The following is a 121,808-nucleotide window of genomic DNA, read 5'->3' as shown; positions in this document are numbered from 1 at the left end:
TATATGTAAGAGCCTGTTTTGCTTAAATATGTATTTATATGCAGAAACCACTAAAGCCAAGGCTGAATGACCTAGCATTTGTCCTTCTTCTATATAATAGAAAGGATATAATTAAGGCCCATACATGTCAAATGTAATTTATTTATCTGAGAGAAGTTACACATTTATTTTAGGATTTTGTGGGAATGGATCTTAGAACATCTCTTTTTTCTGAAGTACAGACACAAAGTGGTAGCTAAATCAGTCCTGTGAAAATAACATGAGATTTTGTTAAACCCAGGCACTATTACGGTCGTGAAGGGAAACTCCCCATATATATTTCCTTCATCCATTATGACATTATTAATCCAAATCTACAGTATAAAACCTTGATCATTCAAGATGATTTCAGCAGTTGGATAAATATGCCTATGCAATGCCCAGTGAAATGAATGGGACAGTTAATTTTTTCCAGGGATAATCAGAACCCTGATAATATACCTTGATTACCAGTTTTTTTCAGAAAAATTATTAAAATCCTGAAGCTAAACATATTCCCATCACAATTGCATTGAAGATTTTGTGGGCAGTCACCTTACTATTTTTGGCTGTAGAGCTGCTGAAAAAGGAGCATAGAGAAGTAAGAAAGAGAACTATCTTAATGAATTTAGAGAAAATATGTAGGTGATACTCTTCCTCTTTTTCTTTTTTTGCAGTATTAGAACCACTGACAGCAAAGAACTTTTTCGTGGGATCAAAATGAGTAAGTTCTGAAAGTGTAGTTGTTGTAGAAATTCAATTCTTTCGGTCATGATTCTTTTAGAGGATTGCCATTGTATTTTTTCTTGTTTTAATGGTCAAATTTGTAGCAACGTCTATCTCTTTAGAGCATATGTTGCCATGATGTACTTATACCAACACACAAATACATACGCTTATGCACACTTACATATGTGTTATACACGTATAAAATACACATGTATACACACTCATTCTAAATGTACAGATTGCCTCAGCTGTTTTTTGCTATTTTTACAGATGTATACTGAAGACATAGAAGACTGTTCTTTTTCTCTAGTCAATTAGAGGACAGCTCTCTGGCCAGAGAATAACAATACCAAGGAATTCTCAGAGTAGGTACATAGCTTATTGGAACACCATCCTTAAGAGTAGGAAAAATATGAAAAAAATGTCGACTGAAAATATCCTGAAAGGTGTAAATCTGTTCTGTTATCCAGAGAGACAAAATCATTCAGTTCTCTGTGTCATCCTATAAATTCCATTACAAATCGTCCAGTTTCCCTTCTCCAAAAAACCACTTTTCATGCAACAATCCAACTACTTGAGCTTAAATGTAGGTCTTTTCCTCCTTAGTGTGCATTAGCTGCAGGCATGACCATTGCAATGTGCAGAGGAAGGAAAAGATCAGAAAGAAAGTACCCCCCCATCATCCTGACACGTTTATGACATATGATCTTATATGTGTGCGTCTGTACGTTTGTGTATGTATTGTGTACGTGTGTACATCTCTTCTCCTCCTGGATCCCACGGGGCTGTTAGTCCCCCTCACCCACCACCCCTTAGTTGCCATTTTAAATATTGGTATTAGATAGTAATACAAAATTAAGCATACGAAAAGATAAATCGAACACTTTACCCCAGGTGCATCCTTTCATTTGATTAAGGTGTCTGCACATTCAGTTTTGCTTTACGATATAATTTCTTTAAAACGTCTCCTTCAGAGTGTTTCCTTTGTGGGTTGGTTTTAAAATTGTCATTCTAGATTGAACAGCACCAAAAAGCAGAGGAGGCGGAGGAGGAGAGAAGAAAAGAGCGAATATGGAGGAGAAAATCGAGTTTGACCTGCAAGTCAAGATGAAACCAAACTCCCGAAAAGCCTTCTGGCCGGGTTCCCCTACTGACCCTCCTGCGGTGAGTCCCGTTCCTTTAGAGCGAGCAGAGGTCCCCAAGAGTTTGCAAGGCACAAAAGGTGGAAACGTGCACGGCGTTATTGAGCGCTAACGATGTCAGCCCCCGAGCAACCCTGGGATGGAGGATTGCAAACGCAGTTTCACAGCTCCCGGGCTCGCCGAAGTAACCTGAAGCGTTTCACTTTAGAGAAGCCCTTTAGGAAGCTGAGAGCGACGAGGCAGAAGTTTGTAAAACCTTGGCTCTGCCTCTTTCGGGTTCGTACCGCCAGCCTGGGACAGCTTTTACACAGCGAGGAGGTGGCAATTCCCCCCCATTCCTATTCCCTCTTCCCTTGGAAAGCTGCTGGAAGCCGGGCTGCAGCTGCGCTCGCCCCGGACTTGTGCAGCCGGGATTTAGGCGGGGAGGAACGGAGCGGAGCGGAGCGGGGGGGCGGTGGGGGGGTGGCAGCGTGTTCCCAGCACCCAGCCGCACTCCGGCCCTGCCGTTCGCATCCCCTTTGCCGTGCCGAGCAAACCTCCTCTACGGCTGGATCGCCTCTGCCCTTATAGCTCGGGTTGCAGCTCCCTCCTCCTCCTCCTCTTCCTCCTCCTCCTCCTCCTCCTCCTCCTCCCTGGGATGATTTGCACAGGACGGGTCTAGTATCTCCGGAGCGCTTCTACTTTGCTCCCACCCGCGCTCGGTGGGACTAAGCTATCGTTTAATGGGAGGTTATTTTCGACAACCAGCCTTGCACCCGGGCGGACCGGCCGGAGGAAGAGCCGGGCGCTTCTGAAAGCGGCAGAGGAGGTTTGCCAAACAGGGCAGCGGAGCCGGGGGGGGGGGGGGGCTCGAACCGGCGGAGCCCAGCCGAGGTGCCACCCCGCCGAGGAGGAGAGCGAGCTGCCCGGCTACCTGCTCCGTATTTCTGGCTGCCTGCATGGCTCCCGGGCACTGTAGAGATTGTGGGGGCTGTTGCTGCTGCTGAGCAACAATACATTGCTTTAAACTCAGCCTCAACTTAGCCCGGCGAGCAAGGATGGCAACGCTACTGGAGCTCTGGAGCTGCCAAGAGAGCCAGGGAACCTGGGTTTTGTGCGCCACTGTCTAATGTATGGGAGTAAAATGGAATTTCTTACCTGGGTTTTTCCTGCCTTGGTTCTACTGTGCACCCAACAGCACAGGTGTATCAGGTAAGAAGACGCCTTATCGTTCTTTCTTAGGCTGGCCTTAGACAGCCGTTCTTTCGGTGTGGCTGGGGTGAAAAACGCCAGATCTGCCGGTAGCTCCCACTCCCACTTTTGCCCAGGGATGCTCTCCATTTATGGGCTACCACTGCTTTGAGTGAGTGTTCAGTAGAAAAAGGGGTCCCGACTGAAGAGTTTCCTCAATGTGCCCCATCCTTTTTTTAATTCTTTTTCTAGCAGAGGATGCACTTCAGCCAGTTGGGCAGCAGTTTCTTGGGTTAATCAAGGGGTGTGTCTTTAACAGGATGCCTGTGGAAGCCTTTTCCCAAGGGCACCTACTCTAAACTGGGGGCAAACACTTTGTAATGGCACTGCACATCCCAGCGCAGCCGCATCCCCTTAAACAGCTCTGTAGGGGGCCTGCTTGAACATGAAACTCTTCCATAAAACCCAGCACAACCAGTGGGGTACTAACTGAACATTTTTGCTTAGGGCCTCCATAGGTGCAATTAAAAATCCCAAAATACAGGCAGTCCTTTCTAATGGGTTCATTAGGTGTTCTGAACTTGAGATAAGAGGAAGAGACTGGCAGAGATCTTACAAAAACGTTTGAAGAACGCCAACCATTTCTTAAAATAAGAAATTGTAAAGATATATGTTTGCAATTCTCAGTCACATTTATTCTGAAGGTGTTAGCTAGGCAACCAGCTATGTTCTCTATATATTCTCTACAGATCTGGAGGCTGCATGTGGAGAAAGCTTGCCATGATTATGCAATGAAAATAGAAGGGGGAGTAAAAAAGAACTTGCCGCATGTAAAAACATGCCTACATCATCCACAGCAGAGATGGCTGTGGTATTAAAGGGGTCTTCCTGCTTCTACTTATTAATAGCTTCAGAGGAGTATAAGAAGCAAAGTGGTAATTGTAGTAAGACATAACATTGCCGTTACAGTTTTTTGAATTAATTAGTGCAATCTGATTTTTTCACTGGGAAGGAAAAGGATCTTGCATTACAGGAAGGGTTAAGTCAACTGCTCTTATTCAGGACTGACATAATGATTTACCTTATGACCTTGAATCTGTTATCCAGGGTCAGATCCTGACACCCTCATGCTCTGAAGCAATCCAGTATTACAGTGAAGGCAGAGAAAATACTGCTTATGACCTAAGGGCATCAAGATCTTGCCCATAATTTCAGTGATCCTGTTTCTCTATCTGCTCTTGGGCTAGCATTAAGCATTTTAGTTGAAAAGTAGTGTTTGAGTATAAAAGAAAAAAAAGAATTATAAGGAAGAGTCAGCCTTAGCCTCTGTCTTCAAGGTCTGTTTCTAGGCACAGCAACTGCCAAGATATGTGCAACCTATAATTTGTTGGATAAATTATTTTATATTTGGATTAATTACCTAGTTACTTGACTTTCTTCCTCCAGTTACACAATAGTGATGAGCTGTTTGTTAGAAATATATATATATACGCATGGCAGGGAGTAAGGCAAGGCAAATTCTGGCTTGTAAAATTCCAAGTGTTCAGTCTGTAGTAGTTTTCCAAATATGCCAAAGTGTAAGACATTTAATGGTCAAAGAAAGCTGCTCTGTTTAGTACAACAGTTTTCTGAAGATGCAGGATTTAGCATGGCTATGGCAGAACATGGTTTAATCTTATAAAAAGTGAGTAACCTTGCTTACATGTGTACTTTCGATGAGTTAAAGAGAACAAAACCAGAATTTTGTCCTTGCATCAGTAAACTTACTCACACATAGATGACCTATGAAATAATTCCCCTTATAAGGGCCCAAGAAGCACATTAACTTCCTTATTCTTCTTCCTTGGAGTTCTGTAATATGATATTACATATAATTATTTTTGGTAAGAGATGCTTCTATGAAGAGCAATATTTTATTAATACTGGGGTTTTATAACAATGGGCAAAACTGCCAATAGCTTCATTTTATTGCTCTGATTTTGTTTTCTGAATGTAACGTGATGCATGGTTACAATGACAGAGGCCACCCAACACCACTAAGTTCTCTGCTTGGGAGTTCTATGGACTGTATATTGACAGGTGTAAGCAAAAACATATTCAAAAAAGGAAGAACATTTCAGCGAGTTGTGAACTCAGTCGTATGACATAAGACTTCCCAAAGGCAAAACTACCTATTAAAATAATGTTAAGGTTTGGCAGAGGAGGGAAGTGGGGAATACATGCAGCCTGCTTCCTCACAGCATTTTTGAATATCCTTTCAGGGTGCTTTAGAGGGCTGTATTTGAAGCAATTTCTCTGTCATGTGTGCTATTTGACTGAAGTGAATGAGCCAAATTCAACCTAAGTCAGCACATCCTACTTATACCAGTGGTGTTTTCAGGTAAACACTTTTAAAAAGTAGTATTTTGTGGTCTGCTTGAGGCAGTGATTAGTGGCAAGAAATTTGGCATTCATACGATTGACAGCTCTTTGGGGCAAAGACGGTAACTTCCATTATTTTATCAGGTTGATATGCTGTGGATGCTGCAATAATAAATGTGTCATAGCGAACAAGATCATCTGCTGAAAGACACTTAGTGCAATATTTCTTCATTTGCGCAGGAAAAAGTATATTGACAGGAGTTTTGGGGTGTATGTCTGTACTTCTAATTCTTTACTGGAAGAGATTTTAATTCTCTAATTAAAAATAGGTGTATCTTTTATATTTAGTATTCTACTATGTTAAATGACTTTTATACATTTGCATAGAGTTGTCCTTCTGTTGTGTGTCTCCCCCAGCTTTTTACTGCTATTCATAGAAACAGAGCAGCTTTAACACGTGAATATAAGCAAAGAATGGTCCATTTTCTCCAGCTTAAAACTCACAGAGAGGAAATAAGGGCTTTTATGTTCAAAAGGTTGCCATGAATTAAGCCTAATGCTTTTTCAATTACATTTCAAAATACGAAACATATTTACAGTGAGCTTCACTTAGAGTCAGGAATGGCAGATGGGAAGGATACACATACTGCTCTGGATAATCCTGGACTTTGACAGAGGCCAGATTGTTCACTGACCTTGCAGGATATTCCTTGTCTTTTTCCAAAGGAAAAGTTTTCTTGAGTGGCAGTGACATCTGGGACATTTGCCCCCAAAAGATTATCTCAAAGAAAATGAAATGTACTCCATCCCAGTCCTCAGTATCAGTCAAACCAGTATTTCCATCTACCAGCTTAAAAGATTGATATAACAACTATGTCACAGTCCTAAAAAGAATCAGGTTAGCAGATTTAAAGAAGAAACAGGAGAGGCAAAAGGTGATTTTCCACGTTACTGCTATACATGTTTGTCAAAAGGTTCGTGCACTCTCCCTCCAAGTGTGACTTAAAATCAGTATCTCATTGGCCACCGACTTAAAGATGCTGCTGAGCTTTTTGCACTGCTGCTAGAGCTTTTGGCACTGCTGTGCCAAAATAGTATTGCTAATGTTACCTCTTGTTCAGCTGCTGTAGTGCACTCATTCACACAGAACATATAGATTGCCTCTTTCCTTGGTGTAATTTAAATACTTGCCAGATTTTTTCTAGTAATACTGATAAATTTCTAGCAACCGTTTTCAAGCAGTGTTCTGGAAGAGTGAAGACAGGCTAATACCTCACTTGCCTGACAAGACGTGCTGTCCAAGTTGATTGATGCTTCTCCTCAAGATCACTCCACATTAGTAGAATGCAATGGTCCTGCAGCAGCTCAGAGAAAGATGTCAGCTTAGATAGAAAGGATTTGGGGATATATGTACTTTTTATTCTAGAACTTATAGTACTTAGCTCTGAAAGACATGTATTTCTTTGTCATTTGAGATTAATTGCTTGTAGTTGCTTTCCCTAACCTGTGTCAGGGACAGTTTTGTTAGGCAAAGAAGAACTCATATAGTTTTGCCAGGTTTATCAATGGTGATTTCCTCTCCCCTTTGTCTAGTGTGCAAGACAACTAACTGTTCTTTTCATATTTTAAACAGCAGCAATTTGTTTTCTACTGCTAACGGGTTCTGTTGAAGTTCTCACAATGCTTGAACTCCAGATATGGACAGATGCAAATATATTTTCCAGAATATCTGCTTGAAATGAGATGTGTACAGAGTCAGAGTGTGGATGGAAAACTATCTTCTTCAGCTTTAGATTTGTGAACGACTTCCAGAGTGATATTAGTACACATGATTATTTTGCTATTCAGTCAGCTAGGCACCCCACTCTGGCCTGGTGCAAAGTAAAGATAAGCTTTTTGATGAGCTGTTATGCCCTGTGTATTTTACAAATCAATAGCTTAATTTTACCAAGTCCTTTTCTTACTAAAACAAGCTTTACAGCAGCTTACGTCAAGAAGTGAACTTGCTGAATCAACTAATAGTAGTTTCCTTTCTTTTCATCTTTACTGCTTACACTATGAAAAGTTAATCCTTTCCAATGTGTCTTTTCTATGCTGGTCTTCCTTTTTCAGGTACAATAAATGAATAATATTTTAGGCCATATATAATCCCAACTACTTATCAAGGATGAATGAGATTCTCCAACTGTCCTTCATGTTAACTTAAGCACTGGATCTCATGTGCAGAAATCTAGAGGAATGGCTCAAAGGAGTTATCACAAACTGGCCTGTATATTTCCATGAAAATAAAGGTCTGCTTTCCAAAGTCATCATATTTGACTGACGACTGCTATACTATCTGTTACTATTCACACTTTCGTCTTCATCAGATAAAAAAGAAATGAAAGTATTACAGGTAGAATAATGTTCTTGAGTTCGTTATTTCACCTCTCCCTTAATATTCTTGAGGGATAAAAAAAGAGTGGAACAGGAGATTTCTACTGTGCTGGAGTACCTGGATGACTTTAGACCTAAAGAGCACAGATCAGACTGATACAAGCAGAGCTTGAACTCGTTTACACCATGCTGAATCATACACCCAAGCGTACAGCCCCTGCTACATTAGTTCTTATGTCTGTATTATCTCCCTTGCTCCATCAGCCTCCATGTCAGTCTAACAAAATGTAATTTGAAGAACATGGCTGTTTTAAGTTATCAGGGGGTAGTTTAAAGGTACAATATAGGTTCACAGAATGGCTGAGGTTGGAAAGGACCTCTGGAGGTCATCTGGTCCAACCCCCTGCTCAAGCAGGGCTACCCAGAGCCGGTTGCTCAAGACCACGTTCAGATGGCATTTAAATATCGCCAAGGAGGGAGACCACAACCTCTCTCAGCAATCTGTCCCAGAGCTCGGTCACCCTCCAGTAAACAAGTGTTTGCTGATGTTCAAGCAGAACCTCCTGTGCTTCAGTTTGTGCCCATTGCCTCCGGTCCTGTCGCTGGCCACCACTGCAAAGAGCCCGGCTCTGCCTTCTTTACACCCTCCCTTCCTGTGTTGATATACGTTGATAAGATCCTCCCTGAACCTTCTCTTCTCCAGGCTAAACAGCCCCAGCTCTCTCAGCTTTTCCTCATATGAGAGATGCTCTAGTCCCTTAATCATCAGCATGAAAACAGCCTAATATTAGCAAAAGCTTTTGGTAACTCAGTGATAACTGCTTGTAAATGAAACTGTAGGTTATTCTGATTCACATATTCTCTTTGAGTATCTAGGAGCCATTCTGTGAGCAGCATGCTTGTGTGTGAGAATGGCAGTAACTGAGTAAGAGTAATTTTGTTGCCTATTTCAAAGAAATTTAAAAATGAACCAGTAGGATAAACATCAACAAAGTAAATCTAGCCATAAAATTATTTCAACAGTAATATTTTAATAACCCCCAGTGGTATTAAGTGCATATAGCTCCACTAACTTCAACACATTTGTTACACTGATGATCTGACCCTAAGGCTTTATTAATAATAGAAACAAGATTCTTTTTAATTGTGTCATGGATATTTAAGTAAAACTCCCTCTAGATTGTAATCTGCTTAAAACACATGGCAAGCTACAGCCCACAGTTTTTAACCCAACTTGCGTCATTTTAACTTCCTTTTAGCTCTATGGCTCTCCTTAATTCCATTAAAATACAATATTGACACAGGATAATGCTGTGTACAGTATGCTGCTGCATACTGTAAATGCTTTTTCAAAAAAGATGAGGCTCCTAGCAGTTCTTATAGTGACATTACTTCTTTTATAGCAAGTGACTGATTATGTTAGTTATCTGGGGATGAGTTCTTGATGCACGCAAGTAGTAATACCTATTGTGAAAGGGGAGCAGCAGAATTCAGTTTTATTATTTTTCTCAGGTTTAGTTCTCATAAATATACGTGGTATTCTAATTTTACAATGACTTGTACCTAGCACTTTCATACTATTGTATATGTAGGAAGCATAAGCTAGATTCTCCCATCCTCACAGATCAGGCACTCAAGATGGGTGACTACTGTGTAGTCACCTTTTGACTTGAGTATTGTTTTCAAAACACTTTACAGAACTTGGCTGCAGTTTTAGCAAAAGGAGTGGAAAAGCACTACCTTCTACTGAAAAGGCAAAGAGGTTTTAGGCACGTATATTAATTCAGGTGTATTCTAGTTATTTACTCTAATTACGTAAAGTCTTAAAGTACGGTTCTTTACCTATAAAAGGAGCTCAGATATTTTACTGATTAGGAATACCATTACTTATCTATGGCTGAGCCGCAGAAGTTACAAATAAGTATATTTTTAAACATAGTCTCACATTTAAACATTTCAATACGGTCTCACGTTCTCTAATCTGCCAAGGCCTGAACTTAAAAAATTACCTGTTTTCTGTATTAACTGATAGCCTTAGCATCTCCAGAAATAGGGTAGTGAATGTAAAAGAAAATAGATGAAAGAATTTCTGAACTTCAGTGTTTGATGGTATTGCAGAAAAAAGCCTGACCTTAGCATCTGGATCTTGCCAAGTATTATGAAACTGTAATTTCACTGAAGTAAATACCGACAGTTAGATGACTGAAAGAGCAGCACATAGGAAACAGCAGTCTGATAGAAAGAAGTGTTTATATAGTTGATGAGACCCAATAAAGAAGGAAAAAACTCTGTCAACATCTGTTATAAATCTTCAAAGCCCTTGTCTAAATCAATTATGTTAAGATCCTTACTTAGAAGAAATACAGGAACCTGAGAAATACCTGAGACAGTAATTTGAGACTAACATACAGCAGTGTGCTCATGGCAAGGAAACATTATAAATGCAATTTAATATATATACCCAATTTTAAGATTTTGCCATGAACTAATGCAGTTTCAATTTGGAGCAGCGTACTTATGCTTTAAGGTCACTTAAGCTTTGGCAACTCTGTCAATGCAAGTTTTCAGTGTCTTTGCTGCTCAGAACTTACATTTATACATTGTAATCCCACAACTCCTTCTTTATATAATTGACTCCACACATGTGGGGCAAGAATTTCATGATCAGGGCAATCAAAGATTTTTCTTTCAGTCCCCTGTGAGAAGAAGAGTTGGTTATTGTAGGATACTCTGCTACTGTGCTAGCAGTAACTGGATGTGCTGAGCTGAATGCCCAGATGGGCATATTTTGGAGAGAAAAAATGTGCTTTATGTGGGTCAATGTCTCATGGACACTGTAGGAAAGTTATGTAAGTACCAAGGTAGAATATGTTTATGGTATATTATTTTGCAGCCTTTCATCGCTGTTTAATGAGTTTCTTTTCCGTTCCTCGTGATATGTATCTCTCAAATGCCATATTTATTGCTGGGCTTAGTGGAAGATGCTGAAACAGTGCTCAGACTGTTTTTATATAGTACTTGAATTCAGATACAGGCCCTGTCGAACCACTGGCAATTTTTCTCTTTGCAAATAGTTGTGGCAGACGTTGTCAGTCTTTCATTTATCTATTCCTGTCATGTCAATCATAGTGCTGGCAAGAGGAATTATATGAGCAGGCACAGATCTTCAGATGAAGTCTGCCAGCTCAGTTTAAACAGTTAATGAAGACAATACCATCTTGTCTTTGTTTAGAAGAGATTACGGAATATCCACATGACTGCTTGTACTAGGAGGGTTGAGGGGCTGGCATCTGCCAGGTGGTGGAAAATGGCAACAAGAAACTGTGCTAATGTCTTCAAGGAGCATCACTGGATCAGAAAGAAGCATATGCCTAGCACCTTAGAGATGGAGCTTTATTTCTGGGAGGGGGACTGTGGCATGCTGCACAAATCTGACAGCAACACATTACCTCCCAAACAAAACCTACTGCCTGTTTGGTGGCTCACTCAGGTCCCAAGAGTGACTACAAAAGGATGCCTGCATTATGGCATCCCACACTCCTGACAGTGTCCTGAGGACAGATGGCCAAACACCCACACTGCCTGATGCTGGCAAGTGCAAAACAGCACAAACAGGTGAGCTGGGGCCCTCCCAGCATGATGGAACCATCCCTATACGCCCAAAACTCTGGGGAACCTGTGGGAAGGTGGAGTGTGACAGAGACGTTTCAGTGCTATGGATACCTACCTGTCCCAAAAAGGAGTGGTTTGGACCGCTTAAAGGGTATTAGCAAAACTGATCCAATAGGAATTTATAAAAGTGCGACTTCACAGAATTCGATGGCAAGGTTCATTATATTGCTTAATACATGGATGAAAGGTACAAAGGAGAATGAAGTTAGAGTCAAAGTCAAATTATGTATACAGAGACCGAAGACGCAATAGGGTAAAAGAGAAACAAAGAAATACAAAGAAAAATCAAGTTACAATTGATTTCTCGTGATTTGTACAGAGATCGGGAATGTAGAAAGGTAGGGGAGACCCTCCCATTGAGTCACGAGGTTCAGAGGAGACCCCCTTGCTTTCTAAACTCCTGTCGGAGTCTAGGTGCTGCTGAATCAACTCCTAGTCTCAGACTCGGTCAACAGTTTATATCTAAAGAGATTATAATAGCATCCCGAGATTCATTCACAGTTGAATAAAGTTCACAACAGTAATTTAAGTATAGATTTTGACAAGCAATATTTGTAATCAGGTTTTATCTAAGAGCTGATTCACCCTTTCCAATAGTTGTTTAAGATGATTATTCTCACTCACAAGTTTATCAACTCAGATTCCTAGTGATGCCTGGACTGTAGGCAACCACCTCTTTGGCTCAGAATGAGGGAGAACCACCAGGGAACCACAGACAGCCCCTCCTGAGATCCAGCACCATAGCCTGCTCCTGCCGAGGTTCGGGTGCAGCCCATGGGGAGTTCTGTGCCAGGCTGGGGTTGTGGGGATGCTCCCTTTAGCGCTTCCGTGCTTTCAGCTGTTCACTTAAAGCGAGATCTCCTTTTTGACCATATCTTTGCAGTTTTCAGGTGTTTGTACACCTTGTATTAGCATTGCTTTTCATATTTCTGAGGCTCAAGGGTACTTCTCACAGTATCGAAGATGTTAAATCCAAATTCCAGCTGTGTAATTGTTACTGTTTTCCCATCCCATTTGACAACATAGCAGCCTCCTTGATCTCAGCTGTTCCATTGTGGTAGTAGGAGCTGTCACAGCTGCTGTGCCCTGCTACCCAGATAGCTGCATTTCAGCATCCACAGATGCATTTTACGCAGTATACAAAGTATCTTGTTTTCCCTGGTGCCTTCTTTATATTTCTAAATCTTTTTTTTCCCCCTACTTTTTTTTTTTTTTTTTAAGAAAAAACTTTAAAAGGGTATGTGCTTGTATTTCAGAAAGAGGCCATAGTCTTGCCTGAAATATGTTGTGATTGAAACTGAAATATCTGAAATGGTTTTCCTATCTATATACAGTATTTTTCCACTAAATTACCAATATAGCTGATTATACCGTAGGTGGTCTCTGGTGTAAAAGAAGTCAATGTCTTCCATTTGCTGTTATTTTTCTGTTTCTATACATGGCCAAGTTTTAAAAGATACTTATTCTCTTTACCTAGAGCTATGAATGACATCGGAGATTACATAGGTTCCAACATCGAAATATCCTGGTTACCCAACCTGGATGATTTAATGAAAGGGTATGCACGTAATTTCAGGCCTGGGATTGGAGGTGAGACTTTGAGAATAATGTCTCTTTTGTTTCTTACAATCCTTCTACCCTCTGATGTTTATGTAAACTTCATTCTCTACATGACTAAAAGGTTGTGATTATCTGTTAGTTGTATACTGGAAATAATAACAATCAACAATTGCTTGATTTTGAAAAAAGAGACTGTACAACCGAATTAGCAATGCAGTCTTCTTGCTGATAAAATTCTTACATCACTGATATCCAAGTAGAAGGAATCTTGGATTACATTAAATGGCAGTAATTTCTGCATTTGCTTCAAGTCATGCTGTCTTAAACCTGATAAGGTGGTTTCCAGAAAGGATTCCATAATTTTCAGTAGTTGTGATTATATCTCATATCTTTTATCACTGAAGCAATGTGTTCTGTTGGAAATTGAGGATGCAATCTGTACAAGATTTAAACCTCTTGCTTTACGGTAGATTTTACTTGGAAAATGTACTTTATCATGGGAAAACACTTTTATGAACTCACCCAGGTAAAAGAATTAACAGTCTTGGGTCATCGATATTTTTATAGGTACTATGATGATGTAAATTACCCCATTCAAACATTTTTTCTCAGGTCCTCCCGTTAATGTTGCTCTTGCAATTGAAGTAGCCAGCATTGACCACATCTCAGAAGTGAACATGGTACGTTATCAGTTAAACCTACCAATTTATGAATGTATGTTGCAAGGACAGGAAGTGTAGAAAACTAACTAACAAGAGAGACAGTTGATCCCCAACATGTTTGGAGTGGAGAAATTACCACAAGAAGATATTGCAAAGAACAAACATTGTATTTTAAGACACAGGCAGAGTCTCTTTCTGCAGACACTGGCAATTACAAGAATCTAGCCGTGTATAAGTCACTGAGATTTCTTACTAGAGTTAGCAAGGTTGTAGTAAGGCTCACTACTTGTGCAGCACTCACTAACAGAAAGCCTAACTTTAACACCAACTTCTGCTCAAATTCCTTTTCCCCACAGATACTTCTAAAAAGAAGCTAAGGGAATGATTGGTTGTGAGATGCTCCTCTTTTTTGTGTAAAGACCTTCTAATAAAGCAGTGGAGTATAACAACTTACAAGTCACATAAACAGGCATAGGCATGGATTAACTGCATTTCTGAACACAATAGATTTAAATTTAAAACCAAAAGTTTGACTTTCCCTCCATCCTTTCCCTTCATTACAGATGCATAACTTTACCCGATTTTTTAGTTTTGCTTTAAAAAGCCTTCAAAAGCAAAAGTTGTACTTTTAGAGATACATAAACTGATTTCTTCATTAAGACATGCAGATCTTGCAACATGTTATATATAACACTGACATTGATCACTTTTTGATATCTTGGGTTTATCCATGGTAGGAGCATATGACAGAAATTAAAAATCTCGGGCAGCTCTTTGGTTCACTGAGTATAAAAATACTTATTTGCACTGGAAGCAGTTAATACATTTCTAGGCTAATACAATGATTTTTGACCAAGTCCCAAGACGTTATCATTGTGTTTGTTTAGCATCACTTTTTAATTGGGATTTCTCTTGTCATAGGAATATACCATGACGGTATTTTTGCACCAGAGCTGGCGAGATGACCGTCTGTCTTACAACCACACCAATGAAACTTTGGGCTTAGACAGCCGGTTTGTGGACAAGCTCTGGCTGCCAGATACTTTCATAGTAAATGCCAAGTCTGCCTGGTTCCATGATGTGACTGTGGAAAACAAACTTATCAGGCTCCAGCCAGATGGAGTCATTTTATACAGCATCAGGTGAGTGAGAAAGAGTGCACGTGTACTCCATCATGTATTAACTTTTTGAACAGACTATAAACTAATCACTCAGTTTTCCTAGGATGACTTCCTAAAATCATTATTAATTTAAAACGGAAGAAAGTTCTGGTGACTCCTATCAGAGATTCCTTTGCTTTACAATGATTACACTGCCAGGAAGGTATCTTTGGCAACACTAACACATTTTCCACTGCAGAATCACTGATTGCTTTTAATTCAGTGAAGGTGAACAACCTACAGTTCTGCTGACAAATGTCTGGAACTTTATGCTTGATGTAAAACCTAGTGGAATTGTGACAGTCCTTAATGGGAGATAAGCACCTCATAACTATTTGGTCACCAGGCAAGGAGATGCTGAATACAGAGCAAAGATTCCATTCTCCACTCTCTCACTATTTTCCAAGGGAACTATGAGCCTGATTTAGGCTCAACTTCCCCATCTTTCAAACAGAGAAAGTAGTATTTTGTCACTTTGGAAGAGCGTTCTTGCTAGAACTCGGCAACTATAAAGTTAATTGTGTAATGTTCTAAAAAATGATGAGTGTGCACCTTTGAAACTGTAAGTCCAGTCACCCTTAAGGTATTAGTAGTGATCTTGGGGACAGCGGAAGGGAGTAGATTTGACTCAGAGAAGTCCTTTTTTATCATCAGAAGTAGCTAAAGTGTCCTCTGACATTAGGCAAGTCATTTGACCTTTCAATTTCCCCCCACCTTTGGATTTACCACAGACTTAGTACTAAGGCAATAGCCATAAGGATTTTGAAAATAGTTTCCTGTATTAGTATTAAGGTTTCAAAGTTTTCCACTTAGTCTTTCGCGTTCTGAGGAAAAGGCTCTATCTGAATGCAACTAACTGGTGTTCACATTGCTTGGAACAGGATTACCTCAACTGTGGCATGTGACATGGACCTTTCCAAGTATCCAATGGATGAGCAAGAATGCATGTTGGATTTGGAGAGCTGTAAGGGCTGAGTACAGCATTTCATGTAATCTGTATTTTGTTTAAAGTCTGCATATGGGTACTTAACTTGCTGGAGTTTGCTGAAATGATTCTGCTTTAGTCAATGAAATATAAGGATTTAGAAATTAAGGGCACAAACCTGAATCTGTTCATTCTCTGTGTTGGGCATTAAACTATGGACTTTTCAATACCAGTTCAGCTCTGATCCAATTCAAAACTATAGGATTTAATTCAGTGAAGGTGAACAACCTACAGTCCTGCTGACAAATGTCTGGAACTTCATGCTTGATGTAAAACCTAGTGGAATTGTGACAGTCACTAGCATTACTGAGGTTTGCATCAAATCCAGTGAGAATAAGTAGAGAAGCCCACAGGCAAAATTTGATGTGCTATTTTTTTCTTTACGAGAAAACAGGAAAAAGAAAGAATTCCCTGCTTTTAAAGAGTGGCATTGTGACTAACCCTTACATAGCTGTTTATCTTGCCTAGGCATTCCTGTATCTGTACACAGAAATCCATCAGAATAATGGATGGATTGGCTTAAATTCATTTGTACTCACAAAGGAGGGTGAAGAATGAATTTATATTATGTCCAACCTGTATTTTATCTATGATCAGCATGTAATTCCCATGAGCATTAATACTTTTGAATGAAATTCACCACTGACACAAGCAGGGGCCACCCAATCAATGGTAATGAATCTGGCCTTTTGTGGTTTTTATATCAAGGAGTCTACAGGTCCTGAGGGTTCCAGAGATTTGTGAATAGCAATTTCTGAGCAGATCCACTGGCCTATTGATGCAAGTTTCTCTTTTTCTTTTATAGCACTGACTTTGTTTTCTAGGCAATTAACCACAATACCATTTTATTCCATCAAAAATAGCAATCTACAGTTTTACTTATGTAATCACCAAATGCAGAGGCAGCAGACAGTGAACCAGCAATCAATTCTCTCTCCCAGCAAGTTCTGCAGGGAGTTTTGGTGGTGGTTGAATTTTTTAATTTAATTTGAGGGTTTTGATTTCAGTGAAACAAACACGTAGAAATAAAGCCTCTTTAAACAAATGGTTTAGTAGCAAGTTGTCCATTAACAGCAAAACTAGCAAAGATCAATTTCCTATGGACCTGCATATTACATAAATCCCCTCATACATATCCCCCACCTTCTCTCATGTCCCTGGTGCCTTGCACCTCTCCCTAGCAGTTACCTTCCAGCTGCCACCCATGCCAAACTGCAGTCACTAATAGCCTGTTACACGTGGTGATTGTCAAGCTAGCTGGTGCATCTCACAATGGGCATAGGTCTCAATTATACTGCTGTTCTCTGACTGGATGCACAAATTTGATTTTCTGTTCTCTACACACCTCTTCTTACAAAACCTTCAAGAATCTTGCATCTTTGAAACCTTTACCTTTTTGTCATTTTGGTTTGAAAATATTGAGGAAGTTCAAAAGCCGTTAGGAGGAGAACTGACAGAAAAACACTGCATAGGCAGTTTGCATAGGCTTCGTTTTCTTATTAAACCACTTTAAGCCTGGGGGAGGCCCTAACAGTTGTTTCCACGAGTGGAGATTCATATGAAGAAATCATCTGTATATTTTACCTTCATGCAGTGCCCATTTGTAAAAGCACTGTAGGGCTTGCAAGGGGAGATACAGAGCTGACCGGACGCATGCCTTTTGAGGTCACTGGGGGAATCCCTGACAAAGGAAAGTTACTTCAACACTGCCTGACTGGTACAGAGTACCTGTCTCATAAAATCAATGTATGAACTTAGAAATAGACTTGCAGCACAGAATTACACTCTGATCTGTCTTCAGTAGGATAGCTATAGATAGATTAGATTTGGTAGACATTTGTTTTTACAATCAGAAATTTCTGTGACTCTGAAATCCAAGCACAGTGCAGGGGTAAGGTGGCTAGTTTGAGTGCTACAGTAACAGTTACTCTACTTTAAGTGAGTATGCAAATGAACTTTTTGAGAGATAATTTGGATATTTCTCACGACACTGAAGTGCATTGTGCCATACCACATATTGCTAGTCAGTGTGAATCAGCTTGGGTTATTCTCCCTGTAGGAAAGCTACCCCACCGTGACACTGGCAACACTGATGTTGCCAGGACAGTGAATTATCCAGACGGAATCACAGCATGTTTGCGATGGGACCGATGAAAATCAGCGCAGCAGAGGAATTAGAGGACTTGCACTATGAGTCCTCTAAAGTTCTTAATTTCTCCCTCAAACATTGTGTTTATTCAGCTTTCTTTTGGCAGATGGCTACTCTTCAGAAGACATTGTCTACCACTGGTCAGAAAACCAGGAGGAAATCCATGGGCTGGATAAGCTGCAGCTTGCTCAATTCACAATTACCAATTACCAGTTCACAACAGAAATGATGAACTTCAAATCTGGTAACAGGATCTGTCTTCAGTTCAGGGACAGTATCAGACTTCTTCCTGCCTAGGGAAACCTCTTATATCTATAATAGAAAATCCCTCTTCTTAAGTAACTGATTTAAGAACACGTCAGGTTTCTGATAAGAGTTTTCCTTGGGTTACACTTGCAAAAAATGCCAACCTTTGCTGAGCCTTCAGGCAGCCTCTGTAGCATATTTTGTCCTTTAGCTCTGTATGTTTGACAAAATACTCCATGGAGCAGCCAGTCAGCACTCGATAAAAAACACTTGAGGTATAGCTCACATTTTCTTGACCTAATTTACAATTTTGGATGAAGAAAAATTTCCATTAGCCCTGATGTTATGAGGCTTATGACATACAGTCAGATCATGCTAATTCTATCCAGTAGAAGTGGTGTGTATGCGTATCACTGGGTTTATTGCAATGTTTGTAAAAGATTGGAGTCATTTCTTTCGTGCTGATTTTTCATCCTCTTTCATGTATTCAGATTCTCATTTATGCTGCACATCTCCTCTAAGCTCTTTTTTGAGTTTGAAATTAACTTGGCCTTTTAAAAAATCTAAATTTAGTATCTGGAGGACTTTCTACAGCAGATGATAAGACAGTACACATTTTGAAGCAATACTGTTATTTGAGAAGACTCATGATTTTATTTTCAGATCTGGCATTGATATGACCTGAGACAAATCATTTGACCTATTCTTAGCTGATGAGAACTGCAGTACCTCGTGCAGGGTTTATGAAGACTAACTGAACAACATTCAAAAAAGCTTTTTGTGATCCTTGTCCAAAAGATGTTTAAGAATGTAGATCTCTCTCATTGTAGGAAATGTTAATTTGAATATCAGTTTAACTGGAATTCACACACTCAGAGTCTTTCTTTGTCTGCTCTTTTTTCCAGCAGGTCAGTTTCCCAGGCTCAGTCTCCACTTCCATCTTCGGCGAAATCGAGGAGTTTACATCATTCAGTCTTATGTTCCTTCTATCTTACTAGTGGCCATGTCATGGGTATCCTTCTGGATCAGTCAGTCAGCTGTGCCTGCCAGGGTGTCATTAGGTAAAACAGATAGTTTGGGGAACTAACAGGGAAGGGCATGCTGAAGTTGTAGTTATGCTCTCTAATGATGCTCATTTTCCATGAAGGTGCATTTGTGAATACTATGTTTACATTTGCAGAAGAGATGGTCCTTGAAAAGATTTCCCTCATGTTTTAATTTCTGTTATGCTATCAGAGCAGCTGCCTCAGTAAAGAGCAGAAAAAAACCACCTAAAGAGGGTTAAAAGCAATAGTGAACGAGGCAGATGTATGAAAGAATTGATTTGAAGGAACCGGGACAGTGACAAAAAAATGTTCTTAGAGCTTGTGGATCCGTTTGCCTAAGTGAGGGTTGCAAGGCCAGATGCAAAAGTTTTTGAGGATTAAGTTGTCTGGTTTTGTTTGTCCTGATCTAGAACAAAACCAAGGATAACATGTTCAAAGCTGCCTTAGTCATACAAATGCACAGTTTTTTACAAGCTCCCCTGTTTTGAAAATCAGAAGCCACGATATGAAGGGGCTTCTACTGTGAAAATATTCCTCAGCTTCAGATTAGTAAATACACTTATTATAGTGTATACTGTGAAACCTAAAGTAAAATTTCTCACACTACGCTGCAGGTATAACTACTGTTCTTACTATGACTACACTGATGGTCAGTGCCCGATCTTCGCTTCCACGAGCATCTGCCATCAAGGCGCTTGATGTTTACTTCTGGATTTGCTATGTGTTTGTCTTCGCTGCACTGGTAGAATATGCATTTGCACATTTCAATGCTGACTACATGAAAAAGCAAAAGAACAAGATAAAGGCAAGAAGGCAGAGTGGAGAGGTCAGTAAGCATAATACTGTGAGTAACTTTGCAAAATCAATCACCCTGCATCATGACCTTTTTCTACTATGGAAGCAAATTCTTCTACCCCTTTTGAAAAAAAAATAAAATAAAATTCCTGGTTAATTCTTTTGTCACCTTAATATGACAAGCAACCAAACACAATTGTTAATTTCCCCTTGAATATGGTTAGCACTAAAGACAACATATTCTTACATGGTTTGTTGCTGTATTTAAGATAGGAAATGGAGGATAAGAGAGAACGAGTAAGAAGAGAGGGAAAGCATGTCTTGAAGCATGTCTTGAGCCAGATTTGTACATCTTGCACTTTGAGAATATCTTTGATATTTGTCCAGTCCTCAATGTAAGGTACAGTAACCTTGAGTTGCTCCTGTAGGGTCAGGGCAAATTTATTATGTCGGTATTACATAAGATGGGGAAGAAAGGCCTTTTCTCAGAAGGTATTCTTTAGTAGCTGCTTCTGCTAAGACTCTTTTAGCTCTGCTACAGCATAATAAAATGCTGTTAGCAAAAAAAAAAACTAGGCCTGTAGTCTTCAATGTTGTCCCCTGGAGATTACATTTTTTTTTACACCCAAGCTGCATAATGTAAATACAGATATAATTAGCATGGATATAAGTTATGTAGCAATGAAGCCCAGTGAAACTGAACAAAGGAGTCCATAAATGGAATTTCTTCCAGGAACTCCAGATGCACTTTGCTGCTTTCGTCATGTCCATGCATGCATGTCAGTGGTGAAGCAGAGTGAATTAAGAAACTTTTTTCTTTTTTTTAGAATTCACAATTTGTAGTCCAGGCCTACATATTTTTGAACCCTCTGGCACCTTGGGTATTATTTATGACTATTATTCCTTCATTTTATTAAGGTGTAGCGGATATGACTGATTCATATTCATTTTCTGTCCCACCTCCACATTCTCTCAGCTTTGACAAGAGCCTGAGAACTGCCTATTGGCTTTGGCCACACAATGGGATCACTGTCTCCTTGAAGTCAGTCAATTATTTCCAGGCAGGAGGGTCTAAACCTGCTCTCTCAGTGGTGCCTCAGTCATTCAGAGCATGTAGAATTTAGACATGGTAGCACAGGGTCTTTCAGCGGTCCTTCTGCCAAAGCAAGTGATAAATACCATTCAGCACTTATGGATCTCTTAAGTATTTCACCATGTCAGTATCATGGCTAGCTTGGATGAAGTACACTACCTTTGCCCTATAAATTGCTATTATAGGTTCTCCTCTTTCCTTTGCAGATAAACGTGAAGAATGCCATTGTTCTGTTTTCCCTTTCCATAGCTGGTGTGAACCAGGAACTGGCCATTTCCCATAGGCAGCACCGAATTCCCAGAAGCCTGCCTGGATCATATGGCACAATAGAAATAGAAACTGGAGAGACAAAACTGCAGCAAGTAATGAAACTGGATAAAAAGAGTGGTCTGAAGTCCCTCTTTAAGCCCATTGATGCTGATACCATTGATATATATGCCAGAGCCGTGTTCCCAGCAGCCTTTGCAGCAGTCAATGTTATATACTGGGTTGCATACACAATGTAAAAAAAAAAGAAAAAAAAAAAATCATGTGAAGAGCTACAAATTGAACAATACCTACGGACTAAAAGGCCCTTGGTGAAACTGTATTGATCCATCTCTTCTCAAAATATTTCCCAATGAGCTCGAGACATTTCTAAAGTCAAGAAAGTCCTGCTATCCATTCCTACTAAAAGCAGCAATTTATTACTGATTTGACACAGTAGTAACTGTACTCTGCCAAACAATCCCAGCTCCTTATTTCCTGTATTACCATGAGATAATTTTTCATATGTACATATTTGCAGCAAAAGGTTAAGTCTTAAATTACCGTGTTTTTCCTCCACTTTAAGGGTTGATCAGTAATGAAGATTTGGCTTTTCACACTCAGATAATTTCCTTTTTTGTAATGGAAGAGCTAATTCCTCACTTCCACATGAGTGATTTTCTGCATCTGGCCTTCTGTGGGATGGTCTAGGTTTAATAGTAGTGGTAAAGTTGGAGTTTTTAATAAAAAACTCATGGACAAAGTAAAAGGGAATAGAGGGGAGTGGAGGCTTTTTCTTATATTATTATTTGTCTTGGATAAAATATTGAAAACATTTCAATGCTCTTAGTCATAGCATGAAATAAAATATACTACATAAAATTCTACCGAATTGTTAATAATGACGTATTACATTTACGATCTAAGCTAATGAAAGTTTAAACACAGTAATGTTTATTAGTTTAACAGGCCCAAAAATAGATAAAAGTTATTTAGAAACACAGGGAAAGCTCAGGCTTCCTATGTTGGATTGGGAAAAATTTTAAAGGTGCTTGATAATGAAGGAACTCAGACTTCATTTTCAGGAAGGACTTTAGAATTTGTTCTTTTAATTTTCAGTGACAGTCTACCATGTGTGCCTCTGAAAATATCCTTTTTGCATCTGTCCCTAAATAGCTGAGTAAAGTTAAAAAAATGTGATAACTGGCTTTAAGTTACTCAGTTGCTTTGGATATTTTTGCTGTTTTTATTCAGAGGCTGACCTAATATGTTAGGCCTCTTCACTTCCATTATTTGACAATGAAATCTGTGGGTACTCATACACACTCCTTAATTCAGGACTAGATCCTCTCACCCAAATAATGCAAAATAACACTTTGTTTTGTAAATAATTCCAGTGAACTCAGGAAACAAATGCAGTATTCACAACAAACACAAGTTTCACAATTAATCTCTAAAAACCTCTACAGTAAATATATTGGGATATGGATTAGGATAACCGAAATATTGTTAGTGTAGGAAACCAATGTAAGACACTTCAAAAGGGAATTTTTTTCTTGGAGCATTTTGTTGCCTTGAAAGTGAGAGATTGTTTTAAATATAGAGACCGACACAAAAGAAAATATGAAATGAGAGAGGGAGGGAAAGAAGGATGCAAAGCAAGTGGCTGAAAGCTATGATGGAAGGGAACATGCGGAGGTGCGAGATTAAACAAGCCAAAATATGTAGATAAGAGAAGAGCTGCACTGGGCTTTGAAGATGGGGATCTTGAACATAGTGGCTCATGATTAATAGTCGCAGTTGCCATAAGGATGAAACAAGCATTTGATCACAGTGGAGTATGCGCACATTCTTCCTGCATTACTTATCTGTGACATATGGTTTGATTTCATATGACCAGCACTGAAAGATAGAGTATTTTAACACACGTTTATAACTTAAAATAAGATTTGTTGATTATCACTGAAGTAAGAAAATGCCTTGAAGAAAAAATAATGATCCTGAATTGAGCTATAATAGAAAATACACTCCCATCGTAAGTCAGGCTTAGGTTCACCTCAATCTTTAGTTTCTGTTATAATGGAAGAACTGTCTGCCAACAGTGTGCTGGAAAGCACAAACTGACTTCAAGCTATAATTGTTCCACAAAGTTATCACCAGTCTAGCCCTGGACTGAGACACCAGGATTCTGCTCCAAGATCTTGCCACTGACTTGTTGGGGAATCTTAGTTAAATCATTTCACTGCATCATCTGCAAAACTGATATAATGATACTGATTTCTTTCCTGTATCTTTGAGGTTTACAGAAGAAAAACCCTTCAGGAGAGACAGAAACTTAAGCTCCAACTAGGTAAGTACATCCAACTAGTACTTATGTGGTGCTATTTACCATAGTTTCTGAGACTCCCACATACTGAGTTAAAGCAAAGTATCACTCAACTTTCACCTTATCCAGAAAGCTAATGAAATTCTGCATCTCCTTCAATATATGCAGGTAATCAGGCTTCTCTTCCTCCTCCTGCTTTTCCTCTTCCCATTTTATTTTTCTTGGTGTTTGTTCCTGATGTTGATGAAATGCTACAATACAGAAATACACTATTTTTTTTGAAGTGCATTTTTGGTCATAATCACTTTCTCCCCAAGGAGGTTCAACCCCTCCCGCCCTCTTCTGAATCATTCTTACTGTTTTATATAATGATTAAGTGCAGAGTGGAATAAAAACAGTAGAAGCATGACTTTACAATGCCTTTTCCTTACTAAGTTGTTTTTCCACAATCATGGGTCAGGGCCTTGACATATCTTAAGTCCCCTTTCTACCTCTCCTTTCAGCTTAAAACTGAGCCTTTTCAATTTACACCTGACCTAATGCTTGTCTGGCCTCAGAAGTTTAAATGTAACTCTTGGATGATGTACTTTCATAGGCAAGGCAAGATGGTAGGCAAGTCTGAAATTTTCTGCTCAGCACTTCGAACAGTATCACCACAACAGTACTACACCCTTTAGAAAGGCCATGGTGCCTTATTCTTCTCTGTTACACTTGTATAAATCGGAAATAATCTTTAAAATCGGTAGATTAACTACTGCTGTGAAAGCAGAGTCTAACCTTTTGGTATCCTGCTGGTTTCTCTAGCTATTGGTTTATTACACTGCCTGTCAGGGTCAGCTGCTAAGAGTGAAATTATTGACTAAATCCAGTTGAAGAAATACTTGCAGAAAGTTCCTGTGGAGTGTAAATCATAAGAAAATAATCCATGATTTTGGAATTAAAGTTATTAAAGAGCAGAGAACAAAGCATTGACCTAGTCCCTGTAGTGTGCAGTGGCTGATTATTTAGAGTAATTAGCAAGAAGGCGGCTGCATATATTACAAAGGCAATGTCTAATCTAATTACTTCAGCAGTAATAGTTTGTAATTGTGCACCTGACATAACTCCTTACACTGAAGCCAACTGAGTAATCACATGGGGTTATTGGACAAAATTAGTTGCTTCTCCATCTGGGAGACAGTCATAGGCTGCATGCCCTGCTGATTTCTTCAAAAGATATATTCAATCAATTTTTTCTGTAGTTTGACTGCAGATCTTCAAGGTGCACAGCGCGGTTGTGACTGATCAAAGTAAAAGGTGGCAGTGTGATCTTTTCCTCAAAAAAACCCCCAAAGCCAGGATGCTAGACTATCACAATGTTGTAGACAGAAGCATAAATAAAGGGGGGGGGGGGGGGGGGGGGAGGAATCTCAAAACATTGCAGGCAGTCAGAAGTGTGCACTGTGAGCATACATATGGCAATTGTGTCCATTCCAGGAACAAGGTGACTCAGAGGGGAGAACAGGTGTTTCAGCTACTGTTACTGCACTTGCATGAGTAGCACAAGACAAAACACCTCCATCATGAAGAGTGGGATTTTCTTAAATCTGTTTCCAGAGCCAGAAATAGAAAAGTCAGATGCCATTCAAACTCTTTTAAGGAGAAACTTCAGTACAGGAGTATGGTGTAATGACTGGAATTTTGCATAAATTTGAATCTTCTGTACTTGTGCGTGTGCTATACTTTTTTTTTCCATTTAAAATCATTATACTTAAAAATCATCAGACATTAATGCTTTAGATGTATTAACATCTAAAGACAATGCCCTGCTCAACATTTCATGATGGCCTTAATAAACAGAAATAAACTAAATTCGATGTCAATTGAATGCCAACTTTGGATGGGTTGTACTAGTGTCTAGGGGGCGGGGGGGTGGCACAGGGAAAGAAAGTATGTGACAGATCAGAAGGCACTTTTTCTGTGCTGTACCTGAAAGCATTTGTATTCCTTTCAGCAATTTGGATTACTGTTCTATGGACTGGTATGTCTGTGAGAAAAAGAGTGGGATATGTGTTAATGTAATCATTCTAAATGTGAAGTGTTAATAAATTGTAGATATACAGAAATTGGAGCTTCTATAAATGGACAAAATAGACATTCCAACTATTGAACTGGAAGATAAAATGCATTAGAAGGAAACTCAAAATAACCTCAGAGATTTCATCCCATAATGAAATCCTGGCTATTCGGTGCCCAAGGGCTTGTAAAACTCTACTTCGGTCTTGACAACAGAAGAGAAAGTACCATTCTGTATTCATGAGTGCTTTCTGTGGGGCACTTATGCAGACTACTGTATTTATGTTAAAAAATAGCTGTTGCTGCCTCAAGAGGCTGAAAGGAATCAGAAAGCACAAGATGAAGAGGAGCAAGACACTGCGTGATTTGTTTGAAAGTAATGCTGGCAGTGACAGCACTATTAAGAGGTTAATATATAGAAATGTCTGTCCTGTTTCTGGGTAAAAATGAAAGCATTTATCCAAGTTAAAGTAAAAGCTCTCAACATCAGTTCTTAACCAGTTTGCTAATCCAATAGATAATGTAGCGAAACCAATTTAACTCAATGAGGCTTCTACTGTTGGTACAACAAAACCCTTAAAATGATTGCTCTGATTATAACTACTCAGAGTCATTAACCTAAGAAAGCACTTCACATTAGGAGGAAAACAGCACCCCGGCATATTTGTCCATGAAGCAGAATAGATAACAAAAAGCTTATTGAAAGTTTCTGAGAATATTTTCATTTAAAAAAAAAATCTGAAGCAACTCCCTCATGCCCTCTTTATTATAGCAGCTTAAAACACTTTCAGTGGTTGAAAGCTTGTTTGATATAATAATACTGCGTGCAATATATATTACAAACATATATAGCTAATTCTTTTTATCGAAAACTGAATAAAAATTTGGCAATGACCATGTCTATTTGGATGGATTTGGTAGCTGAAATGAGACAGGCACTGCCTATTTCTGCCTTTATAGCTTGCGTGTTAAATGGAATGAATTTGAGGATCTAAGCCCATCGTTACATAATGCATTAGGGATCTGTTCTCTCCTTATACCAGCTTTATGTCATGGCTATTCCTTTTACTAAGTCCTGCACAGTAAAAACAAATCTGAGAAGACAGTCAAGCCCAGGCTGTCAGAAAATATAGTACCAACAGAACTAATCAGATGTTATTGGGAGTTCACTGTTCCGCAAGAAGATTGGTCCAAAAAAAGAAATCTAAATATCCCTCATTTCTGAGATATCTGAAACCTCTTTAGCTCATTCTAGATTTAGGACCAACCAACACATACGACTAATTCCAACATAGGACTAATTCCACTGAACGGAAGATCCCTCTGGCCCACCGTCCAAGCTCCACATTTTGGTATAAAATCTGGCGAGGAGTTTCTGAGTATGTGCATCTTTTACTGAGATCAGTAATGGTCACCACTCAGAAGCGTTGCTCTTTCTGTTCTCAACTGGGGCAAAGACAGACAATATTATAAACCAAAGAAAAGTGCTTTTATACTTGTACATCTCATCTACACAAAAGAAGTTGTACTGATTTAACCAAATTAGTTTCACAAGCTCCTTTTGCCATTTCACCTCGCACAAAAAAAGAGCACCCAAGCTAATGGTAGAACTTCCTTGTGTAGACAATGCCTATTAAATTTCCATGAGGGGATTTACCAAAAATACTTATCTTTTCAAAACTCTTTAAATGCTTAATTGGAATACTTTAAGATAGTAAGGAGACAGGTGCTCAAAAAGGTAAAGAATATTTGAAATAGGTAACAAATATTTTTCAGGCCTTGAAACTAAGCTGTTCAACAGTAATTAGCCCTGCAGGTAGTCCAGATTTCACCTGACAAGAAGAGGATTTCTGATAGTATCCTACAGATGCATTAAGGGACAGGGGATGTAAACAAATATTTTTATTATGCAACTGGCTGAGCATTCTTTATTTCCTGATTGCTTTTAAATAGTTTTAAATTCCTATAGTAGCCATAAAATATTAACCAATAGAGACCAATTATCTTCTGTTTAAGGTAAGATGATCCTTGGGAGCTTTCAGAAACAAAATATTGCTTTCTATGCATCCTTTGCATCAGGATGCAGTATTTTATTGAATAGAAGTTTAATTCTACAGTTACATTCCTTAATTTGTTGGCTCAGCTTACTTTATTGCAAATAGATAGAGGCTTTGAGGGTTTGTTGTTGCTGGTTTTTTCTTTTCTTTTTCTTTTAACTACTTGATGTAAGAAGAAATAAAGATAAGGAAAACCAGTCTCTTAAGACCTGAGAGTCACAAGCTCAAATGTTCATGTTCACAGGATCCATAACAACTTCAGCAGAAAGCCTGGCACTTAAAGAGCCAGTGGGATCTGGCTCCTACCATGTAACTAGTAATACATAATAAAATTATTTATTACAGAAGGTCCCAACTAATATTACAGTTCCTAGCTTACTGGGATTTTAAAGATATGTTTGAGAGATAATACTTATCCCAACAACTTTAAAAACTCAACTAGCAAAGGAGTAGCAAAAATAAATTGTATATACCTCCTGTGTAGGTAAGGAGGAGACACTTTATTAAGTTGGTCAGATGGAGTTGAATCCAAAGTAGCTTTGGAAATTTAACAGTTGTGAAAGGAATTCAACCTCTGAAAACTTATCCCTTTCTTTAACTCTTGCATTACTTCTATTTCACTTGACACTCAGTTATCTTTCCCTTCTTTTTTTTTTACTTGAAAAGTATTTCACACTTTGGAAAAAAGAGGAAATTTTCTTTCTCTTTGGTTTGAGAACATACTAGGCAAAACTAATATAATCTAGTCACACAGGTATGAAAAACAGTGAGACTAAAAGTCTCAGTTTACAAACCTTTGTACCTTCCAATGAGTATTACATAAAAGGCAAGAAACTCAACCCTGTGATAATTTTGTAAGTTAACCAGGACACTCCTCCACAAACGTGGTCTTTCTTCCCCTTGCTTCATTCTCTTGCACCACACACTGGTAGCCCCATGTATGCAATAGAGAAAAAAAATACTTCAAGGCATCCCTCAAATTCTCCACACTCTTAAACAAGCTCTTCTGAAGATCCTAATTATGGCCCAAACATCTTTAACATAGTCACTGGGTAACATAAGTTACTAACAAGTGCAGGTTTACTTACCCAATAAGCAACTGATGCAATCTGAACAAGAGCAGCGATGGAAATTACCTTTGCTAGCACAAATATCACAAACCTCTCAATTTTCATGCATTGGGTTACCAGAGGGTGTAGGGAGGACATTTTTCTTTACATAGTAATAAATAATTGGCCAGCTTTAAGGGGTAGGTATGTGGAACAGGCATAGCTGGAAGTAGCAAAACAATATATAGGCCATTGAGCTATTCTAGTATTACAATTACTACGGTTTTAAGATTAAATAAAGATTGAGTGAGGAAATACAAAGTAATCTGTAAAACATCTGGTATAATACTCCATCCAGACTGTTCTTCCTTTATTGCTACATTTCTTTCAGATTTAGACAAACAAAAGATCTATTTCTGTATATCTTAAACTTACTTTTTATAGCTATATTTAAGATTATCCCACCCTCATCTGTTCCAGGTTGTGTGTGCAACTTCTACATATACATGCTCATATGTGCATATATATAAAGGACAGGAGGATGCTATATATTGTTTATAAAGTATTTTAAAATTGAACCTGTACTTTATAAAGAAGAAACATTTAATGTGTCAGCTATGATTACTTTCAGATTGCCTGCGATGATGGTTCTGTGCATGCTTATTAAAGGGTCCATCAGGCACTTCTTGGATTTGGAATATTTTGAACTAAGAATGCCTGTCTCAAACTGAATGCTGGCTGGACCAATAATGAGAACTTAGGACAGCACAGTTAAGTCTGGTCTGGGGGAAGCAATAAGAAGAGGATTCTTGAGGAACCAAGGTGAAAACTTGATCCTCAGGGTTAAGCCTTTTTTGTTAACATTTTCACCATTTTCTTCCATCCTCTGAAATGACAATTACTTGTCTTCAACGGTAGAAGCATCCATTTCCTTTCTTCCATAGTTTCTTTCACTGTTATCTTTCAGAATAGGGATCATTGCTTTCTAAAGGATTAGGACCAGCTTATGCAGAAGAAGAAAGGAGCCCCTATGATTTACAGTGTATTGTGTGCTGGTGAATGCATACAAAAGGAAGGTGGGCCAAAATCATGTTTCTACACAGGCAGGTTATTTAAGTAGCCTGAAAAAATAAATACAGAAGCATAGAGGTTTGGTTTTATTTGCTTTTAAACTTATGTAGCCTGGGCTACCCATTGAATTCTTTATCTTCCTGGCTAATGTGGTGTCAGCAAAAGTGAGCTAGCTTCTGGGTACTTCTGTCTTATATAAGACAGACAAGTAAGGGAGGTGTTGACTTAAAATAGTCTTGAAACATTATTCATTTTGTCTATTTTAACATGGGCTAGAAAAACACTAATATTCAATCCAGCAAGAAAATCTGCAAAGAATTTCCATGGTGATTTCTGATGTTATATAGGATATATGCTTTACTCCACTTTATGTTAAAATATATGAATGCTTTCCCTTATAATTTTTATCCAAACTTAGTGGCATTTTGCCCAAATCTGTTCCCACTGGACTCAATGATTTCGCTGCCATTGATTTCGATAGAAACAATAGCTTATCTCTTGCCTAGCAAAAAATGGGTAAGTAGGCTGAAGAGCACATGTTGCTGGTTTGATCTGCTAAAGACAACTTTCTATGGGGATGCATTTTCATTCTAGAGCGACACAGAACTGGTTACTCAGGTTTCACATATATTTGAAGATAGTAGCCGTCTCTCCCAATTTATCTGTTGTTTAGTTCATAGTCTGCAATCATCATTCTAATCCCTACTAAATCTTTAAAGCCTTGGAAAGTTGACAGGTCCTAATATATAGCTGAAGATCTGAAGTCACTAATACAAGTAATAACAGGACACCTGTCTTCTACTGAGGTAAAACTAGTACCAACTGCCCCCTTTTTTCAACAATTGTCTTTAAGAACTAGTTGTCATAATGATGTCTTAATTGAAGCATTTAGGAGGGAGAAAAGGAGAAGGATTTTTTTGGTCAACCTTGTCAGAAACATACAAGTACTTTGTGTATAGAGCAGTTAAAAAGTAATTGCAGCAAAGAAAAGCTAGAAAAATCTGCAAGTCCTGCCACCCAGTCATCAGGCTTTAAAACTTACAGCTATATATCTTTCTGTCTAATTTGTAAGAGTAACTTTGTACATAATCTATTCTGTGAGAAGTCCATATAGAGCAATGGTTCTTCAACAACCTGCTGTAGTAGGAATATTTCCAATAGTTTTAGTCATTTAAGTAATAAAGGTCCTAGCTGAGCCACTTGCTAATTAATTACAGAAACTCATGTGTTCACTGAACTACAAAGTTAAAACAGAGAGCTTTTCCTCCCTGTTTCTCACACCCAGGAAAAGGGATATGTAAACATCAATGGAGCAACAACAGCTCCCAAACTGCAAGTACAGAGTCTTGATCCCTACTGAATCCCTCACCTGTGAAACAAAATGAACCATAACAAATACGTATTCTTTGATCTTTGTTTCTAAAGACATATATTTCTTTCAAAGCAAAGCCTTTTGTAAACCAGAGATAGTGCTCTGGAGATGAGATGGGTCAACTGGCAGTGATAGTGAGCTAAGAGCCTCTTAGATACGATTGATAATTCATGTTATGCTTTCAGTCCAATAGCGCCTTTGCCTCCCACTCACATCTTAACCAGCAGACCTGGAGTGCTTCTCTCAGTAATCTGCAATTCTCCTACTCCTGGAATGAGCACCAAGCAGTAGCACCTTAAACATTAAGCTCAGTAGTCCTCGCTGGGTTAAACAGCAGAGCTTTTTCCCTTTAGGATCTAGAATACATGATGATAACGGTTATCGGACAGACTTTCTAAACTAATGTATAGTCAAGTCTTAAAGATGAAGACAAAGCACTTCAACATGAAAATCTCAAAACAATGAGCAATCTACGAGCATGCCTGTTTTAGTAAAACACTGATCATCTGATGGTACATTGGCGAAACTAACTTTGAACTGACTTGAGACATTCTAGCAGATTTTTATGTGTATCATTAAGTTGCCTTGAAAAATTCTCTTTTATTGTCGTAACAGTTCCTTAGTGAGTGTGAGTATCCCTTTCAGTCAAGATCCTTTGGTTCCTCAAAACCTGGGATTCAAGAGTATCAGTCAAAAACAATTTTGTGATCTGAGCTACAGAAAAAATAAACCTTGCTAGTCAATAAATCTTCTCTTCTGTGATAATTCTCAATTATTTTTTTATGTGATCTCTTGTTTCAGACCATTCTTCATCTGATTCTATAACCCTTTCTCCACTAAATGAACATTTTAATATGGTAAATATGCCAATGCCCATGTTGCGCAAGTGCTTCATAAATATTTAGAGTTGCCCCACTTGTGATTTAACTTGTTTTAACCAAAAGTACCATTCACAAGAATAAGCCACCGTATTTGTTTACTAACCAAACTGCATGAACTTCATATGCTGAAACACGAAACACGGCTTACTGCACTCTACGAAGCAAAACCATTCATTTTAATGGCTATAAATTGGCTAAGCTTTCTTTTATGCAAGCAAAACACCCAGCACCATCTTTAAATCGCTCTCCCATTTTTTGTAGCCTGGATTCACAGACTCACATTTTTTTGGATCTGTACTTATCTTTACAATACCAACTTGTACAAGTGGAAGCACATAGTATGAATGGGTAAGCATTAGGATACTCCTTTTTCTCTTTCTTTCCGCAGCAGCTGTTGCTGGCAGAATAACAATAGGTTAATATAAAGCACAAGCACTCAAACAGATCTGTACATCAAAAAGTGAAAGAAGAACTGCTGAGATTATTTGCAAAGAGAGGTTGCAGCTATTTGAAAAAGCTAAAATGCTTTTCCATTAGACAAACGCATCTATCAGTAGATCAGAAAGAGGCAAATGCACAGTAGAAACAATAGGCACGAGAGTTAAAATACAATACAATTCAGTACACAAAAGCATGCCTTACAGATTCTAAGCAGGATGAGCAAAGACAAGATAAAATTTGTTTCTGTCTCTTGGTTATGCTGAAGTCCAGCTGAAGAGAATATGGTTTGCTCTGACGTAAAAACAAACAGAAAAAAGTTGTACATTGTTAGTTTTTTCTGCTGGTTTTGTAGATATTTGTGCCAAAATACTAGTTACAAGTACTACACCTGCGATATCAAATTATTTCACAGTATTCACCAAGCCAGATAACTCTTCAATCCAGAAATGTTTTTATTTCCTCCTGGCTGTATTGTATAAAATTATATTTGACAATTAGTTGTTTCTTTTCAGTGGTGCACGTAAAGAAAATGCTCCGAGAGATTTTGGAATATTATTCCTCTCACTGAAAAGGCTTAAAGACACTACTTTCTCCATATGAAGCCTGGAATAAATTATTTTGGTTTTGTTCTGTGGATTCAGTGAGGTATTTCGGTTCTTCATTTTTTTTAAGCATGCAGGACAAATTATTCTCTGAATAATGGGCCAGCCAAGACAGCAAGGAACGTGTATCACTACAACACAGTTTTCCTATGCAACCACAGCCTCTTTCTTTCAAGACACCAACTAAAAAAGGAGATAAGGAAGCTTACTACATTCTTGTTAGAGGCACTAAAACAGCTGTACAGTGTAGTCTAAGAGTTTCCAAACCCATTAAGTAGCACATGTTTTTTAGAATTTTAAAAAGGAAAATACAGCTAGAAAAACCTTGCACTGGAGTGAGATTAACAGACATTAGTACAAATATCTGACCCCCGAAGCAGTACTATTTATTAATTATTTATTAATACTATCATTAACACCAAATAATTTTTTCCCCTTTAAACTAGCTTTTAAAGAACAGTTCTCAACAGCCTGTAGCATTAAAATAAAGAACTGGCACTTATAAGCATTGTACATACAACTGTGTTTCCGAGACAGTTGCCTAGGGATATCTTGCCATCTGCTGGAAATGCGCAGATATACATGCTTAAATAAATACAGGCTTCAAAGTTACTGTCGGAGACAATAGTACAATGAAATAATAAAGGAGACATTAAGTTCGGAAACCAACGCTCTGCATGTTCCTAACTTTTAGTCAAAAAGACAAGTCAATAATGATGGAACATCAGACTACTAGGTAGATTCCTTAGCAAACCAGTGTTCTTCACTGCCGCTATAAATCTGTTGCGTAATTGGACGCTGAGGTTGAATGTGGTATTATTACATGTGTGAAGCCAGATGATCACCATGGGCATATCTGTATAAAACAGGAGTAGCTCCACTGTAGATGAGGTGAGGGCATAATAACACAGGCTAACACAACACCTGAGATCCTGACACATTTCACTATCAACTCTTCAAATTATGTCCTCCTTAAGATAACTTATGTTAGACTTCAGCAGCTCCTGGTTAGTACTGGCTGCTATTGAACCTGGTTGCGAATAAGCCACACTGACTTAAAAAAAACAAAGAAGAAAGGCAAATCCACATGGCTATTTCCAGCAGGAGGGGGGAACTCGTCTTTCTTTCTTACAGAACTTAATTGCCGATACCGGTAAGGAAATCACTATTATCCCACCTCTTCAAAAAATTGTTTTAGGCCACATGACAGAGAATTGTGATTTGCCAAAGCTCATCATATAAGGAAAGGAATCCAAGAACTGGAAACTTTGTGCTGGATATAACAGAACTGAATAATAGAACTAAAATACTTGAAAAAAACCCCACTTTTTTAAGCCTTCTCTTTCTCAAACAGATCAGTTCACTTCATAGTCTGCTCTTCAGAGTAAAAGATGTGATATCAAAAGATAATAATAATAATAATTTTGAAAAGAAGTAAAATTTTAGATGCAATAAATACCTCATTTATACCTGGAATAAAATAAAATTAAATTACCTGTAGAAGCCTGTCAGCTCTTCAAATCTAGGTGTAGTGGGCAGCAATATTACAACTTTTTATTAAGCTGAGGATGGTTTAGTAGAAGATAAAAGTGTAGTGTCCTGCCATCTGGGGGAAAGGAAAAAAAAAAGCTCAGGAATACACTCAGGATTTACAGCTCTAGGACAACAGAAGTTGATTATGTTTCAAAAACAATACGACAGAAACAAGGATCATACAACATGTTGTATTTTCAAACCAGTTACAACCTTGTAAGCTAATGCACAGAGCAAAGCTGACATCCTCTCCAAAAAATGCCATCTGCCCAGAAGTGGGAAGCATCTATTAAGAAATCCAAGTTTTTAAACAGTCTCGTAGTATAAGGAAATACGAACCAACTCAAAATAAGACTTCTAAAATAACAGCATTAGTACTAAGTGATCAACCAAAAAATATCTTTGCAAGATATAAAAATATTATTGCTGAGATTTTCTTCAAGCACTGAAAATGTACCTAATCTTTTGTGCTCAGTAAGTTGTGCTAGGAAAAAATAACAACAATAAACCACACAAAACCTCAAATCAGAGTTCTGAAGAACTGCACTACCTTTTATCTGCCAATCCAACAACTCAAGGAGCTGAACTCAACTAACTGACATGCCAGGAAGATCAAAGTCCAGTTTGCCCTGAAAGAATTATGTTTGTAGACATATCTTACATAATGTTCTCCATTTTAAGCAAAGGAAATTTGGAACACGTGAAGATTTAAGGGCCCATTTTGAAACCATATTGACAGTTCCCACTAAGATAAAATTAACAGTGGATACATGAATAATTCAGATTAAAGACTGATAAATGAAACCATTCGGTGCATTTCCTTGGTGTCAGGGAAAACATCTAGACTGATGGGAATAAGTTTTGCCACTTTACTACTACTTAAACTAGTGTTAACTATTATTTATTTGTATTTTGGAAGATTGTAGAAACACCAATGGTAGCTTGGGGCTACACTGATGCAAACTCATCAACGCATACACACCCACAAACCCCCCTAAAGATACTGTGAAAGTGCTAAATGGTGTCTAAGAAGAACTTGATGTAGGTGTACACAAGGTAATAGCAAAAGACTAAAGATCGATTCTGCCCCCCCCTGCCATTTTCAAAATACAGATTATGACTGCTCAGCTCCAGGTAGTCAAAAAAGTCTAACAGCTGTGACACCTTGGTTTGGTTTGCTTTTCAAATTTGGTGGCTTACTGTTGCCCAATAGTGGATACAAATAGATCACCAAAAGCCCCAAATCAAACCTTTTGCTTGGACAATGGTCTTAAGATATACAAGGAAAATAGCTGTTTGGCCAGTATAAGCTGCATTTCCACTAGGGGACTCTGAGAGTTAACTATTCCATGCCTTCATCTGAAGAAAAGGCAAAGCCCCGGTTTCCTTTACACGGGAGATGGCTTTGCTTCAATTACAGCTGATTCACAGTTTGAAATCAAAAGTTCAAAGTATCATCAGGAAAAAAAAGAAGAAACAAACAAACAAAAAACCAACTTTATAAAGCCAAGGGCATTAACCATTTCACAGGCTTGCTCTCGTGAGATTGCGGTTAATTCAACAACACTGCTCCAACGCATTCCGTTGTTCTCCTCTACCCTCTGGTCTGGCCACTCAGAAGTCTAATATTGTTCATATGTTTTATTTTATTTCCTCTTTATTGTCTCGGCCGCGGTTTCCCTGCCTTAACAGTTTTGAATGAAACCTCTTAAGGTTGGACGCTATATTTGCACTGATGGGAGATTACGCTTCGGTGGAAGCGAGTTTTCCCAGGAAGCAATTCCGACAGCTTCGGGTGCGGCAGCCAGGCCGGGACATCGGGTCGGGGGTATTTGTTTTGGGGGAAGACCTTTCTTTTTGTGTTGAGAGAGAAAGCGAGCGCTGTGCCTGCAGACGACCACAGCAAAGACACACACACCCCCCTCCCTCCTGCTCCTCCTCCCGCAGGCCACCCCTGGGGACTCCCCGGCCTCCGCTCCGCCCCGAGCTCCAGCACCGCCCCGGCCCAACCCTGAGGCGGCCCCGCGCCCCCTGCCGCCCGCCCGGCTCGGGACACCGCCGGTAGAGGAGCCCCAGGGGGAGACCGCCGCTGCCACCCAAACTAACCCCGGCGGGGCCGCATCGGGAAACCACAGGCCTACGGGCAGCCAGGACGGAGTCACTCAGTACCTCTCCAGAGGGCTCCGAGGCGGGTGGAGGCTCGCTGCCTTCCCCCACCCCCCCCTCTCCACACACACACAGCGCGGGAACGCCGGCAGCCGCTTCTCCTCACAAGGCCTGGGGCCTTCTTCCCTCACGGCGCTAGAGCGTCTCGGAGAGAGCGGAGGCGCTACACGGGTACGACAAGGCACCGAAACGCTCCGGCAGGGACAAGGCGAACGGCGGCAGGGGGAGAACGAGGAGGAGGAGGAGGAGGAGGAGGAGGAGGAAGAAGGGCGGCCCGCCTGTCCCTGCCCTCCGCACCTGCCACCACAGCCGCCGCCCTGACAGGAGCGGCGCGCTTGGCGCTCCTCCCTCCGATTGGCTGCAGGTGTTCTCCTACCGCTTCCCTCGCTCGCTTTATGATTGGTTGAGACGCTCCTACTCCCCAGGTAACGGTTCCCGGCCTATGATTGGTCGTGGGTGGGCGGGATCCTTTTGGGGATTGGTTCCAGGTGAGTCGGAGCTTGCTATTGGCTGGCAGGTAGTGTAGGAGGTGTCCTTATTGGCTGCCGGCGCTAACCTTCTTAGTCCGCCATGTTCGGCGCGGTGGCGCCGTTGCCGGTAGAGCCGGCAGCAGCGGGGTGCTGAGGCGGGGCGGCGGGTCGGTGGCTGAGGGGGGGAGTCGACGGCTTCTCCCGCCGCGCCCCGCCGCCGTTCTTCTCCGGGAACCCGGCGGCAGGGCGGGCGGTGGGAGTCCAAGTCCGATCCTAAACTTCCTCGCGGGACTTTGAGCAACTTCAGGCCGTGGAGGTGTAGCCGAGCACCGCCGGGGCGCGGGCGCCGGGCGGAGAGAATCGCCCGTTCTGGGCGGGTTCGAGGAGCGGGAGGGAAGCGGGAGCCGTGGGGTTCCGGCTTTCTGGGACGGGACCTCCCTCGGTGGGAGAAGGTAGGAGGAAGGGGCAGTCCCGAAGGCGTTGGGGGGGGGAGGCCGGGGAAAGCCCGCTCCCCCCCCCCAGCCCCACGCCGTCCCGGCGCGGAGCGCGACCCGGTCCCGAGTGACAATGTCACCTCACGATCGCTCCTCACCCGCGTTGGGCGCAGCCCGTGTCTCCGGTGGGCGCTGGGGGGGGGGGGGGGGTGGTGTGTGTGTGTGTGTGTGTCCCCTGGGGTCGGTCAGGAAGGGTCTGTGTGTTCCTGCTGACCCCACGGGAGAAGAGAGGTCGGGAGGCCGAATTTTGGGGTCTGTCCCTGGTACCTGTGGCCCTGCTTCCCCAGACAGCGGGGTTAGCGAGCTGTCTGGATGTATGTATAAAGAGAAGATGGTGGTGACTTTGAATAAACGGGATGTTTGTCTGTCTCCAATCGTAAAGATAACTTCAATTGCCCCTCGGGGTTCCTCTTCTGCTTTTCTTGGGTAAATTTGCGATGAACAGTAATTGATAGCAGTCTTCCATGTATAAAAAAACTATTTTGAATTAAAATACTCCTTGGAAGAAAAGAGCCAGAAGCTGTTTTGATGAATAAGTAAAGACTACTTTGGTGTGTTATTGCCCAAGAGGGAACTATTGGATGTTTTATTAAAAAAAAAAAAAAAAAAAAATCCTTAAAAGCTTGGGATACTTCTGTAAAACTAAGTTGTACAGGGTGTTTTTAAATGATCTCATTTAATTTCTGTGCAGGTCAATGATCGTGTATATTTTCCTTTTGATTTCTTGCTCTTCTATGTAAAGCTATTTCTATTTATAAAGTTTGACACAACTCATTTGTCTAGTAGAGCGTGTGTATATTCATCTGTATTCTGGTTTTCCTTCTATGCAGCTGTATTGAAAATCATCTGGAGGAGAAATACATATTTCACATGTGAAGCTGTTCACTTCAGAATTAAACAAGCTATCTGTCTTGAGTGAATTTATTTCTGTATATTTCGAACTTCATTTAGACTGCTAAATACAGACCATGCCTAGCAGAATGGGCACAAAAATTGATTTGAACAAAGATTTCATCAGAGTAAAAACACACTATAGTGGGTAAGTCAGCATGTTTTCTTCTCTACGTTGTGTCCTGTCTAATTTTGAAGCGTATTGAGCAGGAGTTCATAGTCTGACCTAGTGATAGAGTAACCAGGGCGTTGGTGGATTTGTAATTAGTGTCAGATCAGGTAGGTAAACTTCTGGGCTATTAAAATACCATCCAGGCTCCTGCAGCATGCTGATTGTGGAAGAGAGCGGATAGTTTATTCTTCTCTCAAAAGGGGGGGAAATGTGCAAAACTGGCATAGAGTTATTCTGGGTTGATGGGTTATTGATTTCTGTTTTGTTACAAGTGTTCATGGTCACAGATGGGTATGGATCCATCTCTTGCATACAGATGCAGTTATTACATTTTATCATATCTACCTTAGAATAAAGATACGAGAAATCCTACAAAGGAACTCTACAAGTTACTGCTGAAATTAGCATGAGATTATGAAATGCAGGTTTCCACTTACAGATGTCAATTTGTGACTGTGCTCCTTGGGACAAAACATGTAATGCTGAGTCTTTTTTTCTAGTGTGGCTTTTTAGATACTATTTTAACTTACAGCACTTTGTCCTGGAAAATTAGAGGAGCTGTTTATGTGGATAGATATGTAAGTCTTGAAATAAGTGGGTGCCATTGGTTTTGTCCTTTTTTGTTTGTCTTATAGAAATTTTAGAAGGAATTGTTGTTGGAATTATTTAGGTAAGCATGAGAAATGAGGGCATTTTGCTTAGATCGCAAGCTGTCAGTAAATTTAGATGAACCTATGCAAGGTGTTTGAAGACTTGGTTTTAAGTAATTAAAATAAATAAATCAAACCCACAGTCTTTGTTTTCCTGTTGTGAATAAATATTAAAAGTCTTGTATAGTTTGCCCTTTAATTTTTGATAGCCGATTCCACCGGTCCCCTCCCAGTAATTTGACTAATGCAGCTTGAAGGACAATGAGATGTTAACGCAGCTGCTGTAGTTATCTTCACAATGCTTATTTTTGCAGCTCTGATTTACAACTAATAAAAAGAAAGTCATGGTCCTTAATAACTTCAGTCAGTTGTCAGAGTCAGGAAAACTTTATTACTTCAGCATGAAATCTGTTTTTTCAGACATGTTTAATCTGATTGGTTTGCTGCCACTGTGAGGACCTTGTAAATTAATGTTGCTTTGGTCCCTGCTCTTTTCCTCCAAGGCGTAAGTTTAAGTCATTTGAGGACTTAAATATTTTGCCTAAGTAATCCTTAGACTTGATTTGTAGTATTTAGACTGAATTTACCGGTATTTGATAAGTGACCCAAGTCATGTCTTCTGATGTTTTACTGCTAAATAAGTAAATGTTGCTACTACTGTGGTGGTTCTTATATTGTGGTGTAGAAAAATGCTTTTTTGAATTAAATGTAATGTAATTATGAAAGTCACTCCACCAAATTTCATTGAAAGCAAAATGCTTTCTTGTTAAACTTGTCTACCAGGTCAATGCCAAGTACTTTGAGGTCCTGAGTTTAGAATCCTAGAGCAGTGGTATTAATTTAGTAAGTGCCAGTTTTCTCATAAATTAGTATGAAAATGTATCTGTCTTTATCTGGCTTCAATTTCTAGCTGTGCTACTGCCTTTTAATTCTTTCCTTAGGCCTAGTAATTTGATCTTTATATCTTCATTTTGCCACCTGTAAATTGAAAGGCTAGTAGAATCTGTTAATTTACAGTTCATTTATCTCCAGGTTAAATTTTCATATGAAAACTTGCTTAGTAAAAACATAGATGAGCTTTTAGTGGTGAGAATTTATGTCAAAACTTATGTCTTAACAAAATACAGAAATTTGCTACTTTGCTTGAAGTAAAATTTACTTTTCAAGGAATTCATGCATGAAAGTAAATGGGACTGCATGCTGTGGTTCATTGTTACTGCTGCTCAGTAATTTCTACACCATGGTTTTGTTTTGGTTATTTAATAGATGCGTGTAAACTGCTTTATGAACTCGGGGTGAAAGATCTATACCATATATTTGCCATTACTAATAATTATTTTCTGCTCCACAATTTTATCATACACTGCTGAATCATGTCATATATAAGCTTAAGTTGAAAATAACACCTGAACTTCAAATACTTGTGTATTGCACTTGTCTCAGATGCATGGATATGCATGCTTCTCTGAAACAGCAATAGGAGAGCTGCCTTTGCTCTCTTAGGGGAAGGCACTATAAACACAAATAGAACTTAGCATAAACAATTTGGGATAGTTTGCTGGCAGATAGTGCTGATATAAAGTGGAAGGAGTATGTCTGTAGAACTTGTCTGTGCAGAAGTGGAGGAGTCGATAATACTTGTCTCACTATTAGAATTCACGTGTAATTATGATGTTTGACAATAAACTACTACTGTAGTTTCTCCTGCAACACTATATTCAGTAATTTCCATTAGCTATGAAGTTTTTAATATCTCAATTCACAAAACAAGAGTTCCAAACTCAATGAATTTTGTTTTTGTTCTGCTGATCAAATTCTCTTAAGAGCTGGGCATTATATTGTATTATATTATATTTTGTATTAATTAATAAATATGTATTTTGGGCATTATAGACTATATAACTGATTATTTCAGTATCTCCAGTAAAGTTGAACAAATTTGACAAACTGCAAGAAATCTTTGATGCTGGACAACTTCAGATTTAAGGACAGGCTCATTCAGGTAGCTGCTGAAGAGCTAAAATAGTAGTACAATATATCATTTTGAGATCCCAGTTAAAAATCTAAGCAGGAGGAAGTTTTAAAACACGTGAATGTTGAGTCTATTGCTGTGGAGTCCTAGTATCTCAGGTATTCGTGTTTCTGGGTGTGACAGAGTTCCTAACATAGCACAGTATAAATGACTGCATAAGTAGATTGCAAAAGAAAGTAAACTTGTGTAATTTTCATTTCATTATTTCAGTTACTTAGTTTATCTGGTTTATACGTGGTTACTTGAAATCACTTCATTTAAATGGAGCAGTTATGCAGTATTGTTTGCTGTATGTTACCTTGGTTGTAAATGGTGACACATTTAATCTATCAATATGAATGATTCTCTTGCTGTAGCTGCTCATACATCACTTACTGGTCATTAGTTCTTCATGTTACTTTGTAGTGTCCCATTTCAGATACCTGACAAAAGAGTCCTGTGGGATTCTTTAGTGTTAAACAGTGAATGATTTTCACTTATCTGTGTGCTGATTGCCTAATGTGGCTATACAGACATTAAAATTAAACACAGTAAATCTCAAAGGAACATGGACTTCACTGAGATAATAATAATTTTATAATAATTATGTCATTAATGTTTGTATCTGCAGTAGGTGCTGTTTGGCATACTTCAGCAGTATTTTGTCCAATATGAAGTTTATTAATTTACCTGTAGAACGGAAGTGCCATCTCTTAGAATTTTAACAGTTTAAGGCTGATTAGTATTTGTCAGCTTTAGTTGGAGTTTGCAGTGTGCATAGTAGAGTATCGTCTTCCTGCGTAGTTTCAGTTTTTGAATATTATTTAGATACTTATAAAAGCATAATTGACCAGTGTTACCACAGATCTATAGCTACCTGATTTCATGAACAACTTGCAGTGGCAGTGCATTAAGTAATAAGCTGCATTTTTTAGTGACTTTGTCTTGGTGCAAGGCATTGCACCAGACCTCAAACACTACATTGAGAACTGGTTTGGTCACTTATTTTCAGAAGTGCATAAAATATGACTTTTTTGACAGGGAGATGTTCTTAAAGTCAACCTCACCTGACAGCTCTCAGTATTGTACAATAATATGGTTTTACAAGTTGTCAGTTAACGTACGTATTTCTTTTTCCATTGTTGTTATGAAGAATTACTAAGCTGCTCTTCTTTGAGAACTTTACAAATTGTAGATTAAAGGTACACTTGAAAAGGTAGCAGTGCTTTTAATCTGAATTTGAAACTCGGTACACATCTTTAAAATTATTGTTTTAGAGCTTTGCTTACTGTAATTTTTGTCAGCAAAGGCAAAATGCAGAGTTATTAGTGCATATCATTTAAAATGTAAGTTGTAGAATTTAAGGTTCTTAGTTCAGTGTAGTTAGTACCTTTTGGCTTCTGGCTGAAAGGCATAAGCAAGCAAAATATGTAATATAACAGGTTTTCTAAAATGACTTGCCACACAGTATGAAAATAGGAAAACTATCTCAGTCATGTTGGGAAACTTCTGATATATTTACTTTATTAATCTAAGAGGGGAAAGAATTACATATGCCAGTGGCCATTAACTACAAGACTGTTTCCTAATTATCTCGTAGATGGTTTTGAAAGCACTGAGATGACTTGACTACATCTCCTATTTCTTCCTGCACTTGTTTAATCAGTTGGTTTCCTTGAGGCTGTCATTTGAAAAATATTTAGAAAACAGGAGAAAATCTAGTTTGTATCCTCTGATTTTTGTTTTGCATAATTATTATTTTTTTTTTAATCTTTGTCCTGCTTTGGCAGTACTGTGTGGGCTTTCATTATATCAAGAGTTATTCTCACAAATGCCTGAACATACTGTATGGTCTGCATTAGTGGAGTTCAGTATTGGGTTCATGTTCTGAAGACACTATCAAGCTAGAGCACAAGATGCAGAATTTGAGTAAGATTTTATCTGAGTTTTCTTGTAATGATATCTTTTGAGAATTCACCTATTCAAAGCTTTCTCTCTAACAATATAGTGGATGTGATGAAAGACCTGCATTTTAAAAGGATTTTACAATAACTGAGAATTTACTTATCTCCTGATGGAAGAAGTACCTGGATAAAATTTAATTCTTAAAATCATATGTTTTTTACAACACTTGAAATGCTGATAGTTAAAGTAAGTGAACACTTGTTAAAGATAGATCATTAACACAGTTAATTCCTCCATACTAAAAGTATTTTACAAAAGTTAAACCCTGTGGGATGTAATCCTGTGGACTTCTGGCAACTAATTTACATTAGTGGGAGCATTTTATATCAGGAATGCTGATTCTCTGAGTATGAATTTGGAGCTTAGAGTCCATAGATGGAATTGTTGGAATATGCAGGCTAATGCAGATATTCTGATAAAAGCTTATGTTTTCATCTCATGCAGGGACATCCTGATAACAAACTTGGTTGCGTCAATGAGCTATGATGAACTTTGCGATGAAGTGCATGAGATGTGTAATTTACAACAGGAACAGCCAATTACCCTCAAGTGGATTGATGATGAAGGTATTTGTACTGAAATACTACTTAGGCTTTCTTGGGTTTATTGTCCATTGTGGTACAAAGAAGGGGCATTGAGGAAACTTGTTTATATAGGTTTCATGTTGTGGAGTTACTTTTTGTTTCTAAATACCAGGGTACATAACACTGTCTTGTGTTAAGCAGGGAGCTTGGAGAAGTGAGCCTTAAAACATGAGAGTTGATTGCAGTAACACTTGCATTCACTTCTGTAGAAGTGAGAGCTTTGTAGAACTTTAATGTTTTACTATTCCATATTTCTATGCTGAATGCAAAGTTTGTTTTAATTTCAGACTTTCATAGGCCTAATGCTGTACGCCTCAAAATTCTCCCATTTCAAATTCTTGGCAAGATCATTTTTTTGATGTTTTTAAGACTGTCAGCTTCCAGAATGACATAGGCATTTGTATCTTTTGAATTGTGATTTATCTCTTGAATGAGTGTATTTCTGAGAAGCAATGTAATTGTAATACCAGAAGACTGTTTTTAACTCTTTTAGGATTTTTGTACTTTATGCAAGGTAGGTGCTAAGAGTTCCAGTAATGATAATGGATTTTAACTTTATGGTGGTTCTCCCTGGCAACTGTATGATAGTCATTGCAGTATTGATTATATTAATGGTCTAACATACCCTATTTGAGAATTAGAGGGTAGATGTTGTCTGTATTTAAAGGAGCATTATACTAAATTGGTTGTTAATATCCTGTTGATGTAAAATAGAATGACCAAACGTGAAACAAAGGTGACTTGAATTTGCTTTTATGTTTCTTCCAGTTGACCGATACTTCAGAGCACCATTTTTCAAAGAGAATAGGCATTAAATAAAAACTTAGCAGAAATACATCATTTCCCTGTTGTGGTGGGGAAAATGCCCAGAAAAAGAAAATGGGAGAGGGGTTCATGTCTGGGAAAAAGAGTGTAAACTTTTGGTTTTGTGGAATGTGGAGTTGGTAAAATCATGTAAAAACAATTTATTGTGAAAGTCTCTTTCTTATGCTGTTCCTGCAGGAAAGGTGGACGTTGCCAGATCTTTCTGTTCTAAGTTATCTTCAGATGTAAAGCAGTTTATCATTATTCCTCCACAAACAGTTGTGTGTGAGAGAAACTTACCTTTTCTTTGCCCTTCCCTACAGGGTCTCAAATATTGGCACGATGCAAGATGGGTTTGCATATTTCTTTCTGCCGTAAAATGTGGCAGTTCTCTGCAGCCTTAAGTTAGAGCCTTCTGGTTGTTGTGAGTAGTAGTGAAATGGTGATACGTGACACTGAGTGCCTTTGCTACTTTTTTTTGCTTCCTTTTGGAATGTATGTGTCTGTTTATGATTTAACAGGCGTGTGGTGTATCTGTAACTCATGGTGGGCCCAGCTGTTGACCTAGTAGGTTGAGAACAACTACTATACAATTATACAACTGCACAGGTGCTCGGTTATTTTCCTGTTGCACCTTGCCAAAGCCATGGTCTGCAGCAGAACTCCCTAGAACTGAATGCAGAAAAATGAAAAAATACTAAATTGGTTTGGCTAAGATTTGTAATTATGTGGTTTTGTCGTGGTTTAAGCCCAGCTAGCAACTAAGCACCACGCAGCCGCTCACGCACTCCCCTCCATCCCACTGGATGGGGGAGAAAATCGGGGAAAAAAAGTAAAACTCCTGGGTTGAGATAAGAATGGTTTAATAGAACAGAAAAGAAGAAACTAATAATGATAATGATAACACTAATAAAATGACAACAGTAGTAATAAAAGGATTGGAATGTACAAATGATGCGCAGGGCAATTGCTCACCACCCGCTGACTGACACTCAGCTAGTCCCTGAGCAGCAATTCCCTGTCCCGCACTTCCCAGTTCCTAAACTAGATGGGATGTCACATGGTATGGAATACACTGTTAGCCAGTTTGGGTCAGGTGCCCTTGTTGTGTCCTGTGCCAACTTCTTGTGCCCTGGCTGGGCATGAGAAGCTGAAAAATCCTTGACTTTAGTCTAAACACTACTGAGCAACAACTGAAAACATCAGTGTTATCAACATTCTTCACATGCTGAACTCAAAACATAGCACTGTACCAGCTACTAGGAAGACAGTTAACTCTATCCCAGCTGAAACCAGGACAGTTTTGTTTTCTTAATGGTAGCCTATACCACTCTCTTAGCCGAGTAGCATTGTTTGGTGGGTGAATGGAATCTCAGAATAATCATTGAGGAAGGAGGTAACCTCTAGTGAAAGAAGACTCAGTCCTTTTTAAGATACCAAGGAGTAGTATCAATTATTTTTAAATTTTCCTCTTCTGATAACCAGGACAGAGGCAGCTGTACTAACTTCAGTTTCCTAACCCTCAGCTTCATGGCAGTCTAATAAAAAGTAACCTGATCAGAAGTGCGTGGACAATAATTACGTTGCATGTGCTTAGCTATTTGAACTGCATGACTGCTAATAAAAGGAAGATTATTGCAGGAAAGAAGAAAACCTCAGGAGTTTTGAGTTGGAGTATTTTAAGACATGATTCCTGTTAACTGTTTCTTGGCTTGGATATCTGTTGCATTGGCTTTTTGCAATTTACTTAAAACCATTATTTTCTTCTTTTTAGTTGCAGTTCTAACAAGTGCTTTCTTCTAGTCTCGGTTAAATACATACCTGTACAACCCTTTTTCTAATTCCTGATTCTGAGTTGTTAAGTTTCAACCAATCTGCTGTTTTGGCTGCCCTCAATCCTCACAGGTTTTATGAGTTATCCTATTTGTGCATATGAGTGAATGTTTCCACTTATTGCCACAGGTAATTTAAGTTCATTTGACTGATTGCACAAACAGATGTTCTCTTTGAACTAACTTAAAGCAAACAATTGCTGATGGCTTAATGAATAAAGAGAACCTACCAAAGAGCTGAAGAAAATGAATTTTCTGGTGGGCTTTTTTAGTGTTTCTCTGTTTTTTGACAAGATCCAAAATGTTTGAGCTATAACTTGCGCGTGATAAAATTCCATGAACATATAAGGAAAATGGATGGCTGATTTGCAGTACAAATACTTTTGTCTTTCATATTGCATTGTTGCAATATTTATAGATCATCAAAAGCAGTGGCCTTCAAAGAGGGCTAGATGTACCCTGGTGTGCATCTTTTTTCAAAAAATAAGATTTTTAAAATAAGAAATTAGGCTTGTCTTGATTTAGTATGTGGCTCGATGCTGGTGTCATCACTTAGCCCGTATATCATATGGTCATGTGTCGCATGGTGGACAAGGTGTGCTGTGGGAAGAGTGGATGTTCCACAAAGTTGCAGGGGTTGAGAGTGACACCCTTGCTCTTTGGTCGCTTTCAGTGTATTGTGATATACTGCCGTTTACGTGTGTCTGGTTAAGTGGATTTATGGATTAATTATCTAGTTTTAACTAAAATGACTCTCACAAGGTAATGCTAATAATGTGAGCACAAGTAGACAACAAGGAAATGGTGGAGCTGACATTTCTCCTACTCTTAAGTATGAACTGTCAGCCACACTACAGGGTAAACATAATGACTATCTAATCAGATCTGACAAGAAGTCAGTCAAAAAGATTCAAAATTACCAAGACTGGTATTTGAAATATGTATTTACATCCACTATTTTTAATGATGAACCTCACCCTAAGTGTATGTTGTGTTTTGATGTAATAGATAATGATAGTATGAAGCCATCATGATTAGAAAAACGTTTAAAAACAAAGTATCCAGAAAAGGCAAATCTCTACCCCTTTTCACTGATGTTTTAGATCTTGTGATACTCAGTTTGGTACTCCACAAAACTTCACTAAACTTTGTTAAATTTTTAGAAGCCAGTTTTGAGGCTTCTTACTTAATAGCAGAAGGCAAAAAGCTGCATACCATTGGGGAAACATTGGTTCTTCTTGTCATGGTAAAAATGGCTGGAATAATATACAGAAAACAAAATGGTGACAAACTGAAACGCATTCCTTTGTCAGAAAATACTGTTGGAAGATGCATAGAAGATATTGCTGAAGGTTTGAAGAAACAAGTATTAAAACAGACTGTGCAGTGTGGGAAATTTGCTGTATGGTTGAATAAAAGTACAGATGTTTCTAACAGGTCTCAGCTTATGGTATTTGCTAGATTCTGTTTCAATAGTGAGATGTGAAGGTGTAGGGTTTTGTGCATCACTGAAGGAAAGAAAGATGCACTAGAAAAGATACAATCTCAACAACTGTAATAAAAACAATGTGTTATGAAAAAAAACTGTGGAAGTCTTCACTGACAGGGAAGCTGATTTGACTGGAATAAATAAAAAAAAAGGATTCTGGGGGAAGGTTGCAGGGAGCACCGCACAGGAGACTCATCCACTGCATAATTCATAGGCAAGCTATTGGAGCAAAGGAGTTGGAGCCAGAAGTGCGTGGAGTGCTACAGGATGTCATCAATGTAATTAATTTTATAAACCCAAGAACTTTAGGTAGCACAGTGTTTACAATACTTAGTAATAAGTTGGGGAGTGACCATGAAACTTCTGTACCTCACAGAGGTTAGCTAGTTATCTTGCAGCAAAGTGCTTAAAGGAGTTGTTAAACTTAAAGACGAGTTGTGCATTTTTCTTTTACAAAAAGATAAATGTTCCAAATATGTGGACGTTATCTGTGATGACAACCTTTGTAACTTAAGTTATCTTGTCATGGTTCTGCAGTAAATGAAGTTAAGGTAGTAAGAGAATGGGCCTTTTAACAAAGCGTAAATTAATTTTGAATTAAACTTAAATTTTCAGGTTACTAGGAAGTGATCTTGCCTTTTTTTTTTTTTTCTGAGCGTTAAAGATCTTTAAGCTTATGTATTCACTTTTATTGTCTCCTTGCAAACCAATGTGGTATATTTCTATCTACTCAGTTTTGCTAAAATCGGAAGGAAAAAAAAAATTAAGTTCATGCATTTTGATCAAAGCCAAAATATCAGCTTAGTATCAAATGGTTGAAAGAAAAGTAATCCTGGAAGCTGGTACATTTCTTACTGACTAATTTAAATTCTCCACTTGATTCTTCACTTGTAAATTTGCCTATGTGTTGCTTTTTCATTAGGTGACCCATGTACCATCTCATCTCAGATGGAACTGGAAGAAGCCTTCCGTTTGTATTGTCAAAACAGAGATGAAGGGCTGATTATTCATGGCAAGTATTACATAGTTCAAGAACCTGTGTGCATTTATTGATAATCCTAATAGCTGCTTAAATGTGAGAATGGAACAATTCCTTTGCCTGTAAGATAACGTTCTTCTTTATGTAGCTGATGCCCTATAGTTTGATGTTTTAAGAAGGAAATGTTCTTTTGGGTGTGGAGCGCAAAGCTGAAACTATATAGTAGGCTTTGAGAGAACCTCAAGGTCTATAACTGCACAGATTTGTTAATGCTGTAGTGAAGTATTAAGATCTTGCCAGTATGGAACCAAATTTTGATTTTGTCATTTCTCACGCAGAATTATTTAAAGGCTTTCAGAAACTGTCTTTGTGTAAATGTACCCAAGAATCAAGGAAAAAGTACTACTGAGAATCTTTTAACGTAAAAAATCTAATGTTTTTGTTTTAGTTTTCCCAAGTATTCCAGAGAAACCTGGCATGCCTTGTCCAGGAGAAGACAGTGAGTACTAAAATGTTATCATTTTTTAACTTAATTTTTTCAGTCACATGGAAAAGAAATGTATTGAAAGATTTTCATAGTCTAGTGTTAAGTACATGTATATCTGTTCTGTTGTTTCTTGGTAGAATGTAAAATACTCAATATTTTATCAACAGAGAAATTATGTAGATCAACATTGTAGTAATGTAATGTTCTAATGTTTCTGAGGATTAATACTGATATATCGGGAGAAAAAGAGATCAGGATTTTAGATGCATATTTGAATGTGGTCCTTTGCTTTTGTAGTTCTTTTGGTTTCTTAACTTGCAGGGAAAAGAAGTGATGTACTGAAGAAGGGGGAGATACAGCCTTTTTCATAAAAAGGCTATTAATCTCTAAAAAACATCTGTGAAAGGTAGATAAACCTCCAGAGGAAGGATACGTGATTGATATGGTTTATCTGTATTTCAGAAACTGCACAGGCATAGAATGATTAAATAGGTATAGAGTCACTTTTCATCATGGAGGGATGTCATCAGTACATTAGTTCATATCTTTGTAAATGTTAAGGAAAGGAATGTGAATATTTGGGTGACAGAGTTACCAGATGATGCTTGGCTAGTCACAGTAGTATGAGTAAAAGCTAACTGAAGGACGCTTGCGTTTCTCTTTGGAAGATACAAGAGCAGATAAAATTAATTGCTGATAAAAGCAAGTAATGCATACTAGGAGAAGACTACTTAGTTGATTGGGATCTACACTGAAAGACTGCCTAAAAAATGTGTAATGCAGTGGTCAATAGTTGTGAATGGTATTTTTAATTAGAGAAATAACACTAATACACTAATAATTGCTCTATTGAGAACTTTTACTGAAATTTAGAAGATGGAGTGGGGTGGAATAAATAGCAAAATATTACAGTTTAAGTATGATTTTTTTTACATTTAAACTACAGTAGGTGAAAGGTTAAACGTAAAAAGCAGAAAAGTTTTTACATTGTGACTAGGTTATTAAAGTTGTCTTATGGAAAGAAAGGAGAGTAAATGTGCAATGCTATCTGCTGTCCTTGTTCAGCCAATTAGAGGAAATAAAGACTGTTTTCTACACTGAGTAGAACTGTTAAAGAAATTATTTTCCTTGAGACACGTCATTTTTTTTCCAGAAGGAAGATGATGATATCTATGTGGTCTTCCCAGTTTATTTTTAGGGTGAGCCAAGCAAGAATTTGTGTAGCTGATTGCAATATATTCTTTTCCATATATCTTGATTTCTTTCATGCCTTGTTTAATGCTCTTGTTTGTGTACTTCCCTGTATCTCTCAGAGTAGTAGCTCAGTGGGTTTCTTATGAATTTTGCTCAAGTTTCAACACGGAAATGGGCAACCAGTCCATCTTGCTGTATCATGTAATGTACTTCTACTGCATGTGCAAGCAAATAAGACTTCTTTGTCCATGAGTTAAAATTAAAGTGAGGACTGTGTAGTTATATTTTACTGTATGTTGAAAATACATAGGTTTTGCTATGCTGTCGCTTCCCAGTTTAGCTTAACAGATTGAAAATATCTATGGGAAAATTTTTTCAGGCTCAAGTTTCATGATCACTTTGGAAAGAGAGGTCTTAGTTCTGTAGATTTAAATGTGTTCTTGATGTGAATTGTATACAAGGAACGCTGCTTTTTTCTGGGACCCGAGTTACAGAAGGTGTTATGTCCTAAGCTGAATCTCTTCCCTGGAACAGTGTCAGGTTTGCATCAGCAGGCAAAAATTGAACTTCTGTATCTACAGAAAATGATCTTAGCAACAGTAGAAGTTTTGTATTTTCACTGTATCTTGTTACTTTTCCCAACTCTTACTTTGGTAATGATGTTTTAGGATGTTTGGGTAGTTCTGTGTCTTGTGTGCCTTTGTCTTTTGTGAGAATTACAGTAAAAGGGGAGTGATGAAATTTAGGGATTAGCTAGCCTTAGAATGCTTGTAGTGTTCTACCAAGGCAGATTTTGATGCCAAAGATAAAGAAGTGTTAATACTTGATCATAGGTCTTCAGACAGTGTTCTGTGAAACAGCTGTCTTTCAGTCAAGACAGAACAGTTTACTTCATTTAAATTTCTAACTTTGGGGTAGCTCCCCCCTTAATTCTGCAACTAACAATGGAACAACCAAGTCTGGCATCACTACAGTATTTGAGAGTATTTCACAACATGCTGAAACCTATTTGTTTTCTTTTTCTAAGTTGCTTTTAACTTGTTGGATGGAAATTGTGTGGAGTGAGCTCATATGGGCATCCGTGCTGCTCTGCTTTCCCAATACAAGAACCGAAAGAACCAGCTGACTCTAGCTCTGCTTCCATTCTCATAGCTCTTTAAAGAGTGGAGGAGGAAATACTCATGTTGTACCAACCTAGACTGGTGATAGTCCCAAATAGAATTATTTGCCCTTGTTTGTGAAAATACAAAGCAAATTTATGTGAAATACTGTCAAGAAGAGTAAGCTAACTGGAGGAGAGAAAAGGCTGTTGCTTAAAGGAGCATATGCGCAAATAATGTGGCATGATAAAGTTCACTGCAGTTTAATGATCTCATTAAAAGCATAGATATTTTAGTATAAAAGCTTTTTGTGTTAATTTGTTAGATGCTGTAGTTATCTCAAGCCATGAGATGAACTACAGAAGCCCATAGATTAATGTGACTCAGTTGACCTGGTTATTCCGTCTGTAGGCTATTTCTCCCTACGTGGTTTTACAGGTCATGTTGAATCATACTTTGATTGTTTAAAAAGTCTTGTTTAGTAGGATGTGCTTGGTAAGTGATTTGTGGTCAGGTTTCTCATAATTTAATTAATTAATTCAGTGCATATTGCCTCTTTGCATCCATGGGGCCTGCATGGAAATCTGGTATTGTGGCCTAGTTGTAATTATTTTAAAATTGTTTTACAACAGACGTATTAAATTGTATCGGTGCTAATTTAGCATAAACTAATGCATTCAGTGTTATTGCTTGTTGGCTGAAGGTATACAATAAATATCTGCATTGCACTTAGACTGTATGGAAATGTTATTGATATTGGTGATAAACAGTTTATTGAGAGGACTCTTTATTTTGACAGGACTAAAATATTGTCCTTTGTTCAGCAAATATTTGCTATGTTTCAAATTCTTTTTTTACTTGGCTTTATCACCATAGTTATGTTCATAAGAAATCCTTTTAGAAAATGAGGATATCACATATGCAGTTTTCTAGAGCATCATGTTTACACTATAAAGGAGCTTATGGAACTTGTGAGTTTGCCTCAAGTTATTTCCAGAGACAAACAGTTAACTAATTGCTCTGTCCAAAATGGGCTTCTACTTAAATTAGCAGTCTCGAAGTGTGGACTTCTAGTTTGTTACAGAACTGTGGACAGTTTGAAATGAAATTTTTAAACAAAACTATTCAATTGCAAAATAATTTCATTTGCAATGTATTGCTCAGACTTGTTCGTTTTAGGTCATAGAGTGACTATTTCTAATAGTATGTGATCTGAACTGCAAGTATTTTGTGGTGAATTTCTGTAGAATTATAGGTTTTTCTTTCCAGTTCCTTGAAAACAATAATGCTTTGGAAGAAGAGTGCAGAAATACATCCTGAATGTTTTGCATTTATGTTGACATCTAGTAATACGGTTGCAGGCTGTCCCGGACATTTATGAAATTGATAGGGTTTTGAGATTGTACCAGCCAGCAAAGCTTGAAATAAATGCATGTAATCCATTACTGGAATAAACCATCTGACTAATATTTCAGTTCTATTTGCATGCCTTAAGAAAAGTTCTTTTTGTGCTTGAAGAACCTACCTTATATTGATGCGATGCTGTCTGTGAGATAGAATTTGCACAGTTCCCAGCATCTGAACTTGCATTGTCTCTGTACTCCTTTTGCTCCTGAATTTTTGCACTTTCTTTTCTCCCTGCCTGACCCAGCTCCCATTATAAGTGTACCACTCCTGTTGTAGAAACAGAACCTTTTACCTTCAGCAAGACAGTTAACCCATCCCCACAGACGGGAATGGCAGTGCTGCTATGTGGGTGAGGTGGCAGGATTTCTAAAACATCTTGCATCTCTTCCCAGATATTGAATGTGACCCCTCGTAGGCGTTTCTAGCATCTGCTGGACTGGAGCCTTGGATACTTTACCACAATGTTTCCTGATAAAGATGGCAGACTTTTAGGCCAGTCTCTTGTCTTTAAAAATACTTTTACTTTTTTAGCAGATGAGCTATTCTTTTGGAATTGATATTAAAGAAGGTTGTTTCTGAAATGTTGAGGTGTGTATTTCTCCTCTGTGCTCATAAGTGATGGCCTTCCTGATACCCTGATACAAAGCACGGTATCTGATTGGCAGTTTTATAACTTAGTTATTGTAGTCTCAGCTTATTTACACTGGCAGATCTTGATCTGATTTATCGCTCTTGGTGCTGCAGTGCATTGTATAACAAAGCATGTTCAGCTGAACAATTTCTATCGATTTGTAGGACTTCCCTAATGGAATTGCTGGTTTTATCAGAGAAATACTTGTTTTTGTGACATCAGCTCCTTGACATCCATGCCATGTTTTAGTTTGTGCCTCAGCTGCTAGCTACAGCCTCTCAAGGGAGCCAGTACCACCCGTGCCTGGATACATGAGGCAGAGATGTGAAAGGGAGAGACGGGGGTAACCAGTCTTCCATTAAATATTTGCTCTTAATGTTCGAGCTGATCCTGCCTATTGTCCTTGGTATCTAATGGTATTCAAACAGCGGCATCAGTGGAATAAAGGGAAAATGTTTCATTTCATACCTACTACATTGTAAAGCGTAAAGAATTACATGCTGAAGAAGCTAAAGAATAAAACCCAGTGAGTAATGCATGCTTTTTCTGTAGATTTTATGTATCATCATTGTGATTGCTGTTATGAATTGAGGCCATTGATGCAGTATGTGTGTACGTGTGGTGCAGTAGATAATAGAACTCAGCATTTTGGTTATGATACAGTTGCTTTGCCTACCACCCTCCTTTGCAGCCATAGATTGTTACAAATGCAGAGATTCCTGCTGCCTCTTGTGCGTAGGGATGTGGCTGAGAGACCTCTCAGAAATGCTGATAAAATTGCATTGAAAGGACTCTTGGGGAATGTATTTTAGGAGGAAAAGAACAGAAGAGTGAGTGATGCTGCTGCTGCTAATATTGGAGATTAATGAAAGAAATGTATCCAAAAAACCCTGACGGTATGTGTTCAGGGCCTGTTTATTGTAAGATTGCTGATGTAAAGATTAACGATTTAGAAGCATCGTTTTCTGAGGCCTTTTTGTTGAATTGTGTTAAGTGAATTGTCTTAGATGGATGTTTTTTAATTGTGAAATACTTGTTTTGATTTAAGGCTTACTTAGTTTCTAATATTGTCAGAATAACCTGTGCTAGTACACTTCTGCATTTTTATATCTGAACAAATAGCTGTGTGTATTTAATGTTAAAATTAATCTTGGATTTGGGTAGCTAGTGCTAAAACAAATTTTTGGTTTTGTTAAACAGAAGAATGCAGACTAGGAAACCTTTAAATAATTTCACAGAAGAGAATTAATACGTTTTTAATGTATAAGTACCTATGGCATTAGTATGACAGTAGGCTAATGTTTTTATTATCTAATATTTCGGGCTGATTTTGCTGTTTTTTGTTTTTTTTTTTTTGGTAATGATTACACTGTGTTGTGGATGTCTCTTATGCTCTTTGTTTATCTGCTCAGTATATTAGCATTAGGTGTTTGGACTTCATTTTTCCCCAAGCCGTCTTTCTTGAAAATTTCGTCATAGGGTTGAGTAAAGGTATCTTACTAACCTAATTATTGTTGAGAGCTATTTTATTTTAGGTATAGATATTTGGTTTTGCTTTATGTTCTGCGTGGTACTACAAAATAGCTCTAAAAGGCTTCTTGCTATAGTAGTGTGGCCTGTAAATATTTTTCTAGCTCATAAGGCAGGTTTTTCCCCTTCATTTGTTACTGTATTGGCAGTAGTGATTAGGTTATTCAGAGCACGTGAACCAATTTCATCCCCCAATGAAGAAAGGAACTATTGCGACTATAGAGACTATTCTGAAGACATAGATTGGATTGCACTGGATAATTAGGCAATTTTGAAACTGCTAGTAACCCTCTCCTGGTTTTTAGTAATTGAACTGACAGAGGGGAAAATTGTACTATTTTTGATGTAAGATGTATTGTTGCTTAGGAATTGAAAATAGCTGTGTCATAGTTTCTCAAGAATACCTGAAATCTATTCCTCTGTCTTAACTGTGTACCATGTTTGGTTTTTTTTCCTATGTGGCATATTTGAAAAAATACACATACAGATTATGAGACAGGGTAAGTTACTGAAAACAGAATTGTAGTTAAAGGTCTGTTTTGCTTATAATCATTTAATGTTTTTAATTCTAAAATAATTTCAACATTTTTCTTAGCTATGAAACATCCAGTGAAGAATAAAGAGCTAGGCCTCCCTTTGATATCTTACCTTACTTTAAGATACTGGATGTCTTAGCAGGTGTTTGTATACCAATTTGTAAACTATAAACTAAAAATACAATGGAATAAGGAATGCTTGGGTTAGTTTTTTGAGCGTCATAACAAATAGTGTGTCTGGCTTTTTTGTCTTGTGGTTGTTTTTGTTTGTTTGTTTTATTCCATACACACCCCTCTTAGCTATTGCTCAGAATATAGTATAATCATGCAGGAAAGATGTCATCTGGTTTTAGAAAACTTCTCTTGAATGTAATGTCTAGCTCCATTCCCCTGTGTAATGTCTCATACTTCCAATCTATATAGTTCTCATAAGTTGGTAGATCCACTTTTGATACACAGGCATTTGGGGTAACTAAATTGGCAAGAAGGTGATGAAGCCTTTTGTGTTATTTGTTGGAATTAGTGGACGTCTGTGAGCCTCTTAAACCTTTGTTAGGCCTGTCTGTTTCAGTGGCTTGAAAGAGCTATTTAATGTGTAACCTTTTAAATGATATGATCAAGGTTAATTATATATTATACATGGGATTCTGTGTAATACTTTTTAAAATTAGTTGCTTTATGCGGGTTATGGTTTTTAATATTTAACTGAGCCACAGAAATAGCAGTAGAGGCCTGCAGGGCAGATAAATGGACTCTTCAGCATTTATCTCTTGGATTTTTGAGTTGCTGTGTAGGAAACCAGATTTTGTGAGAGATTTTGGGTGCTGCTAATTTGAAATGGAGAGCACTTCAGAAGTGAAGCCTTGTAAGACTAAGTAGTGACAGCAGTTGGCTAGCCTCTGAAGACTTGCTGTCAGTACAAATCTGGATGGTAAATAAATCTCCTGAAGTAAAAAAGCAAAAAGCGGCTAAATTCAGGCGTGCCGAAAGGGTTGTTTTCAGAACAGGCATGTGAGTCCTAATCATCACTGTCAGTGCAAGAGTTAAGTATGGAACAGACTATGCAGTTCTGTCCTTAAACCACAGGGGGAAGGTAGTGACTTGGGTAGTGGGAAAAATGAAAAACTGAGATCCTCAATACTGTCTGGAAGGTGCCTCATTTGTAGTTTTGAAGTTCCATTACTGATTCTTCTGCATCCGTATGTGCTTGTCCTTTAATTATTAGCTGGGGAAATATTGAAAAGGGAACAAACTATTTGAAGGCAAAACTCCAAGATTTTAGTACAGTCCTCTTTACTTTTACAATAACATGCTCTTTCTAATAATAATGATATTATTATATGCTGCTTTCTATAATTTAGGTTATCTACTACATTCTTCAGTAAAGCAGGTACAGATGCCCTGTGATTGTCAACTCTGATAAAAACTGTTCTTACCCATAGGGATTGCAAAGGAAGGAAAACCTCAGGCAGGCAGTGAGTAAAATTGATATTGTAGAGCCTGAAAAAATAGGTCTGGGATTGGAACTGATCCATTAATGTCAAGGTGCAATCATTGTTTTTAACAATAGCACTACAAGCTATCTCAATGTTACTTGAAACTTGTTAGAAGGAATAGCTGTCATAAAATTATTTTACACAGCATATCTCGTATTATACACCGATAATGGAGAGCACAGTAGAAGTCAAAAGGGGTTTAGGTGGGAAGCAGTTTGTAAACTTTGCAGATCTGGTACAATTATCTTCCTTTCCTCTGTGGGGCGAGTTGAAAGCCCCCTTCCAAAAGCTGAAAGACAAATACCATCACTAATTTGAAAGATTTAAAGGTGCTTTCTTTAACATGTTAAACACTATAGCTTTGCATTGACAGACCAGATGAAAGGGCAGGTACCTAAGACTGTTTCGTACGCAAATTTTTTTCCCCCTAAGGATGAGAAGCTCTAGGATGGAAGGTTGCTTTCTTGGGAGACAGTAATTCTCTGCATCATAAAAGAATTAACGAAGCTGGAAGACTTACTCAGTTTGCTGTTAGAATTATTTTATAATCATTTAATCCAGAATATTAATGGCTATGATGAGTAACTCCTGAAGCTATTCAGATGTTTTTATCTAGCTACTGTCACTAAATAATGATAAGTTTAGTGATACTTTACATTGCTGCAAACTCTACTTCTTAGGTTATACTTGTGAAATGTACAAATGCTATATCCACATAGTATGAGGAAAATTAGGAGTAAAAGTACCAATGGGAGAATCTCTGAGATTAGTTTTATTTATTGAATGATAAAAACTGAGCATAATTCATAGAACTCAAATTGTGATATAAGAATGGACACTATGTGCACTTAATTTCAACTTGTTTTCCTTCTGATAAGAAGCAGAATAAGGTACTGTGAGGTACAGATGTGTCAAAACTGTCAGACTGAAAAGCAATAGATCTGGAGAGTGAGTCCTGCTGCAAGGTAATAGTGTCCTCTGTCATACTGAGGTATTGCGTACTTTTCTGGGTATAATATTAGCAGACAACCGATTAAATTGGAAAGAATTCAGAGAAATATGCTCAGGAGTCTGGTTTCTTGGGAAAGATAAAGTACACCTTTATGAAGTAATAGCTAAACTGAGTTTCTGTCATTCTACTAATACTGGAGTAATGTAAACATTGGGAAGGGAAATGGAACTGTTTTAGAGTGGATCATAAGCCGAAGCAATGGAACCATGCTGTGAAGGAAAATAGCTTGACTCAGAAAATGTGTCCTAACACTGAGACTGTAGGAACCAAATAATGGTTTCAAGGGCACTGTGAAGGCCACTGTATAAAAGCTTTATGAATTTGAAATAAATGTTAAATCCATTTTGAATAGCTGGTGGGGGTTTTTGAACAGTTTTGCGTTTTTAGTGATGATCTAATCAAATAGGTGTTGATGCCTATCACTTGAGGGCAAATCAAGTAATTCGATGTGCACTGGAAAAAAAACTTAAGACATAACATTAATTTAATACAAATGGTAACAATCTAAAAAATAGGAACTCCACGCTTTTCGTGAGAAGTAGTTATGAACACCGCATGGTAAATGCATTACTTAAGTGGGGGGGAGGTAGTAGCTAATTTTAATTTCCGTTTCATTCTGAGCACAGGTTTTGGAAACGTGGTAGTTCTGTGATCAGCTTGATTTTCAATAGCGGTTCAAAATACAAAGAGTTGTACAGGTAACTGAAATAAGGGGAAAATCAGGTGTACAAGTTGGGCCACAGCCAAATCTATGGAAAGGTTTCAATGCAAGGAGAGCAAGACTAGGACTTCAATGTAGAAAAAGACAGCTGATGAAATACGATACAATTAATTTAAAAATCATGTATGGCACAAATTAAGCAAAATCAGTTTCCTACAGGACAAGAAGTGGGGCTTTTAAAATGAAGTCTTCGAAAATGTTTTCTAGAGGATTTGTCAGTAGTTAGCTTTTTTTTTTTCCCCTCCAACCTTTTCAATAGACATGTTACAACTTGCCATTTAGGATAAAAAATGAGACTAGGTGAAAATTTGTACAGACCAAGTTTTAACTGATCACACTTCAACAAACTGGATTCCGTTTCTTCTCGTTGTTGAACTTAGTCACAAAAAGAACTGGAATTCTCATCCCTTTTAGCTACCAATAGATATGAATCATGTACTCAAAGGATTAACTTGTTCTAGAAAATGTGTAGTGTCAAGTCTAGATTAAGATTCCCTAGCAAGTCTTAAATCATGCAGGCTACTGATAACATAAAGTAGAACCAAATTCCTGCAGGAAACTTCCTTGGGTGGCTCCTTGCTTCTGTTTGCAGCCTTTGGTAATTTCAGATTGTATAGAAGACAGGCTTTCTGTTACCAGGCTTTTTTTGTAATAGAAAGTAGTACTTCATGTATGTACTAAGACTTAGAAGTTTGTTATTTTTTTTAAAAAAAAAAAAAAGTGGCCTGCAAAGTGGTTGCAGATGTAGACTGGAAAAGACGAATGTGTTCTGCTTCAGTAATCTGGGCTTTGTTGCATTAAGTGCTTGCTGAATACAAATTATAGAGGTTTAGTTGAAGATGTAAAATTAGCAAATGTGAAAAATGAGCAATGCGTGGATAAAAATGTACCTACATAAAGGTGCCAGTTTATTAGTTTGGGTAAGTAGAATACTGCTCGGGGGTCTCTGTTGCATAAATGGAGTTTAATACTAAAGAAGTGTTTCATCTCCTGCTGAAGTTATTTTGCTACAGATCGCTTAAATATTCAGAACTTCATTTTGATCTACTTGAGTCCTAAGTTATTTGAATTTAATTATTTAATTTACCTAAGTACTGGTTCAGTACTCTTTCAGCTTGATTAAAAAACATTTTAATGCAGATCTTAATTCATGTTAATAGAACATTAAATGCAGTTTTCATTGTAGTAAATCTTTTAATGGAAGTGATTTTTATTTTGGGACACTATAAGATGCAGTCATCAAAAGAAGCCTTTTGGACTTTTATTACAATGCAGTGCAAGCTTAGTTTTGTGGTGCAGGTAACCACTGTGGTTTTGTAGACAGGAGACACATCATGAAAGGGTGTAAGGTTTAAAATTGCATAGAAGGCCGTGTTAGAGAAGGGGAAATTTGAACTTTTTCTTTCCTAAACAAAAATACTAATCACCTTCAGAAGTATGGATCCACCAGCAATTGTCTTCTGTCCCTTTTCATAATATATTCTTTCAAATTAGAGCAACAAATACAGCATCATTTTATCCTGTGTTAGGGACAGCCTTGCAAAATCCATACATGTCAGCAAGAGACGCTGAGCAGGACGTACAACAGATTGCGATCACTGACGTGCGCAGAGATCCTCATAATAGGGACATCTTCACTCCTGGAGTAGCACACCATAACTGAATTTGTGAGGATTTCTTGAATGACACTTTGTGTACTTTGCTATGTTATTTTCAAGTATGTCTGATAAATTCCACAAAACCATAAAATTCTGATCGTGGATTGCAAAGTTAGGATCTTTATAGAAAAGACGTGACCCTCGCGTAGAAAAATGTGTTTGAGTTCCGAGTTATTTCTTCAAGAAGCAGTAAGAAAAAGCCTTGTGAAGTATTGAAGTGTCTTTTGGATACTGAAAGCGTAAATACCTTCAGCCACTTTAAAATGTTTTTAGTGATACCATTTTTCCTGTACATCAGCCATCTTAAATTCTTGGGGGTTTTAGTTAAGAAGGATTTTAAAATAATGCTCTCCTCTATTATTTTGTCCTGTAATGCTATTCTATTTTGGCATTTGGTTCCAAAATAATTACCCTCCTTCCAAAGAAAATGAAAATTTAAGTTCATTAGTGTATGCTGGAAAGAGTACAAAAACTTCTATAGACCCTGTATAGAGAGGTCAATGTATCATTGTATACTTAAATCAACACTTTTCAGCAAACAACTGTCTTGGTGCATGAATACCAAATTTGTTTTCACTTAATTGACAAACACTTTTGCTTTGGCTAGGTAATAAGGTATGAGTAAACTCTGGGCTGTTAGTCGCCAAGTTGTATGCTTAAAAGTTAGTGATGAGTGAATAATGGTTAGTCTCACAAGTAAAAAGGGAATTCAAATTCTGTGGTTGACTTCACAGTTGGCATTCTAGAATTCAATACAGAAGTAAGTGGATCACCCAAAGTTGCTGCAATTTCTCCACCAAGTGACCTGGAGAATCCTACTCTTATCCTAGTTTAATACCAGATTTATCCATCTTGGTAACGTTGCAAGCATATTCAACTGTTCAACTCTTATATGCATAGCAGTTTTTAATGAAGGGAAACATTGTTGAATGTGATGTAGACATGTTAAATTGTGCAATGTTTCTGTGTCGATGTTCAGTTTTGCGTGAGGCTCCAGTTATAACTGTCTGTCCTGTGCATCGCCTAACTTGTATCCAAGCCAGACAGATGGCCACTTTAGCGGTGGGACTTACTGCACTCAACGGCATAACCAAAACAATTACAGTTCTTAGCCTCGATGTTAAAGCAATCTGGATCAATTAAAAATGTGGGGGTTTGCTCTATCTTATTATGAGATTTTTTTAAAAGTCTGTCTTTTTTTTTTGTTTGTTTGTTTGGCAGAAACATGCCAAGTTATCTCGTGCATTTGTTTGCTGTGATTGTTGGAGGGTTACATTTCCATTACAATTTTCAAGAAATAATTCTGTAAACTGTATTTGCTACTAAATTTTTAGATATATCTTTTAAAGTATCAGTTGATTATTTGCTTTTGCTCAAGAGATATTAGGTCAAATCCGTGGATGTCTCCTGTTTGAGAGCTGAAGTAACTATCTTGCTTGTTATTCTGGTAGGATACATTGTCAGCTTCCACACTGGGTGTCTCTGTGAGGTGCATCTCTTGAGGCCTCATGCACAATATTTTTTCCAATTGATCAGTCCCTCTGTTGATCACAACTAAAGGGAACTTTTAAGGACAACTTATGTATTGCCTAAATGTGTTGGGGTTTTTATTTTTTATTTTTTTTATTTCTGTGAATATAAAGGGGTATTTTTTGTTTGAAGGTGAAAGACTGTGTTTTTAAAAATAGTTTTTAGATCCCTTTGTTTCTTAATTTTCTCATGTATTTTGAATGCAATTGGTGTTTTTAATAACAAGGCAATCCAGGTTTTCTAATTGTCATTCATAATGAGCTTTTTAACTTGGAGACCAAGAAAGAGCATAAGGGCCTTAACAGGTGTGATTGATCTAAAGGGGAATACAGCACCAGTGCAGCAGAGGCTTCTTCAAAATGAGATGTTAGCTCTGTTTTTATTGGCATTGTCTTCATAAATGTGACTTATCACCTTGCAATGGCGTGGAGCCATTTTAACAGAAGGATATGAATACAAGCAGCCAAGAGATCAGGCATGAGATACCAGTGTGTATGGAGGACAGGTTTTCCACCTAGCAGTCCTCAAGTGGGAGTCAGTTGACCCCCTTCTAAGTCAGTGGGGAATAGGATATTCAAACAGTATTCTAGCTGTGTTGCAGTAAATGCTGGGTAGATATTACTGTTCTATAATAACTGTACTGACTTTTATTTCCTTACTGGTTCTCTGCTGATGCTGTATGTAGTACACTTCCTTTGTCATTATTGCTATCTTAATTGTGCTTGATTTTTTTATTTTTTTAATTTTTTAAAATAGAGGTTGAACTGACTTTGTAGCTAATTTTAGTGTCTGTTGAAAAAGAAAAGAAGGACGGGGATACGGTTCCCCAGCTGCTAGTCAGTTTTAAATTAAACAAAATGCTGTCTTCTGACCATTTTAATAACTTCAAGAGGTGTAAGCACTTAATACCTATATATTGTTAAGGATACTCTTTTACTTTTCTAACTTCTGAAAAGGAATGGCAGTTGTACAGAGCAGCTTATTCATAATAAAAAGAGGAGCCAGTTCACATCCCATACAATGTATGTCTGTTATGTGCTTCAGAAAGCAGTTTTATTGTTTCGATTTAAATCTTTGGGACATATTAAGTAACAGATATGTGAACCAATGTACTATCAAAGTTCTTTAGAATTTACTTTCCCAAAGTTTATTCTATCTTTATGTGTAATTATTTTTATATGTAATCTTTTTATCTAATTCAGAGTCTATCTGAAATACAAATTTCAATTTCCTACTTGTAATTCATGAGTTGGTTTTGAAAGAATGCTCACTTGTCTGCTCAGCAAAACATTAAAAGAACAAAACAAAAACTGGGCATTCTCATACTGTCCAGCTGGCTGCAATGTAATTGGCCTGTAAACAAGTTGCATTAATCTCTGAGAAGTGATTTGCAGCAATAGCAAATTATCTCTGTGCTTAGTATAGTAAAAGATTTCATTATAGTTTGATCACATAAAAGCAGACTCTGGAATTGCATTTGTAAATCCAAATGCAGAGGAAATAATTTTTTGTGGCCATCTTGCTGCCATTCATTGGTGCAAACCACACTTTTCAGACAACTGATGAAGTTTCTTACATATTCTGGAAAATATAAGCATTTCTAAACTTTCAGATGGAAAAATAATATTTTGGGCTTGGGGGCAGGTTGTGCCTGTCTTTTAAATTCTTTCTTTCTTTTCCAGTGCTGGGAAGGTTGTCACTTGAGAAGTAATTGTGCCTTCTATTTCTCCTTACTTTACCAAGTTACGTTTCCAAAGGCAAGGTTCACGTCCTTTCTGCTAGGTTCCGAGTAGGTCATTATTGAATTGGGGGGGTATCTTCTGCAGATGAGTGAATTTGTGATGAACACTGAACAATAGACAAATTGCTTGTCCATTTATATCCACAATTAATTTTTTTGAGTATTTTTCTTAAAAGCTTTTTCTACAATATTTTTTAGAAGATGAAAAAACCCAACCCTAGGGAATGTCTTTGAAAAAAACAATATTAAATATGTTTACAAGGTTCATTGTGCATTACCGTTAGCGATGTAGTTGCACAGCTTGACAACAGAGGGAAGAATTGCACAACAGCAACAGTCGTTTCACATTGCTTTTTATGTAGAGACAGCTGGTTAATTTTGTTTCAGGCATTCAGTTTGAGTATTTTTATTTCCCTTGTAATCTTAACATGAAAAACAATCTCTTTTTGTTGTCCTCCAATTTTCCGATCCTGGAAGCAGATAAAGTTTGGTACCTTCGTTGTAATTAGAATATATATTTGTGTTCCCTAATAAAAATTTGTTATCCCTCTTAGCAGCTTGAATTATATTTTGAGTTTTCCTCTAAACTTGTTCACATACAAAATTAATATTTAAAAAAATTTTTTTTGTTAGGCAAAGGCCTGTCTTTAATATCAATCAGAGAGGAAAGATTACTTTGTTTAAATAGGGATATGATTTCTCCTTCAGCCTCCAAGCAGCTAACTCCAAGTCCTTAATGAGTTAACTGATGTGTACTGTAAAATAAATTAAAAAGTAGCCCTTCTCATTAAACACGGTAATTAAATACTCATGCTTTTGTGATTGCATTCCTTTTTCTCGGTGTCTGGAATCAATCATGGCTGTAAAAACTTGTTTTACTTCTTGGTTATCAAGAATCATGGAATCCCTTACTTGTTTTGTCCTAAAGTGTTCTGGAAACATGTACCAAAACATTTTGTTTCGGGTTCAAAAGTATCCTTTTCCCATATGAAGTGTAGGGGTGAAAAGCCTACTAAGATGAGAGCTTTGTTCACACAGAACACTGACGATAAATTGTTTCTTTTTTCAAGATGCATACCTACTGCCATTTTAAGAATCTGTGTATTGTTCAGGATGGTTTCTTTGATCTAGTATAGCTCTAGTTAGGATTTTTGAAGCTGATAATGTTTCAAAATAACAATGATATTAAAAACCCAAACTCCTTTTTATAATCTGCCATTTTATCCCTAAGTGAATTTTTAGGGAGGCTGTCCTCTTTACTAGATACTTAGAATACACATTTTAGTCCAGTTCCCTAGGTTATTCCAAGCAGGTTGCCCAGGATCATGTCAGACGGCTTCTGAATATCTCTACAACCTCTGTGGGCAACCTGTTGAGTGCTCGGTCACCCTCACTCCAATGTTCAGATGGAATCTCCTGTGTTTCAGGTCCTTTTCTTCAAAGCCACTTTCTGTATTTCTACCAGTATACTGGTGCAGGGGGTTATTCCTCCCTGGGTGCAGGACTTTGCACTTACCTCTGAACTTCACGAGGTTCCTGCCTGCTCAATTCTTCAGGGGTCAAGGTCTCGCTGGCAGCACAACCCTGTGGCGTATCAGCCACTCCTCCTGGTTTTGCATCATCAGCAAACTCGCTGAGGGTATGCTCTGCGCTGTCCGGAGCACTAATGAGGATGTTTAACAGGATTGGAGCCGGTTTTGTCCCCTGGAGTACACTGCTAGTCACTGGATTCCAACTAGTCTTTGTGCCGCTGACTGAATATAGATTACAAAAATGAATACTCGTATTGATAATACTAAGAACATACTATTCTGTCATGTAAATCTAATCTTATTGTGTAATAATCATAATAATAGAACTTGTGATATAAAGGTGTGTCTTATAATGGTTGCTGTTTTGTCATTTTTTTACCTTGGCCCCTTTTAGAGGCGGGGAATAGGAATTGATTTGCCTTAGACCCTACACAGAATCAGTGGTAGTCGTCGCAGTAAATTGTAGGTGTTCCTACTTTTTATAGCTGTGCTATATTAAGTTTGGTTTTTGTTAGACTGTTGCCTCACAAGTATATGATATAAAACACTGACTTTGATTTAATATTTATTGTTAATTAGGGAAGTGACTTGCTCCTTTATTTACAGACTTCTTCAGCACAAGCTGCTTGTTAACTTATCATTCACTTAATATTCCTCATGTCAGTGATAAGCTAATGTTCGGAACACAGATGTATTGGGTTGTCTCCATATGGTGCTTTGTCTAATGAATCAATTAGCTATTTTGGAAAAAATCCTTGTGAAGTTTTTTCTCTTGGTGAAAAGTCATCCTACAAATGGTGGAACAGTTTTTCACTGATATTTGTGTTTAAGCATATTTATAGGCAAAAACTTCGCAATAGTTTTGCTAGGATCTCATTTAAATTTTCTTTGCACTTAGGAAGAGCAGGGTTTTTTTTTTAATTTGCTTTAAAGTTTGTATTTGGCAGATTTTGAAGAGTTATGAGTCAAACATTATCAAGTGATATACCTCTATTCTGGTAACCGTATCTTTGCCACTACTATGGCATGTAGTCTTTCAGCTTCTTCAAGAAGTTGGTTTTTTTCCAAATTGTTAACAGTTCATTTAATAGCATAATGTCAATTTCAGATGCTTGCAAAGCAAACATTTGCACATGCAAATAGAATAACATATAAAATTTTACGGATTTGGCACTTTAGATTTCTGGAGTCACAAACTTCAATACTTTTATTTGTCTTGCTTTTGAAGGACAAAAATCTAAAATCAGACCTGGTATTACAATCAGTGTTCACACATTGTATGTCAGTAGCCTATGGTTTTGGCTTGCTCAATAGTAATGTAAAATAATTTTTCAACAAAGAAACTCTTTACTACTTGTAGTATCTTTTGACAGTGCAAATGTTTGGGGGTTTTAATAAAAAGACAAAAAAGACTTCGTCTTTAAGGTGTGGGTATTTAAAACTTAACTTTAAAAATTGAAAGACAGAAACACTGAAGATGAAACTTTAAGATGGTTTTGAATTAACTTCTGAGGATTATAAATTTACAGTTTAATTATCTATCAGAATGTAGTGATGTTTGTCAATGAAGTCTATTAAAGTTTTTATTTCACGTGTTTTTTGCTGTGTTGTATGGGCTGCTTTAGTTAACATTACCTATTTTTCTACATACTGTATTGGTTATTATAGATTGTTTCACTTGTATCAGACTGATTAAAGAATAGTGTTAACAGCTAACGTAATACTGAACTCTCAGCTTAAAAACAAACAAAAAAAAACCCAGCACAACTCCCCCCACCCCATTCAACTTCCTGACTGAGATTCTTAGGGAGAAGCTGCACCTCTTCTAGACGAGAAAAATAAAGCGCTATGATAGCCGCTGTTAAGGTGACAGGGAAGAAGTGAGGATCATTTCATATTGACCAAATACAATCTCTTATTATGAAACCGAGCTGGTTGTCAGAACCAGTGTATCTAGGCACCAAATATAGCATATACGTAGCCATCCACAAGGTATCATAAAAGTGTGTATTTTACTGCTGTCTTCTCAGATGGGAGTTATACTTCCTATGCTGTTCAGTTCTCCATTCCCTATGAAACTGCCATACTTACTAATTTCTTCTGTTTGAAGTAGATGAAATATATTTTGTACAAGCTGCCAACTGGGTTAAGTTGTGTTATAACTAGTATAAATTTTTTTTTTTTTTAAAAAGGCATACATAAAACTTTTTATTGGAAAATCTTAACTCGTGTTACTGGAGATAACTCTTATTTCGATATCGTTATTTTAAAGCTATTCTAGTCTTTCACGTTTCTTTTTCAAGTAAGAGGATATTATAACACCCATAAAAACAGTGTAAAATACTTTTTCTGGAAATGTTTAAGGGGATGTGTCAGACTTATCTCACTGTCTAAAATATGCCTGTTAACTTTAAATATTACAGTAAACTTTGAGAACTCCTAAGTTTGAATCTCTTAATAGATGTAATTGGAACTGATTATTCAGCAATCAAAATCTTGCCACATCTGACCCTTTTTTAAATTATTATTTTTTAGCCTCTTGATAGCAGGAATATGTTGTCGGTTTTAACATCACTGCTGAATTCTTTGCTTAAGTGACCCCCTTCTTTTTCCCCTTGTATTCCCTGCTCCACCTGGTACCCACTTGTATTGCCTGCTATGGAAAGCTCCTGATCCTGGTTATGTGGCAGGGGTTGTCTGTGTCACCGTTACAGCTGTGTGTAGCTCTAAATAGGCCTGGTGTTGCACAATTCATTTTTAACACTTAATATTAAATATCAAATTCTCTAATTAGCTAGTCACGCAAAAATTGCACGTACGTGAAAAGTGGCAACCAAAGTAATTTGAAGTAGATGCTAGGTACTGTTACATATGGCCCCTTGGAAAGTCTGGCTTAAATAGCTTCAATGATTTCTTATTGTTATGTTTAGAATATCTTAGAAATAATCGCAGACCTGCACTTGAAGTGTTTCTCTTAACAGAAGAAATATTTTGATAATGTTTAATGGCAAGATAAAAATGAGGTCAAATAATGTAACTCTCAAGACTTGTAACATCTTTAATATTGCATATTGAAAGCATTATTAGCACCAAACACCCTTTACGTGTTTACACATGAAGGTGACATGGTGAGATCAGCACTGTAATTTTACCGGAGGAAGCTGTTTCTTTTAACAGTTATCTGTCCCTCTCACCTGAGCTTGAACAGCAAGCAGCCAAGAAACTGTAACAAGATTATGATCATGTGAGGAAAAAGAGACAGGGATAGAGAAAAGGGAGAGGCAGTGGTGAAAGCACATCCTGCAGAAGCTGTCATTTACGTCTGCCTTTAAAAAAAAATTTAAAAAAAATCAGCAGGGATTTTAGCTGTGCGTTTATATTTAGAAAAGCAAGATTGTTTTAAGTCACAACTTGCTTAACATAGTGTTTCTAGTATTGCTGTGCTACCATGCTGCTGCCTTACACCTTTTTAATTTCTTTCTTAGAATCAATCTACCGACGTGGAGCCAGAAGATGGAGGAAGCTGTACCGAGTGAATGGGCATTTGTTTCAAGCCAAACGTTTTAACAGAGTGAGTACTATTGCATAAAATGTTGGATTTTGGTAACGTTCTGTGGTAATTGTTTTCTCAGTCTGTGCTTTTTCTGTATTTGAGTGTTGAAAAGAAAGGAAAAGCAAGATGCTTATTCATGTGACTTCTCGGTCTATGCAGTGTTATTCAGGTCAGAAAAACTTGAAAGTCTTTGAATCTGGGATGGAGTTAATAATATATGATTGGTGGAAATTGTTTTTAAAGCCTCTAAAAAACTGGTTTTGTGACTATTTAAACTGATGCAGCTTTTCTCCTCTCCATTCTATGTGATTTTGATTGCATGTTAGCATAATCTTTTACCTTCAGTACTTTTTGTTGTTCTGAAAGATTAGAGCTCTTGATGTTAGCTTTAACTGTTTTGAATCTGAGGTATTACATAATCTAATTAAGAAAAAAAATATCTGGTTTATTGAGCTAAAATACAACTGCGTTAAGAATCTGACTTAATCCACATGAGCAAGTGAATGTAGCTTTAAGGCTAAGACACCTCCTTCACTTATCTCATTATGCCTAAGTATTGCAGCATATATACAAATGTAGTATACACTTTTGGGAATTCCGTACAAAACAATGAGGTGAGTTAACATTTTGATTCAGCAGTAACTTTTTTTTTTTAAATGAAATGAGTGTATTTTTTTTTCTTAATGCTTCCCACCCCAAAAACTGCATTGAGAGAAGGAAAAGCCTCTTAAAACTCAGTATCTTATCAGTAGACATGTGAAAAATGTCATATATCTGAATTACAATATGCATTTGTATAATGTGGTATAGCAACTCAAGTTTTTAAATTTATAGTATGAAATGTATACTTTCTGTGCGTCTTTGCTACATAGTTAAAACATATTTCTTTGAAACATTGTGAATGCATACCTGCCACATTAATAATCCATAATGTTGTAGATAATGATGTTTTAATTGAAATTAGGCAAATAGTGAATATATACATAAAGACTTTGAAACCTTATTAGCATGCCCATTTGTCAACAGTCTTAAAGGAGACTACTTTGTTATAACTGTATGAAATCATATGAAGGCAGAACACAATCCGTATCCAATTGAAGTCAGTAATAAAATTGACATAAACTGTAAAATGTGACATTAAAATGTATAAATTAATAATAAGTTATGGCCATATATGTAGTACTGAATTTGATACCAAATATTAATGTTGACTGAATTTTTACGACTGGAGTATTACTTTATGAATTCATTCCTTTCTCAAAATAACCTTTAAAATTTTTTTGAGATAATTCAGGTAAACGAACACATGCAAGAATATCTAAACTTTAATCTTATTTAGCATAATATAAAGGTTAACTCCTTGTATGGATGTATTTTTATGTGTTTTGGAGAGGTATGAGAGGGATACCTGTACTACTGAAGGAATTTGGGATCTGCCCCTACATCCGCCCCCCCTTGTTGCCCTGCATCTGACTGAAATAAATGAGGTTATTTTCTTCTATGTCATTTCCAGGGCCTAAGACGTTTTATTTAGTCTTAATATTACTGCTGCCAAACATCTACAAGAATACTGAAGGAAGTCTTATGGACCAGGAATTTTGAAAAAAGTGTCTATAGATGTCCAAGGCTTCCTCTTGTATTAGGCAGTACATTGTTTGGTGGTTTTTTTTTTTCCTGGGCAATGCAGTTTGGGTTTCTCCTGATCAAGGAGGACTGGCTGTACAGATGAATGGGATGTAGTTAAATTCTGTTTTCTACAACTATCAACATATGAAAAGGGCAATACAGAAAATGTTTTTTAAAAATGATCCATTCCTTGATTTTGTTTTTAATTTTTTAATTTTTTTTTTTATTCTTTCTAATACTACTAGTAAGGATTTATAGTAGCTTAATGCTTTTGGCCAGGACACCCTGTGTGATTCATTAGTCTGAGGATCTGAGTAACTGCACTCTAACTTGCAGTTTGCTGGGAGGAACAGACTTTCACTGTTTTGTGGCTTTGGGACAGTTGCAGAGTTCTGTCTAGGCCTGAAATGGGGGATGAGCGCAGGACTTCATGTGCAGATTGCAGAATGATAGGCAATGTCTTAGCTTGTTACAGTAATTACTGGAGAAAATTTGCAGATAGGAAATAATGAGTAATTTTTCTGTTAGTAACCTGTGTACTGTGTAGAGGGAATAACTAAGACTAGGTGACTTCCTGGTATGAAAGAAACTCAGATTGCTGTTTGGCACTTTGGGTAAAGTGGATAAAATGACTACAGCGCACACGCACTGGAAAAATTTAAAGACCTGCCCTGTTAAAGTCAGCAGTAGAATGTCTGGCTTCTTAATTTGTCCTCATTTTTATTTGATTTAATTTATTCAAATGTCATTTTGTTACATGTATAAAAAAGGCTGTGTATTTTTTCTATTAAACAGTGCAACATACAGAGGTTTTACATTAGACTTGATAGATTAATTTTAATTATGCGAAGTTTCTACTGATGTTCTACCACTGTTAAAGTATATAGGTGCAGATATAGAACTTTCTTCATACTTTAACTTGTCTTTTGTAACATTTTGTGCCAATCTTCTCCAGAGCAGTCCGTTTGGGTGCTTTTTATGCATGTTTGTGTAGTACAAATTCCTGTCAGTTTTGTTTGGGTAACCTCTGTCAGAACCTGAAATTCAAAATATACTTTCTCTCTAAGAATGATTTGCTAGTGTTAGGCTGTGATGTGTTCCATAAGCTTGAGAGACTTGTTTTCTTAACTTTCATTGAAAAAGGATTGCATTTATCTGAATTCTAAGTATGAAGTATGACCTTCAGTTATTAGGGAAACGCTGGATATTCTAAAAGAATTATTATTGAACATCTGTTAGGGGGGTGACTAGGATGGGTTCTTGTAGGGTGGATTCTTGCTGCTAGATAACTACTCACCTGCAGAAAGGAATTGATAATTGAATTGATAATATGCATTCTGGCTTCTAGAGAGCGTATTGTGGCCAGTGCAGTGAAAGGATATGGGGTCTCGGAAGGCAAGGCTACAAGTGTATCAACTGCAAACTGTTGGTCCATAAACGTTGTCATATACTTGTTCCACTGACCTGCAAAAGGCATATGGTAAGTTTGTGTTCTGTACAATGCTAAGGTGTTTCACTGTGTCCTGTGTTGCTGTTTGTAGATGGGCAACCTAAGTAATTAAATGCTGTGTATGGTTGTGGATTTATAACACTTGGTGGTATTTGGTTTTCGGTTTCTGAAATGTCTGTGGAGGACAAGCCTCTGGGTTGTAAGCAGTAGAGACAAAGTGAGAAAAGAAAACTTGTGATGTGATTTAAGTGTGAACAAGCTTGAGTTTGACTTCTCCAGTAGACGTACTGTATTTTACAGACAGATAAAGAGTTGGCATTGACAACGGTAGCATTTGTTTCTTTTAGCCTGTGGGAATGCCTTAAGAACTAAGGCACTTTATGTGGTTTTTGCACTACTGCTTGCAAAAAGGTTTGTTGCTTTCGTGTTCTTGCCATCTCAGTTTCTCCAGTACTGTTCTCATTCTCTCCATTTCCCTCCTATATTCCAGTGGCAATGCAAGTGTCTTTCCTAGGCTTTTAACATTAATCTGTATCCCTGAATTTTAGCCCTTCCCCATACTCATCACAGACTGTAACCAGTATCTCGCTGGTTGTTGCATCGTGTTTTTTCTAACTCTAAACTTAAACCAATGGTTTTCTTTATTGGTACTGCATGTGATTTGTTTTGACGCTACTAGATTCTTTACCAATTTATTTATGCATGTTGCTATACCTACTGGAGTAGTCCTACATGTCTCAAATTGTGAATGAGACCAGTGTCCAAATGTACTATAAAACTATTTGGTATTGTGAACTTTACTCTTAGATAATGAGTAACTATTCCTGCTTTTTAAATAGGAAAGGAAGGCGCTCTAAATCCAGAGTGTAGCTTCATGCTGAAGTGTTTACTTTGTTGCAGTTCCATGTGAAACAGACTCAGAAGTCTTAAATAGAATTAAAGTTTGAACTTGCAACAAAATACAGTAGTTTTACCTTTTAGAAGGCAGCTAAACAGCTGTTGTGGTTGCAGTGAATGGTTGACATAGCATTTAGGCTTTTGGTAGGCTGGTTTTATGATGCATTACAAAACGTTAATATTCGGAAATACTTTCTACAAAATCCAGTTTCATTCTGGAAGATACAAATGTAAGATTCTCACTGTATTGTAGTTATGTGGTAAGACATAGTCACTTAAGGGACTGCGTAAACCAGTGTTTTTTTCCTATATAACTTATGTGTTTTGCAAGGATTCGGTCATGCCTTCCCAGGAACCTCAGTTAGATGATAAAAATGATGAAGTTGACCTCCCTTCAGAAGAAACTGATGGAAGTGAGTACTTTCTTGTTAAGTTGGAATTCATGCGTTTCCCCATTTGGAGGCCCAGTTTCCACTCTACCTGCCTGGGCTTTTTAAAGTTTACTTAAGATTAGCTCTAGTTTAGTCCCATGAACTAAATGCTTGTTAGGGACTCAATTACAGTAAATATACTTCTGGAGCATATTATCTGGTTTGGTTTCATCCTAAATTCATATGCTCTGAAACAATTCCGGAATGTGAAGTTAAGCATGGAGCAACTGGCAACAATAGATTTGCTTTTTAAGACAAACAAAAGACCTGCACTTCAGATCCAAACCATGACGCTAATATAACGGCACCCTCAGACTTTAAGTATTTCTTAATTTTGTGCAATTTGGAGTACTCTTTCTAGGTTAATATTTTTGATGGTTTAACCTGTCTTGTTTTAAGGGCCCATTTATCATACCCATTCTCCAAAATGACTCTGGCCTTTGTCAGATACTATTCTGAGCCCAAAGGTTCCTTGATGAATTTCTTACTGTCTCAGAGCTGGTTGTTACTGTAGTGCCCTTAGGATCTGCTGTCAGGATTAGAAGAGTAAGGTGGAAAAATTTGATCAACTGTTCCATAGTATTTAAAGCAAACTGCTGACCCTAAGCTACTAAATCATCTTTCCGTTTATCAATTTTTTAAATTATTTCTAATGAAGGCCTGAATAACCACACTACTTGTTTGATTTCTTTTCCAGTTCCCTACATTCCTTCAAGCCGGAAACATGACAACATTAAAGATGACTCTGAGGTAACGTTTTAAAAATGTTTTCGTAATCCACATTTACAGACTCTTAATCGTAGAACTTTTTGTAAAATAGCTAATTACTTGTCCTATTTTTTTCTGCTACATTTTAAAAACAAAAAGTCTGGGTTTTCTTTCTGAAAACTGGTTGGTTTGGGTTTTTTTGTGGGGTTTTTTTAAGCATTTTTATTGGATTTTTCAGATTTCCTCTGTATACAGCTCTTGTTATCCCAATCATGATGTGAGAAAGATATTCCCCCCCCCCCCTTTTTTTTTTTTTTCCTCCCCTCCATTTGTGTTGGAACAGTGATTTAGCAGAGGGTTTGACTTTATTGGTACTTGCAATAAATGGTGGCTTTGACATTGTCTTGTTTGCTCTCTCTAATGGATGTACACCCTTTATCACCCTCAGGCTACCTCTACAGGCTATCACTATGAAAGTTGGTTCAGTCTGATACATTAACTGTCCAGCTCTCTGAGATGTTTCATATAAATAATACCTAATAATTTATAGACAGCTCCTGTGGAAATGCAAGTAGAATAACATAGACTTAAACTCTGTTTTTCAGCTCTTTTGTAGACAGTCTGACACAATCTCTGCATACCAAGAATGTTATTCCCTTAAAGCAGTTTGAAAAAAACCTGATACGCTTTAATTCTAAAGGGCTTCAAGACATTTCTTTTAAAAATGCTTCTGGCATATTTAAAATAAATAGGATGCACTCTGCAGAACACTAGCAGTTTGTTTGATATCCCACTTTTAACAAGCCTGCACGTTTTTTTTCCTCTACCTCCACTACAATACTTGTCACTACCATTATTTCACACTTGAGTAGTTCCTGCTCTTGGGTAAGTGACTGCCTTATTTTCAGTCACATGTCTTTAGATTTTATCTCAAATTCAGAGGTGGAAGGGTATAAATTTAAAACATGTCGGAGAATTTTAATTGCTATCTACTATTGCTGACTTCTGCTATGGTTAGTGCTCAGGTAGATACTGTTTGTGTTTAAAGTTTGATAGGTGCTGTTTGCTCAAGTGTCCTGAATTATCCTGCTCTGATTTTCCCACCTCACTGTTGAGCTTTACTAAAATATTTTAAGGTATCCTACAGAGAGGAAGTGGCATTCTGGGAGCTTTGTTGACTACAGTCTTTAAGCTCAGAGCAATCTCTTCTAATAGCAGTCAATCCTAGATCAAGATTCTTTATATAAATACTTTCCGTAGTTCAGCAGAATGCTGATCTGTCTACAAGTACAGTAGTATGAGGTCAGATAAAAATAGGCCACAGAAGTATGTCAAAGCATTGTATATATTGGTAAAACATGAAATGGTGGAGTACATGCAGCATTTGTCTAGTTCAACTGCTTGATCTTCAGTCTTATGTGTTCACATCTCATTTCAGCAAACAGCCAAGTAAAATGTATCTTTTGAAGTAATGAATTTTAAAATAACATTCTTCATAGTGGAGTATTTCCTGCAAATTCTCACTTCTGAGAAATTGGCATCTGCTTCTGTATGTTCCCAGGCACCTATTAGAAATCTTCAATTTCATTAAAACTGTAGTGAACTTCATACAGACAGCTGTTGCCCAAACTGAAACCAAGACAGGTATATTCATTAGCAAACTAATGTTTCCTTATCCGTCGTCTTTTACATAGCCTTCGTTAATTTGTACTACAATATCTGTCAGAATATGAAAGATGCTCTTCACTTAGTGCAAAGTATAATTCTACGTGGCTTGCGGTTCAAGAATTTGAATAGAACTTCATTTCTCAAGGCATTGCTTTCCATTTTCCAGTAGGAAATATTTAAATGATTCATTGAATGAACTACTGCCTTGAAAAACACAGTAACTTTTAGTAAGAACAAAACCAATACCAACCAAACATTTCTAAACAAATGTGTTATAATCAGCCATTCAGATCTGTGTGCCAGTGGCAATGGCAAGGAAACTCGGCAAGTTCTGTCTAGTGGTTAAAGACCTCATTGCTTTAATAGTTACTTGTTATGAAAATGTCTTCTGTTTCTAGCATCTGTTTCTTTTTATACAGGATATCAAACCAGTCATTGATGGAATGGATGGAATTAAGATTTCTCAGGGGCTTGGACTACAGGACTTTGATTTAATCAGAGTTATCGGACGTGGAAGTTATGCCAAAGTTCTTTTAGTTCGGTTAAAAAAGAATGATCAAATTTATGCTATGAAAGTAGTGAAAAAAGAATTGGTCCATGACGATGAGGTAAAAGACTGTGTTAATTGCATTCTGTTACATATTGTAAAAACATAATATGCTTTAACAAAAAAGATTCAAGTAAGAAAGCAGCTAAGGTTTTAGACAACATTTCTGTAATAGAAGTTTTTATTGACTTTTGAACTCATTTGTTATCAACTGTCTGCATGAAGCACCAAGATTAAATCTGAGAGAAATGTCCCTTATTTTAATAACAATTGACAATTTTTGTGTTAGTATGCATGTGAAAAATATTCCAACCTCCATGTGCTAATCCAAGTGATGAGGTAAATAGGGTGGAATTTGGGCACTTAATTTTGAAAGAAAACAAAGATGTTTTCCAAGACAAATGAATGTAGCTGTAAAGTATTGTCTGTATTTCAGCATAGGACCTGAAACTGTGTTCTTATGATTATAGAGCTTATGTGCAAGTGACACAGTACTCGGATATTTTTTTTCCATGGGTTTAAAAAAAATTCTGTTAACTACTATTTGAGGTCACTATGGTTTAACTGGCTTGTAAAAAAAAAAAAAAAAAATCTGTCTGTCACAGAAATCAGTGCTGCATTTCTCAATTATTTTCAAAATCCTGTTGAATTTTTTTTTAATATAGGATCTCAAATGCACAAGTCGGGGTGGGGAGGGAGAGAAAAGGGAGAAAAAAGCCTTCATCTTTTTCCTATAATACTCATACTTTTTGAAAGGTATAGAGTTTATATCTATTCTGTTTTTTTATAAATGTGATGAACCAGTCACAGCACGCAAGGAAGGCAGATTTGAACTACCTACAGTGCCATTAGACTGGAACCTGCTGTGTTAAGTAACGGAACAGGGGATGGGGCAACTGGAATGCATGTGGTCAGACCACAGCCCTGGTAAAATGGCTGAGGCCTGACAGAATGATAATAAATGTTGTCAGGCGACCAGCTTTATTGGAATGCTGCAGTGTGACAGGCTCATGCAGGAGTGGCAGTGTCTCTGATGGGGTACATAAAGCATGACACTATTAAATATTTGAAGAGTACAGTAGTACTGTGTCATCCTTTTGGGTGGAATCCCAAACTCTAATTAAAGTAAGAGATGGACCATCAGGCTTGCCTCATAAAGAATATCTTATATAGCTGTTCTTGCACTATAAAGTGAACTTTTCAAATAGAATGCAATTTTTAAGCTGATGATGTTATATTAATTTTATGCTGTTAGGAAGACTAGATTTCTTGAAAGAAGGATGTTGGGGGAAAAAAACCCACCAAAATACATTGTTTTAAGTACTATTTGTGTTGGTAGTTTCAGTTGGTTTCTCTGGTTGCCATTTTTGTCATTATTCCAGAGGCTAGGGTTAGGAAAGTAAAGTTGTAAAGTTCTTCTAAAATACTTTGACCTGCTCCATTTATTTGATGTTTCTTTTCGTGACCGATGATTAGACTGTTGTGTGGTTTGTTTAGTGTTTCCTTTTTAAAATATGTTTTTCTAAGAAGGTAGAAGCTAAAGAAGAATATTATTTAATGAGTTATGCAGTTGTTCCTGAGAATCAGAGGTAGATGAGAAAAGTCCTTCTTGAATAGTGGCTCTCATAGATAATTGCATAGAAGGCTGAGCTAATTGGTTTTTCTTTTTATAAGATAGGCTGTATAATGAAGTTCTGGGAATTGGTAGGAAATTAACTGAACTCTGTGAATGCATGAGATACTGCAAGTAATGGAAACTTCACCTATTAAGTGTTTCATGGAGAAAGAAAATTAATTATATAGCAAGTATCAGTGTGTTTAAATCACCTAGTGCTTTCCAGGTAGTGGTTGATATTGGAGAGAAGTAAAGATTATTTTCTAAATGAGATTGAAGCAAATCAAATACCTGGGCTTCTGCTATTAAATTTTTCTGAGCTTAGTCTTGTTAACAGTAGTGCACTAGTACAATAAGTACACAAGTGCAATAATGAAGGGGTTAGATTAAAGACTCTTAAAGAGAAGCTCATTCAGCAAAACCCAAAAAGAAGTGAGTATGTTCATTGTTTTATTAAAAATGGGATTTGGGGCTTGTGTTTGGACCCAGGTTTAACCTTCCAAGGTGTTGTATCTTCAGGAGTGTCCAAACGTAAACCCTAACAGATTTAATTTGATGGTGACATTTCCTGATTTCCTTTGAGACTTCAGTTTCGCTAACTATCCTTGACAAGAAGGTCTGGTCTCTCAGTATCTGTCTTTGTTGTCTCTAGACCGGTTGGGAAGCTGGAAGTATGTGTTGGAAATAGAGAATTTTTAGAACAATTACATTTCTAGTTTATTGGCAGGATGCTGAGTGTTTGCGGGGTGGAACATGATCGGTGTATTGCATGAAGCGTGAATATCTACTGCTAAACACAGTTGTCTGTAAGGTTTGAATTTTGCAGTACTGTGTCAGTATCATTCAAATTTTGATAGGTTTTTATTACATGGTATTGCACTGGCTATTCGGGACTTCTCCCTGTTGAAGTATTAAAGGTAGTCTGTGATACTTTTAAGAATGATTTTGGTTGGACAAACTAATCATAATCGGGTTTTGGTAGTTTCATTGAATTCATTTTCTCATCTGAAGCTCAAAATGAAGTTCAGTTTACTTGAACCTTTTAAAAATTGGATATTCAAATTGCTTATGTTACTGGCATGAGTTGCTTCAGCAGCCCTAGGATCATTTATCTAAGATAATTGAATTTATTTCTATGAAGCAGTATGAGCTGTGTATCCAATATTGCAGATGTATGATGTTTTTAAATGGCTTAAAATTTGTGCAGACCTTACTAAATGGTTAAGAAACTTCTGAATATGTAATTGAATGGTTTTATAACTTCAGATTTTAGGGGGTTTTGTCTTTCTGAAGAACATATGTAACAATGACGGTATTATGTAAGGGAGCATAGATGTTCACAGTTTCTTTTCTGGGAATACCCACAGTGGTTATCCAGCAGGAGTTCTGATTGTTCAATTACTCTATTTCAGGATATTGATTGGGTACAGACAGAGAAACATGTGTTTGAACAGGCATCCAGTAACCCATTCCTAGTTGGTTTACATTCATGCTTTCAAACAACAAGTCGGTAAGAAAGATCTGAAATTATTTTGTTTTGAAAATCTTGATCATTGTACTAACTGCTTCTCATAAAGCAAACATAACCACTGCCATCACATAGTCAGTAATTTTTGGAAGGAAGCATTAGTATCGTCAGGGATTCACTACTACAACAAAGCGAGTTCTAGCGGGGTAGCTTAGCCAATATGGCTTGGAGAAAAAGGGCAGGGTTTTCCAGGTCCAGGTCCGAAGGGATAAGATGCATGAGAAAGAGGAGGAACTGCGCGCTGTCTTCCTGAGCACCGGCTGAGTGGCTTCAGTAGGAGGAGGACGGTGGTGGGGTAAAACAGAGATAGTTTGTAAGAGATAGTTTACAATACCTGATTCTACTGGGGAGGGCCAAACTCGTTCTCGGAGGGCCAAACTGTAGTTCTCTGTTCTTCAAAATAGCGTAAGAGTTGGCCTGCTCAGTAATAACAGCTTTTAATAATAACTTAAAAACCTACATGTGTATGAAGTATTTTTTACCTAGGAGGCTAATGAGCCCTTAGCACATATTGATGAAGTATGTGATTTGATTTGAAAAAGTGCTTAATAAACTCTTAGCTCCTTTGAAATACTAATTTTTTTGTCCTTGTGTGCACAATCCGCTTCTTAGTTTGCAATTGGAATATGAAGAAAATCAGGAACTGTCATGCCCATGCTTTTGTATGTCACTGGGGAGTTTGGATGTGTGGGGTTTTGTGGTTTGGGGTCTTTTGTTTTCTCAGGCACCTGTTTACTGTTACACTTTTATGTCTGGTGCCATATGTATCACAATCAGGAGATAAAAGTCATTCTATCTGACTTAATTGAATGGCGTGCAGTGTAGAGGGCAAACGGTTTTAAGAGGTTTTCATGGATTATCTAGTCACTTATCCTGAAGAACAATCACCTGTTCATTACAGTGTGTAGTATCAATTTATAAAATATGACACTATGCACTGTACCATTTCTTCAGTCCCCAAACTTTCAACCCCTTAATGGTTATAGTCATAGGAAATAGCATTTTCCTAGCAGGGAAAACATAAGATAAAGGAAGTAAAGAAGCTGCATGAAGAGCATTCTGAAGGTACATGTACTAGGGAGTATTTTGGAGCAGGGAGAAAGGATGATCTCCAAAGGTGACTAAGGATTTGACCAAAAGAACTTTGTCTTCCAGACAGGAAAAAAAAGTCTTCAGACAACTAACAAACTTGTGAAAGGCCCTTTAAGTTAAAACAGCATTCACAAACATCTCCTCACCAAACACTAAGTAGTAGTGAACATCTAATGTAGAAATTCAAGTGGTCAGGCAGGGTGAAGTATTGAGAATGAGGTTTCATATAAATACTGGAAACAAGAAAAAGGCTGAAGTCAGCAACAGAAGGATCTTTTGCATGCCGCTTTGGTAGTTATGCTGACATAGTTGAGGAGCAGAAATAGAAAAAAAAAAAAAAAAAAAAAAAGCTGAATGTAGTCAAAGCTTTGACTGTATTCCTGTTGTATCTTTAGGAGTCCTGTTTTTGCAGCCTGGCTTCTCCTTGCAGTGAAACTGTAATTGTTTGTTTATAACTTCAGCCATTTGCCATGGATATAGCCATAATGTCATGAATTCAAAATTTGGTTATAGCTGTAATGTTATAAAATCACAATTACGACCTCATTATACAAGAGAAGCACGAAACTGATTTCAAGTGAATAAATTCATCAACATTGGATTGTGTTAACTGGCCCAAAGAAAACAAGTTGTAACATGACAACAGTTTGTGTATAAGTGTACTAAGGGGGGATGGGGAAGTTGCAAAAGAACATGTCCTTTCTTTTAAATAGAATTTTAAATAAATTTTTGAAGATAAAAGAAATGTGTACTTAAAGATGCTACTTGATACTAAATGTAGCTGTTTACATTTTCAGGTATTAGTGATGCTTGTTTTATTATTGTTATAAAATACGTGTCTTGGGCTTGCCCAGAATTGCCAGATAAGTGTCTTCCAAGATGGTAACAGTCTGAAATCTCCATCCTGCAAAACCATTGGTGTTTGAGTAAATCCTTCTAAAACCAGCAAGGACTACCAGTATCGACTTACTTAAGTGCTTGAACATGACTTGACACAAGGAACTTTAGATTGCAGGCTTCGAATGGTGATATAACATTGGAAGCTCCTAGATAGGATAGGAAAGTTGGAAGCAAAAAATATCAGGAATGCTGTAATAAAATACTAATGGCATTGTTATCTATTTTATTTATTGTTTAATTAATTTTAGTTTAGTTTTTATATTCTTGTGGGAAGGCCACTGAAAGAGTTGCAAGTTCTTGGGTTGTGTCCAAGAATTTTTTCCTGGTTTACCTTTTAAGTTTCTAATACTTTGTTTCAAATGAAGAATCCCTTTTCAAAGGAAGGGTGGGGGGTTAGAATTCTTCTTTAATTGTTACTAATTAGAATGGTCTGAGAGACTGGAGCATGTGTTTACCAAATGGAATGTTTTCCAGTGTGTGGATATATGGAAAGGAGTTTTCAACTCGTGGAATATTAGGACAGCCGCAACCTTCATAAGAAACTCTCAGCATGTTTCTATCCTGTAGGTCTCCCTGACCTTGGCATCATACTTTCCCAAGGATGAAATCTTTCCTGCAAACTGTAATAGAAGGGTTTTCTTATATGGCTGATTCCACCTATATTTCTTTCCCCTACTGACTTTTCTCCTGTTTGTTTTGAGAAGACTGTTTCAAAAACTTGTTTTACAGAGGAACTAATAAGCCTTGACACTGCAGCCTTTCTGTGCCCAGGTCTTCCATTTAGTGAATATGCTGTATAGAGAATAACAGAAGTGGCTCGGTTAAACTTTCTTTTAATTCATGTTTTTCTGCAGATAAAGGTGTTGGCAAAGTCAAGGGAGGGTGGGATTTCATTATCTGTCCTGCTAGCTCACCAAATTTAGTTTTCATTTCTGATAAATAATGGACATAGGAGAATGGAGTTTCAGTCCTCAAATTCTTTAGTCTCAGTCTGTCTATATAAATAAAACAGAACTTTTTTTTTTCTCTTCTAGGAGTGACAGTATGTTTCTTAACAGTGTATCAGGAGGAGTTCAGGGATGGTCATGGGGTTTAATAGAAATACATTTGTACATGTATGTTAATATGCTAGGTCATGTAACTTTAATTGGAAAAAAGATTATTGTGTCATGCTATTCAGATTAAACTTGTATTTTATTTTTTTTGAAAGTAAATTTGGGTTACATAAGTGACTCATGTCATCCTGCTTTCAATAGTCTGAGCTTTTCAGGAGCTGAAACAGCACAAACAGCAAGCTTCATAGTTACATATTTAACTAATAGCACAAATCCTACAAAACTTACTGATCTCTGTAATATTGCCAGATACTCATTAATTAGTGTTAACAACGAAGTAATTTTTTTACTGTGGTGACCTTTTATTGGCAAAACTATATAAAAAATACAAATGAGAATTTTCAGATTTTGCCCATGCAGAAACCTTGTTGACTTAGGTATATATAAACTACACTTCAACTACAAAGCTCTTCGGATTTAATGCTGCAACTTGGCTATTAAAGAACAATATTTAGTTAAGCATAAGTTAAATTAACAATTTAATTATTACATCAGGGTAAATGTCAGATTTAATAAGAAAGGTCTGAATTTAAACTGATGCATCTTTTGAAGTATTTTTTAATCTTAAAACCTTTATTTTAACAGCATTGTTTCAGGCAGTCTTACTTCTTTTCAGTCAATCAGATGTTCTTATTCAAAGCAGTGAACTCACTGAGCAAATTTTATGCCGTGGAGTTTTGTTCCATAAAAGTCAAAAGAATTAACATCTTTGAGTAAGAGATAGTCATGTAACTTTGTTGTTGTTGTTGTTATGACTTTTTCAAATGAATGACAATTTTACCTTTTCTGGGTAAACTTTCATTTTTGCCATGTGTCATCTTCTAGCACATCTCCATGATTTTGCCATCTTCTCAGTAATTTTTAAGGAAGTCTATAGCATTATATGCTTAGTGTTGTGGGTTTGGGTTTGGTTTTGGTTTGGTTTTTTGTTTGGTTGGTTTTTTTTTTTTACATCTATTGCTGAGCAAGTACCTCATTATGTTAGGCAAATGCTGTTGTCTTCTGTACTATTTAAATAGTTCTGCAGGTTTCACACCAAATAGTAGCCTGTTGTATGCAGCTGACTCTCCTTATCATTTAGTCTGGCATTTAAATAAAGGATGTGATCCTACATAATACGGATCAAATAAGTACTCCGTTTTTTCTCTTGGTTTCTGTAACTATAAGAAATTTTAGAAGTCAAGTTCAAGAGTGGAAGTGAAAATGGCTCAAATTGGAAAGATAAGAATAGTTTTTCTGGAGAGTTTCCTTGGAATCCATTAATTGTGTTATATACTTTCAGATTGTTTCTTGTCATAGAGTATGTAAACGGGGGAGATCTTATGTTTCATATGCAACGGCAAAGGAAACTTCCTGAAGAACATGCAAGGTATTTTACTAACACAGTTATAGTGGTTTTCTTCTGTTGTAGTTGTTTAATGTTGTATGAAATGCTTCCCAAACGTTATTCCATAGAAGAATATGAATAGCAAAGAAAGAACGAAAAGTTGATTCTTAAGTTTAGAATTTACTGCTCTGGGAGGAAATGTTAATTATTTATTTTTTTTAATGATATATTGGGGGGGGGGTGTTTTGGTTGGGTTTTTCTGGTTTGTTTGGGTTTTTTTGGTTTTTTTTTTTGGTTTTTTTTTTTTTTTTTAAAGAAAGCAAGCCTTTGATAAGTAGTAACAGTTATTCCTACCTACTTTTGTTTATTGCTTCATATTTAGGTAATGCTTCTTTGATCTGTTGATAGAAGATGTAACTATTCTACTTATTTTAGTCTTACAGTGAATTAATATAGTGTTGGTAGGAGAAGATGAAAAAATATATTTTGCGTGGCTTTGCGCTACGCAAAGTCTCATTGTAACTCTTAAGCTGAAAATACAGAACTTCTATGTCATACTTGGAATTTTCAGGAAAGATTCTGTAGGATAAAGAATAAATGTTTTCTTAATTAGTAGAATGAAAAAAAAATTTCCTGTATTTAATTTAAGGAATGGTTTTACAATAGAAAAGATCAGTGTCCTTATGAATAAACATAGCTTGGTTTTGGTGTACTGTTGATAGATAAAAGCTGACTGTAAAGTGATGTTTTAAGAACAGATTTTTTTTAATTGCACCAGCTTTTGTACAATCTTAATGCTAATATGAATTTTCTCCTTTTTAATTTCAGGTTTTATGCTGCTGAAATTTGTATTGCTCTAAACTTCCTACATGAAAGAGGCATAATCTACAGAGATTTAAAACTAGACAATGTTCTTTTAGATGCAGAGGGTCATATCAAATTAACAGACTATGGCATGTGCAAGGTAGGCTTTTTCTCACCTTTCTTTTGTCACTTTGTCGTTCAGTAGTATATTTTTCTGATTATGCTTTTAAGTCAAATACTGCATCCAGTGATACTAAGAGAAAATTGAGAAAATTTATTCTTCCCTTAATGCTAGCGTTACTGAGCCAAGAATTTGGTTGTGGAATAGGAACTTTATTTTGAAAAATGACTGTTGAAGAATAGAGCCACATCTGTAACTTTTTGCTTTGTGTATTTCAAGTTACGTTGGTCATTTTGGGGGACAAAAGAAGTTGGGTCTGTTGGTCAAGTTCATTTCTTTCATCTGTTTTCAATGTGACCAAAGTTAGAAAACTTATCTTTAAGACAAGTACATTTTTAAAAGGGTCTTTTCCATTTCTTAGTACCTGAGGTTCAGTGAACATGAATTGGGTTTATCATTCTCTGTGGCTGGACTGTACAGGTAGTTAACCAACACGGGCTCTCTAGTATCTCAGTTCTTAGGCTGCGGTCTCTGGCACTGAGAGGCAATTTAGAGAGCGTTGCTTTCAAAGCACATGGTAACGTGTAGCATGTCCTTAACGTGATGCAGAGGAAAGCATGAAAATGTCAATAGAAAATGAGTATAGAAAATACTAAATTTAAAATTTACGTGTGTAAAGTTGGAATGCCAGACATGAGTGAAGTGGTTGTAATCTGACAAGAATTCTGCTATCCCCTTAGAGCTGTTGATTTGACCTCAAGTCGTCTTGTTATCGCCACACTGTTTCTGGCTAGTATGTGAAATGGGACTAGAGTCCAGTCTATTTCTTGGTGAGAATAAGTTTCTGAAGCCAGAATTGCAACTGGCATTGTGTTGATTCTTAAAAGTCCAAGTATAATACTAATTTTTATTTGGCTTATTTCAGAACATGGTTAAAGCATGTTATGATGATGTAATGAGGAAAGCTTGTCTCATTCCCTCCATAGAATAGACATTGCACCAATTTCTGAGAATGCTGGACTAGGATGTTTCTCCACTATCAAAATGCCCAGGTTGTGGGGCTTCACTTGGAATGTAGCAGTTATGTAAAAGTTTGATTCCTTCATTCCTAAAAATAGAAGGTTTTTTCCCAACATCTATTTGAAAAGGGCTTCCAAATCGGTTGTAATATGATTTTTTTTTTTAAATGTATCTGTAAATACTAAACACGATGTTGTTAAAAATGTGTTGTGGCTGAGTATTAATCAGTTAGTTTGCTGAAGATAAGCTGTAAGGTCATAAGCCAGCTTTGACCACTGTGAGTATTTATTTTTCTCTAGCATTACCTTTTTTGAAAGGAAGGTCTTCAGACTCCCTAAGTAACTTGCCTTTATAAGTCTAATTAAGCGAAGTTCCTGGAAAAGGAGGTCAGCTTTTAATTTATGAAATGATTTATGCATGTAGGAAGGTTTGGGCCCTGGTGACACTACAAGCACTTTCTGTGGGACACCAAATTATATTGCACCAGAGATCCTCAGAGGAGAAGAATATGGTAAGCTGTGACTATACAATTTGTAGTTATAGTAAATCACAAAGCAAAGGTCTAGTTGTAGGTTGGTTCAAATACAATTGTCTTTAGATTTCCACGTTTTTTTGCCGTGAGAAAATTGCATATTGTACAGTTTAATTTTTTCTGAAATAAGGTTATTTTTGTTTTTCTTTTGCAATCACTCGTTTCAACTTCTTTTAAATCATACTTTGCCTGAAAAATAACTATTAAATGATACTGTGGCAAAACCAAGTCCACTCCTTGAAGAGCTTGACATCCCAGCTACTGATGTCTTCCAGACAAGGTTATAGAATGCTATAACAAAGTTATTGCTCATGCAGAAGTCAAAAGTATAATAGTCTTTTTAATCAGTGTTGTTGTTTGAACTGATCTGATCAATAGGTTGAATCTGTCACTTAGTTACAAGATACTAAAATGTTCAACTTTTAAAACAAACAACAACAACAAAAGAGAACCACACTGGAAATTTTCAGCTTAAATACACTGAATTTTCATTGAAGCATTGCTGTCTGGCAGACACCTGCAAACCCCTGTACAGATTACATTTGTAATCCCAGTTCAGAAAACTCTCAAGTCTCATCCAGTGATAGTGTAAGTCATGATGTCTGTGGCTTCAGTGGAGGTAGAGAATTTCAGTACTTAGTAGAACCAGGCCTTTAATCTTCATTTATGAGAAATAAGACCTAAATTCAAGGATTCCTGGCTGAAAATCTGCTCTGCACATATTTACAGGGTTCAGTGTGGACTGGTGGGCTCTCGGTGTGTTGATGTTTGAAATGATGGCAGGAAGGTCTCCATTTGACATTATTACTGACAATCCAGACATGAACACTGAAGATTACCTCTTCCAAGGTATTAGTCATTTTTATTTATTTTTTTTTTAATTATTCTTGGGGGAGAAATAATGAAAATTAGCAGTTCCAGTAGTACAGTTAGGCTTTCCTTTTCCATTGTTATCCCATAGCTGCCTGTATATCTACTGTAGGTAAAGGACCTAAATATTTCCAGTTCTTTATTCCAGGAATTTGTTTTGTTGAACTCAGATAAAATGGTCTGGAATTAGGAAGCCTTCTAGAGACAATAAAATATTTTGTAAAAATGTCCACAGTTCAGAAATAACAGACAGAAATTGTATGGAATGGTATCTTTGTTAGAAGGAAGTCCACAGACCAAGTATGAATTTTAAAATTCAGTGTTACATGAGATGATAGGAGGATCTTTCTTGACAGAAATGTATCAACCTGTAGTTTTGCTCCAGACAACTCTTAATATGATTTTTTAAATTTTTTATTATTTTTTTTTTACTGCTGATGAAAGTCATATAACTTTTTGTAACAGTTTTACCCTTCAGGAGTTGTAATGTATGAAATTGTCTAAACAAAAGTAATAATACTGGCTGTATTTATTACAACGGAAACTCTGTAACAGTTTGCGGAATTGCAAAGTTGTCTACTCCCCAATATGCAGAACCATTTTTTAAACTAGTTACTGCAATTATGTAACAGAATCTGCCATGGTCTTCTTGAAGAGCCCACTTTTCCATGTACTGAAGACACTGGAAAGTTTTATTCCCTGTTTGTACTACGAACAATAGAAAAAAGATAATGAAGCTAACATTTCTTTTAGGAAATCTTGAAATGTTGGTATAACAGTGCCTTGAATTACCGTAGCTCCTTCTGTTTGCATTATTTTAAATAATTACCGTATCTTCCCATTTTCCAGATGGTAGCCTATTTAAATAATACAGTGTTTGTATTGAAATCATGGTCAATGTCATAAAACAAAAAACAATATTGCTGTTTTTAAACCTGTAACAGTTATTCTTGAGAAGCCAATCCGGATTCCAAGGTTTCTTTCTGTCAAGGCTTCCCATGTGTTAAAAGGATTTTTAAACAAGGTAAATAACATTCTCTTATTTTTAGCATCTAAGTTCTGGAAGTCAGAGCTTCCTGTTGAAAGCAATACAGTTAAGAAGTTAATCTGCTTACGATTGAGAAAAATCTATAAAACCTTGGTATCCTATATGTTAAAAAACCCCCATTTCTTAGTTGCTAATTTACTGAGGGAATTCCACAGCACATACTTGATTTAAAAGCCTGCACCTAGTTAAAAAAACCAAACTATTGGTTTGTTTATAAACTTTTCTGTAATAATTATTACTCATTTAATTAAGCTGCTTGAAATCTGTAGAACCATTATGATTTCTAATAGAAAAAAGAAGGGTATGAATTATACATTACTAAATAAATCTTTTATTATTTTAGGAAGTTGTAAAATATAATTTAAAAATGAAATTTCAAACAAACTTAATTAAAAAAAAAAATATCCCTTGATAGCCATAATATGTTTATCTTAGCAGCAGTTTGCATAATCATAGGGAATGGTGGAGTCATGTATGTGGGCTTTTGACAAACATGGACTGTAACTGGCTTAAAGTATGTAATAGGAGTTTCTGTGTTTTCTGCAGGATCCCAAAGAAAGGCTTGGTTGTCAGCCGCAGACAGGATTTTCTGATATCAAGTCTCATACATTTTTCCGCAGCATAGACTGGGATCTGGTAAAAATAATTACTTCTGTCTTTACGTGTTCAAAAGGAATAGATTCTTTCAGTTTATTAATTGTGCGCCTATGTAACAACTCCATTAAAACCAGTGACATTCAACTCCATAAATGTAAAAGCTATTTTGCTTTTTCCAGGTGATGGAGGAACAAGCTTTCTTTCATGACCATAATGGAAACAAGCTTTATTTCATGACCAAAAATCTGGCTTACTTCCTAACTCTAAGAATGGTTACAACTTGCGGGTATAATTTTTAAAATATATGATGAATTTTAAAAAACTTATTAAAGTGTTGGTGGAACCATTTATTTCTTGGTTTCTATTTATAGATTCTGCAAACTCATGCAGTGGGTTCTGCTGCTATAAAATTTATCCAGCATGCACGCAAGGTACCTGCAATTGTAGTGTGAAGGACTGCATTGACTTCCAGTATCAGAATTCGATGCCTTGCTATTCTGGGTGGTCATTTCATATAGTCCTATTAGTAAACATTTCAAGCTCCACTGAACAAGGTAGTGTGGATGAGCAGAGACAGCCTATTGGAATGCTGTTCTAGTACTTCATTTCTTTTGCTTATTAGAAACCTTTCTGCCTTGACAGGAAGGTTAGTAGTTGATTAACACAGCCAACAGACTGGGTAAAGTGTTATGAAACCAGTTTAGATACAAACATGGAAGATGAGGTACTTCAGATACATGAAGCATTTGTAATCTATTTGTAGTACATTAGGAAAAAAAACCAACACACACACACCTTCCCTCCCCCCCCCCCCCCCCCCCAAAAAAAAACCCCAACAAAACCAAACCAAAACACAAGACTGAATCTACAAACAATATAATACTTAAGATCAGTAGGATTATTCAGGTAATAAGTAGGTAACGGGGTTTAGTAACATGAGTGAGAAGGATCAGGTCTTTTTTTTTTTTTTTTTTTCTTTTCTTAAGGGTGTGGATTGAAAGCAGTGTGGTTACCTGAAATTATTCTCTGATTATTGCTTTCAGGTTTTCTTTATTACAGCTGGTGTGAGGGAATTTTTTTAGTTCATGGTGGAGTAGATGACTTGCATTTCAGTGGTTTTGCAAGCATAAAATATTATTGAAATTGTAGGTTTTTTAAAAGCTTCTGTTACTTGATAGTTGTGCCTACTTCTGTCTTCATTGTGGAAAACTCACAGAAATGGCATTGTTACATTTATTGACACTTGAGCAATAAAACAATTAAGTTGGGAACACTGCCTTATCAGCATTACTCTTTTTAATATCTAGTTGAACAGTGACAAAATACGCACATAATATTTTCATAGTCCTGGGAAGTCTACAGGAAGTGTAGAAATAGGCAGGCAGCAGTGCCTGTAATAACATGAAGGAGGTTCAGAGGAGGACAGAAAACTGCATGATCACATTTTTACTTTGAAGCCTGCTGTTCAGACCTTCATTGTTAACATTCTTCAGAGAAGACATTTGCTACATAAGGAGCCAGTGTTTTAAAATACCTGGTGTTTAGAAAATTATTCATGTAATGAAGGCTGTCTTTAATTTTGTCAGACATCCCTTGTTTTCTGTTCTCCCTTAAGCCAAAGCATTACTTTTTTTTTAATGTTGGCTACTTAGTGGTGCTATATTGCAACTTGCTTGAGTTTGTGGTAGAGCATAAGCATCGTGTACCGCAGGGTTTCTGTTCTGTTTTGCAGTTTTTTGGGAGAGAGGGAAAGAGGGAAGACGGTTGGATTTGTATTTTGTTTATTTGTATAAGAAACTCCTAATTGCAATTGGTGGTACTTGGTCAATGTTTATGCTGATTTGAATTTTGATCTTTTTCTTTTTTAACCTTTTTTTTTTTTTCTGAAAGCTTTGGTATTAAATATCTGTTAAAAAAAACTAATGGAAAGATTTAGGTGGTTGTGCTGTTTTGTGATATAAGGACTGCTGCTCAGGAGGATCTAAAATATCATGTAAATATTAAGCTAAATTTCTACTACAGTGTTGGGAAATACATTCAGGAGAAAATAAAATATTTGGAAAGCTTTTTTGCTTATTGGAAATTTCTTTGAAACGCAGGTGATGAGTAAAAAAATCTGATTTAAAATTTTTTCCAAATCTTTTCATGTTGAAACACAAGGAAACAAGAGTCTCAGGCTGACTAAAATTTTTTTCTGTGTGAAGCTTGAGTTAAATGGAAAAATAAATAATGGTAAAGTGAACACATGTACCATAAACTTTTTTGTTCCCTAGTGTTAGTCGTCTGAGTTGTGTGTGGCACAGCTAAGAACATTTTAGATTACTCACTCTGCGTATAGGATGGCTTAACAGCATTCAGGGAAGTACCAACACAACCTTTATATGATTATTTCAGTACCTGAAGTCTGTTCTTATCCTAGTGCCTGGTTTTATGGTATTTATCCATTATATTCTGCAAAAAGAACTACGAAGCCATGGCTACTGTTAGCTGTGTACAGAAGCAGTAAGGTTTTTTTCTAGAGCTGTACCAATGTATTTTTTTTTTTACTCATTTTCTCAAGTTAAAGGCTGCAAGTTCACTATGTAGTTTTTTTAACAGTGCTTTCATGCTTTACTGAGTGCAACATAAAAGAGGCAGTCAGATGTTTAACATCTACTTGAATGCCGTGCTGTTGAAATGTTAATGCATAGCTACGACTGACTCATAATGACAATCTTACCACCCTACTTCAATTTTTAAATATTCATTTTGCTGTTTCTTTCATGTTGCCATTCTTGTTTGGGAGGAGCTAATTTTATCTTCTTTACAACTGTTCATTTCATGATGCTTTCTAAGACCTGATAACTGATGGGATGTTGATGTATTGAGATTCCCTACCCAGTTATAGTTTTGTGATTTCCTCATATCTCTATCTGTACTTATCACTCTTTTGTCTTAATCCCGGAATGCAAGATTTTTCTGTGATTGATCACCTTTTTGTTGTTTACTCTGTGCCAAGGATAATGACATGTCCTGGCCCTACAACCAGGTTTCCTACCCATGTTGGTAATATAAGAAATCATTTTGGTCAGTGGTGGCTACTTTTCACTTACGTTATGCTTACCTGTTTTCTTAAGTTAGGTTGTGGAGATTGTAGCTTTGGCTTTTTTTGTTTTTTTAACTGAATATGAATTTTAGAATTAGAATGTTGCTGTCTGTGCTACTACAAAGTTGACTAAGTGACAGATTTTTTTTTTTTTTTTTCTTCAGTGCTGTGGTGGTAAGCTTAACCCTAAGCTTTAGGGTTAAGGGCTGGTTGAAGTTATTTTCTCTGTATAGAAGTGTTGTAGTTAATATGGCAGAAGTTTCCCTTCCTGCTAAATATGATCAGTAGCTTTCCCATACTTCTATACTTATATTCCTAAATTGCAAGTGTTACTTGTTACAGTGTTATGTCCTCTGCAACTCTGTAGAACATTAAACGAGAAATCTGAGTCTTAAAATCTGAATTACAGTTGCAATTTTTATTTATGACCTATGATATATCAGAAATAAGTCTCCTCTGATTGCACGCAAATGCTATTACTCAGGAAGAGAAGTAAATCTATTGTGTTAACTTTTGTATTGCAGCAGTAAGCATCTGTGTGGGAATTTTTCAATCCTGTGTGTAATCTTCCAAGTTAGAGAAAACTTAAATGGCTGAATTATTTATGGACTTCTATTTTTAAATGCAGAGCAGTAATTACATTGGTGTCTGTTGCCTGGCTTGTAATGTGTATTACTTAGGTATTTTGATATTTCTCTCCAATAGCATTTAATGTAGTTGAATTTGTAGAGTTCTTTGGTGAATTATTACAGAAAATGTTACTATAATAACTCATTTCTGTTTCGAGTGCAAGATTTTGGTATTTGTGTAAATTTGGATGTTGTTGCTAGCGTTGTTTTGAAACACACAGAAGCCTTCCCTTTTTTCCTATGAAACTGACCTATAAAATGTATCAAATTAAGAGTTTGGGAACCGATACAGCTTGTATAAACTTCTGTTTTAAAAGGGCGAAAGCTACTGTTTGCGTTTTGAATAATTTTATCTCAAAAGTGACAATTTACATAAGAACGACCAGGACAATTAAGAAAAATCTTACATTGAATGGTGGTGAAAGGATTTTTCTGGGAGACGTATCATTTGCCCATTTTACTTGGCATGTTCTGGGTAGAACACGTGAACAACATATGGACTTGATAGCTCAAGTGTGTTACTGGTATGCAGCAACACAGAGGCCTCTGCAAAATGCAGTTGAACTTCATAGGCATGATAGGCGTAGTGCATTCCTCATTGTAGCTGGAGAACCTTCTTCAGAAAAAGTCTTCAAAATTATATTAATGAAATTGAATACTATTCAGCGTTAGCCAGATACAACTAAAGGAGTGTGAAGAATCTGCAAGATCTTTAAGAGAATTTGCAGATCTTGGTGTAGAAGATCCCTCTTTTTGGCGTGTTCCATCCAGACCTGTGAAGAAGCCGGAGCCGGAGAGAAAGTTGAGTACACCATGAGAATTCACAGGAAGAACAGCCTCTGGTCAAGAGCAAATCGAGAAAAGGGAGCAAGGCTTTTTGCATCAGAGCTGCTCTTGGATAATAATTGACCATCATCTATTACCTTAAGACTGCTACTTCTAGATTCAGAAGGCTGGACCAAAAAAATCTGTACTTGTACTTCTGAGGGAGGGAGGGCAGGTTTTGGATCAGTTCATCAAATTCAAAGATCATGGAGGTCTTTCCAGACAAATCTTAAAAATTAATTCCAATTATGCTAAAAAGAGTTTTTTCTTATTTTCTAATTATTTTCAGCCTTTTTTACTCTTAATACTATAAGCCTTTGAAAACATACCTCCACCATACTAACTAGGGAACCAGAGAAATCAGAGTTGACTCTTTAATCTTGGGCAGTGATCCGTGATGGACTCTGCAGTAAGGGATCAGAAAGAAAAATGGTCATTCATTTCTTTCTACAGGAATTCTGACAAAACATACATGACTTTTTTATTACAACAGAATTGTTTAAATTCACTCATCATAAACATTACATTTTCTTACAGCTTTGAGGGCTTTTGAAATGTAATTACTATCGCCCTATATTACTATATTTGGAAATCTAGTTGTCATACTAACTTTGGCTTTTTAGTGAAGTTAAACAACATCATTTTAATCTCATATCTTTTGGTTTAATGGACAATAAAACACTGAACTGCAGTTAAGCAGATGGTTTAAGTTTTAAGTGCCATCAGTCACTGTAAAAATGTATTTTACTGAATTTGTTGTAATTGCGAATAGGATATGATGAATGTGATCCACATGTGAATATCATAAGGATGGAATTCAAGTCAGGAATGAAGTGAGATAGTGAACTAAAAAGATCCCTAATTGAGGTGGCTTGTCAGAAGGTTTTGGAGCTATTTTAAATTTAATCATGGTTAAAACCTATGCAAGCTGTATATCTTGTATACATTTTACGGAATGTCTTTTCACAACTGTAAAAATCATGCAAATGGGGTGATTCTGCTTGTGATATTTTCCCATCATTACTTAAGAGTAGTGAGTTAGGTTTTTTTATCCTCTGCAGAAAAGTATGGAATTGCTCCATTTTCTTGTCACAAGCTCTCTTACGTCTGCAGTGAAAAAACACTGTTTGCCGCTTCATTCTATTCTGGAAGTGCTTTCACACAAGTTTCAAATTTGTTTGGCCGTGCTGAAGCAGATACCGTTTCTTGAAAGGAAGCAGGACTATGATTTGGATCTATAGGAAAAAAATAGCCTAGATAAGGGAGTACAGGAGTTCAGCCTTTTCTGAAATTTATCCAGGAAATTCCCTGTTACTTCCCTACAGATTGAAGGGCTAGATTCTCCCAAAAGTCTTCTTTCTTCCTAGGCACCCTGAATAATAAAGCACATATCCTACGTAGAAGCATGCTGGCACAGATTAATCACTCTAGTTTTGTAGCAACGTAGATACATACTTTAAAAGGAGAAAGCATAATGGAAGTTTTATTGAAACAGTGTGGAGGTCTGAATTGCAAATAGTATGTACATTTCCTTTCTCAAATCAGAAGAGAGATTATCAAATGATTTAGCTACATAACTTGTTAATTCTCAGTGACACCAGATGACCCTCCTGATCTCTGAATTTGTTACTGAGTTTCCTGTAGTCTGAACAGACTATTCCATGTCATTTGTGGAATTCTGTTACTGTCTTACTGGGACCAAAGAAGGCTAAGTATGTCACCAGGAAAATGTTAAATTTCTCACTGCAGAAAAGTTAGTACTTTCCATAAGCCAAAGTAAATTTTGTAACTTGGTGAGACAGATGTCCAAGTGGGAAGTTTTTAACCTGAGTCTGTGTTAGAAATTCACTAATGTATTAAAAGGGGGGCGGGGGGCGGGGGGCAGAGAGGATGTGTATCCATAGGATTTTTCTATTGTTATTTTTTTTTGTTGTTGTTGGGGCTCTTTAGCTTGCCATGTATGGCTCAAAAGTAAAAAAAAGTGTGGAAATTGCTGGTAGATTGCTAGAAATAGTAGTGTAGAAAGTGAATTGGAAACCTAAACAGTATGGTGTGAATTGTTTAAATCTCAGAAGAAGAACGTACGTACAGCGTGGCTGATGAGACTTTAATCAGTAGAAGAGAATGCAAACAAACAATGCAAAAAAAAAAGTGCAAACTGCAGAGCTACCATTTCTTTAAAATGGATCTCACCTTACTGGCAACTTCACAGTAATTGACATTAACAGAAAGCTGGGCTTTGCTTTTGCATGAGCAGATACCAAATGATGTTTTAAAAAATAAATTACAACTGGTACTAAATACTATCTAGCATTTAGTATTTCAAAAGATGGTGAAACAGAGAGAGAAGACTATCTGCTTCTTTCCCAGCAAAAGTCATGTAGTGGTTGGCTAACAGCCTGATTAATGTACTTCTAATTTTTAAATGAAATCTGTGAAAACAAAACTTCGGAAGGAATTTCAGTCTCCATACAAAACCACATACTAAAACAGGCTTGTCGCTTTGTCATTTATTACTGCTGTCGCTGAGGATGCATTGCATGAAAACAAATTGTGATTTTCAATTTTCCATTAGTGTCCTTAGGTCTCTTCCAAAGGGAGTTTTGAATGTTGATTTTGTATCTGATGTTTCTCTAGAGGAACGGTGACCTCCAGTGGCCAGCAAGGCTAACCCAAACTGTATATACCACGTAGGCCATAACAGATCAGAATAATGATCAAGTCTGATAGCCTGTCTCTATCAAAGCCAATACCAGAAGCTTCAGAGGAAGGTAAAAATGGTTCCAAATGCTCCTAGCCTACAATGTTTCTCGTACAGATAACTAACTTCCTTCTGATTTATGTAGTGGTCAGTTTTATGGCCTGTAGCATGAGTGTTGATATAGATTATATGGATGTATAGATCAAAAATAATGGTCAGAAAATTCTGTAACATCCTTTATTTTAACCACAGCTTTTAAGTATAAACTCCTGTGGTGATAAATTCCTTAATATAACAGGGGGAATGTAAGTGGATTATATTTCTTATTAAAAAAAAAACAAAAACAAAAACAAAAACAAAAACACAAAAAAAACCCTCCACAATTCAGAGAAGGCAGGAAGAATTCATTTAACCAGAATTTCATTCTGAAATAGCTAGCAATTTATTCTTTATCAATTGCATGCCTGTTGGTATCATTACCAAAAGGAAAATTATTAGCAGTGAATGAGTTCCGTAACATAATTTGAAATCTTAGCCTCGCTCTCCCTGAGAACATCTTTTCTGCCCATACATATTAAAACAATTTTGCAATAGGTTGAATTTTAGTTTTATACAGAATTTTCAAGGAATTTAATAAGGGTCTTCAAGATAAAGTTATTAAGCGTAGTAATTAGTCTGACTTGCTGTTATCAGTGAAGGCTAAACTCTTGGTTTTGGAGAGGCAGTATTATTTGTGAAATGGTCTACAGCCTATCTGGATGTTTTGAGTATCATTAATAATACAGTGTAAACTCTGTTACACAAGTATTCTGGCTGAGATTTGTGTTTGTATTTTTAACCACGCTGCTTTGTTTTTTGTTGGTTGGTGGTGGGGGTTTTTTTTGAGGGCGGGGAGAAAAATAAATTGGCTATGGCATCTTTGTCCCTTTAGGATCTGACCAAAGGATTCTTTCCAGCAGGAGTAGGAACGTCACCTGTCATAACTTACATAATGCATTCACAGTTGCCTCTGAGTGATTCTGTTACGTAGAATTTACAGCTATCCTTCCGTTTGCTGAGTTACCTTCAGTTCTGCCCCAGCATACACCCTCGCTATTGCAAGGGGATCCATGTGAGAAGTTTTGTACCTCTGTTCTGATGTAGCCCTGAGATTCTTCTTCACAAAGCCTGTCACAACAAGATGCTGATCCTGTTTAAGGTGCTGCAATTTCTGCTGTAGTTGACCCACTGAACAAAAAAAATATACAGTAGTGACAAGCACGCTCTCTTAATATTGGAAGCCTGGATTTATTTACCTTCTGTTTTCTTTTTGTTCTTCTAATTAATGTTTAATTCAGTAATGTTAAATGGGAAAAACAGATGCCTAACTGTATCATACATAAGAAATTCCTAGTGTTTTGTAAAACCATTTCAAACAACTATGGAAGCAAAGAATATAGCTTGAAAGCTCCACTCTGAAATAGCAACACTGACAAGCATGTTATAACCATTATTCAGAAAGCATGTGAAGAAATATATGTGCCAATGCTGAAAAAAACTGGATCCTCACAAATTTTTTTGTGTTATTATCTCAGAAATTTTTTTTTATTGTTTTCTTCTATGGGCAGAGTAATGACTTGAATCTATTTACGGGTTCAAGATTGCTGTGTGTAGTCAGTGCCTCCTTAGGTTAAAGGAGCTTTGTATGAATGCAGCAGGCCAATTAAACAAACATTTTGCAGAATTGGCATTTTAGATGGCCATAAATAGAAGAATTGTAAAAATACATGGTTACCTATTATATATAACATAGTTAAGGTTATAGCAATTGCTACATTGGCAATCTGAGGCCAAATTTAAATTTTCACTTTCTATAAAGTTGAATAACAGCTCTTTAAGTGTTGCTGCAAGGATTGTGTTCTCTTCACAAAATATACAAAATTTACTAGCATCTATAAATAATTGTAAAAAAGTAAAACTACAGTTGATAAGCATGCTTTATGAGCCAGTATATGCTGGCATCTTCATTGAGATGGTATATTTAATTGGCAGTTGAATAACTTGCCATGCCTTTCTCCGTAACTAGCGTGCTGGTTATCCTTTTGAAGTTGGGTTTCTAATGAAACTGTTTTCTCAGCCTGATGTGTGGCTAACAAGAAGTGCCAAAACCTGGTCCTAAAAGAATTTTGGAGCATGAGACTCAACGGCAGAATATTTTAATAGATAAATTAGGAGATTCAATCAAATATTTAAAAAAGGAAATAATAAGCATTGACATTTTGGACACAAGGTGAATTTTCCAGGTAGTCTTAATGTTTCTCACAGTACTCCAAAGGTCCATGTGTTGCAATTTTCCTGATTCTCCAAATTCTTAAGACTTTGTATTTACATCTGGGAGTTCATTGATATGAAAGTAAATATATAAGCCACTTGGTTTGTAGGATTTAGCCATTTTAAAATTTTTCTAATTAAACCTTTTGAATGGCAAGTTGAAAATGTCTGATTTATCTTCCTGCCTTTTACTGTATCGATGCATACATCTTACTGCTTGGAATATATGATGTAGTTGTATGTGATTTGGGAACTAAACTTCCAGTGATACTTTCTGAGTATTATATATTGAGTTGTGAAAGAAAGACTGTAGATTGTGAAGGGGAAACTGGTCAAACTTCTATGACTTTCTGTAGGTTAAAACTAGTCTTGATTCCATGAAATCAGATAGAGCCTCCATTTGAAAGGTTTAATGTAACTCCCTTCAAATGCTTGTGTTAGAGCAATAGTATTTTTAATATAATAGTGAAGGAAGAGGGACTTCCACACTGTACTTTTCGTCTGCCAACGACCCTAATAAGTTTTGAGCTGTTTCATCAGTTTTGCTTATTTTGAAGGCAGGTAGATCTCAAAGGTACTATCTTCTGGTCTATGTGAAAATGAGCATCCTGGTAGATGAGACTGATTTAGTCCCCTAGTGGGGGAAGACAGAAGAATTCAGCTTTTATCTGTTCTGTCTCTCAAAAGCAGCTGTCTGATCAGGACACTGGTATTGGTTGGTAGTCAACAACCTGTATTTTTTGAGTAGCCTGGAGGGGGCAGGAAAAAAAAAAAAAAAGCAGAGAGATGGAAGTGTGATCCTGGGAGAAGAGGTGGAGGAGATACAGGATGTTGGATGCGAGAGAACTCTGGAAGTGGTGTGGTCAGTGTTGCATGGCATTTGGGAAAGCTAAGGTCAGAACTCAGACTTGCTTATTGCTAAAGTACTAATTTCAGTCCAATCCAGGTGAGCGTCCAAAGTCATTGCAGTATCTTCTTTAAAGAACAGGTTTTCTCAGACCAAATGCCCACGCAATATTGAGTAAATCTGGAGTATTCAGGAAAACTTAATCAGTTGCTTATAATTTTGGACTTGATGATCCTTATGGTTCCCCTTCAGCTTGAGATATTCTGTGCTTCTGTGAGTTTTTAATGTCAGTTTGTGAGCTAATTTTAGACTTCAGTGTATGACATTTTCTTATTTAATGCTTAGTGAATATGATGATTCTTTACTTATTGAGCTAATAAGATTTCTTAATGGCCAGTTTGCCCATTTTGCCATACCTTTCATCAACGTGTAGGTGTGAGGATCTCGTTTATAGAATGAAAGATACTGTTAATTAGTTTTAGTTCTATTTTTCTGTCATAGCGTACTGCAGCACACAGGTATTTTGGTTTTCTTACTATTTCTAATTAGTGAGGCATTAGAAATGCATAGAGGTACCGTTTACACTTCCTAAAATGTTACGCTTTTCCATACATAATTCTTCTCTAACATTAACGTATTCCTTGTTACCTTTGTCACATTCCATCCCTGAATTACGTATTTTTAGTAAAAGGCTTACCTTAGCATATTGACAACTATGGACATCAGTATTTGGTCAATCATCTTTCCATAAAATACACAGATGTTTGTAGAACAAACCTAACTACAATCATATGATGTTAAGCAATGTAATGTCTTTGAAATGCTGTGAATTTCTAGTTAGACTAAAAAGTGTTTGAAAAATTAGCTATTCTCATTGCATGTTATCAATGTGGTTCAGTTCACAATGTTTTTATTAAGTTGCTGTCTTTGATGTTAAGCAGTATTGAGTACCTATTATTGATTTTTCCAAAATACAGAGCTTTGAACTGGCTTGTTTGCTTGTGTGAAAGAATTGAGCCATTCCTATCACCTGGCTGTTGCATGGTCTGCTTAGTATGTAACAGAATAGTCCGAATGTTACCCAGACTGTATGGATGCTGATTTGCAACCAGTGAGTTTCAGCAACTAATGCTGATTTGCAACCAGTGAGTTTAAGCATCAATTGAAGTAGTATGTTGCACTTGAGATTTTTTTTTTTTCCTCTTTCTCTTCATGAAGCAGAAGAGAGCTTTCTTTGGTTTGTTAGACAGTATTTATATTAGGGTGCAGTGTGAAATTGCAAGTCACGATGAAGAGGATTCTGTTCACAAAAGTGAGTAGTGTATAATTAACAACTTTAGGACAAATGTGACAAGTATATAAATCCATTTGAATAATTAATAGTGAATTCTATAAGAGCTCCATTGGTTTATTGTAATTTAAGATACTTCCTATCCTGTAATATTTCAACTGGAAGACTCAGTAATATGATAGATGTAACACGTAGAAAACATAGTAATGTTACTTGTCATTTGTGGTAAAAAGTGATTTAGCTGCTAAGAACTTAGCTGGTAATGCAAAATCTCAAAGCATGATTATTGACTGGTTTTGTTATACTGGTTTCCAGTATATATACAGCTGGGTCGGTTGCTCAGGCTTCCACAAGCTAAAACTCTTATCTGTGATTTTCTGCCGGGCCAGGAACTATGACTACTTGAAAATAAGCCTAAAAAGGCGGAGTTCTTCTTGCACCTTTTTGGAACTGCCATGGGCAGTAGTTTAAAAAAATAGTAGCATTGAATCTGTCATCAGCTCCTGTATCACTCAAACCTGTGATAAAAGTGATCTAATAACTCTGGAGGATAGTAGGGGTTCGCCTTAATGAGAAAACTGTAGATGCTGTTGAACATGCTACTGGCATAGCAAATGAGAAAAGGTTCTTAATGACTACAACAGCATTATTTGAGTCAAAAAAATATTTCCCATGTTTCATTGACTATCCCTGGTGAGGAAGATAAATACGGGTTTCCAGTTCCCGTAGCAGGAAATATTGTATGTAAATGTATTCATGGTTAAATTTTAACTGCAGAATAAAATTCTGGGCTGCTTTAGCTATTTTGTTAATTAGCACTACTTTGCTCCTAATGAATGCTTACCCATGTGGCTACTGATTGATTGGGACGTAAATATTGCTTACTTTTTTGTTCTGTTCTGGTATTAACATTAAAAAATAAGCCTGGTTACGTTGATTTGACATAATTTAAGAGGCTGCCTTTACAAGAGGCAACTTTAGAGGTGCTTATAAAAGGGAAAAGTGAGTTATATTCTGGCAAAGCATCTTGGCTTGAATAGGAAGCTTCTGGAGTACGTTCTCAGTTTAAAAACCGTTGAGCCAGATATATATAGCAACAATGTTTTTCTTAATATACAGGGCAAGAGACTTGGGAAACAGCTTTTTCTATGAACTTTTATTGATTTCTGATAATTTTTGAAGTTTTTTGTATTTGAAATACAGCAATACGATAAACAGGATGAGCATGTACCATTTAGTGTCAAAATCTGCTAGTTTAAAACTTGCTGTCAGATTGTATTGAACGTGTTTATATCTTCCACCAATATTAAACTCAACTATACTGACGTTTCTGTGCACGTAATCTAGAGCCAACGTACGCTGATGTTCTTAGGGGAGTTTGTAAATATTCAGTATTTTAATTTTTCCCTTCTTCCATTATATTTTTTTTCTTAGCTGGAAAAGAAGCAAGCAACCCCTCCATTTCAGCCTCAGATCACAGACGATTATGGTTTGGATAACTTTGATACACAGTTCACCAGCGAACCTGTGCAGCTAACCCCAGATGATGAGTATGTTTTTCTTCTTTTTTCCCAAATAAAATTGCATGTTAAAAAATCAATTTATAAATTACTTGAAGATTACGAAGAAGAGACTATGTACTTAACATAGTCAAGGTAAATTTGAAATTCTTTGTATCCTACTTACCTTGCATAACTTGTCATACTTATGTATTGGAAGACTGCCTAATATTCTAATAGAATTTCAGAATACACTATTGATTTGCTGTCGAGCCTGTGCTTGGCACTGAAAGAAGAGACGGAAATTTGATTCCTAACCCAGGCAGTTTGCATTTCTGTACCCAGGAGAAACAATTGAGGCACAGCTCCTTGGGTCTCAAAGTAAGCTTGAGATAACAGGAAAATCTTACAGAAAACTATTATTGAAATGGAAAAATTTTGCAGGAAGAAAAAGTACACTTTAGTAAACAAATTTGAAGGCTGAGGAGTGATGGCTGTACGTGAAGGAAGAAGTTCCTTCAGATAGAGGGTGGCATGTAAGATGACAGGCTATAGTTTTGGTAGTTAGATGGGAGACAGCTTGCCCAAACTCTTTAAGAGAATAATTGTACACAGTTTTGAGGGTTTACTGAAGTATGAAAATCTAAAATTGGAGCTTGAACTTCCTTTGGAAAAACAAGAGGAAGCTCTATGCGATGAAGGAAAATGTTGGAGAGAAAAAAATGGTCTTGTTGACTTCATTTGTCTGTGAAGCATTTAGCATATGTCTGATGATAAATGTATTATCCGAGCTAAGGGGGGAGGGTGGGCCAAATGATATCAGTCTAAGAATCGTCTTATCTAATTGCTGAGGAATGCAACAGTTTGGGCGGGGTTCCACTCTTTTTTCTTTTTTTTCCAAGGTATATTTTTCTTTCAGAGCTTGAGTGTGTGACACTAATGCCAAATGGATCTTAGGATACACCTTTTAAAGAACTTCAAAATTCTGTTTCTTATTAAGGAGCATAGTGGTGCATGTTTTCTTTTGAAATTTTTGTGCTATTCTGTAAAAAATACAATGAAACTTTCTGCTGCTTATTTAGACTTTTGATACAAAAATAAAATGAATCAAAAGAGATTTGGGGTTTATTAAAAATCTAAGACTCAGAATCCTGAAATCTGTGCAGGTAGGATTTTTAGGTGAGCTTTGCTGTGAGAGAGCAGCAAAGATTTGCTTGCATATTATACGCTTAAATTTTCCCAGTACATTTCATATGTATGTTTGTTTTTCTTTATCTGACTTGATGTCCTCTGAAGACTGTAATGCATTCTTTTCCAAATGTATTCAGCCTTTTGTCCTGTTCCCTGGCTTCCTGTTTGAAGAAAACCTATCTCTTAAATTTCTAGTACTTTGCATTCTTTACAGTTTCTAACTGAAATCTGTAGAGCCACTGATTGATGGTGTTCTAGAATGAATTTTTGGGTCTAATCAGATGTTTAATAAAGCTGATGCTAAAGTATTGCTTTTGGAAATGGGATTTTAATAATGGATTTATGATTTCTACTTTCTTAGATACTGTCTGAAGTACTGCATGTAGTGGGATGCCACGTTGGCAAGCAGAGGCTGTTGCATGCTATCCAAAGGCTTTCGTAATTAAAGGCGCAAGATTGTCACATTCCAGCCTATGGGCTTCTATTAGTTTTTCCCTCTTCTTTGTTGCTACCCAACAAAGCTAAACTGCTCTGAAAGAAAGACAATACTGTTTCAAAGCCTCTTTCATAAAGTGCCTGCTGATCCTAGGTCACCCCCAGGATTAGCTAGTTGGTCAGGGAATTTTTCTTTGTACAAGTAAATGTTAAGGTTGATTAAATTTGTGATGGTGAAAATGAACACTGTAACTAGCAATCCATTGAGTCTACTCCAGTGGCAATGAATTCACTGTTACAGGGTCTCTCTCTTACTGCATTCTTGGGTAGCAGGTGTTAATCCTCAAGTAATTATGTATTTGGATATTTCATTGTAGATATTTGTGTACCTAGGCACTCGAGCTTGAATTTTATAAAAGTGTTACCTATATATCATAGCTCCATAGCTCACAACCGATTCTCTCTTTCTAAAGAGTCCAGCATATCTGAAGTGAATAGCTGAATGGAAACCAAAGCGTGAAGTGCTTCAGTTACTGTTTGTATGATACCAAAGAATTGCAAGGCATATTTGTGCTTTACAGGTTCTACTTGACGAAAAAATGACAAATACCAAGTGTATCCGCACCTATAGCGGGAAGTTTTATGAACATCACATCTTAAAAGAAAATATCTCTCTTTCATATACATCAATGTATAAGTCTTTCCTTGGATTTTGTGTGCATACAATATGTATTTTTTTTTAAAAGTATTAGCTTTGTGCTTGACTCTACTGTACTATTTATCTTAAATATAATAGTAGCAGCTCTTGCTGACAGCAAAATATGTTTCTTATTTGTAAACTGGTATTGTAAAACAACAGTCACGTTATTACATGCTTTTTTGGGGGCCCTATAGGTATGCATGCCACCTAACTGGGAGGGCAGGAGAAACTTTTTATCAGATGTTTCAGAATTTCCAGTTACATTGCTTTAGATATTGGCATAAAATATTAGTGTTAGGTATTTGTATGTTCAGAGACTTATTTTTTTTCAGTTTATTGCTTCTGTACAACTTCATATACATACATTGCTGTAAGGTATTTTGTTGTTATATGAAAAAAAGTATGGCAACAAAAATAGCATTTGCAATTGATAAAACTAAATCAATGCTCTTATTTGTTTTTCAGAGATATAATAAAGCGAATAGATCAGTCAGAATTTGAAGGATTTGAATATATTAACCCATTGTTGCTGTCAACAGAAGAAACAGTATGAAGGAATGACATCTTCGTTGTGGACAATGTGAATGACCTTTAAATTTATCCTTAACTACAGTATATGCATGCGAGGCTGGGGAACTGTAAGATTTTGGATGGAGACCAATGATTTAAAAAAAAAAAAAAATTGCTGCTGAAAATCAAAGAAGAGAATAATGATTTTAGTGGGTGTCTTCTGCCACTTAGTGATTCTTAAGTTCTGGGCGCTGACACAACTGGCTTCATTAATGAAGGACTTTGCAATTTGTGCCTGTTTCATGAAGGATTGAAACGTTCATTGCATCCCTGGAAAAGGAGATTCTGAAAAACTTTGAGATCCACACACTTTCTACAAACTTTTGATGCAATGAGCTACCAATTGAAGAATATTACAGTGTAACATCCTGAAGAATAAAATATATTACGGTGGTGTTGAAGCTTATTTTTGATGCCTTTTTTCACAAGTGGTACCTGTCTAAACGTCTCAGATATATTTAAAAGGAGTTGTGTTTTATTAGCAATCAAAACATAAATTTGGGTACAAGATTTAAGTGCCTAAATGGATAAACTGCATTGAAGAATTATTACATATTTGGAACATTCTTAAACCTGGTAAGTTCTGCTTGTTAATATTAAGTAACCATTTACATATGAAACGTATAGTTCACAGCTGCAGCCTAATGTTCATTTGCATCTTTATCGAATTTGAAATGCAGAGTGACTCAGCAATATTAATTCCAAATTAGAATTTGCAGGATCAATTTCAAAATCTGTTGTCTTAAACTCTAAATTTACCAAAATTTATAGATTGAAAAAACCTAAATTTGCACAGAAAGGATTTCTGAAAATACTTAAAGCAGTGCCTACACCTACAATGATGTTGTGTTGTATATTAGACTTTTGAAAAGTATTTTTATCAACAATACAAATATTCAGAAATAGAGCAAAAGCATAATAAAGCATAGCCTTAAAGTTTAAATAGTAAATCTAGAATAACCATAATATAAAATATACTTTCCTGATAAAGCACACCTCCTACTTACGATAAACTGCTTTCAGTTACTCAGTGTATATTAATAACTAATCATTCTACACAAGAGAATGGGATGTTTTGGTAAAATGATTTGCATCAAAGTAGTAAATTTTTTCAATGGAAGAAAAATTAATACCTAAGAAATTGGATAAAGCAAAAGATAACTATCAAATCCCTTCTTGTGGAAACTGGGGGGAGTGGGAGGGCAGGCAAAGGGTATATTTACATCAAAAAAAGGTTAACAATTTATCAGCTTAGAAAAGCTCATGTCGCTACATTTTAGGATTAGTGTCCATTGCTATCTGAAACTTCAGGTGCTGTGAAGTTTTACCTGCCTCTGTAAGTAACAACAGCAGAGGCAGTATTTCTTTTTGCTAGATTTTGGTTCAACTACATTGTGTGGGTTGTAGAGATGGGGGCGGGGGGGGGGGGGGGGGGGGAGGGAAGAAAAAATTTTAAAAAAGAGAAACCCTGTGCCATGACATCTCACCTATTTTGGTGTAAAATGCAGGATATATTGCAACACTTTCACTTTCTTTACATTAACATATGGTTTTCTCAGGGTACAGCATTGCATTAGGTGCTGAACATGACATCTTTCGGATTCACATCCAACTCATGAGGTGCTAGGACAAGACTGCCAAAACATTGTTTAAAATTTTCAATTCATCATTGATTAATAATGTGCATTTTGTATCCCTTCATTAGCCGCACTTATGCAGACCTGTGGTTATTTAGTTATATTAATCCCATTCAGATTTAAGTTGTGGGTTTCTCTCTGTTGGACTGTAGCTTTTCATATTAAGCAAAATGTGTTTTAATCAGCACTAAGTAATTTAACCAGTAAGAAATACTTGCCTCAAATGCCTGGACTTTAGATACTTTACTAAAAGAAACATTTACCTTTTAAATGTAATCTGACATTTTTAAATTATTCCTTTCTTCCCTTCTCCCTGGCAATTACTTTATTTACCCTGAATAATTTTTCTTTCAGTGTGTTCAACTCCCCTGATAATAAAACTAATCGATAGTTATCAGAGTGACTGCAGGCAGCTCATGAATGGAAGTATGACAGATTAAGCTGTCCTTTGACATGCCAGGGCATAGGACTTTAAAGTGGAAATATTAGAAATGTGAGTTGGGGTTTTTTTAACCTTTTTTCTAGGTTTCAGAACATTTTGGGAGGGAGGGAAGGAAGAACAGAAAGACACATTTGCTAAACAAACATTGTAAAGACTACTTGACTTTATTTAAAAATTTACAGGCATTTACAATGTTGCTGTGTTGCCAAATAGTTTGCTGGATACAAGTTTGGTTGCTCGTGTGCAAGTGTTTGAATAATGTTCTGTTCATGATGAAGGGGAAATTTTTTATATAAAGTACTTGTTTTATAAATAAAAGAAAATGAAGGATGTAATTAAATGTGTGGTTTGGAAAAAAAAATCCTAATATATTACAAATGGATCTGGTAATGATATATAGTTGTCTTATTTGAAATAGTAAATGAAAATTCTAGCTAATTTAATGATTGTAAAACAGTAAATATGTTCTTGTAGTTTTGTATAATTAATTAGTTGGGATCTTTGCTGACCAGTTTTAATTGTGCAGAAGATGGTATACTAATCCATAACAGCTAAGATCATTTATATTCTTGCACATCTATTAAAGACTTTAATGAAAAAGTTAATAGACTGTTATTATTTATCAGTAAACTGAGCCATGTCCAACTTGCACTTTTTAAAGAGACCCCATTGTAAATTAAATCTATAGGATTCTTCCTGTATTTTGATACTGTATTCTGTGTTTATTCTGTATCTTTGGATTGCACCTGAACTGTGTATGTTTTTGAGGTCCAGGGCACAGGTTTGTTGGGATGGAAAAACATTCAGCTCCTGAAGTTTGTTAATCTGAATTGCGCTCTTCTTCACTGTACGTGAAGGCAGTTGTGATCAAAGTAGCTGAAACAGGCACACTTGTACTACTCTTGCATATGGCCCTTTGACAAGAAATGAATTTGAATTGTAAGGCTGTGACTGGAGACACGGTGTACTGCATGAATAAGATACCCTGTTCAGTAAACAATTAACTGTACCTGGGAGAAATGAACAACCTACTCCAGTTTATTTCATACCTTCCATTTGTTGTTACTAAACTACCACTAAATGTCATTTATTGTCACTCACGGAAAAGGCTGATTTTCTCAAGCTTACAAATTGTTTACCTGCTACTATTAAGAAGTTACCAAAACAGTAGATGAGTCTTCTGAATACCTTCTAGCCAAAACAAACTCTCAGGTGTTCTTTATTCTCAAACATTGATGGTTTCTAAGGGGGGTGGGGCGGGTGGAACTGATTCAAAAAGGAGCTGGTTTGGCTGACTGACTATATTAAATCTTGCTTTGCATTTCAGTATCGTGAAACGGGAAGGAGAAGTGTTTGTTTGGGAGCCTAATTGGTTTAGACTAGTCATATTAATCAAGTAGATACTGACATAGAAACCTACGCTATGAATTTAGCTGTGTTCCTTCAGAAAGATAAAAAACCCTCACACCCTTTATTTGGTCTGGGTTGTGTTTTCTTTTAACATATATACTCACAGACTCAACTGTACAATCATAGAAGTTCTTACTTAGATATTAAAATAATGAAAAGTACTAAGCTTAAATGGCTTTTTAATTAAGCTTATTTTCACAGATTACCTGTTTAGGAAAAAAAGAAGTCAGTAAACATTTGCATTAGATTAAGTAACAGTTATCTTTTGTTCAGCTGCTTTCTTCTACACTTAGAAATTCAGAACTGTGGTGCATCAGACAAAACAGGTTCTTCAGGGATTTACAATAGTACTTTTTTTTTTTTTCCCAGAAGTACCCAGATTCCAGAAGTACCAAGATGGATTTCCCCAGGGGTCTCTGGGATATCCTATAGCACCATTTTCAGAACTAGAAGTACTTTACATGCATTTGAGAGGATTTAAAATAAAAAGACCCCAAACAGGCAGGTAGCGCTTGACCTTCTATTGAGTTACTGGTTTGTGATCCTTAAGCAAGTCTGAGACGAGGCTGTGCTTCCTTGACACATTTTTCCTTTTCCTTTGAGAAAGGTTCATCCTTGGCCTTGTTCCTTTGCTCTTCATTCTTCAGGATTTACCACATTACATCATCTGCACTTTCAGACAAGCACCTGGCAAGATGGCCATCAATATCCAATTGTGACAGTCTGCAAATACAGAGAATTTGTTCAGTGAGAAACAAAGTCAAATCCTTTTATTTCCACTATTCTTCACCTAAACAATTGCAGAACTGTTCTAATAGCTCTAATGGGCAAGTCATTCCTATGCTTAGAAGCATTTCAATCTGCCACAAACTCTTGTAGTTGCTATTACCTGCTGCTAGATAGTCTGATAATGTCATTTACTGGAAGACTGCTCACATTCCATATACTCGGGACAAGTAATGCTATCCTTGGAACCATTAGGCTATTGATACAAGATAGAAAACCATTACCTTATTACCCATCCAACTTGAGGATACAGGAAATGAGATTTCTGATACAGGAAGGATGCTTTCTCACGTCTGCTTTCAGTTTCCTTTTTTGGAAGGCTATTTTTGTGATTGTGATGCACCCATATTACAAAAAATTTTGTAAAGTGGCTTCTATAAAAAATGAAACTAATCCTAATCAGCACAGGGTTACCAGTAGCACACAACTGAATATGAAAACCTGAAATAAGTTTCTGCCTATCTCTCTTGATATAATGACCACAATTCTATAAATATTAATGAAGCCATCCTTTTGTCTCCTTGTTCAGCCTCCAAAAGAAAGAAAAAACAATTGCAGCCAATACATCTTACAGTGGTAGAGGATCTGTTGAAAAGCATGTTTTCAGCAACTATGACAGTTTAAATACTATTAAACAGTGTAATTTCAAGAGACAATGTAATTCTTATCGTAGAGTAGATACTTAATTGCTGGAAGGGAGGATTTTTTTAATAAAGGTAGCCTGACAGCAACAGAGGACTGAAGTCTCATTTAGTTGTACTAATCAGAGCTTGCATAAGAAAAATCTGCTTCCTTACATCTTGCCTAGACCTTGAAAGCTAAATACAAAATTAAGAGTACAGTTGCTTAGCCAAAGGCATCCAGATACTTGCTGAACAGGTAGCAATACGGTGTAACAGTGAAGTCTAGATCTTGAAGACAAAGTGACAGGTAGGAGATTAATCCATCTAGTTCTAAAGTTAGGTTTTAACTATCAAGAATGCTGCACTGGAATGGTTTTTAGATTATGATACAAATATCTCAAAAAAAGTCTTATCATACTCAAGTATTTAAAAATCTCCATTCTGCATATACTAGCAAGGTTTACCAGAGACCTCAAACTTAGCTTTCTCTTTGAAGCAGTATAATCTAGTAATTGTGAACTTGTAAACTGAATTAGAAGTAGGTAATTCTGACAGTTAAGAAGTACTTCACGGTAGAAGTTTTGTCTATTTTCATGACTTTGTATATAGAGAAAGCATCCAGAACCATTTTGGGGTTTGTATACTGTGAAGTTATTAAAAAAAATAAAAATACTTACGTTCCACTAAAATTAATCAGACACATTGGACAACTGTCAAGAGTTGAAGATCCTTCACTCTGATTTTCCATCTTCTCCTTGCAGCTTTCAGTTCCAGGTATACTCACAAGAGGCGGTGACTTTTCTGCAGACACGTATCTGGCCTCACCAAATGAAATATTCCCTTGATGTGTTTGTATTTGAAGCTCTTCCCTATTATTTTCTTTTCTGTTTTCCCTGCTGTTCTGTACAGTTCCTCTGCAGTGCTGTTGAAAGCTAAAAGCTTTCGGAGAGCTTTGCGACAATGTCAAGTGGTGTGTAGAACTTCCGTGTTGACTGAGTTTACATGATTTAGGACTTGCATCCAGTTTTGAAATACCTTTTGCGTCCTCCCCAACCATATTTTTGGCTTGATCTGTAATAGTTACACAGCATGTGTTCTCAGCTGTAGAAGGTAAACTCAGTTTATCTGCTTTGCCCTGTCCTTTATATAAGTGGTCGATCTGGCTCTGTGTTAGCTGATGGGAGCTAAGATCCTTTGGTTTTAGATGTTTTTCTTTGCAAAAAGATGGGAATGATACCCACTGAAAGTCTTTCTTTCCAATTGTAAAGACTTCTTGTTTTTGTAGACTCTCTTCCTCAGAACTCTATGACACACACACACACACAGTGACTTCAAACAAGTGCAGTTCTATCAATACATAAAACCAAGGCTGAACATATTACAAATACTGAGAAGGCTAAACTACATTGAAGAAAAGAACATTTTATTTACATCCATCTCCAGTGCTTGTAAAGCAATCAAGAACTTCCTGGAGTTTATGCAATATGTGTCTTCCCTCAACATTTCTAAATTGATACAACAGGGTACTTTTTTAATATGTTCCACAGAGACCAAGGATGAAAACAACAACCTGCTGCTGTTCAGGAAAAAAATTTCTACTTTAGAAGGACTGTGTTTTTTGTGTTATTGCCTGATACTGTCAGAGCAATGTAATGGTTGTTTCTGCGTAATTAACCTCTCAGTTAACGTTTGCCTTTTCCAGTTTCATTCAGTTAGGGAGATGCTAGTGCTTATGAGCAGTTAGTATACTTACACAGGTTACCTCTTTCCAGCAAAATCTTGTAAAGAATTTGCCATGCTGCAAAAAAAGACCCCAATAGTCATCTTTACGCTACCTGCCACACAATGCAAAGTCACACAACTATATGTAGAGACTAAAGAGCTCAAAACCATAATCTATTTAAAAGCTATTCCTGTTAATGTCCTCGTTCAGACTGTCCCTACTCTAAGCAGTGCACAAAGTGCAAACAACAAGGATACAGCACACTACCTTTCCGAAGAACTCTGGAAAACTGGGCACTGTTTGCCAGTTTGTGCATTGTAAATCTTGACTGATGGTGTTCAGTAACAAAATCCATGTTTTTTCACACTCATTTAAGTCTTCTTTTTCAAACCAGGAACATCTGTCAGTCACTGTCCTGTAAAGACAGAGACAGTCCAGTAGTTTGAGGGTGGGAGAGAGGGAAGCTGTATTGCTATGTTTGCCTCTTAATTTGATTTACCCCTCCTGTAAAGCTGATGCTTCAAATAACATAGCTATCTTTAACTGTGATTTATCAAAGCACAAGTTTTAAAATTAACTTCCAGTAGCTGACAGTGCGCCAACCTCTTTCAGCCCAATTCAATGGCTAAGCGTGGTGACCTCTTTCCTTTTCTAAATGGCTAAGCACAAGGTAGGGATTTTATGATTGAAAATGTGTATAACTTTTCAATTTTTACAACATAAAACTCCACCTATTTACTATTTTCTTTTGATCAAGTAGCACTATGTCTGCTAAACCAAGAATAATATGACAGCTTTGCCATGATCAAACTACACAGAGGTACGTAAAAAGCCTTTGTAGGCACAAGTATACAAATGCAGATTTTTTTTTAGTTTATAAGACAGGCACGATGGCCCATGGAGGAAAAAAGATTTAGCTGTTTATAATATTATTTGTTCACCAAGGGACCGTTCATCTAGCCTATGACAAGATTTTTCTGGAATACAGAGACATTATTTAGCCCGTAAACTCATTTTTATAGCTTGCCGTGACTTGGATAACTCATACAACGATGAAGAAAATTATCAATTTTTTTTTTTAAAGAATGTCTAAAAGCTTTGCTTTCTACTTGTAACAGGTGTATTTATTACTGTCTTCACTTCCAAGTGAAACAGTTAAGTGTAGCCACTGTTTTTTCATCTCAGATACCAAACTTGACACCTGATGAGCACAGAAATCGTTCAAGTGTTTGCACGCAGGATGACAATTGCATTGGTTCCCATGTATGCTTGGCCGATCCCATACTGCCATTTGAAATAACTAATAATTCTTCTATGTAACTTGATCTAATGCATCCTAGGTAGGCATTAGGAAGGTTTAACTATAAAGTAACTATAAATTCAAAGGTTTTTATACTAGTAATGCTGTATAAAGACAATTTCAAGATAAGGATGGATTGTTAATGTCAGAATACTACTTCCAGCGTTCCTGCTTCTTAATGATGCGTTTTCTTAGGTCACTGTCCAGGCATGATGCTGCACTGAGAAGAAATCAGAGACAAGTCTTACAAGCCCTTGAAAAGCGGAGCGATCAGCCTTTCAAAGCCCCTTTTTGGAGGGGGCACAGCTGACGGTGGGCTTGCTCGCCCCAACGGGCTCAAACAAGAACCAAACCACTCGCTGCCTCTTCACCCCGCCTTTCTTCAACCCTCCCTTGCTCGAGGGCTGGAAAAAACCAGGCATTATTTCTGGTCTCCTGCGAGCCTTATTCTGAAGAAAGAAAACTTAATTTTCATACGTTAACATTTCTCACGGGCCCCGTCCTCACCGGTGCTACTCTGTCCCAAAGAACACACAGAAGGCACAGGGCCCCCTGCGCTTTATTTTGCAGCCGGCTTCTCGGTTTTTTTTAAAGGCGCGACAGGCGGTGTTTTACGAAGCAGCCTTTAACACACCAGCAACGTGCTAGAAGCGTGACTGCGAAGACCCAGCCGCAGCTCTACGGCACGGGGGCCGACGGAGGGCTGAGCTCTCCCTTCTCTGACGCGACTGACACCGGCAACAGCGCGTCCCGCCCGACCCCTCTCACCGCCTCAGGCGAGGCCCTCCGGCCTCCAGCGGCCGCCCGGGCCCCGGCGGGAAAGCGGAAGGAGGGGGGAGGGGTGCTGAGGCGGCCATTCCCTCACCCGCCCCGGACTCACTGAAGCGGTCGGGGGAACTCCCGGCCAGGGCTGGGCTCCCGGTTGCAGGGCGGCGGCGCCTTCCTGGGCTTGAGGCGCAGTTTGGCGGCTCCTTCCTCAGACATGGCCCCGAGGCGAGGAGGGGAGGGGAGGGATCCCTGCTACAGCCCCGCTCTGGTCGGGAGGCGGGCGAGGGGCCGTGCTCGCGCGCCTGGGCGGGAGCGGCGCCGCCTCACAGCTTCCCCCTCCCTTCGCCGGCGTTCGCGGGAAGGCGGGCGGAGAAGGCCGACGGCTCTTCCTCTTCCTCCTCCTCTTCTTCCTCCCGACGGGCCAGCTGCCAGGGCAGGGTCTCTGGGCGGGCCGGCCGGCCGCGGAGCCGCCCTGACTGAACGACGCGGGAGGGGAGGGCAGCGGAGGGCCGCCAGCCGCCGCCTGAGCGAAAACCCGCCCTTTTCTTGAGGAGAAACCCGCCCTTTCTTAGCTCCTCCGCTGCCGTCAGCGCCGCGCTGAGCTCGACGGGGCCTGTAGTGCCCTCAGCTGCTAGGTGCTTGTCCGTCTCGAAAGCCATCCTTTCCCTATTATCTTTACTCCTTGAACTTTACGTACTTTGTAGCGGTTTGGTGTATGCGGGGCTTGGATGTGGAGCGGCTGTTGTGGTAATGCAGTGTGATGGTTTTGTGTAGGGTCACCACGGCTTCTTGGGTAGTCCTCGGGCTGGGCCAGTCAGATAAGACAGAATGTTCCGGGCTTTGGTTGAGTGGGACAAAATGGTGGTGGGCTCAGCTCTGTTCAGCAGTGCTCAACTGGTTTTTGTACTGATACCCGGGGTCTGCTTGCTGCAGTATAAGGCTGAAGCCAAAGATTGTTAATCCAAATAGTAAAGTAGATTGGGCTGAAGCTAAAGATTGTTAATCCAAATAGTAAAGTAGATTGGGAGTGTATCTCCGATCTGATTCCTCTTTCAGGAAAGAATCTGTTGAAGTGATACAGTTTGTCTTTTTTGGCAGGCATGTCGCTGGGTGACTTGAAATAAAGCACTTGTTAGAGTGGAACCGTCACTGGTAGTTTTCGAAATGGATAGACATGCTAATCAGGCTGTAGCCTTTTCAAAAACAGACATAATAGAGAAATAATGACACTCTTCATCATTTTCCAGCAGGAGATAAAAGGATCAGAAAGTAACTCTGCTGATTAAATTCTTCACAATTGATACAAGTGTAATTGTGGAAGGAAATAAAAAGTTCTGTTTGATAACAAGTGTTTATGAGGGAGAACAGGTACAGAATGCTCTTTTTCATAAAACCAATCTATTATTGGTAAAAGATGAATCCAAGTTCACGTTCCTTTTCTATAACTGCATTTATTCAGCACTGAACGTCTTGTGGACTGTTTCATCCGCGGACTCTTCAGACTAAAAAGGAGGTATGAGTATTGACTGCAGCACGGTATTCAAAGTTATGCCTGTGAATTGTTGGGCACACAGGCCACCAAAAATGTATTAAGTAACAGTTGACCTGCATTTCTACATGTCTTGAACGGATCTGAACCAGGAAAATGGCATTCAGATATCAGAGTCCATAGATTCATGTTTGAAATAGATTGGTAGATTTAACCTGAGACAGCCAGACAGCCACCTCCAACTGTGTTACAGGCTGAAGATGATTCAGTCAGAGTGCAGCCAGAGATCCGGGAGGCTCAGTCCAGCTTACAGCTTTCCTGTGTTAACTCAGATACTTTGTGATTCTGCGAGTCCATATCTGGAGTGAGGTAATGTCTTTTACTCTATATAATAACTAATTTTTTAACATTAGAAGAGTGTTAATGGGTTTTCTTTTTGTGTAGGAGTGTGGATAAAAATCTTAGAACTGTAAAGTGTTTGGTTACTAATGGGAACTGTCTAAGTTTCTACAGTAGATAGTCCAGCTGAAAAATAAAAATAATAAAAAACCAATAGCCATACTAGAGTGCTAGCATTTTGGTTATGTGATAGGCAGACTAAAATGAGATTGAAATTCAGGAAGAAAGAAATGACAATGGAAAAGCCAATCACTGTCATGCAGACTAGCATTATCCCGTATTAATACTTGTTACGGCTACTGCAGTACCCAAGAAATACCAGGACTGTTACAGTATTCTGCCTTTCATTTTTGTTGCCATTTAGAAGCTGCTTCCCAATGAGATGAAATGAGATTCCAGGAAACAGGTCCTCCTTTCCCTCTTTGTCAGGAAGGCATTCTCCCAAAAGTTCCAGGCGGAACAAGGTAAGCTGAACAGAGGCAGGGGGCAAATTTGAATCTGAAGATTTTTGGCCTGCTGTGGAAAGAAAGATGGTGGTGGCAGCTGACAGAGCAAAGAATAGCAAGAGGAAGTCTGTGAAAATAAAGAAAAAGTGTAGATTGAAAGACAGGATCAGCCATGTAAGTGGTTGAAAATGAGATGACAGAGGAGGGGTAGAAATTTGATTTCACAACTGCTGATGCCAAGTGAAGAAGACAAACCGCAAAATATTTCATTTGGGGTTTTTTACTTGCCGGCCTTCATGACTGCTATGAATTATAAGACACAGCACTGATTATCACCACTTGGCGGCAGCAAACAATATAAAAATCTTACTGTAAAAAAATCTGAGGGGCAGTGAAAGCTATCAGATTGAGCTAATGTCTGCAGGCCTCTGTACATATTTCTAGGTGTATCTATGTTAATGATTGTTTATGCCACAGGGTTTCTTCTTTTGTTGCTGTGATGTTTGGGTTAGTGTTTTATATGTCTTATCACCCCTTGGATACTACTTTGACAATCCTCTCCTCCTAAATCGTGCATTGTACCAACAGATTTATTTTGTTAGATATGACTTCTTCTGAAACAGCAATCAGAAGTGTAGTCTGTTTTTCATGCTGAAGGTGTTGCTGTGTGGTACTGTTAGTACTGTGAGTCATGCATTATAGCATTTGCAAAAGCTTTATTATGGGTAAGCATAAAAAATGGTTATTGTGCAGTAAGGGCCACAAATGAAAGAGTATAATAAAAAGAATAGTGAAAATTATTACTACAGCTGTGGATTGTAAAAAGCAAAAGGGAAAAACTGTGCTTCTGTAGCAACTAGAGCTTGTAGTTGGTTTTGTATTTTGTGGATTTAACTGAAAACTTGATGCTGAAAGATTATTTTTTTTCATTGTTATCTGTTTAATGCATACCCGTTATAACCTATGAGGGCAGGCGTGTCAGTGAATGTTTTCATTCTTGCTCTGTCTGCTTCTGTAACTACCTGTAGATTTGAAGCTAGCATTCTATAGAAATCTTTGTCCATTGTGTGTACTCAGTATTTTTCATCTGCATCTTTCCAGAATTAGTAATGTTTTTACAGCATGAAGGTGAAGTGTAGAATAGGACCTGTTCTTGGTTCTGCCCTGTTGCACAAGATCATATCTACTGTTTCTTCCAATGATGTGGAAATCCTATTACTTCTTGCTTGACTTTGGGTCTTGCATAATTTAATAATTAGAATGTTTTGTGACGTTAGAAAAAAGTTCTCCTAGAAATGCAGAGTAGTCTTTATTATCATCAGCCTTGACTGGATTTGAGCCAGTGGTCAAGGGATTTGAGCTTTTGGAAGCTAGAATGCTTCTACAGATTATCTTTAGGGATTTCCTTGTAAATGGAGTGCCAGCATGTGTAGTTATCTATTCCCTGTAGAGTCTCATCAAGCTGCACACACTTAATCTTTACTTACATGGTTCCTGATTCTTGCTGTAAAGTGGGCCTCAGTTTTAACTTTTGCTCTCAGGAAAAAGGGGCTGTTATAACAAATTCTAATCCTTTCGCAATTCCACGATCACTAAAGCCTATAAATTGCCTGCCAAACAAACCAAGTGATCTTTTCCTGGGCTGAGGGAAAGAGGAGAGTGTAAAACGCAGGTGCCAGCATTTGCTGGGGAAGAACTGGTACATTATCAACTAATCCGCCTTCTGCTATTTCTGATTTCCTACCCAACAGCTGCAACATTGAATGAGAGCTTCTGCATTTGGGAAGAATTAGAAAGCCTGGTAATGCAGGGTCTCTATTACAGATACAACAGCTCACAGACAGGGAGGAGATTTTTGCTGCTGGTGTAGAATTTGGAGTGCTAGGCGTTTTATAGCCTGGAAAAATTGTAATTTTCAGCTGTTGTTATGGAGTAATCAATGAAGAAGAGATGCCATAGTTTCTGCTAGGTTCCTCTCGGAGCCTGATGTAATTGCATGCGTGAGCTTTTTTTTTTTTTAAATATACCACTTTGAGACTACAACATGTGCAGTTTTTATTAAAACTTTTTTTTTTTTATGGTGACTGATGCTTGCAGATAGTTTTAGTCCTTCTGAAATGTCTTTGGTTCTGTAGTGATAGCTTCTGTATCAGATAAAAATGTTCATAATAAACTGTGCTTGCTTAGAAACATAATAATATGTTTCAATTATTTTATCTAATAAGTGCTAGGTTTAGGAGTATAAGTTGTTAATTTTTTGTCCTTGTCAAATAGTCTGTGACTTCACTCCAGGATGAGCGTGTCCATTCTGCTAAACGTCATAAAGGAAAACGTCCCCAAAGATACCACAGGAGACAGAAGTACGTATATTGTAGAGCATCAGGGAAAGCTTCTGCAGCAAATGGACTTTACGGTGTATCTCCTACAGCCTAGTGGCAGCAAATGTAGCACTGGAAAGAGTAACTCAATCATATTGGCTCACTCAGTATAGTGGTAATCACTGTCTGTAGTGAAATAGGAAAGTCTGACTATTTTCATCAACATGATGTATTACAATTCAAGCCACAAAATTAAGAAAGCTGTGTAAGACCTCCTTTAGCATAGTCAGGAGAATAAAGATGACATGCAGTTTCAATTTGACAAGTGCAGGCTCATTGCTGTTTCCAGAGGAAGTTCTATAGGCTCTCCCTAAATTTAGTTGTAGGTAACATAGTCTTTTCAAAGAAAAGTCATTGCCTTTGAAACCTGCTTCCGCTGGTAGCTTGCCAGAGCCTGAATTTGTTAATGTTCAGAGTCCAGTGCACAACTCATCTTTTCAATTCAGCCTTCCCTTTTCAAGTACAAGGACAGATCAGTACCTCTGTGGCTGTATATAGAAAATCAAGCCTTGTGACATTCATATGCCAAGATGGGAAGACCTAAAAAGAGGACTAGGGAGACTGGCATGGCATTTGTGGGTACCAGGTTGCCAAGGAGGCATATTGTATTGAAACAGTTGCCTGGGAAACATTTAAAAATACATTGAATGGAAAAGCATATGTGATGTGCCCACAAGTGTTCTGTGTGAATGAAATGCCATGGCTGATGATGGCACCAAGAGACTGTTACTATTGCATGTAAAGATGCTTCAAGTGATGTGGTGGGGTTTTTTTCTTTTGTGTGGTTTTTTTTTTTTTTTTTCCCTTCTTCCCATACCCTATTTGTAGGAGGTGCACTGAAGGAAAATTATTTTGCTCTTGGCTGATGGATTAAAGTAAACATAGAGAAAGCAGTACATGCAGGCAGCAGCAGCAGCTGGAGATGGTAAGACCAATTTGGCTTTGTTTAGGCAACCTAAACCAATTGACAAGAAGCCTGCACAACTCCCCCTCAAAAGTAACAACAGCACTGCTGAAACTCCTACGGTATAAAGATAAATGGTTCTCTGAACATTACCGCTTTGTTTTGTTCTAAAATTATATTTGGAGGTTCTGACATCATTACAATAGGACTTATATGTAGGAATCATATAAAATGCAAAGAGTTTATGATCAAAGCAGGTTGGACAGCGTATATGAAAAAGCCTCTCACTGACCTAATTTTTTGTTCGGGGCACTGAAATAAAGGGACATGAAAGGAGAAATTTTCAGAAGATAGTCCAACTGCTCTAGTTCTTCCTCAGATCAGGCTCAATTATTGAGAGATGATATTGACAAAAAAGAATGGCGAAGGAAGGGAACAATGTCACTGGAACTAAAGCAAACAATTATATCCACTCTTTTGTTTCACCAAAAGAAAGCTTTTTTTTCCTATGCAGCCAAGAAACAAGGGCGCTAGCAACTGTAATCTGTGATATCCTCCCTTGGACCGAGGTTCATCTGCTAGTAATTTCCAGTTATGAAAATGCATCTCTCCTTCACCAAGAGTGAGTGGCAGGTGTGAGGCTGGTTAGGATTATAATCTCCCTGCCTAATCCTCCTTTGGAGATTTGGAAACAAATATCCTACTCTTGATTTGCTAGAGGCTTAAGAAGCCTGTTTGGGAGCCAGCAGATTTAGCTTGGTCCAGCCTTTATGTGGTACAGACTGAGACAGGAAATTTGTTGGAAGAGACATGCAGTGGAGAGGAGTTCAGCTGATTAAGAAGGAAGGTCCGGAGGCCTTTTTTGTTAGTAGTAGCTCTGCAAGGATAAGTTGCCTTATAGGGAGAAGGCCCCAGGGGCTTAGCTTCTTGAAGATGTTGCCTGTTTGAAGTTGTGAAGTTGCTGTTTATTTGGTAATGTATGTGCTTTTCCCCAGTGAAGATGCATTTTGACTGACAGAGACTCTGCTGACTTTGCTGTCATTTTGGCCAGTGAGGGGATGCTTTTTGGCTGGCTGGGCACAATCTGTTCAAGGGTCTGAGGTGATCCAATGATTGTGTTGGAAAACTGTGAATCAGATGAAGTCTTCAGCATGTCAGTCAAGTCCTAGTATCAGTCATCATTTTTCTGGCCCAGTGTGTGTTTGGTTAAATCAAGTCCTGATGTTTCTAGGCCCTGGGGTTAGTCTAAGAGAGGCGGGAAGAATCTGCCTTTCATCTTCCTCTCACAATTTTGCAATGTGACTGAAAACTCTTGGAGAGAATGTTTCAGATCGCAAACAAAGATTAGGTTTGATGGCATGAAGCCGTGGGTTCTGTGGCCCAGCCTAGAATTCTGCTGAGGGAGTTGTGTGATCTCCCCATACTTTAAAGGATTTTGGCTCTGAATTTAGGATCAAATATGGCTTGAGGTTTTAATATTTCTTTCTTGCTTGCTTGCTTTGTGATTTTTTGTTTGTTTGGTTGGTTGGTTTTTAAAAATGTGTCTCACAGTACTATAGCCTATAGCAGTTTGAGTTCCTCCTGTTTGCTGTGTATCATTCCTTCATTTGAAATCAACATACTAAGGGGCTCCACAAAAAAAAAATCCATAAAAAATCCATAAATAACAGCTGTAGTAATTACAGAAAATCACCTTTCCTGTTTATGGGCATGAAACCACGAAACAGTGGGGCAAAATAACTAACACAAGTTAATATGGTGTGATGTTATCCATAACTAGAATGGTGTATAAAATCAACTTAAAATAGAATGTAATTCAACAGATGAGTATTTATTTATTGCCTCAACAAATGTGGGTAGTAGGTTTAGTTAGTTTTGCAATTTTTTTAAGGACTAGCTAGTGTTTTAGAAAGAAAATCTAGTAAATCTGAAGGTATAATCAAAGCTGTGGAGGTAAGTATACCTCTTTTCACTGAGAAGGATGTATTTTAGTTGCAATCTAGTGGTGTTGTAATTTTGTTGCATTACGGAAATGTCTTGGAAATATGCAGTATGTCCTTTCTACCCTTCCTAAATTCTTTTCTTTTTCATA

The 121,808-nt window shown here is 37.3% G+C and overlaps 3 protein-coding genes across 7 annotated transcripts; 2 read left to right on the top strand and 1 right to left on the bottom strand.

Moving 5' to 3' along the window:
- Positions 1–2,547: 2,547 nt before the first annotated feature.
- Positions 2,548–22,347, top strand: GABRD (gamma-aminobutyric acid type A receptor subunit delta). 2 transcript variants are annotated; one of them, XM_049800093.1, is made up of 9 exons: positions 2,548–3,080; positions 12,946–13,058; positions 13,641–13,708; positions 14,612–14,832; positions 15,732–15,814; positions 18,091–18,228; positions 19,139–19,291; positions 19,891–20,102; positions 21,371–22,347. In XM_049800093.1, the coding sequence occupies exons 1-9, from the start codon at positions 2,998–3,000 to the stop codon at positions 21,668–21,670; spliced, it is 1,371 nt and encodes a 456-aa protein (XP_049656050.1). In that variant the 5' UTR covers positions 2,548–2,997; the 3' UTR covers positions 21,671–22,347. The 2 variants fall into 2 exon arrangements, with proteins under 2 accessions (XP_049656050.1, XP_049656042.1); XM_049800085.1 differs by having other exon boundaries at positions 19,136–19,291.
- Positions 22,348–37,541: 15,194 nt separating this feature from the next.
- Positions 37,542–106,831, top strand: PRKCZ (protein kinase C zeta). Of its 3 annotated transcripts, none has more exons than XM_049811690.1 (19): positions 37,542–37,885; positions 38,758–38,966; positions 44,061–44,182; positions 49,248–49,337; positions 49,753–49,803; positions 69,365–69,450; positions 72,407–72,538; positions 73,758–73,818; positions 74,534–74,586; positions 76,632–76,820; positions 79,787–79,884; positions 84,292–84,378; positions 85,165–85,300; positions 86,705–86,792; positions 87,543–87,662; positions 88,628–88,707; positions 89,278–89,367; positions 102,451–102,566; positions 105,307–106,831. In XM_049811690.1, exons 2-19 carry the CDS (start codon positions 38,896–38,898, stop codon positions 105,392–105,394), a joined length of 1,758 nt encoding a protein of 585 aa, XP_049667647.1. In that variant the 5' UTR covers positions 37,542–37,885; positions 38,758–38,895; the 3' UTR covers positions 105,395–106,831. The 3 variants fall into 3 exon arrangements, with proteins under 3 accessions (XP_049667647.1, XP_049667637.1, XP_049667657.1); XM_049811680.1 differs by having other exon boundaries at positions 73,737–73,818; XM_049811700.1 differs by lacking the exons at positions 37,542–37,885; positions 38,758–38,966; positions 44,061–44,182; positions 49,248–49,337; positions 49,753–49,803 and adding an exon at positions 54,904–55,019 and having other exon boundaries at positions 73,737–73,818.
- Positions 106,832–109,062: 2,231 nt separating this feature from the next.
- Positions 109,063–115,204, bottom strand: FAAP20 (FA core complex associated protein 20). Of its 2 annotated transcripts, XM_049811547.1 has the most exons (5): positions 114,213–115,204; positions 112,300–112,447; positions 112,063–112,107; positions 110,987–111,612; positions 109,063–109,623 (listed from the first exon to the last, which is right to left on the bottom strand). In XM_049811547.1, the coding sequence occupies exons 1-5, from the start codon at positions 114,314–114,316 to the stop codon at positions 109,551–109,553; spliced, it is 996 nt and encodes a 331-aa protein (XP_049667504.1). In that variant the 5' UTR covers positions 114,317–115,204; the 3' UTR covers positions 109,063–109,550. The 2 variants fall into 2 exon arrangements, with proteins under 2 accessions (XP_049667504.1, XP_049667512.1); XM_049811555.1 differs by lacking the exon at positions 112,063–112,107 and having other exon boundaries at positions 114,213–115,203.
- Between the last annotated feature and the right edge of the window lie 6,604 nt (positions 115,205–121,808).

The sequence above is a fragment of the Accipiter gentilis genome, chromosome 1 (genome assembly GCF_929443795.1).
Source record: "Accipiter gentilis chromosome 1, bAccGen1.1, whole genome shotgun sequence".
In the NCBI taxonomy this organism is placed as follows: domain Eukaryota; kingdom Metazoa; phylum Chordata; class Aves; order Accipitriformes; family Accipitridae; genus Astur; species Astur gentilis.
The sequence above is the reverse complement of the archived record's forward strand: the minus strand, read 5'-3'. Positions and strand labels throughout refer to the sequence as shown.

Excerpts from the sequence above, each read along its gene's own strand:
- GABRD (XM_049800085.1), top strand. The coding sequence starts at position 2,998 with ATGTATGGGAGTAAAATGGAATTTCTTACCTGGGTTTTTCCTGCCTTG. Across the intron at positions 19,292-19,890 it reads GCCTGCCAGGGTGTCATTAG|GTATAACTACTGTTCTTACT; the intron begins GTAAAACAGATA and ends ACTACGCTGCAG. Across the intron at positions 20,103-21,370 it reads CAAGAAGGCAGAGTGGAGAG|ATAAACGTGAAGAATGCCAT; the intron begins GTCAGTAAGCAT and ends TTTCCTTTGCAG.
- PRKCZ (XM_049811680.1), top strand. The coding sequence starts at position 38,896 with ATGCCTAGCAGAATGGGCACAAAAATTGATTTGAACAAAGATTTCATC. Across the intron at positions 44,183-49,247 it reads CAAGTGGATTGATGATGAAG|GTGACCCATGTACCATCTCA; the intron begins GTATTTGTACTG and ends CTTTTTCATTAG. Across the intron at positions 49,804-69,364 it reads GCCTTGTCCAGGAGAAGACA|AATCAATCTACCGACGTGGA; the intron begins GTGAGTACTAAA and ends TTTCTTTCTTAG.
- FAAP20 (XM_049811547.1), bottom strand. The coding sequence starts at position 114,316 with ATGTCTGAGGAAGGAGCCGCCAAACTGCGCCTCAAGCCCAGGAAGGCG. Across the intron at positions 112,448-114,212 it reads GAGTTCCCCCGACCGCTTCA|GACAGTGACTGACAGATGTT; the intron begins GTGAGTCCGGGG and ends CTGTCTTTACAG. Across the intron at positions 111,613-112,062 it reads GCTGGAAAGAGGTAACCTGT|AGTTCTGAGGAAGAGAGTCT; the intron begins GTAAGTATACTA and ends TGTGTGTCATAG.